This window comes from Ipomoea nil, unplaced genomic scaffold, assembly GCF_001879475.1.
Source record: "Ipomoea nil cultivar Tokyo-kokei standard unplaced genomic scaffold, Asagao_1.1 scaffold0415, whole genome shotgun sequence".
NCBI lineage: Eukaryota > Viridiplantae > Streptophyta > Magnoliopsida > Solanales > Convolvulaceae > Ipomoea > Ipomoea nil.
Genome location: NW_017616843.1, coordinates 1,413,205 through 1,557,383, shown reverse-complemented (window position 1 = coordinate 1,557,383; position 144,179 = coordinate 1,413,205). Strand labels below are relative to the sequence as shown.

General features: G+C 37.9%; 11 protein-coding genes and 1 long non-coding RNA gene across 12 annotated transcripts; 7 read left to right on the top strand and 5 right to left on the bottom strand.

Moving 5' to 3' along the window:
* Positions 1–7,757: 7,757 nt before the first annotated feature.
* On the bottom strand, positions 7,758–10,573 carry LOC109172318 (U-box domain-containing protein 4-like). The gene is made up of 2 exons (XM_019321501.1): positions 8,942–10,573; positions 7,758–8,238 (listed from the first exon to the last, which is right to left on the bottom strand). The coding sequence occupies exons 1-2, from the start codon at positions 10,241–10,243 to the stop codon at positions 8,176–8,178; spliced, it is 1,365 nt and encodes a 454-aa protein (XP_019177046.1). The 5' UTR covers positions 10,244–10,573; the 3' UTR covers positions 7,758–8,175.
* A 15,643-nt stretch (positions 10,574–26,216) lies between these two features.
* On the bottom strand, positions 26,217–29,332 carry LOC109172136. The gene is made up of 5 exons (XR_002052691.1): positions 28,837–29,332; positions 28,198–28,326; positions 27,302–27,389; positions 26,862–26,958; positions 26,217–26,442 (listed from the first exon to the last, which is right to left on the bottom strand). It is a non-coding gene; the product is annotated as an uncharacterized LOC109172136 (long non-coding RNA).
* Positions 29,333–37,907: 8,575 nt separating this feature from the next.
* LOC109172134 (protein kinase byr2-like) lies at positions 37,908–39,235 on the bottom strand. Its single transcript, XM_019321279.1, has 2 exons — positions 38,318–39,235; positions 37,908–38,026 (listed from the first exon to the last, which is right to left on the bottom strand). Exons 1-2 carry the CDS (start codon positions 39,200–39,202, stop codon positions 37,988–37,990), a joined length of 924 nt encoding a protein of 307 aa, XP_019176824.1. The 5' UTR covers positions 39,203–39,235; the 3' UTR covers positions 37,908–37,987.
* Positions 39,236–41,355: 2,120 nt separating this feature from the next.
* LOC109172180 lies at positions 41,356–44,507 on the bottom strand. The gene is made up of 8 exons (XM_019321330.1): positions 44,378–44,507; positions 44,185–44,297; positions 43,979–44,028; positions 43,833–43,886; positions 43,525–43,577; positions 42,970–43,042; positions 42,739–42,800; positions 41,356–41,387 (listed from the first exon to the last, which is right to left on the bottom strand). The coding sequence occupies exons 1-8, from the start codon at positions 44,505–44,507 to the stop codon at positions 41,383–41,385; spliced, it is 540 nt and encodes a 179-aa protein (XP_019176875.1). The 3' UTR covers positions 41,356–41,382.
* Positions 44,508–58,470: 13,963 nt separating this feature from the next.
* Positions 58,471–59,311, top strand: LOC109172135 (22.0 kDa class IV heat shock protein-like). Its single transcript, XM_019321280.1, has one exon. It carries the CDS (start codon positions 58,561–58,563, stop codon positions 59,146–59,148), a length of 588 nt encoding a protein of 195 aa, XP_019176825.1. The 5' UTR covers positions 58,471–58,560; the 3' UTR covers positions 59,149–59,311.
* Positions 59,312–61,784: 2,473 nt separating this feature from the next.
* LOC109172179 (pathogenesis-related genes transcriptional activator PTI6-like) lies at positions 61,785–62,291 on the top strand. The gene has a single exon (XM_019321329.1). It carries the CDS (start codon positions 61,785–61,787, stop codon positions 62,289–62,291), a length of 507 nt encoding a protein of 168 aa, XP_019176874.1.
* A 9,630-nt stretch (positions 62,292–71,921) lies between these two features.
* Positions 71,922–72,545, top strand: LOC109172178 (pathogenesis-related genes transcriptional activator PTI6-like). The gene has a single exon (XM_019321328.1). The coding sequence runs from the start codon at positions 71,922–71,924 to the stop codon at positions 72,543–72,545; it is 624 nt and encodes a 207-aa protein (XP_019176873.1).
* A 1,368-nt stretch (positions 72,546–73,913) lies between these two features.
* On the top strand, positions 73,914–74,639 carry LOC109172177 (F-box/FBD/LRR-repeat protein At1g13570-like). Its single transcript, XM_019321327.1, has one exon. The coding sequence runs from the start codon at positions 73,914–73,916 to the stop codon at positions 74,637–74,639; it is 726 nt and encodes a 241-aa protein (XP_019176872.1).
* Positions 74,640–75,007: 368 nt separating this feature from the next.
* On the top strand, positions 75,008–75,631 carry LOC109172176 (pathogenesis-related genes transcriptional activator PTI6-like). Its single transcript, XM_019321326.1, has one exon. It carries the CDS (start codon positions 75,008–75,010, stop codon positions 75,629–75,631), a length of 624 nt encoding a protein of 207 aa, XP_019176871.1.
* Positions 75,632–87,403: 11,772 nt separating this feature from the next.
* On the top strand, positions 87,404–87,706 carry LOC109172175 (pathogenesis-related genes transcriptional activator PTI6-like). The gene has a single exon (XM_019321325.1). It carries the CDS (start codon positions 87,404–87,406, stop codon positions 87,704–87,706), a length of 303 nt encoding a protein of 100 aa, XP_019176870.1.
* Positions 87,707–90,496: 2,790 nt separating this feature from the next.
* LOC109172174 (pathogenesis-related genes transcriptional activator PTI6-like) lies at positions 90,497–91,144 on the top strand. The gene has a single exon (XM_019321324.1). It carries the CDS (start codon positions 90,497–90,499, stop codon positions 91,142–91,144), a length of 648 nt encoding a protein of 215 aa, XP_019176869.1.
* A 25,967-nt stretch (positions 91,145–117,111) lies between these two features.
* LOC109172149 (NAC domain-containing protein 35-like) lies at positions 117,112–119,968 on the bottom strand. Its single transcript, XM_019321296.1, has 3 exons — positions 119,571–119,968; positions 118,798–119,066; positions 117,112–118,074 (listed from the first exon to the last, which is right to left on the bottom strand). Exons 1-3 carry the CDS (start codon positions 119,839–119,841, stop codon positions 117,529–117,531), a joined length of 1,086 nt encoding a protein of 361 aa, XP_019176841.1. The 5' UTR covers positions 119,842–119,968; the 3' UTR covers positions 117,112–117,528.
* Between the last annotated feature and the right edge of the window lie 24,211 nt (positions 119,969–144,179).

Below are 144,179 nucleotides of genomic sequence, written 5' to 3'. Positions count from 1 at the left end.
TCTCGGTTTGGTTCTGGCCGAACCAAGTGACTATACCAGATGGAAAATGATACCGAAGTTAGGCATAACTTAGCCCGCAAGGCCAGCCCATTTCCGGACGACATTCGTGCCTCGGACTTGATTTCAAGCCTTTTTGATGTCCTCTAGTTGGATTTTGATTTGCACCGCCCCCCCACGCGAGAGAACCTCTATGCTATACAATTCTACAAGCTTGAAAAGAGCTCATGTATATAAGGGGGGCAAATCTTGTTTCCAAACCAATGTGGGACAAAGTCCTACATTTTCCCTTCATTTCCCAACTTAAATGGGTCTACTTTGAGAATCAATATCTCATTCACCCATTATCCGTTTTGAGCGTACAATATATCAATCTCTTCGTCTTACTACGAAGAATCTGAATCCACTTTGACCCGACCCAAATCGGTAGTGGACCCCACTGATAATTGTACCACAAAATAGCCACTTAATATGCCATTTTATGCCATTTTAAGCTAATTTTTCCAACAATAAATACATAAAATTTAAAAAAAAAAATCTAAAAAAAAAGAACCGCCACCGGACAGCCGGTGGCAGTCTTCTTCACGGAGACGGGACGGACAACCTTTGGCTATCTTCTTCACGGAGACGGCCATGTTCGACGAAGGAAGACGGTCATAGCCGTCTTCTAGATCTGGAACAAGGGCTATGGTCATGGCCGTCTTGCCGGACAGCAACCGGCTGTTCGGTGTGGACAGCCGGTGGCGGTTCTTCTTCCTTTTCTTTTTTTTTTAAATTTTTTTTTAAATTTATGTATTTATTTATAATTAAAAAATTGATTTTGAATAAATAAATTATATAAATTATTAAAAACAATTCTAATTATATAACATGAGGGACCAAATGTGCTACATTATAAACAATTAAAGTGTTAGGTTTATTCAAATCAATTGATAGGGACTAAATTTCCAAAAGTAAAACAATTAAGGGGCCAAAAGTGCCGTTTTCCCTAACTAAAAAGTAATCGAATAACTACTGAAATCGCCATAATAGAATTAGTTGTCAAGGTTTCAAAAAAGACTCTCAAAATTGTTATCTATTTAAAGAGGAATGTAAATCATTATACCCAAAGTCAAGATGGCCAAGTTGGTCTAAGGCGCCAGTTTCAGGTACTGGTTTGAAAGAGCATAGGTTTGAATCCCATTTTTGACATTTTGTATTCTCCAATTTTTTGACACTACCAAAATTGCTAAAAGCGCTGTAACTATTAAGCTGTATGAATGCACTCATGCAAGACACTTCAGTGATGTTTTTATATTGTGCATTGGCATATAGCAAATAATAAATATTTAAAGTTGGTTTATTAGCTAAAACATGTTTTTATTTTTCTAGAAATTATAAAACAAAAATATGTGTATCTTTTCCCATTTTTTGTTGCTAAAATTTGCTAAAAAAAACAAAAAAAATTTCATTCCGTATAGATATCAAATTTTAAAATCTTATATATACTTGAATGTTTGTGTAAAAATAATTGATTCTTTAAAAACTTAGAATAATCTTATTCATCCATTGCAAAATATATAGTAGATAGATGATGAGATCAAGACTTATATACACTCGTAAAATATAAATCTATTATTTTTATACTTGGTAATTATGTTTTTAAAGTTTATGTATTAGTTTTAATTGCCATTGATAATAAACTTTTGAAAGAAATTAATATCAAAATTTTGGTGAATAATTTTGTATACGAATATGTATGAAAGAAATTGAAAAATATCATTTTTTGTGGTAAACATTATTATATTATATCATTTTGGTCAGTTTAATTAGTCATTCTATTTCAATTTTGACCAACTTAGTTCATTTAATTTAAAAAGTTGTAAACTTGAGAGAAAATTTTATTGTTTAAAGAATCATTAAATACTTGTCAATATGTTTATTTTTTTAATAAATATTTAAAATATTAAAAGCTAATGTTGCATAGCACCCTCAACATATATGTCCGACCATGGGCAAGGGCAAGCATGAAACTACTGGACCATTGCTGATGACTCAATGCTAAAAGTGACAACCTAGATTAATAGCGGTTGTGGGCTCTATATAAATCAATGGAATAAGAATTTCATATAAAATTAGTTTTATATCCAAAAGGGGGTAAATATACCCAGAATACGATGGTGGTGAAATATGCCCAAATACAAGTTGAATGCATCTTTGGAAATATATAGATAACGGATGCTTGTTTCATGTTTTAATTTGGAGGAAAAAACGACTACACATTTATGTATATTTATTCTAATCTATGCTCAACATGTTTCCTTATGTGTGCAGGTTAACTCCAAGCAACTCCCTCAATGATTCATTTGCATTTCATATACGTTAATTTCTTCATATATTAATGTTGTTTTACTTTACTCCAGACCTATAAAATGATAGGACGAGCACGTCTTGACTCAACATATTTTAAAATGACCATGATAATATCGCGATGTTAATTATTGGAACTCTGTCCGAACTGAAATTTTTGAACCGTGATTGAGTATTTAAGTCTTCAATTATGAATATTTTTCAATAGTGGAAGCCATCATCTCTTCTGAACAGTGAAAAGGCCAGAAATATGAACGCTTCCCAAACTAAACATAAAATCTTGGAAAGAAATATAAAGTGAACAGCAGGCAGATTGCAAATTAAAGCACGTCTGTCAACTTTTAAAAGGGAAGATTCTTAAGAAAAAAAAAAAAAAAAAAAAAACATTGAATTTGGTACATGCATGCAGCAGTATTATTCTTCTTTTTTTCAAAGCGTGTTTGATTTGAGTTATCACGTACATTATTAAAAGAGTTAATACCTAAAATCGTCCTCGATTATTGTGGTTTTTCTCAATTTCGTCCTAAATGACTTTGGTGACCTAATATCGTCCCACACTTTTGTGTTTCGCTCAATTTAGTTCCAGACTTTTATGTTTTTGCTCAATTTAGTCCATCATTTGTTATTTTGTCCATTTGGTGTTAAATAAATAGACAATTCAATAATTTTAATATTGGCATCTCTTTACCCATAGACATGTGAACTGCGAAATCCTTTTTTTTTTTACGAATTACTCCCAGAATTACTCCTAAAACTGCGAATATAAAATTTGATTCGCAGGTCCGGGAGTAATTCTGGGTGTAATTCGTACAAGAAAGAGGAATTTCGCACTTCACAAGTTGAAAGTAAAGAGAGATCAATATTGACATTACTGAATTGTCCCTTTATTTAACACTAATTTGACGGAATAACAAATGGAGGACTAAATTGAGCGAAACACAAAAGTCTGGGACAATATTAGGTCACCAAAGTCGTTTAGGACGAAATTGAGAAAAACCACTATAGTCGAGGACGATTTTGGGTATTAACTCATTATTAAAAATATCACATCACTTAAATTTAAAGAGTATAAGATTCTTAGTAATAATAATATAATAACATTGGACTCAGTCCCGCCCAGCCGTGGCTGCCACTGCCACTGCTACGCTGCCGATAGAAAACCGCCACGCTGCCCAGGCGAGTCCCACCGCCGGCCGCGGTGCTGCCGACGCCGCCGGATCCTCTGTGCCGCCAGTGAGAAGATGCAGGGTCGATGCGGGATATCTACACGAGACAGGGAATGCAACTGTAGGGGCCGTTTTATTAGATGGAGATGGAGCCTATATCTCGGCACTAACCGCGCCGCTACCGGCCTGTACGTCACCACTTATGGCTGAGGCTTTGGCGTGTAAGGAAGTTTTATCATGGCTAAAGGATCGAGGTGAACAGAATATTGAGATCTACACGGATTGTTTGACACTACAACGCTACCTTACATCATCAACCACTGCGTTTCGCTCTTACGTTGGCTATGCCATTGATAGCTGCAAGCAAATTGCCGTTTATTTTCACTCATGTTCTTTTAATTATATTTCTAGATCGGACAATTATTTAGCTCATGCTTTAGCCACTACGGCTTATCAGCAACCTGATACTATGTACTGGGATACTCACCCACCAGACATTATTTCAGCATTTTTCTAATGAAGCACCGCAGAAAATTTTCAAAAAAAAAATATAACTATTCTAAAAATGTTCACATAACTTTCGAAAGTTAACGTTTTCAAGAATAACGCTTAAAAAAAAAAAAAAAAACAAACAAACAACATTATAAATGCAATGATCTTAACAAATTTAACATCCCATACACCAAAATAGAATTACATATATCTATCATGCAAAGTCAGGACCTCCTCAAAAGTTTATGCTAATTTTATTGATAATTTATAATCTTATTTATTAAATTCATACTGAGTCCGTGAGTCGGTAAATTTATGAATAACAATTATATTTTTTGTCCTAGATTTATAAGTGATAATTCATTTTTAGTTCTTTTTTTTTTTCAAAGCATCCTCATTTGGTCCTAGTATTATGGTAGCATGACCATTTTTGGTTCTCCATAAACAAAACAGTTTGAATTCTGTAAAATACAATGACATTTAGGTCTTTAATTATGATATTTTTTCATATATATATGTATAGTGAGTAGTGACTCAATCCACTTTGTATAACAAAGATTGAAATGTCATTGTATTTAAAGAAATTTCAACGATTTTGTTGATGAGAGACTAAAAATGTTCATGACACAATAATACTAGGACCAAATGGATGCTCTAAATTAAAAAAAAAAATGACTAAAAGTGGATTGTCACCTATAAATCTAAACAAAAAATGGAATTAACTCTTAATAATAATGTAAGAAGAAGAAGAAATGACCATTTTAATTTCTCAGTCATGATTATTGTGTATACTTAGTTCATCAATTATTTGTTATGAAAAATTACTTATCAAAGTGGCAAATTTAGTCATTTAGGGATAAATCATCAACTTTATTAATTGGTATATTGGTAGTAGGTTTAGTTCTTAGGAATAAAATTTGCCACTATGGTAATAATTAATAGATTAAATCTACATTTCAAATGATTGAAGGACTAAATATATACATCGGTTGCAACTAAATAACTAAAAATGCCTTCTTTTTTTTTTTTTTTTCATAAAGAATTATGACACAAGAAGTTTGAATTTTGTGTTGCTGCTGCGGCTACTTTTATTATTAAGAACATTTGCATTTTTTATCCTCCAGAGGTAAAGACTTAATTCCTAAAGGACTAAATTGGCTACTTTATTAAGTGACATATATATTGATAGCATTAATAGTTTTTGAGGAACCAAAATCAACACTTCGCGTATAACTTAAAAGTTAAAAAAAAAAAAAATGATTACACATATAATTCAGGGACTATGTCTATAACATAAGTATAATTGAATGACAAAAAAAAAAAGTAATTTTCACTTCTTATTGTTGTAGTAGTAGAATATATTTATAATATATATAATACATAATTAAAATAGGTAAGAATAAACTAAAAATATTACTTTACCAAAAAAAAAAAAAAAAATTTAGAAAATTCGAATTAACCTGCGCCCTTTAATTTGGAATAGTTACATTCACATGAATACTATTTTCATAAATAAAATAATTTATCAAACAACATAATATACCTATTTCTGATAATATTATTCTATTTCCTACTCATTTTGTGAATCAAACATGATATTTATACAAGGAAAAATGACACTTTTTCTCCTGAGTTATATGCTTATAGCACTTTTTCTTCCTGAGTTATTCATGCATCCACATTTGTCCCCTCCATTATTATAAAAGTGACGATTTTCCCCCTGATATATTAAATGGACATTTCTATGGTTAAAATAAATTTATTTATTTATCTTCTTCAACAAATTGTTGCTTATACGTAGGGATGACCACGGTTCGGTTCAACCTGAACTGGTCACTATAGCAATTAAATCAAATTTTTTTAGGTTATGATTCAGAACCAGAACCCAATATTTGGGTTTTCGTTTATTAAAATCGTGAACTGAAAAAAAAATGGATCCTGAACCGTGAACCGGAGGTTCAAATCGGAACAACTACTAGCATTAGCTTAAAATTAGAATTATAATATTACAAATAACGTATGTTCTTTTTCGCATTTATTTTGATTCTCACATATAAGAATATATAACCGCGATTTGGTTTTGATTTTGAACTGTCAGTTCACGGTTCCAGATCCAATTTGAATTGCTGGTTCAAACTTTCTTTTGAAATTTTATTGTTTTCTTATTTTTAAATTATTCTAAATTCAACAATTAATGTATTTTATTTTGTCAATTCAGAACATGAACGAGCAGTTTCGGTTCGCGATTTTAATAAACTCTAAATATCTGGTTCCGATTCTAAATTGTCATCATAACGTTTCTATTTGATTGTTATAGTGTCTGTTCGATTTGAACACGAAATTATGATTATAATTTGTTGGAGAAGAAAAATAAATGAAATATTTATTTTAAGGGTAAATAAGTCCATTTAACATATCAGGGGAAGAAACTGCCACTTAAATAATTTAAAAGGAAAAAGTGCAAGTATATAACACAGAGGGAAATATTGTCATTTTCCCTTTATACAATTATAATAAACAAAATTAAAAATATTTTTTAAAAAAAAGTACAAATAGCATATTCCATTCCAAGATAAGTAAAGATGAAGGCTACCTCGGAAAGGACATATCCAAATAACATAAAACATTATATTGCCAGCTAATCCATTAATAAAGTAATAATAGCAACAATCGTTTCACACGAATTTTTCCAAACGGTCTAATGATTCGTACAGTGGAAAGCCATGCAACTATGCAAGTAATCAAGTTCTTTGGTACGGTATATATAATAATAATTATGTGTCTGCTGCAGAACAGCTTGGAAAGCCCTTACTATACCAACGAATTCAAGAATTAATATTTTCACACGATTTTAGATCACTAGTTCAATATATTTAGTGTAATATTGTCACCGTGAATCACCGAGAGTTCGAATCTCGTGAGAACGAGCTAGCTTTCACTCTCAATTGCTTCCGAATTCAGGTGGCGTGCAATGCCATGTTTAGAGTTGGCAAAATTCAACCTTTTTTTTTTTTACCAAGAGTCATCAAAGTAAAATTAGGCCAACATAACTTTAATTTATTCAATTCCCTGCAAGAAGTCTAGTATTTAAATAAGATCATGTAACTGTTTCAATTATGATTGAGTATAGATAAGATTATGGGGATGTTTGGTAAATACTTGTTAGCTGATAGAGTTTGACTAGTTGATAGTATTAGCTGATTGTAAAAAGATGTTTGATAAATTAGTTATTAGGTGATAACTGATTACATGTAAAATGATTTTCTCAAAAAATTAATTTAAAAAACTACTTTGAGCATTCTCTAGTAGTTTAAACTTTAAACATGCCATTGGCAGTATCCTTGATAGGCCAATCTAAGTTTGATTCAATTGATAGTTAGAATTCAAATAAGATTGTGTGACCCTTTTTCACTTGCCATCCATTTGCTTCACAGAATGACAATTAGAGAATAATAATAGAATTACAAAATGAATTAAATAGAATTACCATCAAGGGTCAAATCTTGGAAGGTCAAAGAATTGGCTGGCATGCTCAAATGAAGATCATCAAATTTGACCACAACTCCCTAGCTGAATAAAATATATCTAACATAATCACTGCATATCAAGCTATGTCAGCCCAAAAATAGCTAGACAGAACAGGTGAGTTTTGCCCGCACTGGTTCAGTAGGCAGTATTTGGAAGAAGAAGAACAAGTGAGTTTTGCAGAATAGAATTTAAGGAAATATGTATACTACTTCTTTACTTATATAAAATATATCAACATATTCCATACATTATTCATAACTCAAACACAAGAATAACCCACCAAGCTAGTTTCTTTACACGCTAAAATCAGACATATATAACTAGCAATCCCGAATGTTGCCCTCCCACATATATATATCCAAATGCTCTCACCGAAACCCAAAAACAAATCCAGGAAAAACAAGCTCTAGTCCGATATATCGGTTAAAAGGGAGAAACGAAACCCCCTCTAAAAACCTAATCCAATAATAATACACCTATAAAGTCAGCTTTCTTTCATCACTACATCCTATCTATTCTCTTTATTTCCACACCTCTGTACTGTCATCCAATTTTCTCAACCACTCTATACAAACTCAACAAACACATCCTATGTACAACAAACCACTTTAAAATACATTAGACGACCATCTAAACTACCTCTTTAAGGAGTCGATGTAGAAGATTCCTGCCTTGGCTCTCTCAAGCGTTGGAGAAGTGTTTCAGCCTGCCAAAAAGTAACATAAAAGTTAAAACACATTATGGTTAAGAACTCAAATGTTTCAATCATAACACCACCGTGGCATGGTCGAAAATCTATAGCTTTAGTTCATACAAAAAAGCACCAGGCATTGAGAGTGTTTATTATATAATACACAGGTTGCATAGATCAACTCCCATATTGTCCAAATCGAGGAAAAAAAAAAAGTTCCCACTAATATATGTCAAACAAATAGGACAGCTCTTCTTTCAAAATCTTCTAAATCCTTTTCTTTTCAATCTAGACATCAATACAAATAAAGTTCATACTTTGCCATCCACACAAACACAAATCCAAAGATCTACCCTTTTTTTTTCAATCTGATAGTGCAAACCTAATTATATGCTAATAGCATTTTAAGAATTGAGGAATGGATTGAGCCAAAATCCTTAAAATGAATTGTTTATGGTAAATCATGTCTGTAGCTAATCAAGATTTCATCCAAGAAGGGGTAACCCTAGCCAACATGGCTAAGCATACAAACTTGTAACCACAAGGTCACAAATTCGAATCCCAGCCCTCTTGGTTTAAGGGCAACCTAAGCTGGTTTACCGACTAAGATTATAAGGCGGGTTAACCCAACACACCCTCGACTAGTGGCTGCGGGTTTCCTCCTCACCCAAAAAGAAGATTTCATCCAAGAACATCAATGGCAGCAAACTAAGCTCACCTTGTGCTTAGCTTTAGCAGTTCCAGTCTGAGACAAGGCAACAAGGGGAGGAATCCCACCTTCCCTGACAAGCATTGCCCTGTTCCTAACACTATCCGAACACAACTGGGAAAGCGTCAAGACTGCAAATTCCTTTCCCTTATCAGAGCCATCCTCAATGGCCTCCACTAGGGCTTCAATTCCTCCCCCTTCCACAATAGCATCTTGGCCACTTTGGATCCCAGCCAAGCTGCTAAGCACCACCATAGCCTTCTCTGCCAGCCCAGTCCCCTGCTCTCCCACCAGCCCCACAAGCGGCTTCACAGCGCCGGCGGTTACCGCCCTCCCCTTATTCAGTTTCACCGAACAGAGCTTATACAGCGTGGTTAAAGCGTCTTTCTTTCCCCGATTCGACCCGCTTACGAGCAGAGCCACCAATGGCGGAATAGCCCCGCAGGCGCCGATTGAGAGCTTATTCTCGTCTAACAAAGCTAAGCTCAGGAGAGCACACGCGGCGTTTTGTTTCGACGTCTCCGTGCCGGTTTTTAGCACGTAAATCAGGGATTTAATCGCGCCGGCGTTGGTGATAATGGCCTTGTTAGGCTCGTGAAGAGAGAGGTTTAAGAGCGCCGTGACGGCGTGCTCTTGAGTCAAGGGATCGGAGCAGCGGAGCAGCGGCACGAGCTTCTGTATCGCACCGGACTCTCCGATCAAAGCCCGATTGTCGGCTCGGTTCTTCGCTAAAAGCCTCAACTTCGCCGCCGCCGATCGCTTCACGGCCACCGAGGACGAGCATAACGCGTCGACGCAGAGCTTCACCGTCGGCTGGAGATCCTCCGGCGTTATGCTCTCGATAATCTCCGTCGAGAACGTCTCTCTCTCCAGAAACCCGTCGCAAGGCTCCGGCTCCGTGTTCGGGTCCCGGTTCTCGACCGGATCGGAAGCCGGAAGTGTCGCTAACCGTTGTAACTCCCCGGAAATGTCGCTGCTGCACGCGGAAAAATCGCTTAAAGCTTGCGATATCTCGAGGTAATTATCTTCTGAACCGGAGCTTTCATTGAATGCCGGCTTACTAGCGAGCTCGCCGAGACGGACATCGACAACCGAATCGCTCAGATTCTCGGATAAATCGCCGGAGTTCTCAGAACCATCCCCGCCGGCTTGATAAAGATTAGACCGGAAAGTGCGCATGGAGCGGCCCATAGACCAGTGGATTTTGATGGACGACGGCGGCGGCGGAGTGTAGTAGTAACAAGGCCGCGTTTGGCTGAACCTGTTGGAGCTAGAATTCGAGAGAGACCGAGAATCTTCCAGAGAAACCATGATAACAACAACTCACCCAAAGGCTTCAACTTTTTTGTTTGATTTCCAGCTCAAACAAACACTCCAAGATTAAAATTATACAAAATGGGGAAGCGAAATTCTTGATCTTGAATGCAAAAATGGGTGGTTTTGGGCACTCAGCGTCGATGAAAGTGGGGTTTGCATGACCATAGCCAGGATTTGTGGGCTTTAAGGGAATTTCATGGTGAGGTTTTATGAGGAGTTGAGAAGAAGAAGATCAGAGAGAGGACAAAATTGGCTGGGTTTGTGGTGTGGAAGTCGAAGAAGAAGGCGTGTTAACTGCGCGGATTTTATTATCTGTTTAGTAGCTCTAAACATAATAATGTCACTCGCCTATTGTCAGCTGTTATACCGTGGACCATGCTCCACACATATCGCTGCTGTGTGGATCATTATCGTCGAATGAAACTATAATACTATTAAAACGCCATTTAGTGATTCTCTTATATTTATATGGGAGGTCATAAGATTGAGTCTCAGTGAAGGTGGTATTAATTTTTTGTGCTTTAACAAGTTGAAAAAGTATGTTCAAAGTATGTTCACATGTATAAACAGATACTACAATGTAATAGAGTCAGTAGTACGCAAAAAAAATACAATTAAAATGATATTTTAGTGTTACTATAATATGAAACTATAATGTAACTAGTGTGAATGGAAAATGAAACTAAAATCTAAAGTCATACAATAACATATATTGTTAGATTGGAGTGCAATTAAAATAATATTTTAATGTTACTATAATTAAACTTAAACTAGTGTGTGAAAAAAAGGAAACAAAAAAAAAAAATAAAGTTCAAGTAATAATGTGTATTATCAAATGAAACTATAATAAAATTAAAATAATACTTTAGTATTACTATAATGAAATAAAATTAGTGTGGAGGGAAAATGAAACTAAAAAACATAGCAATATTGTCAAATAAAAATGAAGCGTAATTAAAATGATCTATGGTACAACTGCTCCATTCCCAAAGCCAAAGATCGAACCCTTGACCTTTGGTTAAGGATGAATAAATCCTTTCCACTCAACCACCCCTCCAAGTTTCAATTTTAACCAATTTAATTATCAAATTGGTTAAAATTTTGTCAATTAAACCTTTCAGTGACTAAAATGATAATTTTCATATTTTTAAAATTTTGTTAATTTAGTCCATGAAAGGGTTTTAAACAATTCAAGGATCAAATTGGTTAAAATTGAAAACTACAAACTACGTTGACAGTTGGAAAATATTTGAGGGACCAAAATGTTGATTTCTCCTAAAAATTTAAAAGTAAAAACAATCGAGTTAATTTTCAATCAATTCTTTTACACTTTTAGTTTTAGTTATTAATTAATAATTAGAAAAAAAAAAGTAAAATAATTTATCAAACTTTCCTACTTTGTATAATAGGATCATTGAATAAAAAATTTATACAATTAAACCATCCCACTTATAATTCTAACTAAAAACTAAAAAGTGACCGTTTTAAAGAAATAGCAATCCATTGAATTACAATTTCTCAACTTGTAAAAATTAGAATCAAATTAAATGATGTGCTCCTCTCTTCTAAAAAAAAAAAGCTAATGATTGCCTGTACACATATATATTTATAATTTGAGATGTTTTACAATTAGTTGATACATGATTGTATTAATTATTTTGATCACAGATAGTATTAACTAGTTATAAAAATTAGATGTTTACTTTGAATTGAATGAATTATAAGTATATAATATCATGTTATTTAACTTTTAAATTAATTTTATAATTTATTATTGTTGTTGTTGTTATTATTAATTATTAACTATAACTTTTTATTTTTTTTATTAATAATGTTATAATTATTAACAAATACTCCATAGTGAATAATAATTAAATATTAAAATATAAATTCAAATAAAAATTAAATATTAAAATATAAATTCAAATAAAAATAAAGTAAACATAAGTTATTAATAATTTAATAATTCAGCATAAAGGTCAACACAATTATATATTAAAAAATATCCTAACACAAGAGTTAATTAAGATGTCAGACTCTTAGGAGAGTTCTAATGATATTAAAAATGTAAAATTGCATAAATATAACTGCTACAATAACCAATAATGATTAGGAGTAAATTAGAGTTTTAAATGCAAATGCAATAAGCTCATATCACTAAGATACTCAAAATAATTTTTCATTTTCAATCCAAACCATGTTTACCAAACACTCATTTTAGTTGTTTCACTTGATCATAAAAAAGAAAAAAAAAAAAAAAGACTTCAAGAATTATATTTTAGTATTTTTTTTAAATTAAAGTATAAAAAGGTAATAATCATTCAAAAGAAAAAATTACTATACACACGTGGAGTATATTATAATAATAATAATAATAATAATAATAATAATAATAATAATAATAATAATAATAATAATTATTATTATTATTATTATTATTATTATTATTATTATTATTATTATTATTATTATTATTATTATTTTTCCGAAAGGCCGAACCCCAACCCTAAGGGCGCCCCACACCCCGACCCGACAGAGCATTTGGGAGGATGTAAATCATGGTAACTCAACTGAACATGAACCACAGAGGCTCTCCGACACTGCCGCCGGTGAGACTCAATCCCTGGTCATTCCTCCAAAGTTTCACCTGTGATCAGTTGAGCTGCACATGTGGGTTTATTATTATTATTATTATTATTATTATTATTATTATTATGAATGATGTAGATAATTTGTATTGTATTTGGATATTGGATGTATTGACATTTTGTAAATGTGTATTTACTTATTTGTATGAAATTTATTTTAATATTATATTTGACATTTCTGTTGTTATTGAGATTGACGAAGATTTAAGTATTTTAACATTAAAATTTTAACCAGGACTATGTGGTCTAATGGTACCCGGGTTGGACTTTCATTTGGAAGATTATGAGTTCAAGTTTCAGTGGAGGCGTTATTGGTTCATTGTGTTTCAGTAGGTTGAGAAAGTATATGAACAGATACTACAATGTAATAGAGCCAGTAACTTTCAAAAAAAAAAACATTAAAATTTTAATATTTTAAAATTTTAAATTAAATATTATGAATTGTACTAGTCCGACTATTACTTCAATTTATTATTTTTTTTTTTTGACTAAATCATAATTGGTAATAGGGATGGAGAAAGATTTCTTATCCTTGACGGGGATGGTGGTAGGGATGGGGATCGAGGTGTGGTTTCAGGGACATATACTTCTCTTGCCAACAACAATTTATATCGTGGACTAAGATTTACATAGCATTATGGATCTTAGATGAAAACGACGTTGTTTTGATATTTAAGCTTTAAATATATAAGTAATATGGAATCTATATATATTAGGCAGCTTGGAATTTTAGGGTTTTGAGTAGTTAGTCATAATGAAACTTATTTCCTTATTAGAATTTAGAAGTCTTCTAGCATGTATTCGCAAATTATGATGTGGAAACATGTTTACCATGTGCATGGTGAACACAGGGGAATATTCATAATTTCTATGCTGTAGATTCATAATTTTGTTTTTTTATTTGTTGTTAACGGCGTTTCTCTCTTCGCAAATCGCATTATTTCGTCTTCGTAGTATAGATATTATATATGAATCTACAGTACAGAAATTATGAATCTACAGTATAGAAATTATGAATCTACAGTATAGAAATTATGAATATATCCCGTGTTCACCATGCGCATGGTCAACACGGTTCCACAGCATAACTATTGGCATGTATTTATAGGGTTGTGTATTTCCTTTTCTAACATAAATTTATAGACCTTCTATTCACTTTCGTACAATATATATTTTCTCATTCATTGATTCTTCATCATTATATTGCTTTCGCCTAACTGGCGGGTGATTGTTATTTTCCATCCACCAAGCATTTGGATCTTTCAAATTCAACAAACAAATTCTATGGTTTCTCGTTTCTCATGTTTCAACACAAATTTTAATTTATTCTAGGTACAAAATCAATACTCTTGAGGTACAGAATTTCATAACACGAGACAGAAAAACTCACAACACAAGAAACATACACATGTTATATATTTACTTATTCTCAAATTTGATTTATGTAAATAATATATGTCCTATAGGCACATAACTTCATAATATAAGACATAAATTTGTAAACTAAGACACACAATATGTTGTGTGTTACACAACTACTAATCTATTTCAGGAACAGAATCCGGCCATACGCTTATGGTACAAAATTGTATAAAATGAGACACCGAAACGCATTATACAAGACACATACACATGTTTTATATTTACTTTAGTTAATGTACAAAATCAATATTCTTAAGGTATAGAACTGTATAACATAAAACACAAAAACACATAACACAAGACACAAAAATGCATGTTATATTTACTCTATTTCAGGTACAAAATTCATACGCTTAAGGTGCAGAATTGCATAACATGAGACACGGAAACCAATAATACAAGACACATACACATGTTTTACAGTAATAAAAAAAATTGTAACATGAATTGAACAACAAATGATCGCCGTCAAAATTAAAATTCAAAACTACGTCGTTTAGGACCAAGGCCCATAATGCACTGTGGATCCTGGTCCACGGTATAACGATTACTCCTCGGCCTCTGTTGCCATCCCTAATTTCTCTCATAAAGTTTGGATGAACCCATTATGCATAAGAATTTAGTCTATAGATAATTTTTATGGCATTGGAATCTACTTTATGCATTATTTACATTGGTAATGTATGTAATTCAATTTCTTATGTTTAAAAAATCTAACCAATCTTTATGAATCTTTACATCATTTCAACCTATATCTAACGCTGAAGTCAAGCTAGATATTCTTGAATTAGGAGGTAACAACAATAATAAGGTATGTTTAGAAAATATTCTCATCTATTCACGATGGATGGACATTGAGCACGCTATTTGTAACGTCACACTAATAGCAATTACCCCAACTAGTGCCTAAGCTGGCATTAAGCTATCTGAACGATGTGAGAGATCCAATTGAATCACTGTGACATTCATTAATTAAGTCCTAAATATATGATGGGTATGGTTCAATTGGCCAACACGAAAAGCCATTGCTTGCGAGTTTATCAAGTCAGAAAAGAAAAAGAAAATTAAAATAAAATAAACCTTGGCTAAGCTAGCACCTTAATTAATTATGAAGTTATCATCTCTTCGTCTAACTATCGTTATAGGTTTGTGTCAGCACATCATGCAAACTGTATGACATTGTACCTTAATTACTTAAGAAATTAGCGGTAGAAATGTCATATTCTTTCATAGTGTAACATTTAATTTTCCAGTATGTTTATAGTTAAAATTTAATCTTTAATGGTTATATTTCTACACTAATTTGGTTTGAAACATGATACTTATGTTGGCTTTGATTTTATATATAGGTGCACCAATGGAAAAGTGAAGTAAAAGAGTGAAATGAAGTTGTAAATTTTCCGTCCAACTACTTTTGATAAATTTTTCAATCATATATTCATATGTAACTATAAAAATGTCGGAATATAATGAAGTGATTTCAAGAACATTTAAAACCAAACTTGAAGATATATAACTTTCAAGAAGACCACATAGTCTAATTCTAGCATTAAAGTGGTTGAAGCAAGCATTAAAATTGGCGGAGTTACACTACTCCTATATTAAATGATGTGCACAAAATTTATTTGGGAAAAATTAACAACAATCTCATGGTCAAATATTCTCCATATCTCCATATCTCCATTTAGAATAAAGATTTCAAGATCATGGAACCTAGCTTTCATATGCATTAGAGGCAATATTCTTAAAAGAATCTCAATATTTGGACCATATCTTATAAATCTCTTAAAATTTTTGCATTTTAGAACCTATAATAAGGGCATTCTCAAGACTTGAAGGGTGATCTTTCTACACCTCTCGACTCACGAAATTTTCTTTCCTTTTCCATTAAAATTTCTTGTTCTCTTCCATCTTGAAGGCGGCCATAATATAACTAGAAGCAAGGGGGGAATGGGTTCTTTTAAGGTATCATCTACTTGAAACTCGGGTTTGTATTTTGATTTTCATCATTCTAGTTATTTATATGCATGTATTTGTTTTGATTAAAATCCAATATAGATTCTTATTTCAATTTTTTTTGAACAGTATTATTGACTTTATTACAATGTAGTATCTGTTCTATATTGAGTCAATTCTCCACCACCGGAGTTCGATCATGTGACCTTCCCTCAAGGGGAGCCACAAAAGTGCTTGGCATTTATTGTTATTTCATTAGTTCAGTTCAAATTATTATTTGGTTTGCTTAGCATATTAGTTGTGGTTACCTACAAAAAAGGAAAAAAAAAAAAAAATTGTGCTTAATTTACCCCGTTTATAATGTTTGCTTATGCTTGGAAAACACTTGCAAGATTATTAGGAATCTCTATTTGTCATTTTTAAAAGTATTAAAATTGGTTTTCAAAAAAAAAAGGGAAAATGACACTTTTTCCCCCTAAGTTATATACTTATAGCACTTTTTCCCTCTAAATTATTTATGTAAGCACATTAGCCCCCTCAATTATTTTAAAAGTGGTGATTTTTCCCCCTAATATATTAAATTGACATTTCTACCCTTAAAGTAAACATTTTATTTATTTTACTTCTCCAACATATATATATATATATATGTGTGTGTGTGTGTGTGTGTGTGTGTGTGTGTGTGAACCTCTTAGGCACCGACAAATAAGTTTCAATTATTTTAAATGGACATAATTTTAGTTTGTCTTTTAACTAATGATCTTTTGTTTTGTTTTGTTTTGTTTTGTTTTTTTTTTTTTTTTTTTTTTTTTTTTGTCTTTTAAGTTCAAAATTGATCATATTTATTTATTTATCTTTTTGGGTGACTAGAGAAATCCGCAACCACTATCTAATGATGTGTGTTGAGTACGTAAATCTCATCTTGTGGCCTTAAGTGGCAAATGATCACAAGAAAATAAACCAGTCTAGGTTGATCGTAGTTGACCGACTAAACCCAAAAGATTAACAGGCCCTCCCACTAAGGATCAAACTTGAAATCTTGTGATTACCAAGCTAACAACACAACCAACTTAATCATATTTATTTCTCAACTAAAAAAAAGTGTCATTTTTAGTCACAACTTTTTATATTGAACAGCGGAAACTAAAGTGCTAAACCTTGTCCATTTTTAACTCAAGAATAAAAAGAAAAATGTAATAATCAATAGAATAAAACTAAAATTAATATTTTGAAATGTCATAAATCACATTTAATTTTTATTTGATATATTGAAAAACACATGAATAATTGAGAGTGGAGGTGGGTAAACGAGTGGTTCTAAGCAAAGGGGTTGTTGACTTGTTGGTGGATAAATCTTCTGATTGACTGTCCTATAAAGATCCGGCAGCTTTTGAAGGACTTTTTTTTAAAATTTATTTATAGTCAACAAAAATATTTTATTTTATTTTTCCATTTTTTGGTTTTATTTTGCAATTTAAAATTTAGAAAATATATAAAAAGTTAATTACTTTCAAATCTCAACGTATGTGAAATTATTTTGGATCATTTTATACACTTAACAATTAAACCAAAAGATGAAGTTCAGATTTTGGGATTGACATTTTAAATATATTTTAAATTGTTATAAATTATGTAATTGAATATATATTACTTTCTATTTGTAATATTCAATATTTTTATAATTTTTCATAATAAACTCTATTGTGAATTGGCCAGTCAAAGATCAATCGCCAATGACGCAAGATAAAAACGTCACTAAAGATAAGCAAATCAGACAAATTAATATACTTAACCTAATCCCATATAATTAAAGAAGTAAGCCATTATAATATTGTACATGGTCCTCATCCTCAAGCCATGATTATCATGATTGCGACTATAATAAATTACACATTAAATAAGCAAAAGTGCAATAGCCCTTTAATATAAAATTAAACTAGATACCCATTAATTAAATCATCATATAATTATTTGAACAAAATACCTCTTTTTAAAAAACAATCTCTTTTATTGATTCCAATTTTTATACTTTTTAATACAAAACTAACTCCTCTTTGGTTTCGTTTGGTAGAGCTTATTTTAAAGCTTATAGTTTATTTTAAGCTACAAAAAAGCTATAAGCTAGCTCTGTTTGGTAAAACTTGTGGAGTTTAAAATAATAGCTTATTTTGAAATGTTATTTCAAAGTAGCGTTTCAAAATAAGCTCACGATTTAAAAAAAAAAAAAAAACTTTTTACTTTTTTATCTTTATTAATTTACAAAAATAATATCATCTACCTTCATTAATCAAAATTCTAATTTCTTAGTTTATCATTTTATGTCTGTTTACACTTATCAGCTACTTCAACAATTAATTTTACTAAACACTTTAATTTCAATTAGTTATCTTATTAACTATACAAGCTTTTCTGCTTTCAACTTTCAACTAACTTTTCAGTTATGTATGCCAAACAAAGTCTTTAGCTATGTGTTCAATCAAATATATGCTTAACTCCCAAAGATCTTGTGGTCTAGTGGTACCAAGTTGCTCTGCAATATGAAAAGTTGTAGATTCGAGTTTTAGTGGAGTTAATATTGACTCTTTGTGTTTTAGTAAATTGAAAAAATAGTTATAAACAGATACTGCATTGTAACAGAGTCAGAAAGATTACTGTCTAGATAAGACCCCTCAATAGGTGAGCATTCGGCAATACACACACAATGTGATAAGTCGATAGTGAGATCAAAAGCTCAACAATTCAACATCAAAGATATAATTTTACAAGACTAAAATTTTTAATTATTTAAAAATAAAATTTTAATCAAATCAATATATTGATATAACAATTTGGTTAATTGTTTCTAAACTCTTTTAAATAAATTTTGGACAACTGAAGTATAATCTTGCATTATCAGTGTTGACATGAGAGGTTCAAAGTCTTGACCCAAGCGCTAATTATCCATTAATTAGTTTTATGTCTCGTAATTATATATTACATTTTCTCAAAAAAATTTTTATGCATTTTATGACAATCCCACACAAATTTTTATGCATTATTAAAGATTGTTAAATTGAATTATATATTGCATATGATCGACACTGGTCCTGTTTGGTAACATAGTTAGCATATTAGTCAATTTTGACTTATTTGAATACTATTAGTTGTTTGACTTAGTTAAACATTCAATATAAGTGTTTGATTAATTAGTTTTCGTAACAACTTATTGCTTCAAAATACAAAAATTCAAAAAGTTGTTCAAAATATATTTTTCCGTTAGTTTTTGAGAAAGCCATTTTGCATGTAATCAATTACACTTGTATATATATATATATATATATATATATATATATATATATATATATATATATATATATATATATATATATATATATATATATATATATATATATATATATATATATATGTATGTATTTATGTATGTATGTATGTTATGTATGTATAAAGAAAATTCATTGCTTACATAACGTATAATGTTGAAGCCAGAACAAAATGGCAATTCTTAGAATCAACGGCGCAATTTTTTATTCCCTTTTGTTCTTATTTTAATCAGCATTGCTTAGCTGTTTTATCATGTTATTAATTTTTTTTAAAAAAAATGTTATTAACAAAAAAAAAAAAGATTATATGTTTGTCCCTTTTTCTTACATACTGCTGCTGGGTAGAAAATAAAAAATAGTGTTCTTGTCCTACACGGTTGGTTTCACATGATGGTGACATGTCATTACTTGATTAGTTATAATATTATCTTGCTTAAAAATTACATTTTAATGAATTAATTATTAATAATTTAATATATGCCACTGATGTGCTACATTATTTTTTTTTTAAATGTACTTAGAGAGTCCTACTACATAACATTGGTTGCAATAAATATATATATATATATATATATATATATATATATATATATATATATAGAGAGAGAGAGAGGAAGATTTAAGTGCGGCAGTGCACTTAGGTGTAGCGGTGCGGTTAATTGTAGGCCATTAGATTATATAAATTCAACGAATTACATTCATCAAGACTTTTTCGATATTTTCGCGCACGTTCTCACACTACGCGAACTGCAAGGTTAAAGTCGTCATTGGGCACCAGAATAGATCAAATCATAGTGTTGTGTGTTTTATGTTCGTTATTGGTGCATTATTAACCTTACTGTGGTGTATTTGCGGATTCGTGTTGGTGCCAAGTTCAGGTGCGCCCGCGCCTTCTCATGCGATCAGTGTGGGCGCACTAATAGTTATACAAATATACACCATCCATGTTAGAAAATGCACACCAAAAAAACATGCACAAATTAGATACGCATCACCAGAACGCACAATTAGGTATGAATAAAAGCATCACATAGTGCTCAGAAATACATCATTGGGGTGGTGAGTTATATGGTGTATTTTTTGGGTGTGCTATGTATTTTTTGGTGTATTTGTGCATTTCATTGTGGTGCTTTTTCCTAACACTGTTGGTGTCTTTTGTTAACACTGTTGGTGTATTCTGACAAGCGACCGATATAAATGACCATTATAATTACCATAACACCCCCACTTACCAGGACGCGCTTAAATCTTTAAATCTTCAAAAATTAGCCGCTGCCGTTAGATTAAAGTATTAAACAGAGTGGACGATGCTGATATGACCGCACTGCCGCACCTAAAGCCACTACCACATTTGAGCGCTAATATATATATATATATATATATATATATATATATATATATATATATATATATATATATTTATATTTATATTTTTATTGTCTCAATTATTCTTTTTGTCTTTTGTTATTGTAATATACTTCTAACTTTTGAAATATAATTTTTTTTTTTTTTACTTTTAATTTCTTGAGCGTTGTACATCTCCAACATTTGGTCTTTAATTATTATCAATTTATTCACATTTGATACATACTATCAAATTTCTTTCACATTTGGTCTTTTTATCAATTTCTTGAATTGAAATTTATCATGAGAAATTTGGTAGTTTCGATCAAATGTGAAAAAACAAACTGATAGCTAATGATAAAATGTGGAATGTGTATAATAGTTGAGATCGAGACCAAAAGTGAAAAAAAAAAAAAAAAAAAAAAAAAAAAAGAGAAGAGATTATTTCAAATAAGTTGTAGTTTTAATTCTTGGAACAATAGGACCATTAAACTATATTAGAATTTTATTTAGTACTTGGGTATTTTAGTAACTTTTTATTTTTCTCTTTACACCCTCTGAAATAAACTCTGTCTTTGATATAAATATGTTAATAATTTTTAGCCTCAGATCAATTTTGTGAGCTATAGTGAGCACTACAGTATGTGTATGTGCAATCTATTTGTGTAATTGTGTCATTAAATATTGTATGAAAAACAATCAAGTTAAATTACAACATGGTGTATGATTATTCTCATAATTATTATCAATATTCCTATATATATATATATATATATATATATATATATATATATTCAATTAGGATAATTATAATTAATCATGAGGTGCAAACAAACATATAAATAAAACGAAAATGCATAAATAAAATTAAGACACCAAGAATTTAATGTGGTTGAATCTATGAGGGCCTAGCCTAAAATAAAGTTCAATTCACTATCCATTTTAATTACATAATACATGGAAACTTATACAAACAAGCATGAAGTATGAACACTTGTTGCATCTCTTTACGTAATATCCTAGGAATTGAGATTACAACTCCTTTGTACTGCAAGATCCCTCTTGCTTTCATATGCAACTCGCATTGCAAAGTTAGACTACTCTAGTTCATAAAGATTGGATACCAATTTCCTCGATGTCATATTGTAGCCTCCGTTGTATAGTACCTAAAAAAAGCCTTTGAGTAATCTACTATTTAATCCCTTGCCAGAATAATATAATTTTGCCCCCTATAGTTCTCAAAGCATCTCTAGAAATCTATAGTAACCATATGAACCCCAACTATAACTATATCCTTGTATAATTGAATATTAAAACTTCCCAAGTATAAAAGGAAAAATATAAGGAACTTAAACTTGACATATTATCTAGTCTGGCTTCAACAGAATTTTTGAGTATTTTACTATTCGAATTTTAGAATTGTTTCTTCTAAGATGTAGCCACATGAGTTACCTTTCCAATGTTATCTTAATCAACTATATCAGATATGTGTAAAAAGAATTGTGCCCAAAATACTACACACGGGTCAAAGTTGCGAGAATAGAAAAACTAGCTAAGTTTTCTTTCCCTTTCAATGAAGATCATAATAAGAGAAATAAGATTAAAATATTCTCCTTCCTTAATATTTCCCTCTTCAATTTCAGTACGTTTTCATATTTTCTTGTTACACAAACTTATTACAATCAAGTCTACTATTTTATAAATAAAATACTAAAACGAAAGGGATAAGAGTTATAAAGAATAAACATATGATATTACTAAAATAAGCATTTACCAAGTAAAATCCTACAAAGTTTAACAATTATGTTGCTTTAGAAACTAAAATTATAACTTACTTAAAAATTATAAGTATATTGCAATAACAAAAAGTTAGGAATTGAACTGACTAAAAGAAAACAATTGAAAAATTTTTAAAATTACTTTTCTCTTTTCTTTCTCTTTAATTTTTTTTAATAAATATATATTTTATATTCATCCAATGAAGAACACGTGAACGACTATTATTTCATATAAGAATATTTAGGATTTTCCATCCTCATATATATATATATATATATATATATATATATATATATATATATATATATATATATATATATATATATTTTGATAGAGACAAAATAGGTTTCACTTTCATGCCAGCAGTCCCTTGCAAGTTGATAAGCCATCATATGGTGGGTGTTGAGTTGATTATGTTGATAAGTATCATTTAATTATTTAAAAAGTTATGTTTGACATTAAAATTGTGGCATATATGTCTGTTTTGGTTCGGTGCTATTTGTATGATTTAGACAATTAATGATTTCAATCACACTGTTTTCTTTCAAAATATACTAGATACATGCATTTGTTTCGTTTGGAACAATAAATAAATAAATATCGAATATAATAATAAAATTATCATTTTTGAGCCAATGAATATATATATATATATATATATATATATATATATATATATATATATATATATATATATATATATGTATGTATGTATGTATGTATGTATGTATGTATGTATGTATGTATTGGTTGTTGATTTTGTCAAAAAAATTGTCGATGATCAAATTGGTAATTTCACTATAATTAATGGATCATTTTGATAATGAACTTTTATGTAAATGTATATTGTTAGTGTTGTCTATAAATATTATGCTGGTAAGCCTAATTGTAATCTTTCCATAAAAATAGGTGCTTAGCTAAACCATGTAAACTCTTCTTCATTTTTATTTTTTGTTTTTGATTTATTGATTTCGTTTTTCTTAACATTAAACAGCCTCGAGATATGAAGTTGACATACACTATGGCCTTGTAAATTAAAGACCACAAAATTGGAAAGGGAATTAAGAAGGGAGACATTTTTATTATACGAAACATTTATGGTATTGATAAACATGTTTCCTAGATCTCTTCCCTGAGCAGTTGCCGGCAACATATTTGAACAATAACCACAAAATAAATCAAGAATTTTATTTTGCCAATTTTTTTTTTTTTTTTTTTGAAAAAGCCATAATTTTCTTTAAGAATATAAAATGAATAAATAAATTGATACAACAAATGCTAGGTTAAACTAATTAATTATTATTGTGTGGACCATGTTCCACACAGTTGTGTATATCATAAATACAAAGTACATCATTTGAAAGTAAATTGTTTGAGTACTAAAATTACATTATTTTGTATACTATCAAATAATGTATATTCATTACAAAAATAATGTACTTTTAGTATATTAAAAATGTACCTTATATTCAGGGAAATTACATTATTTGAATACTAAAAGTACATTATTTTGTATAATGTACATTTAACATACAAATAATATAGATCTAGTATATTTAAAATGTACTTTTTTTATGGTCCACATAATAATTTGCCGGTTGAACGCATGCCATCACCCGATGCTTTGCGACTCTTACTTTTACTATATGGCAAACTGAACTTAAAAAAAAATAAAAAAAAGATAATAATAATAAAAGAAAAGTTTGTTCAACAATTATGCCAAATCTGATTGGAATGTGGTTCGAACCTAAGACATTCCTTATTGAAATCAATGAGTAAGTTAAGAATAATAAATAGTTAACGAAATATCTTGTTACTAAAGTATACACTGATAGAACGCGGAGATATTTAGAAAAAGTAAATAATATAATATAAGGTAAAGTACAAAAAATAATTAAAAAAATAGAAAAATCAAAATAATATGAACCATTCATTTCAACAAACAATCGAACTAACATTTTTTTAGTTCTCATTATAGTCCTAACTTTATTAAATAACATTTAAAAAAATTAAAATAATAAATACGGAGTAATATAAAAGTGTACAAGTTAAGAAAGTAATCACAATATAATTGATTTTACTGATTCTGTTACAATATAATACATCTGTCTATAGTCAACGTCCCACTATGACTTTCTATTTAGAAAAGTCACAAATCCACCATTGAGTTACAAACTATTTGACACCAAAACATCTTGTTTATAGGTGAATCCAGCTAAAAGATTTGAGATGGTTGACATGAACACCAATTTAATAAGTAAAAGTGGTACGTGACAAAATCGCGATGTCAAAAGGCTACCTTAAAAGTTTTGAATAAATTCAAATATATATTATATTCCCCGTTGAGAATATTTGACTAAGAAGAGGTGAATATGACATGCATCTACTATTATATAATATTATCTTTATTTGCACAGTCAAAATGATGACGAGAACTCCCTCTTTAAAAATGTTCCCAAATACTTAAATCTATATCTATATATAAAAGGTAGCCATTGATTATTAAATTAATATTTAAAATTTATGAGTAATTAATAAATACAAGAAATTTTATAATTGAAGATGTGAACATTAGTAGTAAATTCAAGATAGAAAAGTAGAGTTTTGGGGCTTAGCGTAGCGGTTTGTTGCTTAACTTGATGGCACGATGGAAGGCAGCATTATCAGTGAATTGATTGAATGACTTGTGATTTAATTCTGCAGTAACTCTAGTATAGGGTCTTATGAGTTTAGGATTAGCCCGACAAAACTGAGATTATAAAATAAATAAATAAAAGGATAGAAAAATATTATCATGATTCTTTACAAGGTAAAAGTATCTATTTTATACTTTTACACCACCGAAGTTCGACCCTATGACCACCCATTTGAAATGGTAACAAAGGTGCAGTGCTATTACACTACATGCATAGTAGTTGACAATATACTCACTCTGTTAGTATCGCATGTGTTAATTTATTAATAAATAAATAAATCATAATTTTTTTCTTCTAAGAAAATTCATATATGTGATAAAAAGTTTTATTTTTATTTTTTTTTAAGTACACTTGGCATCCTTTTTTTTATTTTTATTTTTATTTTTTTTTAAAAGTACACTTGTCATCTTAGAATACCAAAAGTAGAGGATAAGTAGACAATGATAGAAGCTGGGCAAGTGTATAAACGTGAGCCCACGGCTGGAAATCGCCAATTTTCCGACCACCAAAAAGTGGTCGGAAATGGCCAAAATTCGGTCGGAACACCCTGTTCCGACCACTTTTCCAACCATTTGAGGGGTTCGGAAAAACCCCCGTCGGTAATTCCGACCACCACATGAAGTGGTCGGAACTAGCGTCCACTTTTGTAAAGTTGTCGGAAAAAATCGACCACAACAGAATTGGCGAATTTCAGATTTTCCGACCAAAATTTCGACCACAGGTCGTCGGAAATTCCAACCCTCTGTATATCTGTGATATTGGCAGTTCCGAGCACATTTGGTGGTCGGAAAATAATTAAGTGAAAATAAAAAAAAAAATTCACTGCTTTGTAAATTTAATTTAAAATACAAATTATCCACTTGCAAATAGCAATTGTAACACCAATAGTAGTTTCATACCAATACAAGTTTATGATACTAATAAGAATAAACAACACCGAACCATACATTTAATACAATTCACATGCAATCTGTGGCACTAGTGCTTAATCAGTCACAACTCACAAGCATCATACTTTGACCTTGGCACTGCAAAAGAAAAAAGTAGAGTAGATAGATTGAGAGTTTGAGAGAGCCAGCACCATAAGTACTATGGTTAGCATGTAGCAATCACATAGAAAGTAATAGAAGAATAAGGAAAATGAAACAACCTATTTGGACTAGCAAGCAACTTAAAGTGGAAACTTTTTCGTTTCTGCCTAGGCAAAATTTTACATACTGCTTTTACATATATTCTAAGTGCATCTCTTTTTATGAGATGTTTTTGAGATTTCTAAAGATGCAACACACTAATCATAGTGTAAGCCCTTGTTTTTAAATTTTGCTGTCGGCTTTCTAGATGTCATTTTTCCACTGATATTTAAGAATAAAGAAACATATACACAATAGAAAGTAAAAAAACACACACACAATAACAACAAAAATAATAGTAGAATAGAGTTAATTACCTTATAGCTATAAGGATTAAGGAGTGAAGGAACTTTCAGAATCTGGTAATAGTGCAATCACTTCATCAGAAACGAGATTGGGCTGAAGAAACAAGAACTGAGAAAGAGTTTGAGAGAGATCAGAGAAAGCAAGTCCCCTAGTTCAAATGCATGAGATGATGTATCAAGGAAACATTCTCAATCAAGTAAAACTCCATATGCATGCAGTGAAGATTGATGACACATCAAAACCTCCTCAAACTAAAGCTACAAAGACATTACACAGATGAACCAGTGATGAACATATGCAGCCTGAATTTCTTTTTTACAGGGCAAATAAAAAATTAAAGCTATATATATGATGATCGATCCAATGTTCTTATAGAGTCACAGAACCCTATTGACTATCTGATACAGAGATGATGAAGGAAAGAAAATAGAGAAAAGAAATGTTTCGAAACCTGAACTACATTTAAGGCCTCACAGCATTGTCATAGATCTCAATCATGTCATCCTCTAATACCTTTGCACCAGAACTTTCATAGTATCCTATAAAATGCATAAAGTAATTGAATGTCAAGCAAGCAAAAGAAAGAGTATACCATCTTAATAAAAGAGCATGGAACAAAAGATAAGACACTTTCATATGATGTATAGGTAGATGTAGATTAAGTAAAAGATTCACCCGATAAACATAAATAAATACAACAAATATAGATTAAGTTAAATTTCTTAATTGTAATGAACACAAATGGACTGCAAAATGTCTTTTCCCTCCACTTGGGACAAGAGTAGGTCAATTCTATCGGCATCAGAGTCAACACCAACTGCAGACATTAGAGTGAAGATTTCAAAAATGCACAGATACCAAATGGGTAATGTGCAACACTAACCAGACATAAACTACATATAGCATTTTTTTCAGTTGCATCAACTCAGTTATAAGTTGACATTCAATTGAAGATTTGATCAATATCTCACAGATACCAAATGAGTATAATGTGCAACACTAACCAAACAAACTACATATAGCCCTTTTTTCAGTTGCATCAACTCAGTTATACTTATAAGTTGTCATGTCCTCTAACATATGAACTATTAGCACACTAAAATGTTTTCCCTAAAACTTCATCTACAATACATACTACATAAACACTGTTCAACACACTTCAAACAACTACTAAAATTGCATCTTTAGATATGGTGCCATATCAACTAAACTGCATCACTGTCAGTTAATAAACAGGAGCAAAAAGAAAAACAAACTACTAACCATTAAATTAATAAGCACTTAAGCAGGCCATGTAGAAAGGTCAAAAACATTAAATTAACAAGTCTTTAAATATAACAATCATACCAATAAATTTCTAGAGCCATCTGCTAACCATTGCCTGCAAACTGCCTCTATCTCAGATATGAACCTTTATCAAAGTAAAGTTGTATTCCTCAACACCTCACAATAGCCCAACAAACATGGTGAAAGTACCTGCAACCCAATGCCATAAAGGCTGTTCAGACCCGTGAGCACAGAACATTTTAAGACATAAACATGTAAAACAAATTACATACTTCAACTGCTCAACACAAAACATTAAAAGTCATTCACAAGAAAAATAATTGAGTTTAATATTACTTGGTATTTTTCTCAGTTGAAAAATAGATACAAATAAACACATTTCTGTATTCTATCATTTTTCTAATTAAAAAATAGAAGAAAAACAAGAAAACTATTGAAAAATGAAACAACAAAAAGCAGTAAATAGGATAAAACTTTGAAGGTTCTTTTTTTAAGTCAATATTAGCAGTAACAAAGCCAAATATGACTCACTTGTAAACTGGATCAAATAGAGAATAACAAAATTGAAAGCATAAAACATAAACCCATTCAATGCAAGATGCCAGAATCGTCAACAATGCATATATATAATAGTAATGACTACCAATAGAATGCTTGACAGAAGACAAGAAAAAAGATAAGCAGTATAAATAAACTTACAAATGCCTTATTGTTATGCAGGCTTCAGTTAGGTCAAAAAGATCTTCCACTATTTCATATATACAACATCCTGCACAAAAAGATCTTCTACATACATATGAATATACCTAACCGATTAAAAATCTAGATTAGGTCAACAGATTAAAACAACCCAACATTGCTTATGAGAAAGACAATGGTGCCGGTGGGTTGCTAATGAAGACGATGGTGCCGGTGGGTTGCTGCCGTTGATGGGTCCTGAGTTGCTGCCAGTGCCGGAGGCGTGAAGGAAGGAGGAAGGCCGGATGGGAGATTGAAGGAGGAAGGCAAAAGATTGGGGCAAAATAATCTGAGCGTGAAGGAGGGAGAAGTGGAGGAGTGAAAGAGTGGCAAAATTTGGCAGATTTTTGGGGTGAAAATCTGAGAATGGCGTGGATTGAAGGAGGGAGTAGTGTGAAGGAGTGGAGGGAGAACCTGAGGAAATGAAGATAAGCGAAATTTTGGGGTTAAATTGAGAATGGCGCCAATTTGGAGTGAAAATTTGGCAGATTTTTTTTTTCGCATTAAAATTTTGTATAAACATTATGCAATATTATGCATTTGACAAATTACAAACTTTGACTAATTATAATAAAATATAATAACAATTAATTGTTTTGCATTATTATGGAATAATATGCATTTCATGGGTATAGTAAAATGTATCATTTCATTTATATTTTCAATGTAGGTCCTACAACCAAAAGTCATAGAGATGATGCAACACTGCATTTATATGCTTGATGCTCAATACAAAAGTTATCGTGGCGCTTGCTATTTGTTAGAATTGTTTAAGACAATAGAAAATATGATGGGATTGTTGAGTCAAGTTATTATTTTGACATATGTACAATCTTTGAAAAATATCTTTACCACATTGATATTCTATTAATTGTGAAATCGTTATGAAATTGTTAGGGACAAATGCTAAATCTATTTCTCAAGCAAATTTACATTTATGAATAGATAATATATCACGTGTATCCCACGGGTCAATTACTAGTATATATATATAATGGTTTCGTGATTTTTTACAAAAATTTATACTATATGACTTACAATTTATAATATCACCCCCACGGGGACGGAGCCAGAAATTCGGTTGATGGGGGCGAAGAAGGAGAGACGAATTCAAAAATTTTTTTCAGTAAAGGCGAAACCTTAAAACAAAAGAGATAATTAAAAAAAAAACACATCTCATTATTAATATAAAATAATGTTATATATATGTGTGTGTGTGTGTGTGTGTGTGTGTGTGTGTGTGTATTAAATATTAAAAACGTGACTGTGTCAAAACCATAGGGAAGGAGAAAAAAAAAATATTGAAACGAATTATAAAAATATGTTATTGTCAAGATTCAAACACATATCCTTTATCATAATTCAACATGTGCTCAACCAACTCATCTAAATCAACTCTTATTGATATTTAGTAATTTTATTTTACTAATACTAACACATGTACTATATATACATACATATATACACAAATATATATGGGGTGGGGGTGGGGTGAAGGGGGGCAGCAGCCCCCCTCTTTGGCTACGTCCCTGCACCCCCACTATTTATTAAATGTGTTAGAGAAAAACTAAGTTTACAGGAATAATACATTTTTCTAGCAGAGTTAATTCCAACAATGGTCTAGAGAGAAGAATTTCCTTTTTAGCCCTTCACTAACATCTATTTAACGGTTGGTTAACGGAAGGACCAATGATGGAACAATTCTGATAGTCAATGATTTATTTTGTCTAAATTAAAAGACGATGACCAAATTTGAAAAATCACAATAGTCGGAGGACTATTGCTGGAATTAACTCTTTCTAGCATATTCAATAAATTATGGGTGATATAGTATGAACTTTTGGCAAGTTATAATGATGAATATTTGTATTATGTGATGAAAATAATACACAATATAATACACGATGATATACAATCCATTACGTCAGTTTGATAGAAATAAAGTATTGTGCCGTTGAAAGAGCATCCATGACCACCACTATAGGAGACACCGTAGCAGGGTCAGACATGGTTTGCTCATAAGAAATAGTGGCAAAGTCATCAGGAATGGATGTCATGAGAAAACCTAGACTAATAATAGCATATGAATGTTTGCATTCTGTGATAAAAATAATACGTAGTACAATACACGATGTTATACAATACATTATATAAAATGTTGAAACTTAACAAAACTAGGATTGTCGAGTCCTAACAAGAATAAATGATTTAAAGAGTTGAAGTAAGAAAATGATTTCTTGTATCTACATGGAAAGGGCACGATCTTATTTTTCATAGTAAGAATGGTGAAATGGTATCTATTAGTAAACTCTCTGCTTCGTGGTCATTTGAAATTGAAAAAAAAATATGAGTGAAATAATCAATGATAAAAAGATAAATCATGTAGCATTCATACCATTGAACCACAACAACAACAACGACAAAAAAAAAAATAAATAAATAAATAAATATTTCCGACCACAAAGTGGTCGGAAATAGGATTAGTTTACAAAAGATTAAATTGCCGGAAAATATTTCCGACCCACTCTATAAGGTGGTCGGAACTACCGACCACTTAGTGAATGTGGTCGGAATTTCCGACCACTTTCCGACCACTCTAACCATCCGTCGCAAAAATGAAAAAAATTTACTTTTTCCGACCAAATTTTTAGGTGATCGGAAATGAGGTCGGAAAAACGGTGATTTCCAGCAGTGGCCAGTTGTTTTTGGAGATTTTTTGTGAATGATTTGAGTGGGTTACGGGTGTTGGCAATTTATTAAGGCTGTTGATTTTTGCAATATCACTAAGCAACCCCTTATTGGACTGCCTCTAAAAGGAAGCTTCTATTGTGTTGGCAATTTTAATTAATTTGAATACCACCATTTATAATATATAAATATAATTTATAAAATTAATAGGTTTAGGTTAGGGAGATTTAGAAACATCCAGGGTAGGGAGATGTAGTTTTGTTTTTGTTTTTGTTTTTTTTTTGTTTTTTTTTTGTTTTTTTTTTTGTTTTGTTTTTTTTTTTTTTTTCCGATTTGTTATACTATGGACCAAGGTCCACATTTTAAGGTGAGCCCTGGTCTTAAATGACGTATAAATTGTATATTTTTAGTATTGAAATTGTGACTAAAATATAAATTGAGTTTCTAAGTAAAAACACATAACAATTGTAAAAGGAAATTTGTGAATACAATACATGATCATCAAATCCTAATATGTTAATATTGTCATTGTAATCAACAATCGTTATTCTATGGACCCGTGTCCAGCAAGCATGCCGGACACGGGTAACAGTGCCGTTAGGCACTGTTATCTTTTTTTTTTTTTTTTTTTTTTTTTTTTTTTTTTTAAATTTCAGACCGCTTCGTTATAGGAGTATATGTTCATAATTTTATTACTATATGTTCATAATTGTAAGTTCATAATGTCAGAGTTCTATGTTCATAATTCCATAATTGTACATTCATAATTCCGTAACTGTACATTCATAATTCAATAACTGTAACTTCATAATTTTAGAGCTCTATGTTCATAATTTTATCACTATATGTTCATACTAGTAATTCACCTATGCGATGCACGGGAAAAAATTATGTTATTATAAATATAAATAAAGAATAGAAAAAATAAAAATATTTTAAATTGTTTAATATAATGATATTTTTGAGCTTCCATTGGTCAAGTATTTATTATTTTTATAGAATACAAAATTATAATTAAAATTTTGTATGGTTAATATAATCTCTAATTATGTACATATTCAAATAAACTTATAGAGAGAATTTACATAATTACATTGATTTATTCTTAATTGTATTTCATTTATATTATAATTTTCACAATACGAATAATAATTAAGATAATTACATTTAGAAAGTAAATTTCAAATTTTGTATGAGTAAATTTATACTATAATTGAACATATTTTTTTATATGATTATATAATATATTCTTTATGCACATGGCATTCCATAAACTAAAATGTCATTTTATAAGTCCAAGAACACTTTTTGTGGAGATAATCCAAATGTATTTTTTTTTTCTTTTAAAAGTCCTAAGTTTATACATCCCAAAAAACATTAAAGACCCATACGATATATACATTTATATATATATTTAAATTTTTATTTATGGCTTAAATGATTTATTTTTTTTTTTTAATTCTGAAGTCCAATAATTAACCCACGGCCCGCAACATTTGCTTTCTTCATCCCTTCTCGCTTCTGCCATTTCTTTGAAGCATTTGAGATGGAGAAAAATTATATGTAGAGGCTTGCATTAATTGCACTGTTTCAAATATTGAATAAGCTTTCATTGAAAATTTAATTAATATTGTAATCCCAAGAACCACCATAAATAACAAAAGCATATCAAATAGACTTTCATTGTAAAGCCAGAGATTTAACTAATATTGCATTGTTTCATATTTTCTATTAATCGGAAATCGGAATCCTTAATCCTAATATCATAACATTTAATAACTCCATTAATTCATAAATGTAATCATTTGTTATGGGCGAGAAAAAAAAATAGCTATTTTATTTTTCAAATGTTGTGTTTTTTTTTAGTAAAAGATGTTGTGGCTATTTTATATTTATTATAGCTAGTAATAATAATAATAATGTTGGTAATTAATTATACCATTAATTATTTCCCAACCATATAGCTTTATTATATGTAAGATAAGATTGTAAGTTCATAATGTCAGAGCTCTGTGTTCATAATTTCATAACCGTACATTCATAATTGCATAACTGTACATTTATAATTGCATAACTATACATTCATAATTCCGTAACTGTACATTCATAATGTAATAACTGTAAAATCATAATTTTCAAAGCTCGATGTTTACAATTTTAGAGCTCTATGTTCATAATTTTATCACTATATGTTCATAATGTCAGAGCTATGTGTTCATAATTTTATAACTTACATTCATAATTCTATAACTGCACATTCATAATCACATAGCTGTAATTAGTTTGAAAGAGTTTAGTTCCGGTTCGGATTTGATTCATTTCGGTTTGAAAACTTGAACACTTTCTAATTCTCTAACATACATAATTATTTATTTATTTGCACTAATAATTTAAAGTACGTTCAAAATCTAAACAACCAAACAATGCATAATTTAAAGTACGTTCAAAATCTAAAATTCTCTAAAAAACAATTAATACTTGATAAATTAAAAGAACCAATTGAAAAGGATACTGAAAAAAATGAATTAGAAATTTTAATTGATGAAATTATGGAACTAGTTACCAAGGCAAGACATTAAAAATGTTGAAGTAAAATTTTACCAACAATATGCGCATATCTATTATAAGATAGGAGAATTATCTACGGCCTTAAACCCTACTTATCCTATTTCAAATTATGACTCTGATAACTCTTATGATAGTTATTATTATGATGCAATTGAGACACAGTAAAACAATATACATATAATTTTTTTTATATCTATTATTGACATTGCATGATGAATTTGTATCTTTAATTTCTTCCTTAATTATTAAAACACCCACAAGAAATTCATTTTTTTTTTGAGTACTAATGAATTTGTTACAATGTAGTATCTGTTCTAGCCACTTAATTCATATTGTTGATTCTGAAATTCTTACTCTTATCATATCTGACTTACCTAGTTATCAACAAAAACAAATACTAAAAAGAAGACTTCTTTCATAAAAAATTCAAAAGAAACAACTTCTAAACTATATTAATATAGAAAAAAGACATTTGCTGATGATCGTAAAATTTAATTACTTTGATGAAAATAATTTTGACAGAGTTGGACAATTTCGTCTTCTTTATATCCCTAGATTACAATAGCATGTATTGAAAAATCATGAGCATAATCTAGATTATATTGAAAAATATAATGTTTTTAGATTTAGATGTTACTATAAATCAATAATAACGAAATTTGGGGAGTTACTAGCTGAATGTTGCAGACTTGCAGCTCAGCAGAATTGGGAAACTTAGCATAAATATTTGTTGTAATATAGGAGGGTTTTTTTTTTTTTTTTAATCTTTTTGTAAATTTTTTGTCACTTGAGTGGCAAATTATTATGTGAATTATAGTGTTATGTGGTCTATAAAAAAGTACATTTTTAATATACTAAAAATACATTATTTGTGTAGTGAATATACATGATAAAATAATGTACTTTTAGTCTCAAATAATGTACTTTATTTAATTGCGATATATATTTTAAATCTACTAAATATATATTATTTGTGTACTAAATATACATTATTTGATAGTATACAAAATAATATACTTTCAAATAATGTAGTTTTTATTTATGCTCCACACAATAATGATTTCACTTGAGTATTGTAGATCATGCACGTTTGGGCTTTAACTATCAGGTTTTCATATTTGATGTATGATTATAAGTTTTTCCACATTTGATCATTTCGAATTGATATTTTTTTTGGGTCAACCTTAACTTAAATCTCAGATGGTTCAATCATGCAATTTATTTGAAAGAATTTATTTGAATTTAAGATACATGTAGATGACACTATGGCCTTATTTGGTAGATGGTTGTTAGCTGATTGAGTTAATTAGAGGATATAACTAAATCTAAAAATATTATATTTTTCAATTAGGATGCCTCCCAATCCACTCGACCATTCACGAGTTTATGGCAGCAAATTGTATTGAGTTTAGCCCAACTCACCTGAGACGGCAAATTATGATGTGAGCACGTGCTCACGAATTTATATCAATAATTTCCATATTATATATTCATAATTTCTATTCTCTCGGTGAGCTAAAATTATGAATTTAAAGTATAATTTTTAGCTCACCAAGAGTCTAGAAATTATGGATATACAGTATAAAAATTATGGATATAAAGGTGAGCACGTGCTCACAGCATAACAATTGACCTGAGACTTCTCGAATCATTATACTATGGACCATGATCCATCTTGTAATGTGAACTTTGATATAAAGTACATTTTTATATAGTGAATATTCAATTTTTAAAAGTACACAAATAATATACGAGTACTTTTTAATATATTAAAAACGAATATTTATTTACGGCCAATAAAATAATTTGACCAGCTTCTCCCATTTCAAAAGCTTCCGGAATCTCGTTGCATTGCAATTTAATCCATTGGATTTGGTAATGCAACTCCCTCTCAATGTGCATAAAGACACCTTTTTTTTTTAACCAGACTAGTTCATACCCAAAGTCAAGAATGAATCCCTTGATGTTTTGTTAAGAATGGATGAATATTTTTCAATCAATCACACCTTCTAAGTTACGATCAGTTTCGCCACCAATCACTACAAGCACTGCAGCCTATTCCGATCCCCAGACATAATTGCCCAAGATGTTTGAGTTTAACCAATGTGGAAACACAGCTTAGCTTGGCAATCAGTCCATCCATTCCCCAGCCTTGGGAACATTGAGCTTCCATATATAATTCATGCCCTCTCAGCTTGGACATGATCAACCTCCTCTAGAACACCATAGCAGATAGATACACACCTTTCAGTAGTTGCAGTAAAACCGTGTCACCATATATCTATCTTTCCACATTAATTAGAAATCAGTCTTTAATTTCATGCTTTAACCAACCAAAGAAAGCTAGGTATGAATCCAATTTCAAAATCTTCTTCAACAGCTAGCATCTGTTAAAACATATGGACCCAATTCAAGTTGTCAAAGGACACATGCATTTTGGTAGTAACTTCAATTCATCCTAGCTAGCTAGTTCCAGCCTTGCCAAACGTTGGCCGGAGGCCCCCTTCTTAGGGACCGGACCATATATGTCATCTACTCCAGTACCATGATTCATGTATTTACTATGAACAACTGTTGTCTAGAAACACTTTCTCAAAGTAAACAACCCATCCCAGCTTAATGACAAATGCCAAATTCATGTCCTGCTGCATCCTACACATGCCTAAATCACCGTACCGCTTTTTAAAAGATGCACATACGACATGTTTTATTTGCAAGGCCTAAATCACCACCATATTCATGTCAAGAATCGTCGAGTATGTACCCTTCATCACTCTACTGTGCAAGGACGATGGGACACCTAAATACCGGCCTAAGTCATAAGTCAAAGGGATCCCTGATAGTTGTGCAACACTTTCTGATGAAAATTGGCAGAGACAGAACAGAATTACTGTGACTTATGAAGATTAATGCGTTGACCTAAGCGCCTGTTGAGATCCTCAAGCGTCCCCTTAATCACACCAATTTGATCAATAGAAGCCTCTGATCTGCAAATAATCAAAGAAAAGGTGTGAAAGGATAGGCCCATTCTGGGAGTCCAATCTGTCACCAACCATACACATTCTGGAGGTAGTAATAGTGGATCTGCAAAACAATATATATATATATATATATATATATATATATATATATATATATATATAATGATAGCAGATCGAGTTAAGAACGTAACTTCAAAAACTCAATGCCAAAATCAGCCAAAGAGACAATAATTAGGGAAGCAATATAATGTCTGTTAGATGATGAATTGTCTAGCTGAAGTTAAAACACAATATCACTTTTGGAGATCGAATGTGTATTGGCATGTCCAGCATAAGTAGTGTATAACTATTGCAAACTTTTATAGAAATAGATGCACAATCAAATCAAATTAGTTTATGGATAAATGAACTAGTAAAGAGTTATAACTTATTCATGGCTTTCTATATATAGCATGGGCACACAACAACCAGATTTAAAGTGAAATGGAAGTAAATGTAAATCCACAAAGATCATTTGTGCCAAGAAATTTAAAACACTTCAGTAACATTGATATCTGCTTTCATATATTCAAACATTAACTGTGAAACCTTCATTTAAATTTCATTTCACATAATAATAGGATTATAAGAAGAGAAATGGATCAATGAATATGTGTGTTCTTTGTTTAATGTGAGTGAATATTAGGACATTAAAAATCATAATCTTTCACATATAATATGATCAAGTTGGAGAATCCATAAATAGAATGATAAAAAAAAACAACTCTAAAATATACTTTAATAGCTAAGGGGATCTAACAATTGTATGCAGCAGATTATCCTTGAGGATAGCCAATACTGCTGTCCAATCTTTTGTCACCCCCACAGGTGATCCTTCAAGTGACAACATAGGGGGGAATATATCCATATAGTATCTGGAAAGGAGAATATTGCAAAAATTAAATAACTTATGTTCTGGAAAGGAGCAAAACAGAAAAACAGAAACTAAAAAAAAAATATTTATTAACACAATCAAAATTGAATTCAAGGGTCAAATAAGCCCTTGTACAAGTAAGATTCATGAGGTTTCTATACAAATAAGCCTATTTCTTTCCCCTAAAACTTTTACCATGAAACAGAACACATCATCAATGTCCGACAGTAGCAACATCTCTTTCCGTCCTCGAAAAGAGAAGCTGTCTGGAACTGGAACAAGAAGTAGGAACCTTAGTCGAAAACAGCCCAACATTGGAACTCCATCCTCCAATTACTTGATGATCCTTCTCCAACTTTTGCCCCAACAGTCGATTGAATTCGTTCGCAACAAATGGATGATTAAGTAAAACAGCTGCAGTTGATCGCGTAGTGGGATTTCTTTCAAAGCACCTCTCAAGAAAATCCTTGCAGCTATTCGATATGCCCTCTGGGATTTCGGGTTTCTTGAATGATATGTTTAGAAACGCATCCTTGCTGTCCCGGAACCTCCAGACTGGGTTTCCGGTAATCATCTCCACCACCATGCAACCTATAGCCCATATATCCTTGGGCGCCTCGTGCATCCCCGAAACCAATGACTCCGGCGAGGTATACAGCAATGACCCGCGGTGACAACCTCCAAAAATGTTAACTCCAGCCACCTTACTCAGTCCAAAATCTGCGATCTTCAGACGATTCATCCCAAACCCACACGGAAAGACAAGGACATTCGCAGGTTTCAAATCACAGTGAACCAACCCTCGCCTATGAACGTCCAGAATCCCCTTCAAAAGCTGATAAGCATAGAAAGATACCTCGAATTCTAAGAGTCTTCCAGTGCGAGACTTGATCAGGTTCTCCAGTGACCCACCCGGAGCATACTCCAGTAAAAGGTTGTAGACAGCCCTTCCGTGTTCTACGCTTGTGTCTTCTCCGAAACACTGGACGATATAGGGGCATCCTCGGAGTGCATTCAAGAGTCGCCCTTCAACCCTAAGTGAGCTTGAAGACTCTAGCTTTGAAGACTTGACGGCGAACAGGGGCGAATCAGTTGATGAAGATGAAGAAAGCAGTCGGCCAAGAAACACAGTGCCGTAGGATCCTGAGCCAAGAGTTTGAAATTTTTGACAAGCCATATTAAACAGAGTGCGATGTGATGAAAAGAGTGTTTTACGAAAGTGCTAATTGCTGAGATGGTCCTCCTATCCTAGGGAAGTAAGTATTATATAGGTAAGACAGATTAGATTTGGAAAGTAAAATTAGGAAACTTGGAAAGTAAGATTAGGAAACTAGGCGAATTAGGAAACTAGGAGAGTAAGATTAGGAAACTAGGAGAGGGTTGGTCTGGCTTTCAAATAAAAGAAAAGAGGTAAGAGAAGATTTTAAAAGGCTTTCAAATAAAAGAAAATAGCATAGAAATTTCTAAATAAGTACGACGATGTGAACTCACTTGTTAACCGAATGCATTGAATGTGATGTTAAAAACTTGTTATTTAGTCTATAAAATTAATTGAATTTATAACTCTAAAAAAAATCTTAAATACGTTCTTTAATTTTTTGTATAAGAATGATATACACTTCAAGTTTTGATTTTAGTAACAATTTGTATCAAAATAAGTCTGGTAAGCATAAAATTTAAATTAAATATATAATATAATAGATAGATAAAGAGAGTTTTATAATGGTTCAAAAGTGATGTAACACCTCTAATCCAGTCTTCTCCTTTAAGTGGTATGTGAAATGTACAGTAAAAAGTGACAAATATTTATGATGGAATATATCGGATTGGGCTTGGTCCATGCACTCATGGGGGCTGCACCACATAGGTGTGCGTGGAGTGGCGGCGGTTACCTACATGCATGGGTGCATGCAAGGGGGCAGCTTCTTGCGCGTGTGCGGGTGGCAGCGGACACTGCGTGCGGAGACTACAGGACATGCACAGGCGTGCACGAGGTGGTCGTGCTCATTGGTGCATGGGGCGGCGCAGTTGGCACGAAGTATGTGGAGGGAGAAGGTGGGCGCGCAGGATACGGTAGAGACGTGCGAGAGGGTGGCACGTGTATGGCATAGAAGGGGAGACGCGAGTACCACACACGTGGCCGGTCCGGAGGGGTGCTCTTGTAGTATATAAAGGGGGGGTCGCGATTCGTTTTGGGGGCAGAAGAAAGGAAGGACAATACTGATTGGCCTGGTGGTTCGAATCTCTCTCTCTTTGGCGGTTGGTCACGAGATCAACTTCGGGTATCGTTAGTTTAATTTGTGCCTTGTTATTATTCGATTCATTTCCTTATTGCTCGTTTTCTTTACCGTGTTACTCTAGGCCTACCGTTGGGCCTGTGTATGCTCTTGTGGGCTTCACGCCCTCAGTGATAGTACGCCATTTTATCTCGTTACATGATTATACATCCAGTTTATGATGGACCCGATCCCATTAAAACCATCAATTTATAAGTGCAAAGAATGGAGCTGAGGAATTCTAGAAGTTAGATTACCTGTCAGTGAACCATGATCAGTATGCAACCACACCATGATGACATGGATTCATCAGCTTGGTAGCCGGCTAGTTGCTACAGCAAAATAATAATAAATTAATAATAATAATAATCCATAACAATTAAAATAAATAAATAATTAATTAATTAAATTATAAATATAGAGATCTCATATCCATGTTCTTCCTTCTAAAACGGTGAAAATACAAAACTAAAATTATATTTTGAAGAGATTTAGAGGACCAACAAAAAAGGAAATCTAATAGAATTCATAAATGTTACAAAAACAATATAAAATCACAAATCAATCATACAGTCACAAATATTTTCAAAGGCCATTATCTCAACATCCAAAAAATTCTAGTGAATGACTAAATTCCATATTGAGATATGACGTTTTATAATATTCACAAACGGGTGACGATACGATAAAGAAAAAAGATGACGACTTTAAAAATTTTGGACAAAGAGTTTGTCTTATATGTGTATTTTATAGTAGTTGATAACTAGCACTGAATTGTGAATACAAATTAATCGAAACAAAAGAAACTGGTGGAAAAAAAGTGTTTTCAATAAAAGCTTCAAGCCAACAGTCAACTGAATTAACCATTTTGGGAAAATAGAAAAGCCCAATTAAGTTGTTAAATAGCTTTGGTCATTGTTCTGACTTTGTGTTTAGTCTTCTGCCAAGTGCCATTTAACATAAACTGAAAACATAACAGCATAACTAGTACAGAAGAGATTACAAAATTTAATATAAGATTACCTTTGCTGGGCAGGGAAATAGTAAAGCATCTGTTCAAGGCCATCAGTTTCATTTGTTCTCATCCTGCACCAATTAAGTAAATGGAATTCAAAAATCTGTGTTAGAAGAAATAAAATTTTAACTCAATGCCCTCCTGCATTAATATGTCACCATGCCTAAGTTAATTTACTTATCATTGTACAGAAAGTGAAACATACTGGCAAATACAAAACTAACAAATACTTCATGTCTTCATATGTGTCAACTAATCACGAGCTTTACCCAAATAACTTTCCAAATAAAAGAATGAAGAAAGAATAAATTTTCCTTAAATTTAGATATTTAGTATTATCAAAACTGTTTAAGATTCATGGACAAAAAAACCTAATTGCAGAACCAACAATTGGCTAAACATCATAGTTATCACAGCGCCCTTTTAAGTCGCGGCGCTCGCAGACCGCCTTGTCGCCTAGGCGACGCCTAGGCGATGAGTAATATATATAATAATAATACTAATAATAATAATAATATTATTATTATTATGAGAATATATATTGGGAAGAATTAATTATATATAATATATGTGGCAGCAGTGCAGCACAGTGCACTGCCAGCACATTATATATATATTATATATATATTTTGTTGGAAATAGGCAGCCTTATTTATTATATACTCTAGGAAGTTGTAGCTGCAGTAGCTTTCATTTACAAACAGAAGCAGAAAACTCTTCCTTTTCTCAAGGCTACAACTTTCTAGGAGTAATAAAGTAAATAAGTCTGAACGATGAAGCCAAGAAGAAAGAAAGAAGGAAAAGGAAGAAAAAAAAAAGCAAGAATGGCAGTCGACGACGGCAGTGGGAGAAGAAAGTAGAAGAGAAAAGACGAAGAAAGAAGCACCGATGACGACCCACGGCGGTGGGAGGGCGACGGCGGTGGCTATGGGTCACTGGATTGGCTTTCTTCTTCTCTGTCAGTTCGAGGGAAGTCGCCGACGCAGTGATACCATTTTTTTTTTTAAAAAAATAAAGTTAAAAATGGGTAGGGTTTATGGGTTTGGACGCCGAATCGGCGTCCTTGGCGCCGTCTGGGATGCCTAGGCGACGCCGGAGCTCACCTCACCATTTTCAGGCGAGGCGAAGCCTCCAGGCGTCCTGTCTCCACCGACAGGACGCCTAGGCGACGCCATGATAACTATGCTAAACATTGATGTCAAATTAACCTCTACAGTACAAGGATTGATTAAAACAGGATCATATGATGCCTATGAAAATATAGACTATTTAGGTGTTGTTGTTCTATCAACAACATTGAATGGGGTAGAGATACCATCTGTAATCAAGTATCAAGCAAATTTGTATTTGAAATAGACCAAAAAAGTGCAATGCAAATAAGTAAATGTTGACTTTATAGATAGATGAATAGATAAAATATACCCATCTCAAGTTCTCGCAGAGCTCTATGGGGCCATATATTTCGTCCGCAATATGATGAATATCTAGAAGGACAGAGAAGACATAATCTTCACAAGGATAGAAAAGAACATAATCTTTAAGCAATATGAAATATATAACTGCAGAAACTCAAAGGTGACATGCAAAACTTTTACAGCTTTGATACATGGAAATTAATCAGAGGTATGATGGATATTAAAGAAGAAATCTAACCGTTCAATAAGGGATTTCTCAGTTGTAGGCACATCAAATACTGGATTTGCATAGGAGGATCCTTTCAGTGTATCTGTGTAATAAACATCAAGTAGCAGTGAGAAAGTCCAAGGAAACATGAAATATATGTAAAGTTTCAAAAAACAGCAGAGAGCAGGTTAAAGTGTTAAACATAATATGTGATGCATATAAATTTATAGAAAACATCCATAGATAATTAGATGGTGCATATGCATGCCATGTGTGTATCACACACTAATGAAGATTATAAGTAAAAGTAAAATAATTACTGCTTCAAAGCCCCTTTTTTATATATTAAAAAAAGTAGCAATATTGCCACAAGCCGAAAAATTTATCACAATCCATTCAACTTAATATTTCATTATAAGATAAAAGGGATGAAATGCCCTCTATTGGAGGTTCTTTTATTTCATTTGTTAGTCACCAACGTGTTGTAAATTGTAATGATCACATAATAACTTTGACATGTAAAACTTCTCAAGTGAATTCTATGATGTCCTCTTTCTCAACCATTACAAGAACAGTCAATTCTACCTGGCTTTCCAGATTCAAGCTTCTCTTTTCCACGACTCCATCCAAAGTTATACCTGGCATTAAGTCCCAAGGCCATATCAAATCTAAGATTAAATGGTGAATAAAGGAAAATAAAATCCCCAAGCACAAACTTGCATATGGAGTACACTTCAGACAGCATGAGGATGGCAGCTATTAGAGATGGAACAACCGAACAAACAACCAAATATTAGAGAATAGCAATGCATTCATTCATAGAACAATGAAAAAAAAAAAAAAAAAAAAAAACACTATGATTTAAGGATTGATCATGGGATAAGTTAAGTTACCTACTATGAGGATCTTCCAGCTCCTGTTTCACACTTTTTGGCAGGTTGGCTAATCTGATAAGAAAAAATTATTTATAATGTTATATCCAAATAAAACATCACATATATCTATGGTGCAGAACTGCAGGTCAAGAATATATTCTTACCTAGGTGAAAGAAGAAGTAGGTTTGGACGCAACAAAGTATACTCAGGAACCTACAAAAACAAAAAGGATGAGAAAGCAAAACACATATAACAAGCTGACAGCATACTGATAATGCAGCTTCAATAATCTGACAGCCAAATTACAATTAAAACTTTCTATCTAAAAGATTAACAGATGTACTGTGTAAGTATCATTTACCCTAAAACATCTGAAATTGACAGAATTCCAAGGTTGTTCGGCCCAAAGCCCTCTTCAATTTTCGCCCGATAAGTAAGCATTGATTCAATCAAACTCATCAGAAATGAAATCATCAGTAAACCTGCACAAGTTGGCACCAGAATAACGTAATGTATATCCGCACGCATACGCTCTACCGAATTTAAACATCGAAACGTGAACGCAACAGGATTTCAGAAGCATGCTTCTTTTGAGAGCCGTGCAGCTCTTCAATAATCTGAGTTCTCGGTGATGACACCAAACCGAGAAAACTCACCTTGTGCGACGGAACTTGGGAGGAGCACGACGCCATTGCTGCAAAAGCTCGGCGAGTGAGTAATTCTGCGGTACGGCGGCAAATACTGAGAAAATTGCGCGGGAAAACTGGTATGCGGGAATTTGGATAGAGAAGGTGGCGTTGAAGGACAGAGAAGATAATACTTCATTCATCCTGATACTGTCCTCGTTTCAAATGATTCTTCGAATCAATTTGTGTAAACGCAGAGAAAAGAAGAAAATTAGAGAAATGAGAATTTCGAACTTCGAATCAATCTTGTTTTTTGGCGTCCTTGTTGAATTTATTTATGCTTTGGTTGACTGTGACTTGCGAAAGTCACTGTCGTGGATGCTCCAAAAATTAAAGGGAATTGAAATATTGAATAAGTTATATTATATATACCACTCACAAATTTAACATTTTTGACGTTATAAATTTTAATAGGTTAATGTTAGCGTTGGCTTAGTAGGCCAAGTTCAGTTCCGACTCAATTGAAGTCGTGACTTACTATGAAAAGATGTGGTTAAACGACTCAATTATAGCAACGTGGCTTACAAATGGAGTGATATTGTTAAATGGTTAATGTGGCTTATCATAAAGGAATGTGATTAAATAGTTAATATGATTCACTAGAGAGATGTGACAACCACTATTTGATTTACAACACTTACAAGATTGAGATCCATTAGTTAAGATTTAATTTTTTTTCTTAAAAAAAAACATATTAAAACTTGACATATTGTGAGAGGAAGTGGTAGATGACTAGATGTTAAGACGCTAAATATTTTTCAAAATTTAATATTAGTTAAAAAAGAAGTGAACGAGTGAGTGAAACATAAGTCACTTATCAAAAGCTCACGAGTTAATTATTATAAACACATTTTTTTTATTGAGGTTATATTTATTTTTTAAAAAAACTGATTGAGGTTATATAATTTATAAATTATTATACATGAACAGAGTTACCAATCTAGATGTATCCTTGGGTAAATGGCACTGGTGGCCTACAAAAGATTAATAGGGAAACTCATCCAACTTTATGATGAAGAAGTAAAAATTAAATACGAATATTATATATCCTTTTTGAAAAATATGGTTTGAAAATATATATCTTGCAATTTATGAGTAAAATGGAAAATAGGTCCTAAAATATCATATCTCTAGAAATTGGTGTATTTTATTTGGGAAGTTTTAATTAGATTGTTCTTTTTTATTTTTTCTTTTTTATTTAATATCTTAACAATAAAAACCATGAACCTTTCAAAAATAAAAACCATGAACCTTTCAAAAATAAAAACCATGAAGTTACAAGTTTGTAAATGGCAAATATAAGGATACCAAACATTTTTGTCAAAGATTTAAAAAACTCATATGTTAGTCCAGCCATGCAAAACATTACCCTCCCCCTCCCCCCCCCCCCCCCCCCCCCCCCCAAAAAAAAAAAAAAAACTGCTCAATATTGATGCACATTACTAAAAGTGTCGTCAATATTGTTCTTTACTGACAGGAGACTTTTTTCTTTTAAATAAGATTATATCGGCCACTGTATCCTTTCAAATGCTTTGTTGCACCGAAGTGGTAGAGAAAACCATGATGAAGTTATTGAGACAACAAATCCATGTTTTTAGGGTAGTAACTTGGCGAAGAATGTTTGGCAAATGACATTAGAGAAGAGCTACAAATTTAAGGAAAAGATAATATTGTTAATTTCTTACTTTGCCGCGCCCTAGCAATATTAATAATTATCTCATATTTTGGTTATGATAGTGTTAATTGCCACGTAAGCGGTAAATAAACTATAAGTAGACCAATTAAAGCAATTAAATGTCTTTTATTGATCAAGGTGAAGGCCCTAAGTACAATCTAAGTGGCTGTTCCGAGTACCGACTGACTGCGGTCGGAATTCTCTAATAACAACCTATCGATCGTCCAAAAGCCCCCCACACTGTTGCCACCGCGGGTATTTATAGCCGCTGGGCCGGAGACACAAGTCCGGCCGTCCGGCATGTCACCCACTTAGCAATGACGTGTCTTCTCCCCGTTAGCCCTGCCTGTCAACGCCTAACGCTGCCACGTGCTTCCTCCTGGTTCTCTCGCCTAAGGGCTCTCGCTCGGGTAATGAAGACCTTGGTCAGGCATCAATCCGGTCGGTTCCGACCGGATTCTTCTAAGAAAGTCCGACCTGTAACCTGCATAAACAAGAATAAAAGACAAAGGCATGTCGGTCGGGGTATTCCCTACCAAGAGCCCCCCCAGCCCGGGCCTTTTTGACCGCCCGGGAAAAAACGGGACGGGGTGAAGAAGCCCAAACGTCCGCTGCCAAAACCGACCGGACAGCTGTCATTCCCCCGCGCCACGTGTCGAGCTCTGCACGCCTCTGCGACCGCAACAGTCGCCTCGGAGTCTGGATTGGTCACATCGGGCAAGTGGATCGTTTCCCGCCCAGATGCTCTCCTATAAATAGGCCTTCATGGAGTTCATTTGAACTTTTACCAACCTTCTCGAATCGATCGGTGCATCCCGAGCGAGCCAATCAGAATTTCGGTCGGACTAGCTACGATTTCCAGATTCTCCGCGAACAGCAACCAATCGGTAAGTCCCTGGCTCTTTTAGCTTTTTAAACTCCTGCTTTACATTTCCTTTCATAGCCACCTTTAGGCCTTAACCATCCATAACCGGGTCGTACCCGACCCTAACAACGTCCCGACCACCCTCTAGGTAGTCACCATGTCGGATACGGATAGTCAGAACGTATCGATCGCGGACTACGACGACGCAGTCAAAGAAATCAGCGAGGAAGTGGACATCATGTCCTACTCGCCAGAGGCCGCCCAACGACCATGAGCGACGCCCGAAAAACGAAGGTCATCCAGCTCCGAAGGGACGTCAAGCTCGAGCGGATTAGGTAGCTCGAGCAGCAGGAGCGGTCGTACATCAACGAGCGGACGAAGCTCCCCGACGGGTGGCGTTCGGGAAACGCCGACCCGGGTAATTGGGGATTACCCTGAGCCCGCTCCTCAGGCTAGCGATCGGGAGGCTACACAGGAGCCGGTCGAGGAAGACCCGGCCGCGCCGCCCGCCCCGACCAACGAAGAGTTCGTCTTCCTGAACCGAGACAGCGTCGAGCAGCAATATAGCTTGCTGACAAAAGCGGAAGCCACAAGGATCTCTGCTCTACTCACCGGCCGAGTTCGATTCGACGTTAGCCGTAGCTTAGGGAACATCATAGACAGGCACGAAGGCAAATGGATCGGGATGCATTACGACTCGCTCCTGGCCCCGATCCAAATACCCTTCTCCGCCCTCCTGACCGCCTTCCTGGGCTATTACCGAGTAGTCCCGGCCCAGATTTGCCCGAACGCGCATAGGATCTTAGCGTGTTTCCCGCAGATATGCGCTCGGCACGAGGTAGCGTGCACGGTGGAAGTTTTCAACTTCATCTACCAGGTGAAGACCCTGCCGGCCAAATACGGGGGCGGGTTCCTGATGATACAATCCCGGGCCGATATGTGTGCGATCGAGAGCCTCCTTGGGAACAACAAGGGATGGAAAAACCGGCTTTTCTCGATCGAGTAAGACCCGTGGATCCTCCTGGTCGAGAGGACATGGAGCAGCCACTACAGGAAGCAAGTGGTGCCAGTCGAGACCAAAGCTCTCATAGACGTCGCCACAAAAATCTCGAGCGAAGTTTACGAGTACAAGATTTTCCGCTCAAAGGAAAGCTATGACGAAGCCCGACTGCCATCCCCAAGATATGACTTGGAGGAAAAATATGTTCATATCCCGGGCGTGACAATAGCGATGGCGGCTACACAGGCGGAAGCAGGGAACGAAGGTCTAACACTAACCGATCGTCCCCGACCCCTTTACGACTTCGACCTAACCAATTTATCTTTGTTTGCAGATATGGCAGGTTTTGAAGAAGATGAGGCACCCCGAGCTCCCAAGCCTAAGATCGTGCTTGGGAAGAAGAAGATCAAAGGCAACCCGGTCGGGGATAAACAAATCCAGACCGCTAAGCCACTCGGCGCATCAACGACCGTCACCACCCCCGAGGGCTACGTGGTGGACGCCTCCGAGGTCCTTATCAGCCGGGTGACTGCCCCCAAGGGCAAGGGCAAGATGACGGAGAAGGGGTCAGAGGATAGCGGCGCGCTGAAGCACCGGAGGGAGCAACGAAGCTCGAGCCCGCCGGCCGGGGCTATCAAGAGCGAATCCTCCGCTCTTACGCGGATCGGCAATGTTGCGCCGATCAAGGAAGATCTGAGCAAGCTCTCCCCGACCCAGGTGGCTGAATGGATTGGCCTAGACATGGCTGAGGTAAATATTTTGTCTTCTTAAATTTATGCAAGTTCCTCCGCTCAGGCTAACCCCGAGCGTCTTCTTTATCTTGCAGATCTCCCGGGAGACCCAGCTTCTTCAACGGCAAGCGTTGCTAGCCAACGAGGCTGACACCTTGAAAAAGGTCGCCGAGCAGCGGCAAAAAGAGAACGCCAACCTCCGGACCGAGCTAAAGAAGGTCAAGGGGGAGCGAGATACGGCCGAGAAAGCGGCCCGAGCTGCGAAGGGAGCTCAGGAGGTGGCCGAGAAGGCAGCCAAGGAGGCTCTTGGGGAGACCAAGACGCTGAAGGCCCGATTGGCCAACCTTGGAGACCTGGCAAAGTTCCTCTTTCGGGATGATGCGTCCGGGACGAAGTTCCTCCGGGAGGTCTAGAGGACCACGGTCGGGGAAGAATTAATCTGGGCGTTCGGCCGCTGGGGGTTTAAGTCCGGCCAGCGAAAAATGCGCGAAAAGACGGAGACCTATCTGAGAGAGGCCCTCGAGGGCGAAGATCTCGAGCTGGTCTTATCAACCCTTCCAAACGAAATTGCCGACCCCGGCCCGCTGCCGTTCAACCCCAAAGAGGACCCCAAGGAGGGTGTGGCCGAGCCGAGCGACGCCGCCGCAACTAAGTAGCAAGGCTTTCTTTGTTTTTTGTTTCAAAGTAAAACTGATCGGGAGCCCGGTCCCGAGCTGTACCGGGTACTTTGACTTATTTTAATAAAGTTGTCTTTTTGTTAATCTTGTCTTGCTCGTAGTTATATTATTTTCATTTGCGTGTATGTCGATCATCTAATGCCCGACCCCGCGGCCTTATGGCCTGATCGTGCATATTCCGACCGAGATGGCCTACTGGCCCACCAAGATCTCGACTCTTAACGGCCTGCTCACTCGGGGTATTTCCCAACCTTTAGGCCTTGTCGAAAATTCGAAAAATGTCTGGCCTCTTTGCTCGGGATGCTCCCGATCACTGGGCCTAGAACTCACTTCCTTCATCCTAGCCCCCACACTATTGTGTGCTCGAGGCACGAGTGGGTGCAATAGTGGAAAGAAGTTGGACGGATCGGGAAATTCTGCTGTAGCTCTGGCTTTCCCAATCGGTGACGTGACCCTGATGTCTGCCGAAGAGGAGCGCATTTAACCGGTCGATGTATTCGCCCGATTAAGTTAAGATCGGCTATTAGAGCCAAAATATTGACGGCTATTAGAGCCTGATTGCACACCCCTATCGATAAGAACCGAGGGAGAGGTGTTCGTGGAGCGTAGAGCCCCTCTTCTATGTCAATGTTGAGCCTCGATCGGGAAGGTTACGAGCGAGGTTAGGGTTACCCTACTCTTAATCAAGGTAATGAAAAAACCGACCGGGCCACCGTGTGCAAACGGTTGAGCAATCACCGATCGTATATACATTGAATTTTCCTGCTCGTAGGTGGTTTAGGTAATATTTATAATTTACAAACAAATGATGAACGAAGGCCGACTCGCAGACCGAGCCCCCACTTCGCCCAAAATTACAAAAAATAAGCTAATGCCTAAACATAACGAGGTGCTCGGAATTTCAAGTCCCCTCGATCGCTCGACCGGTTGTCGTCTCCAGTCGGTATGTTCCCGGCCGCACTACAGCGCTGATGACGTACGACCCTTCCCAATTTTGAGCTAGCTTCCCGCCTTCCAAAGGTTGACTGGCTTCCCGTCGGCGTAGGACGTAATCTCCCACCTGAAAATATCGATGGTTGACCCGAACATCCTTTGAACTCTTGACTCTCTTTTGATACTCGGCCATACGCCGAGCAGCTAGCTCTCGCTTTTCCTCGACTCCATCGAGATCCACGACCATCGAGTGTTCATTCTCCTCCGCATTGTAAGTTCGTTCTCGAGCGGTCGGGATCCATGCCTCGATCGGGAGTCGGGCTTCGGCTCCGTAGACAAGGGCGAACGGCGTCTCCAAAGTCGCTTCTCTCGGGGTCGTCTGATAAGTCCACAAAACATAGGGCAACTCATCGGCCCAACTACGACCAGCCGAGTGTAGCTTCTTTTTTAGACCTTCCAATATTGTCCGATTAGCGTTTTCCACTTGTCCATTTCCCTGCGGGTAAGCCACCGACGACCGGACGTGGGTCGTTCCGATCTTGGCCAAGAAATTCTGAAAATACTGGCTTACGAACTGGCGGCCGTTATCGCTGATGAGATGCACGGGCACACCAAAGCGCGAAATCACATTGCGCCATAAGAATCGAGCACATTGTTGAGATGTGATCGTGGCTAACGGCTCGGCCTCGATCCACTTGGAAATGTAATCGATGGCGACAATGACAAACTTTCTCCGACCGGCAAGCTGAGGGAACGGTCCCAAAATGTCCACCCCCCACCTTGCGAAGGGAATTGCAGTCGTGACCGGCTGGTAGAAGGTGGCCGGTCGTCCGGGCATCCGGGCAAATAACTAGCACGTCTCACATTCCCGAGCGAGCTTCTCACATTCCAGCTGGAGGGACGGCCAATAGTATCCGATCAACATGATTCGACGAGCTAACGATCGGCCTCCTTGATGCGACGAGCAAATGCCCGAGTGCAATTCCTTCATAACAAGATCGGCCTCAAATGCGGTTAGGCAACGCATAAGAGGGCATCCAAGACTTGGAACCTCGAGGCTCTAAGCTTGGCCTTCCGTGCACGCTGGGGGTCGTCTGGGAGCCGACCGTGCTCAAGGAATTCCTTCAGATCGGTGATCCAGTCGTCTTCTGCCGGTTGGATCGGATTGACCGGCAATCGGTGGATACTGTGTCTTGGAATCACCAAAATCCGAGCGATCTTTGACATGTGTTCCGGGGCGTCTTGAGCCAATTTAGACAAGATGTCCGCATCGGCATTATCCAATCGGGGTATGTGCCGAACGGTGTACCCCCGAAACAAAGCAAGTTTCTCCATTGCCAGGTCTCGGTATAGCTGCAGTCGTTCTCCATTCACTTCGTAATCACCGAGAACCTGCCCCGACCACGAGCGCGGAATCTGTTTGGGCCCGAATATATTCAGCCCCCAAGTCTCGAGCACACTGCAAGCCGTTGACAAAGGTTTCGTACTCGGCTTCATTGTTGGTCGGATGGAATTGATACATAAGGGCGAAGTAGACCTTGAATCTCTCCGGGCTCGTGACTACCACCCCTCCTCCTGCCCCTTTCTTGCTGCTTGACCCGTCGGTAGCAAGCGACCACCACTCGGCCTCAGGGTCCGCGACCTCGGGAGGTCGGGTATCCCGAGCGGTGCATTCGACCAAGAAATCTGCAAGGGCTTGACCTTTGATGGCTGGTCTTGGTCGGTATTCAATCGCGTACTGGGTCAACATTAACACCCACTTGACTAGGCGACCGGATGATGAAGCAGTTCGGAGGACTGGCCCGATCGGCTGATTGGTTAACACGCGAATTGCTCGACCCTGGAAGTAGGGAGCCAACTTCTTCGCGGCAATATACAAGGCATAGACGACCTTCTCGAGCCGGGAATACCGGAGCTCGGGACCATGTAGCGCGTGGCTTACATAGTACACCGGTCGCTGGACCCCTTCCGGATCGGTTCGGCACAATACTGCACTTACTGCTCGATCGGACACGGCGAGGTACACGTCTAGCTCTTCCCTGAGCTCAGGCTTCGACAGCACGATTGGTGACATGAGATACTCTTTCAGCTCGTCGAAAGCCGCTCGGCACTCGTCATCCCAGACGAACCCATTGACTTTACGCAATACCTTGAAGAAAGGTGAAGCACGCTCGGCTAATTTGGAGAGGAACCGGCTGAGCGCAGCTAACCGACCGGTCAATTGCTGGACCTCCCGAACGGTTGAAGGTGGTTACATGTCCAGAATTGCCTTAACTTTGGCCGGGTTGGGCTCGATTCCCCTCCTGGTCATCATGTAGCCGAGGAATTTCCCGGTCTGAACCGCAAATGTGCACTTAGTTGGGTTCAGCCTCAATTGGTACCTCCTCATGATATGAAAGCATTCCCGGAGGTCCCGAGTGTGGTCGGATCGGTCCCGACTCTTGACCAGCATATCGTCAATATACGCCTCCATCGTTCGGCCTAGCAGATCGGCGAAGAGCATATTGACCATCCTCTGATAGGTCGCTCCCACATTGCGGAGGCCGAACGACATCACTCGGTAGCAATACAGCCCGTTTGGAGTCACAAAGGCTGTTTTGCTTTCATCTTCATGGTGCATCATTATTTGATGGTATCCCTTGAATGCATCCATGAAGCTCATCAACTCGGCCCCGGCCGTCTCGTCGACCATCTGGTGGATGCTCGGTAATGGATATGGGTCGAGCGGACAGGCCTTGTTGAGGTCGGTGAAATCAATGCACATCCTCCAAGCTGGAGGCTTAGGAACAAGAACAATATTGGCCACCCACTCGGGATAGATCACCGGTCGGATGTGCTCGATCGCCGCCATTTTCTTGACTTCCTCTCTGACGAACTCGCGGTGATCGGATGAAAGGTGTCGGGTCTTCTGGACAACCGGCTTAGCTGTGGGATCGACGGCTAGCTTGTGACAAATTACTGTTCGGTCGATCCCGGGCATGTCTTCGGGCCCCCATGCAAAGATATCAGCATATTCCCGAAGGATTGCTAAAATTTCTGCTCGGGGTGAGGGCCCGGCCAATCTTGATCTTCCTGTCCGGTCGGTCTTCGGACAGGGGAACTTCTTCTATTTCCTCGGAGGGCTCAGGTTGCTCCTTCCGGTCGTTGGAGACCTCCTTGGCGATCGTGTTCACCCGGGAAGACGTACCAGCATCACGCCTATTGACCGCTCGGCTGTAACACTTCCGGGCGGATTGGACATCGCCACGGACCACACCGACCCCATTAGGGGTGGGGAATTTCATGCACAGGTGGGGCATCGAAATTATCCCACCGATCTTCATGATTGCGGGCCGGGCCAAGATGATGTTGTGGACACAGTGCAAGTTCACCACAACGAATTCCATCTCGGTCTTGATCGACTTCGGCGGGGTGCCGATCTCAACTATGAGCGTAATTTTTCCATCGGGGTAGATGAGAGCCCCGGTAAATCCCGACAAGGGTACACCGACCGGAGTAAGTTCGTGCTTGTCAAGGTTGAGCTTTTCGAACACGTCCAAATAAAGGACGTTGACACTGCTCCCGGTGTCTACCATAACCCTCTGGACGTCCGTCCCTTTCACGTCAATAGTGACCACGAGAGCCTCCATGCCGTGGTCACCGCTGCTAGGTTGATCTTCGAGGGAGAAGGTTATGGGTTCCATTTTCTGTCTCTTCCCGGTGTCTCGGGAATCCACGATAGCGACCGGGCAGTTCTCCCTCGGTCGGGAAGCGTCATCCAATCCACCAAAGATTACGTGGATGGTCGGCTTTCCTGCCGGTCGGCTGCTAGATGGGGGGTCTGGGTCCCGTCGGTCATCTCGACGGTCATCTCTTCGGTCCTGACCCGACCGATCAGAGCGTCCATCACGATCAAAATGATCGGAACAATGATGAGAACGCCTGTTGTCCCTCCGATCGGTATTCTTCTTTGTTTCCTCTCTCTTCCCCACGCACTTGTCCAACTTTCCACGGTTGAGAAGATCTTCCAAGAGTTGGCGTAAGTGGGTACACTCCTCAGTGTCATGCCCAGCACATCGATGGTAAGCACAATGCTTACTCTTGTCTGGGCCGTCTTGGTCGGGATGGGGGAGTTTGATGAGATTGCAGGACTGTGCGTACTGCATAGCCTCCGCCGTGGATCGGTTTAGGGCCGTAAACTCACCAGGCCTGGTGCGGGATCGGGGATGGTCGTCACCCGATCGATGTTCCGCCCGGCCGGCCGGTTTACGGGACGACGACCCGACCTCCTGCGAACGTTTCACGGCGTTCGCCTCGCCGGCGTTGGCATAATCTGTGACCCTTCGGAGGGCCTCTTCATACGTAACCGGGGGGTGGAGGATGAAATCCTGATAGAGATAACCTGCCCGGAGAGAAATGTGGAGCATGTGGGTGGCGGTCGCATCGTCCATTGGCTCGACTTCCCCGACTGCAGCCTTCCACTTGATAAGGAAATCGGTCAAGCTCTCCCCTTCGAGCTGCTTGGCCTTTTCCAGATACATATAGGGCTTCCTCACCACCTTGGAGGTGATGAACTTTCTCACGAACTTGATCGCCAGGGTATTGAAATCGGCAATAGACCCTGGCTGCAGCGTTCGGAACCACTCCGTCGCCCGACCGGTGAGGGTGTAGTAAAAAACCCTGCACATCACGGAGTCTGTCACGCCCTTCATCATCATATTGCCGTAGTAATCATTGACGTGGACCTCAGGGTCCGTACGACCATCGTAACTCTTCTCCCCCGAAACTTTCAGGTCGAGCGGGTATGGCTGGGCCATTATCTCCGCTGTAAAGGGTGTCCTCAATAAGGACGACTGGTCGATCGGGGGTCTCACCGAATGCTCGTTCCGGAATTGAGCAAACTCCGCCCGGAGGTTGTAGAGCAATCCTCGAGTCTCGTTGAGCTCAGCCGTCTGGGCTTGGGTTGACTCCCGAGCGCGTCATCGACGGTGAGATCTCGACCCGCTATGCCTGAATGAAGCCTCCTGGCTAGCCTCCTGCATCTGTACATCTGTCGTTTGCCGGCTCGGGCCCTGTGGTCCCAAACGTTGTCGCATCGCCGGTCGGAGACGGTCGAAGGCTACCGCCCGGTTGATTTCTTCGGGGTCCTCCGCTAGGGCCGGAACCTCCAGTTGTGCTTCTGGGGCCTGCCGTGGTACCTCCATCGCATCAGCACCCCCCGACCCCAACCGCGAACGAGCCGAGCGTCAAGCCCGGGAAGTGGGCTGATGTTGTGGCTCTACTTGAGCAGTCGGGTAAATTGGAGGGGCGGCGGCTGGAGCCGTGTACGCAGGCGTGTAGGGGGGTTAGCCGACTGGTGGTGTATAGAACATCGGCTGAGCGGGCCAGTATCCGTATGGAGGAGGCGGGACCGGGTAAGGATACTGCCTGGGGAACTGGGGCTGCGGACCGGGTGTTGGATATCCCGGCTGGATGTAATTAACCGGCTGTTGGGGGGTCGGATACTAAGATGCTGGATGGGGTGGTGAGAGGTTGAGATTAAGGTCGACTGTCTGACCTTGATACTGGGTCGGCTGGTGATCGGATGAGCTCGCCGCATCCGCTTAATCGTCACGGAACAGGTCGTATGCGTATGGATACATTGTGATAAGAAGGACGGGTGCTCATCAAGACGTAACTTTCGTGCACGGGTCCCCACAGACGGCGCCAAAATAATAATGTTAATTGCCACGTAAGCGGTAAATAAACTATAAGAAGACCAATTAAAGCAATTAAATGTCTTTTATTGATCAAGGTGAAGGCCCTAAGTACAATCTAAGTGGCTGTTCCGAGTACCGACTAACTGCGGTCGGGATTCTCTGATAACAACCTATCGATCGTCCAAAAGTCCCCCACACTGTTGCCACCGCGGGTATTTATAGCCGTTGGGCCGGAGACACAAGTCCGGCATGTCACCCACGTAGCAATGACGTGTCTTCTCCCCGTTAGCCCTGCCTGTCAACGCCTAACGCTGCCACGTGCTTCCTCCTGGTTCTCTCGCCTAAGGGCTCTCGCTCGGGTAATGAAGACCTCGGTCGGGCATCAATCCGGTCGGTTCCTTCTTCTAAGAAAGTCCGACCTGTAACCTGCATAAACAAGAATAAAAGACAAAGGCATGTCGGTCGGGGTATTCCCTACCAGGTTAGTTATAGAAGGATACTTAGTGTTAGGGACCAACAATGTCACTATTGTGATAATTGATGGGTGAAATATAAATACGTCCATGTAAAAGAAGGAAACCAACCAGACTACCGAGCCCTGTAAAGCCAGTAAGCTCAAGCTCCGACCTCCAATACGCCTTAGCTTCCTCACCAATTACATAAACCTTTGAAATCTACTGTTACATCATTAAGTTTTAGATTGCTAGGTAATTCAGATGACATACCAATGTTAAAACACAATATAATGCACTTTTGGAGATCGAATGTGTATTGGCATGTCCACTATAAGTGTATAACTATTGCAAACTTTTATACAAATAGATGCACAATGAAATCAAATTATTTTATGGATAAATGAACTAGTAAAGAGTTATAACTTATTAATGGGTTTCTATATATAGCATGGACACACAACAACCAGATTTTAAATGAAATGGAAGTAAGTCCACAAAAGATCATTTGTGCCCAGAAATTTAAAACACCTGAGTACCATTAATATCTGCTTTCATACATTTAAACATTTCAAATTACTTTGTAAACTGTGAAACCTTTAAATTTCATTTCACATAGTAACACGATTATAAGAAGAGAAATGAATCAATGAATATGTGTGTTCTTTGTTTAATGTGAGCGAATATTAGGACATTAAAAATCATAATCTTTCACATGCACCCTATAGCCCATAGCCCATATATCCTTGGGTGCCTCGTGCATCTCCAAAACCAAAGATATCGGTGAGGTGTACAGCAAAGATCCCCGGTGACAACCCCCAAAAATGTTAACTCCGGCCACCTTACTCATTCAAACTCCTACATATCATCTATTTTGTATTATTTTATTCACTTTCTATTTTTATTGTTGTTCCCAAACTTTCTATTTTTATAGGTCTTATTCATTTAAATTCTTACATATCATTTATTATTTTATCCACTTGTTAAAATACTATAGATATCAACAATTAATAAAATTTGGATTCAATTTTTAAATCTACATATACCAAAAGTTGATAAAATTAAAAATTTTTAAAATAAATTTTAATATAGAAATTTACACGTATAATGTGCATGAAATGGTGCGTGATCAGCACGCGCTATTTGATTAGCGCGTGTTGTCCACACCGTGTTCGCACGTTTAATGTTTTTCTGGAGAGAAATTTCTCTTTAGAGAATAATCTCTTCTCTCCAAAGTTTTATCCCCCTTTCTCTTCCTTTCTCCCCCTCTTTCTTCTTGGTTAGAGATATCCTTATAAAAGAAGGTAGTTAATTTCATTTTTTATCCTAAGTTTATAGTTGATATTACATTTTTAGTTTACTTTTTCAAATAATCATTCTTTGATCCTAGTATTATTGTGGCATGACACCTCCATTAATAAAACTGATTAAATTTCGTAAAATACAAGAACATTTAGGTCTTCAATTATGAATTTAAAATAAAAATAAAAATAAAAATGTAATGAGTCAATCCACTTTGTATAAACCAGATCGCAATGATCTTGTATTTAACGATATTTCAACGATTTTGTTGATGGAAGATCAAAATTGATCATGTCATAATAATACTAGTATATAATCAAAGATGAATGTTCTGAAAAAAGACTAAAAATATATTGTCACCCATAAATTTAGGATAAAAAATGAAACTAAATCTAAAAGTAAGTGTAATATTTTTGAAGAAAAATATAATACATTTATATTTTAATTTTAAAATATTATACTTAAAAAAAAAACAAAAAAAAAAAACTCTCACTTTGCGTCTATCGTCCCTAACCCGAGAGACATCATGAACATTCCAGACCGCATCGAGATGCATGCGTCCAGAAACTTGTACACCGAATCGAACCCTCTGGAACCACCACTTTAAGTCTGTAACCCCACCTATAAAACCCCTTCGCCACCTTCCCACAAACAAATCAAGAATCGAAACCCGCCAACATAACCACCGCAGATTGCAAAACAAAAAGATCTATCCATCATCGTATACTATCATAAGCTTTCTGAAAATGGCGAAATCAAAGCTCATTAGCAACGCTATCTGTCTCGCTTTAGCGATAACCGCCGCCTTGACTCTCCTCCCTACGCCAACCGAAGCGCTCATGCCGTACACGCGCTCGCCGTTCCTGGATTTGATGTTCCCGCCGGAAGATCCCTTCAGGATCCTGGAGCAGTCGCCGCTGACGATCCCCAAGTCGGCGGAATCTCTCGCCCTTGCACGTGCCGACTGGAAGGAGACCTCCAGGGAGCACGTGATCGCCCTCGACGTGCCCGGGATGAAGAAGGAGGACGTGAAGATAGAGGTGGAGGAGAACCGGGTGCTGCGGATAAGCGGCGAGCGGAAGCCCGAGGAGGAGGTCGACGGCGAGAAGTGGCACCGGGCGGAGCGGACCTCCGGGAAGTTCTGGCGCCAGTTCCGCCTGCCCGGAAACGCCGACTTGGAACAGATAAAGGCGCGTTTGGAGGATGGGGTGTTGAGGGTTACTGTTCCCAAAGTGGCGGAGGAGAGAAAGAAGCATACTAAGGTGATCAACATCGCCGGGGATGGCGGCGCCGCCGCCGGAGAGGACATTAAGGCCACCAAGGCTGACATGTGATGATGAGCATTTATATATATGTGTTGATGGCTACTTTCTTTTTTTAGTGTTCTGTGAACCATATGGTTGTGTTCTCTTGTGTTTGAAACGTGAGATGAGTGGCTGAGACATTAATCCATGTAAATCTATCTTTTCTGATGAATTTATAATAAATTACAATGAATTAAAAGAAAAAAAAAACCGTATTATTTTATTTTATTTTATTTTTGGGTGATAACGTCTACATTTTAGCCTGATAGTTTGTGGACGATAAAAAAAAATCTTCTTACTCTCACATTATTTCACTATTTTTTATGAGATTCCATATGCAGTCTCTTATATATGATAAATTTCACATGCAAGTTGGTTTCTTTTCCAGGGGATTAGCTTATTTTTGCTAAGATGGTTAATGACGGTTCAAAACGCAGGATAACAAAACTCGGAGTATCAACTCAATTATTATCATCTCAAAAATAAACAACGATATTCAGAGTAATCAAGACTGATATCAAAGCTACTATACGTCCAAAACTTTTTATTATATTACTAAAAATCAACTTCTGCTGCATTATAAGATTGAAATGTTTTATTCCCTATTTCATTTTTGTCGGTTCTGTTTAGTATTCATAAGTAAAATAAAGTTTTTCATTTAGTTAAATACCGAAATGGTCTTTTGACTATAGCGAAATTATTAATTTGGTCATTGATTATTTTTTTGACCAATTAAGTCTCTCAATTTTAAAAGTCTTAACTAATTTGGTCCTTCGTTTATTTGATCGTTAGTCAACTGTTAATTTGAGACCAAATTCGTAATTCGTTATAGTTAAGGATCATTTTGGTAATTAACTTTAAGAGTGAACAATTCGATTAAATTTTCTCGAATCGAACCGTACCATCCTAGACTTTCAAGCATTTATTTAATTATAAACATTGGGTAGAAAAAATGACAGTCAAATTATTAAATCAAATGAATAGTTCAGATTTTTATTTTTCCTTGAGATTTCTTAATTTATCCTTAATTATATGATTATTTGATCCGTTAACTTTCTCATTAAGTACTGTTAATTCACCGTTAGTCTAATTCTAATATTAAAGTCTAATATAGAATTATAACTACAACATTAGTCTAATTCACCGTCGTCTTTTTGTGTATATATAACTGAGATCTTAATTGTGTTATGAACTATTTATCTTACAAGCACATGTTGATATTATTTTTTGTTGTAGCTACTAATTTCTTTTTTAATTTAATTAATAAGAGCAATAATCTGGGCGAATTATGCTGTGGAACCGTGTCCACCTTGCAAGGTGGACACAGTTCCAAAATTGTTCATAATTATGATTATGTAGTTCTAAAATTATGAATATATATTTCTATAATTATGAACATACATTTGCGAACATAATTATGAACATATAGTTCTGTAATTATGAATATATAGATTCAATAATTGTGAATATGGAGTTCAAAAATTATGAATATATAATTCAGTAATTATGACCATAGAGTTCTGTAGTTGTGAATATAGAGTTCAATAATTATGAATATGAAGTTAAAAAATTATGAATATATAGGTTTATAATTATGAACATATAGTTCAATAATTATGAATATAGAACTGTGTCAACCTTGCAAGGTGGACACAGTTCCACAACACAACGATTGAATAAAGTGGCGTACATACTTTTCAATTTTTCAATTTTTTTAATTTCCATTCGTTGTTGAGACAAATCGTTTTGAGAGCTTGTCAATGACAATTGCTGTCAATAGATGATGATAATAAATAATTCAAAATATAAAGTTACAATAGATATTGTTATAATAATGTAGTAAAAATTAACTTACAAATTTCTCTAGAAGTTTTCATGCATTGATAAAAGCATAATTGAAATATTAAGTTTTGTTCTCAATAATCAAAGAAGATTAATTAAACCAAAAAAATGAACTTAAATTTATTTTTTAATGAAAGAAAATCAAATCATTTCAAAGTTCCTGATGTATAATCATTGAATGCTAGGTATTTAGTCGGGTTAATTATTTGACTAAAGTTTATGTTAAATTTTATATTATATTTTTAATACATTTTAACATATTCGTAGTATATGTTTAACAATTATGCAAACTCTAATTAGGATGACATTCGAACCTAAGACATTTCTTATAAAATTAATGAGTAAGTTAAGAATAATAAATAGTTAACAGAATATTCTGTTAATAAAGTTTATACTAACGGAATTTAAGGTTATTTAAGGGAAGAAAATAATATAATAAAGGGTAAATAAAGAAAATCATTTAAAATACTAAAATCAAAACAATTTGAACCATTCATTTTAAGAAATATTTTTTTTTGGCACTTATTAGAATTGTAGATGTAGATGTAGATGGTAGATTTGTTATTATTATAATTAAATTTTCATAGTTTTTAGATATCAAATAAAAAGAGTTCTTACATACAATATCTTTTTTAAATGAATAAGTTTTTTGTAGAGATTTTCGATAACAAAAATTGCCTATTAATTTATTTATAAATTTTATTTAAATCGTTAGTTATATAGTTAAATTAGTTATTTCAAATTCAAATAATAATACAAGTAGCAATAAATTTTAAAATCAACATAATAATAAGAGGCACATGTGGGAGATCAAGTTTGTGCCGATGCCGTCGTTTGACGCCTGCAGCCGGAAATTCAGAGGAGTGCGTAAGCGGCCGAGGGGGCGTTGGGCGGTGGAGATTCGCGACCCCACCCGGGGGAAACGCCTCTGGCTCGGCACCTATGACAGCCAGGAAGAAGCCGCCGTCGTGTACGACAACGCCTCCGTGAGACCAAAAGGCCCTGACGCCGTCACCAACTTCCCGACAAAAATGGTAACCGAGACGGCCGTCAATACCTCGCTCACCCCAAGCAACGCGACTCTGTCCCCCGCCTCCGTCCCCCGTTACGACGACTTTACTCCGTTCGATAGCCCTGTGCAGAGTGACTTCATCCCAAACGAAGCTGCCGTCGTCAACGAATTCAAGGCGTTAGATAATCTGGATTTCGAAAACTTTGACTTTGACTTCGACTTCGACTTCGACTTTGACTTCTTCGGCTTAACAATTTTTCCATTATTCGCAACACATTGCGTCCATGAATTTGACGAGTTTGATGCTGAAATTTATTAGGACACCCCGTTGTTTTATGTTGTACTGTTAAATTTTTTTTTAGGGTGTAATGCAACCGTGATGTGGCATTTTTTGGGGGCAAATCAAGAAATGTGGGTAACTGTGATATGGAATGGAGCATCTGGTCCAAATGAAATTCAAATTGGCTGGCTTGTGTGAACTGTGGAACTCTAATTTTCATCAAGCTGACAGTATGGTTGATCCAAAAAAATTAATTAATTATTTATTTATTATTCTAAAAATTATAATCTATATGCATATCTATAACATAAATTAAAATTTATAATTTCAATTTTAAAGCGAAATCGTCAGGAAACGAGAACTCCTAGAGTTTCCAGATCGGTACTCAAAATACAATTCCTATATCTAAAGCTACCCGCTGCCACCACTGGGCAATCGAACTCCCTAGGCAAATAGAAAGTTGCGAAGATCCTCCGTCTGGGTGGCCAACACCAGTCTGAACAGCGTCTGAGACTGTAGTCTCCATTTGCAATTCCAAGCATGAGCCTCGGCTACCAACGACATCCACGAATTGCGACGGAACAACCTAAAATGCCAGGAAGCCAAGCATGAGTCCCTTCTTTGTCAGCGACCTCTGTTTGCTGGAAATTGGCCCACTGCGCAACGACCTCCGGAAGATCCGCCGATCGACGATCTGACCAGCGGCGAACGTTCTTTGGACATATCCGACACCATCCACACCATCTGATCCTCCATGCAACGACTCCATCGGGGAAGCTTTGAGCGATGAAATCTGGGTCCGATTTCGAGAAGCCTTTGCTGACTTCGATCACCAAATTGAGGACGGCGATCACGTTGTATAGGCCGGACGAAACCCTGGAAAGGTCGTGAGAGAGGTTCGCCTCTTCGGCGAACTGTTGCGGCGGCCGCGTCTGAGCAGTGGCGACGAACCTCTCTGGCGAACCTTGTTTTTCCAGCGAGCACGGCAGAGCAGCGGCGATGGTTTCGACGGTGGTCTACCCCTTTCCTCCTCTGTCCGGCAGCGGCGATGGCTTCGACATTTCAGAGCACTGTGACGTAGTCGAGCATTGTGACTTATTTTTGAGTTGTGCAAGGAACCTAAAAGTTACATCCCTTGGGATTCTAAAAGTCACGTCCCTTGGATTTGTTTTTTGATAACCCCCTTGGGATTTCTTTAAATGCCGCAGAATTGGTGCGTTAATCCTCTCATCTCCTCCCATCTCCTTCTTGAAAGGTTTGTTTCGAATATTCATATTATTCTCTTATTTCTTTTTTTTTCAAGATTTTATAGAGCTATATTATGATTTTTTTTTTTTCAGTTTTTGCTTGTGAGTCATTGAAATTATGGAAGAAAAAGATAGAATTAGTGAACTCCCTGTCGGTATACTTGACAATATTATGAGATTTATGCCAATTCTAGATGCTGCCAGAGTTGAAATTTTATCTTCCATCTGGAAGGATATCTGGTTTAGTTTGACAAAACTTTGTTTTGACAGTGATTTCTTTGATTACTTATGTCTTAAATATTCAGATGGGGCTTTGGAATTTCATATTTCTGGATTAGTCAACAACATTTTCATGCGGCACAATGGATGTATTCATAAAGTTATCTTCAATTTCTGTGGAGATATATTGGATTTCTAAAATGATGATATAGCTAATTTGCTTAAAAACAACTTGAATCAGTGGTTTCGACTTGGTAGTTTGAAGATCATCCCATCTTGTAATTGTAGTGTTCTAAAATTAAGAATAAACCCCCTATTGGGGTTGCCCTAATAATAACATAATTAAATTTTAAAAAATATTAAATATTATAATACACACATTTTTAATTTTTAATAAAATTAATTCTACTTGGTATCATAATTCATAATGTTATGTTTTCCCCCCAAAACAGCAAAAAAGTAAAACTCTTGCACGTACCCTTTTTCTCTTCCCTATAACAATACCTACATCTCAGTTCGCTTTTATTTTTTTGTTTATTTATTTATTTATTTTTTTGAAACCAGCACTTCTCAGTTCTACTCACCCTACGGCCTACGCCATAGATTTGTTTTTTTTTTTTTTCAATGTACAGTTCTAGAGAGATGTATATTATCTCATCCTTCAAGTCAACTCATCGTCAGTAGTCTTGTTTCAGTCGATTCTTGAGGGTAGTTCGGGATAGGGGATGCTCCGGAACAAAGTTCTACGGATTGTGGTCACTGACAGTGACGCCACGGACTCCTCCGATGATGAAGGGGAGATGGCGGTGGGGATGTGGAGGAGGGTGAAGAGGCACATATGGGGGATCAAGTTTGTGCCGACGCCGTCGTTTGACGCCTGCAGCCGGAAGTTCAGAAGAGTGTGTAAGCGGCCGAGGGGGCGTTGGGCGGTGGAGATTCGCGACCCCACCCGTGGGAAACACCTCTGGCTCAGCACCTATGATAGCCCGGAAGAAGCTGTTGCCGTGTACAACAACACCTCCGTGAGACTAAAAGGCCCTGACGCCGTCACCAACTTCCCAAAAAAAACGGTAACCGAGACGACCGTTGATACCTCGCTTACCTCAAGCCACGCAGCTCTGTCCCCCGCCTCCGTCCTCCGTTACGACGACTTCACTCCGTTTGATAGCCCTGTGCATAGTGACTTCATCCCAAACGAAGCTGTCACCGTCAACGAATTCATGGCGTTAGATAATCTGGATTTCGGAAACTTTGACTTTGACTTTGACTTCGACTTCGACTTCTTCGGCTTACCAAGTTTTCCATTATTCCCGCAACACACTGTGTCCATGAATTTGTCGAGTTTGAAGCTGAAATTTATTAGAACACCCCGTTCTTTATTATTAAACTGTTAAATTTTTTTAGGGTGTAATGCAACCGTGATGTGGCATTTTTTGGGGGCTAATCAAGAAATGTGTGTAACTGTGATATGGAATGGAGCATCTGGTCCGAATGAAATTTCAAATTGGCTGGCTTGTGTGAACTGTGGAACTCTAGTTTTCATCAAGCTAACAGTATGGTTGATCCAAAAAAATTATTTATTTATTTATTTCTTATTCTAAAAAGTATAATCTATATCCGTATCTATAACATAAATTATAATATATAATTTCAATTTTAAAGCGAAATCGTCAAGAAAAGAGAACTCCTAGAGTTACAGAACGGTACTCAAAATACAATTCCTATATCTAATGCTACCCGCCTCGATCACAGGGCAATCGAACTCCCTAGGCAATCAGAAAGTTGCGAAGATCCTCCGTCTGGGTGGCCAACACCAGTCTGAGCAGCGGCTGAGACCGTTGTCTCAATTTGCGAAGCCAAGCATGAGCCTCGGCTACCAACGGCATCCACGGACTACGACGGAACAACCTAAAATGCCAGGAAGCCAAGCATGACCCCCTTCTTTGTCCGCGACCTCTGTTTGCTGGAAATTGGCCCACTGCGCAATGACCTCCGGAAGATCCAGCGACCGCCGATCGACGATCTGACCAGTGGCGAACGTTCTTAGGACATATCCGACACCATCCACACCATCTGATCCTCCATGCAACGACTCCATCGGGGAAGCTTTGAGCGATGAAATCTGGGTCCGATTGCGAGAAGCCTCTGCTGACGTTCGATCACCAAATTGAGGACGGCGATCACGTTGTATAGGTCGGACGAGACCCTGGAAAGGTCGCAAGAGAGGTTCGCCTCTCCGGCGAACTGTTGCAGCGGCCGCGACTGAGCAATGGCGACGAGAAGTAACGACGACCCTCTCTGGCGACCCTTGTTTTTCCAGCGAGCAGGGCAGAGTAACGGCGATGGCTTCGACGGTGGTCTACCCCTCTCCTCCTCTGTCCGGCAGCGGCGATGGCTTCGACATTGCAGAGCACTGTGACATTGTCGAGCATTGTGACTTGTTTTTTAGATTGGTGCAAGGAAACTAAAAGTTACATCCCTTGGGATTCTAAAAGTCACGTCCCTTGGATTTTTTTTTGATAACCCCCCTGTAATTTCTTTAAACGCCGCAGAATTGGTGCGTTTTTTTTTTTCTTTTTTAAAGCAGAATTGGTGCATTAATCCTCTCATCTCCTTCCTGAAAGGTTTGTTTCAAATATTCATATTATGCTTTGATTTTTTTTTCAAGATTTTATAGAGCTATATTCTGATTTTTTTTTTTCAGTTTTTGCTTGTGAGTCATTGGAATTATGGAAGAAAAAGATAGAATTAGTGAACTCCGTGCCGGTATACTTGACAATATTATGGGATTTTTGCCCATTCTAGATGCTGCCAGAGTTGAAATTTTATCTTCCATCTGGAAGGATATCTGATTTAGTTTGACAAAACTTTGGTTTGACAGTGATTTCTTTGATTACTTATGTCTTAAATATTCCGATGAGGCTTTGAAATTTTCTATTTCTGGAGTAGTCAACAATATTTTCTTGCGGCACAATGGACGTATTCACAAAGTTATCTTCAATTTCTGTGGAGATATATTGGATTTCGCAAATGATGATATAGCTAATTTGTTGAAAAATAACTTGAATAAGTGGTTTCTTCTTCTCGCCCAGAATGGTGTTGAAGTAATTGACATTTCTTGTCCCGAAAATTCGGGATACCTGGTGTCGAATTGCATATTTTCTTGCCCAACATTGAAGAGATTGAAAATTTCTGAAATCCGTGTTGAACTAGTAGATGTCTATGAACTTCCAAATCTGACATCACTTTATCTTGAATATGTTGACTTTTTGTCTGGAGATTATTCGGATTATGTTGTTTATCTTCCCATGCTAGAGGATCTCTCATTTTGTTATTCTGGAAACATATTTGATTTGCACATTGTTGCACCAAAACTTGGTAGTTTGAAGACCATCCCATCTTGTAATTGTAGTGTTCTAAAATTAGGAATAAACCCCCTATTGGGGTTGCCATAATAATAGCATAATTAAATTTTAGAAAATATTAAATATTATAATACTCACATTTTTAATTTTTAATAAAATTAATTCTACTTGGTATTATAATTCATAATGTTATGTTTTTTCTCCCCAAAACAGCAAAAAAAGTAAAACTCTTGCACTTATCCTTTTTCTTTTCCCTATAACAATACCTACCTCTCAGTTTGCTTTTTTTTTTTTTTTTTTGACACCAGCACTTCTCTGTTCTAGTCACCCTACGGCCTACGACATAGATTTGTTTTTTTCTATGTACAGTTCTAGAGGGATGTATATTATCTCATCCTTCAAGTCAACTCATTGTCAGTAGTACTGTTTCAGTCGATTCATGAAGGTAGTTTGGGATAGGGGATGCTCCGGAACAGAGTTCTACGGATCGTGGTCACTGACGGCGACGCCACAGACTACTCCGACAATGAAGGGGAGAGGGCAGTGGGGATGTGAAGGAGGGTGAAGAGGCATATATGGGGGATCAAGTTTGTGCCGACGTCGCCGTTTGATGCCTGCAGTCGGAAGTTCAAAGGAGGGCGTAAGCGGCCGAGGGGGCGTTGGGCGGTGGAGATTCACGTCCCCACCCTGGGGAAACGCCTCTGGCTCGGCACCTATGACAACCCGGAAGAAGCCACCGCCGTGTACGACAACGCCTCCGTGAGACTAAAAGGCCCTGACGCTGTCACCAACTTCCCGAAAAAGCGGTAATCAAGACGACCGTCAATACCTCGCTCACCTCAAGCAACGCGGCTCTGTCCCACACCTCCGTCCTCCGTTACGAAGTCTTCACTCCGTTCGATAGCCCTGTGCAGAGTGACTTCATCTCAAACGAAGCTGCCGCTGTCTACGAATTCATGGCGTTAGAAAATCTGGATTTCAGAAACTTTGACTTTGACTTCGACTTCTACTTCTTCGGCTTACCAAGTTTTCCATTATTCGCAACACACTGCGTCCATGAATTTGACGAGTTTGAAGCTGATATTTATTAGAACACCCCGTTCTTTATTGTTGAACTGTTAAATTTTTTTAGGGTGTAATGCAACCGTGATGTGGCATTTTTTGGGAGCTAATCAAGAAATGTGTGTAACTGTGATATAGAATGGAGCATCTGGTCCGAATGAAATTTCAAATTGGCTGGCTTGTGTGAACTATGGAGCTCTAGTTTTCATCAAGCTAACAGTATGGTTTATCCAAAAAAATTATTTATTTATTTATTTCTTATTCTAAAAAGTATAATCTATATCCGTATCTATAACATAAATTAAAATTTATAATTTCAATTTTAAAGCGAAATAGTCAAGAAGAGAGAACTCCTAGAGTTACCAGAACGGTACTCAAAATACAATTCCTATATCTAAAGCTACCCGCCTCGACCACTGGGCAATCGAACTCCCTAGGCAATCAGAAAGTTGCGAAGATCCTCTGTCTGGGTGGCCAACACCAGTCTGAGCAGCGGTTGAGACCGTTGTCTCCATTTGCGAAGCCAAGCATGAGCCTCGGCTACCAACGGCATCCACGGATTGCGACGGAACAACCTAAAACGCCAAGAAGCCAAGCATGAGCCCCTTCTTTGTCAGCGGCCTGTGTTTGCTGGAAATTGGCCCACTGCGAAACCACCTCTAGAAGATCCGGTGACCGCCGATCGACGATCTGACCAGCGGCGAACGTTCTTTGGACATATCCGACACCATCCACATCATCTAATCCTCCATGGAACGACTCCATCGAGGAAGCTTTGAGCGATGAAATCTGGGTCCGATTGCAAGAAGCCTCTGCTGACGTTCGATCACCAAATTGAGGATGGCGATCACGTTGTATAGGGCGGACGAGACCCTGGAAAGATCGCGAGAGAGGTTCGCCTCTCCGGCGAACTGTTTCGGCTGCCGCGGCTGAGCAGTTGCGACGAGCAGCAGCGACGACCCTCTCTGGCGACCCTTGTTTTTTCGGCGAGCAGGGCTGAGCAGCAGCGATGGCTTCGACGGTGGTCTACCCCTCTCCTCCTCTGTCCGGCAGTGGCGATGGCTTCGACATTGTAGAGCACTGTGACTTGTTTTTGAGATGTGCAAGAAACCTAAAAGTTACATCCCTTGGGATTCTAAAAGTCACGTCCCTTGGATTTTTTTTTTGATACCCCCCTGGGATTTCTTTAAATGCCGCAGAATTGGTGCGTTTTTTTAAAGCAGAATTGGTGCGTTAATCCTCACATCTCCTCCCATCTCCTTCTTGAAAGGTTTGTTTCGAATATTCATATTATTCTCTTATTTCTTTTTTTTTTCAAGATTTTATAGAGCTATATTATGATTTTTTTTTTTTTCAGTTTTTGCTTGTGAGTCATTGGAATTATGGAAGAAAAAGATAGAATTAGTGAACTCCCTGCCGGTATACTTGACAATATTATGAGATTTATGCCAATTCTAGATGCTGCCATAGTTGAAATTTTATCTTCCATATGGAAGGATATCTGGTTTAGTTTGACAAAACTTTGTTTTGGCAGTGATTTCTTTGATTACTTATGTCTTAAATATTCCGATGAGGCTTTGGAATTTCATATTTCTGGAGTAGTCAACAACATTTTCATGCGGCACAACGCCTCCTAGAGTTTCCAGATCGGTACTCAAAATACAATTCCTATATCTAAAGTTACCCGCTGCCACCACTGGGCAATCGAACTCCCTAGGCAAATAGAAAGTTGCGAAGATCCTCCGTCTGGGTGGCCAACACCAGTCTGAACAGCGTCTGAGACTGTAGTCTCCATTTGCAATGCCAAGCATGAGCCTCGGCTACCAACGACATCCACGAACTGCGACGAAACAACCTTAAATGCCAGGAAGCCAAGCATGAGTCCCTTTTTTGTCAGCGACCTCTGTTTGCTGGAAATTGGCCCACTGCGCAACGACCTCCGGAAGATCCGCCGATCGACGATCTGACCTGCGGCGAACGTTCTTTGGACATATCCGACACCATCCACACCATCTGATCCTCCATGCAACGACTCCATCGGGGAAGCTTTGAGCGATGAAATCTGGGTTCGATTTCGAGAAGCCTTTGCTGACTTCTCACCAAATTGAGGACGGCGATCACGTTGTATAGGCCGGACAAGACCCTGGAAAGGTCGTGAGAGAGGTTCGCCTCTCCGGTGAACTGTTGCGGCGGCCGCATCTGAGCAGTGGCGACGACCCTCTCTGGCGAACCTTGTTTTTCCGGCGAGCACGGCAGAGCAGCAGCGATGGCTTCGACGGTGGTCTACCCCTCTCCTCCTCTGTCCGGCAGCGGCGATGACTTCGACATTTCAGAGCACTGTGACATTGTCGAGCATTGTGACTTGTTTTTGAGTTGTTCAAGGAACCTAAAAGTTACATCCCTTGGGATTCTAAAAGTCACGTCCCTTGGATTTTTTTTTGATAACCCCCATGGGATTTCTTTAAATGCCGCAGAATTGGTGCGTTTTTTTTTTTTTTTTTTTTTTTTTTTTTTAAGCAGAATTGGTGCGTTAATCCTCTCATCTCCTCCCATCTCCTTCTTGAAAGGTTTGTTTCGAATATTCATATTATTCTCTTATTTCTTTTTTTTTTTCAAGATTTTATAGAGCTATATTATGATTTTTTTTTTTTTATGTTTTTGCTTGTGAGTCATTGGAATTATGGAAGAAAAAGATAGAATTAGTGAACTCCCTGCCGGTATACTTGACAATATTATGAGATTTATGCCAATTCTAGATGCTGCCATAGTTGAAATTTTATCTTCCATCTGGAAGGATATCTGGTTTAGTTTGACAAAACTTTGTTTTGACAGTGATTTCTTTGATTACTTATGTCTTAAATATTCCGATGAGGCTTTGGAATTTCATATTTCTGGAGTAGTCAACAACATTTTCATGCGGCACAATGGACGTATTCACAAAGTTATTTTCAATTTCTGTGGAGATATATTGGATTTCGCAAATGATGATATAGCTAATTTGTTGAAAAACAACTTGAATTAGTGGCTTCTTCTTCTCACCCAGAATGGTGTTAACGAAATGGACATTTCTTGTCCCGAAAATTCGGGATACCTGGTGTCAAATTGCTTTTTTTCTTGCCCAACATTGAAGAGATTGAAACTTTCTGAAGTCCGTGTTGAACTAGTAGATGTCTATGAACTTCCAAATGTGATATCACTTTATCTTGAATATGTTGACTTTTTGTGTGGAGATTATTCGGATTATGTTGTTTATCTTCCCATGCTAGAGGATCTCTCATTTTGTTATTCTAGAAACATATTTGATTTTCACATTCTTGCACCAAAACTTGGTAGTTTGAAGACCATCCCATCTTGTAGTTGTAGTGTTCTAAAATTAGGAACAAACCCCCTATTGGGGTTGCCATAATATTAACATAATTAATTTTTAAAAAATATTAAATATTATAATACTCACATTTTTAATTTTTAATAAAATTAATTGTACTTGGTATCATAATTCATAATGTTATGTTTTCCCCCCAAAACAGCAAAAAAAGTAAAACTCTTGCACTTGCCCTTTTTCTCTTCCCTATAGCAATACCTACCTCTCAGTTTGTTTGTTTTTTTTTTTTTTTTGAAACCAGCACTTCTCAGTTCTACTCACCATACGGCCTACGCCAGAGATTTTTTTTTTCTATGTACAGTTCTAGAGGGATGTATATTATCTCGTCCTTCAAGTCAACTCATCGTCAGTAGTATTGTTTTAGTCGATTCTTGAGGGTAGTTCAGGATAGGGGATGCTACGGAACAGAGTTCTATGGATCGTGGTCACTGACAGTGCCGCCACAGACTACTCCGACGATGAAGGGGAGAGGGCGGTGGGGATGTGGATGAGGGTGAAGAGGCACATGTGGGGGATCAAGTTTGTGCCGATGCCGCCATTTGATGCCTGCAGCCAAAAGTTCATTGGAGTGCGTAAGTGGCCGAGGGGGCGTTGGGCGTTGGAGATTTGCGACCCCACCCGGGGGAAACGCCTCTGGCTCGACACCTATGACAGCCCGGAAGAAACTGTCGTCGTGTACGACAACGCCTCCGTGAGACTAAAAGGCCCTGACGCCGTTACCAACTTCTTGAAAAATACGGTAACCGAGACGGCCGTTGATACCTCGCTCACCTCAAGCAACACGGCTCTATCCCCCGCCTCCGTCCTCTGTTACGACGACTTCACTCCGTTCGATAGACCTGTGCAGAGTGACTTCATCCCAAACGAAGCTACCGCCGTCAACGAATTCAAGGCGTTAGATAATCTGGATTTCGAAAACTTTGACTTTGACTTTTACTTCTTCGGCTTAACAATTTTTCCATTATTCCCAACACACTGCGTCCATGAATTTGACGAGTTTGATGCTGAAAATTATTAGGACACCCCGTTCTTTTATGTTGTACTGTTTAATTTTTTTTAGGGTGTAATGCAACCGTGATGTGGCATTTTTTGGGGGCAAATCAAGAAATGTGGGTAACTGTGATATGGAATGGAGCATCTGGTCCGAATGAAATTCAAATTGGCTGGCTTGTATGAACTGTGGAACTCTAATTTTCATCAAGCTGACAGCATGGTTGATCCAAAAAAATTATTTATTTATTTATTTATTATTCTAAAAATTATAATCTATATGCATATCTATAACATAAATTAAAATTTATAATTTCAATTTTAAAGCGAAATCGTCAGGAAACGAGAACTCCTAGAGTTTCCAGATCGGTACTCAAAATACAATTCCTATATCTAAAGTTACCCGCTGCCACCACTGGGCAATCGAACTCCCTAGGCAAATAGAAAGTTGCGAAGATCCTCCGTCTGGGTGGCCAACACCAGTCTGAACAGCGTCTGAGACTGTAGTCTCCATTTGCAATGCCAAGCATGAGCCTCGGCTACCAACGACATCCACGAACTGCGACGAAACAACCTAAAATGCCAGGAAGCCAAGCATGAGTCCCTTTTTTGTCAGCGACCTCTGTTTGCTGGAAATTGGCCCACTGCGCAACGACCTCCGGAAGATCCGCCGATCGACGATCTGACCTGCGGCGAACGTTCTTTGGACATATCCGACACCATCCACACCATCTGATCCTCCATGCAACGACTCCATCGGGGAAGCTTTGAGCGATGAAATCTGGGTTCGATTTCGAGAAGCCTTTGCTGACTTCTCACCAAATTGAGGACGGCGATCACGTTGTATAGGCCGGACAAGACCCTGGAAAGGTCGTGAGAGAGGTTCGCCTCTCCGGTGAACTGTTGCGGCGGCCGCATCTGAGCAGTGGCGACGACCCTCTCTGGCGAACCTTGTTTTTCCGGCGAGCACGGCAGAGCAGCAGCGATGGCTTCGACGGTGGTCTACCCCTCTCCTCCTCTGTCCGGCAGCGGCGATGACTTCGACATTTCAGAGCACTGTGACATTGTCGAGCATTGTGACTTGTTTTTGAGTTGTTCAAGGAACCTAAAAGTTACATCCCTTGGGATTCTAAAAGTCACGTCCCTTGGATTTTTTTTTGATAACCCCCATGGGATTTCTTTAAATGCCGCAGAATTGGTGCGTTTTTTTTTTTTTTTTTTTTTTTTTTTTTAAGCAGAATTGGTGCGTTAATCCTCTCATCTCCTCCCATCTCCTTCTTGAAAGGTTTGTTTCGAATATTCATATTATTCTCTTATTTCTTTTTTTTTTTCAAGATTTTATAGAGCTATATTATGATTTTTTTTTTTATGTTTTTGCTTGTGAGTCATTGGAATTATGGAAGAAAAAGATAGAATTAGTGAACTCCCTGCCGGTATACTTGACAATATTATGAGATTTATGCCAATTCTAGATGCTGCCATAGTTGAAATTTTATCTTCCATCTGGAAGGATATCTGGTTTAGTTTGACAAAACTTTGTTTTGACAGTGATTTCTTTGATTACTTATGTCTTAAATATTCCGATGAGGCTTTGGAATTTCATATTTCTGGAGTAGTCAACAACATTTTCATGCGGCACAATGGACGTATTCACAAAGTTATTTTCAATTTCTGTGGAGATATATTGGATTTCGCAAATGATGATATAGCTAATTTGTTGAAAAACAACTTGAATCAGTGGCTTCTTCTTCTCACCCAGAATGGTGTTAACGAAATGGACATTTCTTGTCCCGAAAATTCGGGATACCTGGTGTCAAATTGCTTTTTTTCTTGCCCAACATTGAAGAGATTGAAACTTTCTGAAGTCCGTGTTGAACTAGTAGATGTCTATGAACTTCCAAATGTGATATCACTTTATCTTGAATATGTTGACTTTTTGTGTGGAGATTATTCGGATTATGTTGTTTATCTTCCCATGCTAGAGGATCTCTCATTTTGTTATTCTAGAAACATATTTGATTTTCACATTCTTGCACCAAAACTTGGTAGTTTGAAGACCATCCCATCTTGTAGTTGTAGTGTTCTAAAATTAGGAATAAACCCCCTATTGGGGTTGCCATAATATTAACATAATTAATTTTAAAAAAATATTAAATATTATAATACTCACATTTTTAATTTTTAATAAAATTAATTCTACTTGGTATCATAATTCATAATGTTATGTTTTCCCCCCAAAACAGCAAAAAAAGTAAAACTCTTGAACTTGCCCTTTTTCTCTTCCCTATAGCAATACCTACCTCTCAGTTTGTTTTTTTTTTTTTTTTTGAAACCAGCACTTCTCAGTTCTACTCACCATACGGCCTACGCCAGAGATTTTTTTTTTTCTATGTATAGTTCTAGAGGGATGTATATTATCTCATCCTTCAAGTCAACTCATCGTCAGTAGTATTGTTTTAGTCGATTCTTGAGGGTAGTTCAAGATAGGGGATGCTACGGAACAGAGTTCTATGGATCGTGGTCACTGACAGTGCCGCCACAGACTACTCCGATGATGAAGGGGAGAGGGCGGTGGGGATGTGGAGGAGGGTGAAGAGGCACATGTGGGGGATCAAGTTTGTGCCGATGCCGCCGTTTGATGCCTGCAGCCAAAAGTTCAGAGGAGTGCGTAAGTGGCCAAGGGGGCGTTGGGCGTTGGAGATTTGCGACCCCACCCGGGGGAAACGCCTCTGGCTCGACACCTATGACAGCCCGGAAGAAACTGTCGTCGTGTACGACAACGCCTCCGTGAGACTAAAAGGCCTTGACGCCGTCACCAACTTCTTGAAAAATACGGTAACCGAGACGGCCGTTGATACCTCGCTCACCTCAAGCAACACGGCTCTATCCCCCGCCTCCGTCCTCTGTTACGACGACTTCACTCCGTTCGATAGACCTGTGCAGAGTACCTTCATCCCAAACGAAGCTGCCGCTGTCAACGAATTCAAGGCGTTAGATAATCTGGATTTCGAAAACTTTGACTTTGACTTTTACTTCTTCGGCTTAACAATTTTTCCATTATTCCCAACACACTGCGTCCATGAATTTGACGAGTTTGATGCTGAAAATTATTAGGACACCCCGTTCTTTTATGTTGTACTGTTTAATTTTTTTTAGGGTGTAATGCAACCGTGATGTGGCATTTTTTGGGGGCAAATCAAGAAATGTGGGTAACTGTGATATGGAATGGAGCATCTGGTCCGAATGAAATTCAAATTGGCTGGCTTGTGTGAACTGTGGAACTCTAATTTTCATCAAGCTGACAGCATGGTTGATCCAAAAAAATTATTTATTTATTATTCTAAAAATTATAATCTATATGCATATCTATAACATAAATTAAAATTTATAATTTCAATTTTAAAGCGAAATCGTCAGGAAACGAGAACTCCTAGAGTTTCCAGATCGGTACTCAAAATACAATTCCTATATCTAAAGCTACCCGCTGCCACCACTGGGCAATCGAACTCCCTAGGCAAATAGAAAGTTGCGAAGATCCTCCGTCTGGGTGGCCAACACCAGTCTGAACAGCGTCTGAGACTGTAGTCTCCATTTGCAATGCCAAGCATGAGCCTCGGCTACCAACGACATCCACGAACTGCGACGAAACAACCTAAAATGCCAGGAAGCCAAGCATGAGTCCCTTTTTTGTCAGCGACCTCTGTTTGCTGGAAATTGGCCCACTGCGCAACGACCTCCGGAAGATCCGCCGATCGACGATCTGACCTGCAGCGAACGTTCTTTGGACATATCCGACACCATCCACACCATCTGATCCTCCATGCAACGACTCCATCGGGGAAGCTTTGAGCGATGAAATCTGGGTTCGATTTCGAGAAGCCTTTGCTGACTTCTCACCAAATTGAGGACGGCGATCACGTTGTATAGGCCGGACAAGACCCTGGAAAGGTCGTGAGAGAGGTTCGCCTCTCCGGTGAACTGTTGTGGCGGCCGCGTCTGAGCAGTGGTGACGACCCTCTCTGGCGAACCTTGTTTTTCCGGCGAGCACGGCAGAGCAGCGGCGATGGCTTCGACGGTGGTCTACCCCTCTCCTCCTATGTCCGGCAGCGGCGATGACTTCGACATTTCAGAGCACTGTGACATTGTCGAACATTGTGACTTATTTTTGAGTTGTTCAAGGAACCTAAAGTTACATCCCTTGGGATTCTAAAAGTCACGTCCCTTGGATTTTTTTTTTTGATAACCCCCTTGGGATTTCTTTAAATGCCGCAGAATTGGTGCGTTTTTTTTTTTGTTTTTTTTTTTTTAAGCAGAATTGGTGCGTTAATCCTCTCATCTCCTCCCATCTCCTTCTTGAAAGGTTTGTTTCGAATATTCATATTATTCTCTTATTTCTATTTTTTTTTCCAGATTTTATAGAGCTATATTATGATTTTTTATTTTTTATCTTCAGTTTTTACTTGTGAGTCATTGGAATTATGGAAGAAAAAGATAGAATTAGTGAACTCCCTGCCGGTATACTTGACAATATTATGAGATTTATGCCAATTCTAGATGCTGCCATAGTTGAAATTTTATCTTCCATCTGGAAGGATATCTGGTTTAGTTTGACAGAACTTTGTTTTGACAGTGATTTCTTTGATTACTTATGTCTTAAATATTCCGATGAGGCTTTGGAATTTCATATTTCTGGAGTAGTCAACAACATTTTCATGCGAAGCCAAGCATGAGCCTCGGCTACCAACGGCATCCAAGGACTGTGACGGAACAACCTAAAACGCCAGGAAGCCAAGCATGAGCCCCTTCTTTGTCAGCGGCCTGTGTTTGCTGGAAATTGGCCCACTGCGAAACCACCTCTAGAAGATCCAGTGACCGCCGATCGACGATCTGACCAGCGGCGAACGTTCTTTGGACATATCCGACACCATCCACATCATCTAATCCTCCATGGAACGACTCCATCGGGGAAGCTTTGAGCGATGAAATCTGGGTCCGATTGCGAGAAGCCTCTGCTGACGTTCGATCACCAAATTGAGGATGGCGATCACGTTGTATAGGGCGGACGAGACCATGGAAAGATCGCGAGAGAGGTTCGCCTCTCCGGCGAACTGTTTCGGCTGCCGCGGCTGAGCAGTTGCGACGAGCAGCAGCGACGAGCCTCTCTGGCGACCCTTGTTTTTTCGGCGAGCAGGGCTGAGCAGCAGCGATGGCTTCGACGGTGGTCTACCCCTCTCCTCCTCTGTCCGGCAGTGGCGATGGCTTCGACATTGTAAAGCACTGTGACTTGTTTTTGAGATGTGCAAGAAACCTAAAAGTTACATCCCTTGGGATTTCTTTAAATGCCGCAGAATTGGTGCGTTTTTTTAAAGCAGAATTGGTGCGTTAATCCTCTCATCTCCTCCCATCTCCTACTTGAAAGGTTTGTTTCGAATATTCATATTATTCTCTTATTTCTTTTTTTTTTCAAGATTTTATAGAGCTATATTATGATTTTTTTTTTCAGTTTTTACTTGTGAGTCATTGGAATTATGGAAGAAAAAGATAGAATTAGTGAACTCCCTGCCGGTATACTTGACAATATTATGAGATTTATGCCAATTCTAGATGCTGCCATAGTTGAAATTTTATCTTCCATCTGGAAGGATATCTGGTTTAGTTTGACAAAACTTTGTTTTGACAGTGATTTCTTTGATTACTTATGTCTTAAATATTCCGATGAGGCTTTGGAATTTCATATTTCTGGAGTAGTCAACAACATTTTCATGCGGCACAATGGATGTATTCATAAAGTTATCTTCAATTTCTGTGGAGATATATTGGATTTCGCAAATGATGATATAGCTAATTTTTGAAAAACAACTTGAATCAGTGGTTTCGACTTGGTAGTTTGAAGATCATCCCATCTTGTAATTGTAGTGTTTTAAAATTAGGAATAAACCCCCTATTGGGGTTGCCCTAATAATAACATAATTAAATTTTAAAAAATATTAGATATTATAATACACACATTTTTAATTTTTAATAAAATTAATTCTACTTGGTATAATAATTCATAATGTTATGTTTTCCCCCCAAAACAGCAAAAAAGTAAAACTCTTGCACGTACCCTTTTTCTCTTCCCTATAACAATACCTACATCTCAGTTCGCTTTTATTTTTTTGTTTATTTATTTATTTATTTATTTTTTTGAAACCAGCACTTCTCAGTTCTACTCACCCTACGGCATACGCCATAGATTTGTTGTTTTTTTTTTTAAATGTACAGTTCTAGAGAGATGTATATTATCTCATCCTTCAAGTCTACTCATCGTCAGTAGTCTTGTTTCAGTCGATTCTTGAGGGTAGTTCGGGATAGGGGATGCTCCGGAACAAAGTTCTACGGATTGTGGTCACTGACAGTGACGCCACGGACTCCTCCGATGATGAAGGGGAGAGGGCGGTGGGGATTTGGAGGAGGGTGAAGAAGCACATGTGGGGGATCAAGTTTGTGCCGACGCCGTCGTTTGACGCCTGCAGCCGGAAGTTCAGAAGAGTGTGTAAGCGGCCGAAGGGGCGTTGGGCGGTGGAGATTCGCGACCCCACCCGTGGGAAACACCTCTGGCTCAGCACCTATGACAGCCCGGAAGAAGCTGTTGCCGTGTACAACAACACCTCCGTGAGACTAAAAGGCCCTGACGCCGTCACCAACTTCCCAAAAAAAACGGTAACTGAGACGACCGTCGATACCTCGCTTACCTCAAGCCACGCAGCTCTGTCCCCCGCCTCCGTCCTCCGTTACGACGACTTCACTCTGTTTGATAGCCCTGTGCATAGTGACTTCATCCCAAACGAAGCTGTCACCGTCAACGAATTCATAGCTTTAGAAAATATGGATTTCGGAAACTTTGACTTTGACTTCGACTTCGACTTCTTCGGCTTACCAAGTTTTCCATTATTCGCAACACACTGCGTCCATGAATTTGACGAGTTTGAAGCTGAAATTTATTAGAACACCCCGTTCTTTATTGTTGAACTGTTAAATTTTTTTAGGGTGTAATGCAACCGTGATGTGGCATTTTTTGGGGGCTATCAAGAAATGTGTGTAACTGTGATATGGAATGGAGCATCTGGTCCGAATGAAATTTCAAATTGGCTGGTTTGTGTGAACTGTGGAACTCTAGTTTTCATCAAGCTAACAGTATGGTTGATCCAAAAAAACTATTTATTTATTTATTTCTTATTCTAAAAAGTATAATCTATAACATAAATTAAAATTTATAATTTCAATTTTAAAGCGAAATCGTCAAGAAAAGAGAACTCCTAGAGTTACCAGAACGGTACTCAAAATACAATTTCCTATATCTAAAGCTACCCGCCTCGACCACTGGGCAATCGAACTCCCTAGGCAATCAGAAAGTTGCGAAGATCCTCCGTCTGGGTGGCCAACACCAGTATGAGCAGCGGCTGAGACCGTTGTCTCCATTTGCGAAGCCAAGCATGAACCTCGGCTACCAACGGCATCCACGGACTGCGACGGAACAACCTAAAACGCCAGGAAGCCAAGCATGAGCCCCTTCTTTGGCAGCGACCTCTGTTTGCTGGAAATTGGCCCACTGTGCAACGATCTCCGTAAGATCCAGCGACCGCCGATCGACGATCTGACCAGCGGCGAACGTTCTTAGGACATATCCGACACCATCTGATCCTCCATGCAACGACTCCATCGGGGAAGCTTTGGGCGATGAAATCTGGGTCCGATTGCGAGAAGCCTCTGCTGACGTTCGATCACCAAATTGAGGACGGCGATCACGTTGTATAGTTCGGACGAGACCCTGGAAAGGTCGCGAGAGAGGTTCGCCTCTCCGGCGAACTGTTGCAGCGGCCGCGGTTGAGCAATGGCGACGAGAAGCAACGACGACCCTCTCTAGCGAACCTTGTTTTTCCAGCTCTCCTCCTCTGTCCGGCAGCGGCGATGGCTTCGAAATTGCAGAGCACTGTGACATTGTCGAGCATTGTGACTTGTTTTTTAGATTGGTGCAAGGAACCTAAAAGTTACATCCCTTGGGATTCTAAAAGTCACGTCCCTTGGATTTTTTTTTGATAACCCCCCTGGGATTTCTTTAAACGCCGCAGAATTGGTGAGTTTTTTTTTTAAAAGCAGAATTGGTGCATTAATCCTCTCATCTCCTTCCTGAAAGGTTTGTTTCAAATATTCACATTATGCGTTGATTTTATTTTCAAGATTTTATAGAGCTATATTCTGATTTTTTTTCTTCAGTTTTTGCTTGTGAGTCATTGGAATTTTATCTTCCATCTAGAAGGATATCTGGTTTAGTTTGACAAAACTTTGTTTTGACAGTGATTTCTTTGATTACTTATGTCTTAAATATTCCGATGAGACTTTGGAATTTCCTATTTCTGGTGTAGTCAACAACATTTTCTTGCAGCACAATGGACTTATTCACAAAGTTAACTTCAATTTCTGTGGAGATATATTGGATTTCGCAAATGATGATATAGCTAATTTGTTGAAAAATAACTTGAATAAGTGGTTTCTTCTTCTCACCCAGAATGGTGTTGAAGTAATTGACATTTCTTGTCCCGAAAATTCGGGATACCTGGTGTCGAATTGCATATTTTCTTGCCCAACATTGAAGAGATTGAAAATTTCTGAAATCCGTGTTGAACTATTAGATGTCTATGAACTTCCAAATCTGACATCACTTTATCTTGAATATGTTGACTTTTTGTCTGGAGATTATTCGGATTATGTTGTTTATCTTCCCATGCTAGAGGATCTCTCATTTTGTTATTCTGGAAACATATTTGATTTTCACATTGTTGCAGCAAAACTTTGTAGTTTGAAGACCATCCCATCTTGTAATTGTAGTGTTCTAAAATTAGGAATAAACCCCCTATTGGGGTTGCCATAATAATAGCATAATTAAATTTTAAAAAATATTAAATATTATAATACTCACATTTTTAATTTTTAATAAAATTAATTCTACTTGGTATTATAATTCATAATGTTATGTTTTTTCTCCCCAAAACAGCAAAAAAGTAAAACTCTTGCACTTATCATTTTTCTTTTCCCTATAACAATACCTATCTCTCAGTTTGCTTTTTTTTTTTTTTTTTTTTTTTGACACCAGCACTTCTCTGTTCTAGTCACCCTACGGCCTACGCCATTGATTTGTTTTTTTTCAATGTACAGTTCTAGAGGGATGTATATTATCTCATCCTTCAAGTCAAATCATTGTCAGTAGTACTGTTTCAGTCGATTCATGAAGGTAGTTCGGGATAGGGGATCCTCGGGAACAGAGTTCTATGGATCGTGGTCACTGACGGCGACGCCACGGACTCCTCCGACGATGAAGGGGAGAGGGCAGTGGGGATGTGAAGGAGGGTGAAGAGGCACATATGGGGGATCAAGTTTGTGCCGACGTCGCCGTTTGATGCCTGCAGTCGGAAGTTCAAAGTAGGGCGTAAGCGGCCGAGGGGGCGTTGGGCGGTGGAGATTCACGTCCCCACCCGGGGGAAACGCCTCTGGCTCGGCACCTATGACAGACCGGAAGAAGCCACCGCCGTGTACGACAACGCCTCCGTGAGACTAAAAGGCCCTGACGCCGTCACCAACTTCAGGAAAAAAATGGTAACCGAGACGACCGTCAATACCTCGCTCACCTAAAGCAACGCGGCTCTGTCCCACACCTCCGTCCTCCGTTACAAAGACTTCACTCCGTTCGATAGCCCTGTGCAGAGTGACTTCATCCCAAACGAAGCTGCCGCCGTCTACGAATTCATTGCGTTAGAAAATATGGATTTCGGAAACTTTGACTTTGACTTCGACTTCGACTTCTTCGGCTTACCAAGTTTTCCATTATTCGCAACACACTGCGTCCATGAATTTGACGAGTTTGAGGCTGAAATTTATTAGAACACCCCGTTCTTTATTGTTGAACTGTTAAATTTTTTTAGGGTGTAATGCAACCGTGATGTGGCATTTTTTGGGGGCTAATCAAGAAATGTGTGTAACTGTGATATGGAATGGAGCATCTGGTCCGAATGAAATTTCAAATTGGCTGGCTTGTGTGAACTGTGGAACTCTAGTTTTCATCAAGCTAACAGTATGGTTGATCCAAAAAAAATATTTATTTATTTAATTATTATTCTAAAAATTATAATCTATATCCATATCTATAACATAAATTAAAATTTATAATTTCAATTTTTAAGCAAAATCGTCAGGAAACGAGAGCTACTAGAGTTTTCAGATCGGTACTCAAAATACAATTCCTATATCTAAAGCTACCCGCCGCCACCTCTGGGAAATCGAACGCCCTAGGCAATCAGAAAGTTGCGAAGATCCTCCGTCTGGGTGGCCAACACCAGTTTGACCAGCGGTTTAGACCGAAGTCTCCATTTGCGAAGCCAAGCATGATTCTCGGCTACCAACGGCATCCACGGACTACGACGGAACAACCCAAAACGTCAGGAAGCCAGGCATGAGCCCCATCTTTGTTAGTGACCTGTAGAAGATCCGTCGACCGCCGATCGACGATCTGACCAGCGGCGAACGTTCTTTGGACATATCCAACACCATCCACATCATCTAATCCTCCATGGAACGATTCCATCGGGGAAGCTTTGAGCGATGAAATCTTGGTCCGATTGCGAGATGCCTCTGCTGACGTTCGATCACCAAATTGAGGACGGCAATCACGTTGTATAGGGCGGACGAGACCCTGGAAAGGTCGCGAGAGAGGTTCGCCTCTCCGGCGAACTGTTTCGGCGTCCGCGGCTGAACAGTTGCGACGAGCAGCAGCGACGACCGTCTCTGGCGACCCATGTTTTTCCGGCGAGCAGGGCTGAGCAGCGGCGATGGCTTCGACGGTGGTCTACCCCTCTCCTCCTCTGTCCGGCAGTGGCGATGGCTTCGACATTGTAGAGCACTGTGACTTGTTTTTGAGATGTGCAAGAAACCTAAAAGTTACATCCCTTGGGATTCTAAAAGTCACGTCCCTTGGATTTTTTTTTGATAACCCCCTTGGGATTTCTTTAAATGCCACAGAATTGGTGCGTTTTTTTTAAAGCAGAATTGGTGCGTTAATCCTCTTATCTCCTTCCTGAAAGGTTTGTTTCGAATATTTATATTATTCTATGATTTCTTTTTTTTTTCATAATATTATAGAGCTATATTCTGATTTTTTTTTTCAGTTTTTGCTTGTGAGTCATCGGAATTATGGTCGAATAAGATAGAATTAGTGAACTCCCTGCCGGTATACTTGGCAATATTATGGGATTTTTTTCCCATTCGAGATGCTGTCAGAGTTGCAATTTTATCTTCCATCTGGAAGGATATCTGGTTTGGTCTGACAAAACTTTGTTTTGACAGTGATTTCTTTGATTACTTATGTCTTAAATATTCCGATGAGGGTTTGGAATTTCTTATTTCTGGAGTAGTCAATAACATTTTCTTGCGGCACAATGGACGTATTCACAAAGTTATCTTCAATTTCTGTGGAGATATATTGGATTTCGCAAATGATGATATAGCTAATTTGTTGGAAAACAACTTGAATCAGTGGCTTCTTCTTCTCACCCAGAATGGTGTTGAAGTAATTGACATTTCTTGTCCCGAAAATTCGGGATACCTGGTGTCAAATTGCTTTTTTTTCTTGCCCAACATTGAAGATATTGAAACTTTCTAAAGTCCGTGTTGAACTAGTAGATGTCTATGAACTTCCAAATGTGATATCACTTTATCTTGAATATGTTGACTTTTTGTGTGGAGATTATTCGGATTATGTTGTTTATCTTCGCATGCCAGAGGATCTCTCATTTTGTTATTCTGGAAACATATTTGATTTTCACATTGTTGCACCAAAACTTGGTAGTTCGAAGACCATCCCATCTTGTAATTGTAGTGTTCTAAAATTAGGATTAAACCCCCTACTGGGGTTGCCATAATAATAACATAATTAAGTTTTAAAAAATATTAAATATTATAATACTCACATTTTTAATTTTTAATAAAATTAATTCTACTTGATATCATAATTCATAATGTTATGTTTTCCCCCCAAAACAGCAAAAAAAGTAAAACTCTTGCACTTACCCTTTTTCTCTTCCCTATAGCAATACCTACCTCTCAGTTTGTTTTTTTTTTTTTTTTTTTTTTTCTTTTTTTTTTGAAACCAGCACTTCTCAGTTCTACTCACCATACGGCCTACGCCATAGATTTTTTTTTTTCAATGTACAGTTCTAGAGGGATGTATATTATCTCATCCTTCAAGTCAACTCATCGTCAGTAGTATTGTTTTAATCGATTCTTGAGGGTAGTTCAGGATAGGGGATGCTCCGGAACAGAGTTCTATGGATCGTGGTCACTGACGGCGACGCCATGGACTCCTCCGACGATGAAGGGGAGAGGGCGGTGGGGATGTGGAGGAGGGTGAAGAGGCACATGTGGGGGATCAAGTTTGTGCCGATGCTGCCGTTTGATGCCTGCAGTCGGAAGTTCAAAGTAGGGCGTAAGCGGCCGAGGGGGCGTTGGGCGGTGGATATTTGCGACCCCACCTGGGGGAAACGCCTCTGGCTCGGCACCTATGACAGCCCGGAAGAAGCCACCGCCGTGTACGACAACGCCTCCGTGAGACTAAAAGGCCCTGACGCCGTCACCAACTTTTGGAAAAAAATGGTAACCGAGACGACCGTCAATACCTCGCTCACCTCAAGCAACGCGGCTCTGTCCCACACCTCCGTCCTCCGTTACGAAGACTTCACTACGTTCGATAGCCCTGTGCAGAGTGACTTCATCCCAAACGAAGCTGCCGCCGTCTACGAATTCATGGCGTTAGATAATATGGATTTCGGAAACTTTGACTTTGACTTCGACTTCGACTTACCAAGTTTTCCATTATTCTCAACACACTGCGTCCATGAATTTGACGAGTTTGATGCTGAAATTTATTAGAACACCCCGTTCTTTATTGTTGAACTGTTAAATTTTTTTAGGGAGTAATGCAACCGTGATGTAGCATTTTTTGGGGGCTAATCAAGAAATGTCTCTAACTGTGATATGGAATGGAGCATCTGGTCCGAATGAAATTTCAAATTGGCTGGCTTGTGTGAACTGTGGAACTCTAGTTTTCATCAAGCTAACAACATGGTTGATCCAAAAAAATTAATTAATTAATTATTTATTATTCTAAAAAGTATAATCTATATCCATATCTATAACATAAATTAAAATTTATAATTTTAATTTTAAAACGAAATCGTCAGGAAATGAGAACTACTAGAGTTTCCAGATCGGTACTCAAAATACAATTCCTATATCTAAAGCTACCCGCCGCCGCCACTGGGCAATCGAACTCCCTAGGAAATTAGAAAGTTGCGATGATCCTCCGTCTGGGTGGCCAATACCAGTCTGAGCAGCGGCTGAGTCCGTAGTCTCCATTTGCGAAGCCAAGCATAAGCCTTGGCTACCAACGGCATCCATGGACTGCGACGGAACAACATAAAACGCCAGGAAGCCAAGCATGAACCCCTTCTTTGTCAGCGAAATCTGATTGCTGGAAATTTGCCCACTGCGAAACCACCTCTGGAAGATTCGGCGACCGCCGATCGACGATCTGACCATCGGCGAACGTTCTTTGGACATATCCGACACCATTCACACCATCTGATCCTCCATGCAACGACTCCATCGGGGAAGCTTTGAGCGATGAAATCTGGGTTCGATTGTGAGTAATTGGAATTATGGAGCTATATTCTGATTTTTTTTTTCAGTTTTTGCTTGTGAGTCATTGGAATTATGGAAGAAAAAGGTAGAATTAGTGAACTCCCTGCCGGTATACTTGACAATATTATGGGATTTTTGCCCATTCGAGATGCTGTCAGAGTTGCAATTTTATCTTCCAACTAGAAGGAAATCTAGTTTAGTCTGACAAAACTTTATTTTGACAGTGATTTCTTTAATTACTTATGTCTTAAATATTCCGATGAGGCTTTGGAATTTCATATTTTTGGAGTAGTCAACAACATTTTCATGTGGCACAATAGACGTATTCACAAAGTTATCTTTAATTTCTATGGAGATATATTGGATTTCTCAAATTATGATATAGATAATTTGTTGAAAAACAACTTGAATCAGTGGTTTCTTCTTCTCACCCAGAATGGTGTTGAAGAAATTGACATTTCTTGTCCCGAAAATTCGGGATATCTGGTGTCGAATTGCATATTTTCTTGCCCAACATTGAAGAGATTGAAACTTTCTGAAGTCCATGTTGAACTAGTAGATGTCTATGAACTTCCAAATCTGACATCACTTTATCTTGAATTTGTTGACTTTTTGTCTGGAGATATTTCGGATTATGTTGTTTATCTTCCCATGCTAGAGGATCTCTCATTTTGTTATTCTGAAAACATATTTGATTTTTCACATTGTTACACAAAAATTTGGTAGTTTGAAGATCATCCCATCTTGTAATTGTAGTGTTCTAAAATTAAGAATAAACCCCCTATTGGGGTTGCCATAATAATAACATAATTAAATTTTAAAAAATATTAAATATTACTACGTATAATACTCACATTTTTAAATTTTAATAAAATTAATTCTACTTGGTATCATAATTCATAATGTTATGTTTTCCCCCCAAAACAGCAAATAAAGTAAAACTCTTGCACTTACCCTTTTTCTCTTCCCTATAACAATACCTACATCTCAGTTCGCTTTTTTTTTTTTTTTTTTTTTTGAAGCCAGCACTTCTCAGTTCTACTCACACTACGGCCTATGCCATAGATTTTGTTTTTTTTTTTTTCTATGTACAGTTCTAGAGGGATGTATATTATGTCATCCTTCAAGTCAACTCTTGAGGGTAGTTCGAGATAGTGGATGCTCTGGAACAGAGTTCTACTGATCGTGGTCACTGACTGCGACGCCACGGACTCCTCCGATGATGAAGGGGAGAGGGCGGTGAGGATGTGGAGGAGGGTGAAGTGGCACATGTGGGGGATCAAGTTTGTGTCGACGCTGCCGTTTAACGCCTGCTGCCGAAAGTTCAGAGGAGTGCTTAAGCGGCCGAGGGGGCGTTGGGCGATGGAGATTCGCGACCCCACCCGGGGGAAACGCCTCTGGCTCGGCAACTATGACAGCCTGGAAGAAGCCGCTGCCGTGTACGACAACGCCTCCGTGTGACTAAAAGGCCCTGACGCCGTCACCAACTTCCCGAAAAAAACGGTAACCGAGACGACCGTCGATACCTCGCTCACCTCAAGCAACGCGGCTCTGTCCCCCACCACCGTCCTCTGTTACGACGACTTCACTCCGTTCGATAGCCCTGTGCATAGTGACTTCATCCCAAACGAAGCTGCCGCCGTCAACGAATTCATGGCGTTAGATAATCTGGATATCGGAAACTTTGACTTTGACTTCGACTTCTTCGGCTTACCAAGTTTTCTATTATTCACAACACACTGCGTCCATGAATTTGACGAGTTTGATGCTGAAATTTATTAGAACACCCCGTTCTTTATTGTTGAACTGTTGAATTTTTTTAGGGTGTAATGCAACAGTGATGTGGCACTTTTTGGGGACTAATCATGATATGTGTGTATCTGTGATATGGAATAGAACATCTGATCCGAATGAAATTTCAAATTGGCTGGCTTGTGTGAATTGTGGAACTCTAGTTTTCACCAAGCTAACAGTATGGTTGATTCAAAAAAATTATTAATTTATTTATTTATTATTCTAAAAAGTATAGTCTATATCCGTGTTTATAACATAAATTAAAATTTATAATTCAATTTCAAAGTGAAATCGTCAGGAAACGAGAACTCCTAGAGTTTCCAGATCGGTACTCAAAATCCAATTCCTATATCTAAAGCTACCAGCCGCCACCACTGGGCAATCGAACTCCCTAGGCAATCAGAAAGTTGCGAAGATCCTCCGTCTGGGTGGCCAACACCAGTCTGTGCAGCGGCTGAGACCGTAGTCTCCATTTGTGAAGCTAAGCATGAGCCTCGGCTACCAACGGCATCCATGAATTGCGACGGAACAATCTAAAACGCCAGGAAGCCAAGCATGAGCCCCTTCTTTGTCAGCGACCTCTGTTTGCTGGAAATTGGCCCACTGCGCAACGACCTCCGGAAGATCCAGTGACCGCCGATCGACGATCTGACCAGCGGCGAACGTTCTTTGGACATATCCGACACCATCCACAATATCTGATCCTCCATGCAACGACTCCATCGGGGAAGCTTTGAGCGATGAAATTTGAATCCTATTGCGAGAAGCCTCTGCTGACGTTCGATCACCAAATTGAGGACGACGATCACGTTGTATAGGCCGGACGAGACCCTGGAAAGGTCGCGAGAGAGGTTCGCCTCTCCGGCGAACTGTTGCGGCGGCCGCGGCTGAGCATTGGCGACAAGCAGCAGCGACGACCTTCTCTGGCGACCCTTGTTTTTCCGGCGAGCAGGGTAGAGCAACGACGATGGCTTCGACGGTGGTCTACCCCTCTCCTCCTCTGTCCGGTAGCGGCGATGGCTTCGACATTGCAGAGCACTGTGACATTGTAGAGCATTGTGACTTGTTTTTGAGATGGGTGCAAGGAACATAAAATTTACATCACTTCGGATTCTAAAAGTCACGCCCCTTTGATTTTTTTTTGATAACCCCCTTGGGATTTCTTTAAATGCCACAAAATTGGTGCATTTTTTATAGCAGAATTGGTGCGTTAATCCTCTCATCTCCTTCTTGAAATGTTTGTTTCGAATATTCATATTATTCTCTGATTTTGTATTTTTTTTCAAGATTTTATTGAGCAATATTCTGATTTTTTTTCAGTTTTTGCTTGTGAGTCATTGGAATTATGGCAGAAAAAGATAGAATTAGTGAACACCCTGCTGGTATACTTGACAATATTATGGGATTTTTGCCCATTTGAGATGCTGCCAGAGTTGCAATTTTATCTTCCATTTGGAAGGATATCTGGTTTAGTCTGACAAAACCTTGTTTTGACAGTGATTTCTTTGATTACTTATGTCTTAAATATTCCGATGAGGCATTGGAATTTCCTATTTCTGGAGTAGTCAACAACATTTTCTTGCGGCACAATGGACGTATTCACAAAGTTATCTTCAATTTCTGTGGAGATATATTGGATTTTTCAAATGATGATATAGCTAATTTGTTGAAAAATAACTTGAATCAGTGGTTTCTTCTTCTCACCCAGAATGGTGTTGAAGAAATTGACATTTCTTGTCTCGAAAATTCGGGATACCTGGTGTCGAATTGCATATTTTCTTGCCCAACATTGAAGAGATTGAAAATTTATGAAGTCCGTGTTGAACTAGTAGATGTCTATGAACTTCCAAATCTGACATCACTTTATCTTGAATATGTTGACTTTTTGTCTGGAGATTATTCGGATTATGTTATTTGTCTTCCCATGCTAGAGGATCCCTCATTTTGTTATTCTGAAAACATATTTTATTTTCACATTGTTGCACCAAAACTTGGTAGTTTGAAGATCATCACATCTTGTAACTGTAGTGTTCTAAAATTAGGAATAAACCCCTATTGGGGTTGCCCTAATAATAACATAAATAAATTTTAAATAATATAAAATATTATAATATTCACATTTTTAATTTTTAATAAAATTAATTCTACTTGGTATCATAATTCATAATGTTATGTTTTCCCCCTAAAACAGCAAAAAAGTAAAACTCTTGCACTTACCCTTTTTCTCTTCCCTATAACAATACCTACATCTCAGTTCGCTTTTTTTTTTTTTTTTTTTTTTTTTTTTTTTTGAAACTAGCACTTCTCAGTTTTACTCACCCTACGGCCTACACCATAGATTTGTTTTTTTTTTTCTATGTACAGTTCTAGAGAGATGTATATTATCTCATCCTTCATGTCAACTCATCGTCAGTAGTATTGTTTCCGTCGATTCGTGAGGGTAGTTCGGGATAGGGGATGCTTTGGAACAGAGTTCTACGGATCGTGGTCACTGAGGGCAACGCCACGGACTCCTCCGACGATGAAGGGGAGAGGGCGGTGGGGATGTGGAGGAGGGTGAAGAGGCACATGTGGGGGATCAAGTTTGTGCCGACGCCGCCGTTTGACGCCTGCAGCCGGAAGTTCAAAGGAGTGCGTAAACGGCCGAGGGGGCGTTGGGTGGTGGAGATTCGCGTCCCCGCACGGGGGAAACGCCTCTGGCTCGGCACCTATGACAGCCGGAAAGAAGCCGCCACTCTGTACGACAACGCCTCCGTGAGACTAAAAGGCCCTAACGCCGTCACCAACTTCCCGAAAAAAACGGTAACCGAGACGGCCGTCGATACCTCGCTCACCTCAAGGAACGCGGCTCTGTCCCCCGCCTCCGTCCTCCGTTACGACGATTTCACTCCGTTCGATAGCCCTGTGCAGAGTGACTTCATCCCAAACGAAGCTGCCGCCGTCAACGAATTCTTTGCGTTAGATAATCTTGATTTCGAAAACTTTGACTTTGACTTTGACTTTGACTTTGACTTCGACTTCGACTTCTTCGGCTTACCAAGTTTTCCATTATTCGCTACACACTGCGTCCATGAATTTGACGAGTTTGATGCTGATATTTATTAGAACACCCCGTTCTTTATTGTTGAACTGTTAAATTTTTTTAGGGTGTAATGCAACCGTGATGTGGCATTTTTTGGGGGCTAATCAAAAATGTGTGTAACTGTGATATGGAATGGAGCATCTGGCCCGAATGAAATTTCAAATTGGCTGGCTTGTGTGAACTGTGGAACTCTAGTTTTCATCAAGCTAACAATATGGTTGATCCAAAAAAATTATTTATTTATTTATTTATTATTCTAAAAAGTATAATCTATATCCATATCTATAACATAAATTAAAATTTATAATTTCAATTTTAAAGCGAAATCGTCAGGAAACGAGAACTCCTAGAGTTTTCAGATCGGTACTCAAAATACAATTCCTATATCTAAAGCTACCCGCCGCCGCCATTGGGCAATCGAACACCCTAGGCAATCAGAAAGTTGCGAAGATCCTCCGTCTGGATGGCCAACACCAGTTTGAGCAACGGCTGAGACCGTAGTCTCCATTTGCAAAGCCAAGCATGAGCCTCGGCTACCAACGGCATCCACGGACTGCGACAGAACAACCTAAAACGCCAGGAAGCTAAGCATGAGCCCCTTCTTTGTCAGCAACCTCTGTTTGCTAGAAATTGGCCCACTGCGCAACGACCTCCGGAAGATCCAGAGACCGCCGATCGATGATCTGACCAGCGGCGAACGTTCTTTGGACATATCCGACACCATCCACACCATCTGATCTTCCATGCAACAACTCCATCGGGGAAGTTTTGAGCGATGAAATTTGGGTCCGATTGCGAGAAGCCTCTGCTGACGTTCGATCACCAAATTGAGGACGGCAATCACGTTGTATAGGCCGGACGAGACCCTGGAAAGGTCGCGAGAGAGGTTCGCCTCTCCGGCGAACTGTTGCTGCGGCTACGGTTGAGCAGTGGCGACGAGCAGCAGCGACGACCCTCTCTGGCGACCCTTGTTTTTCTGGCGAGCAGGGCAAAGCAGCGGCGATGGCTTCGACGGTGGTCTACCCCTCTCCTCCTCTGTCCTGCAGCGACGATGGCTTCGACATTGCAGAGCACTGTGACTTGTTTTTGAGATGTGCAAGGAACCTAAAAGGTACATCCCTTGGGATTCTAAAAGTCACGTTCCTTGAATTTTTTGTTTGATAACCCCCTTGGGATTTCTTTAAATGCCGCAGATTCGTGCGTTTTTTTTTTAAGCAGAATTGGTGCGATAATCCTCTCATCTCCTTCTTGAAAGGTTTGTTTCGAATATTCATATTATTCTCTGATTTCTTTTTTTTTTTCAAGATTTTATAGAGCTATATTCTGATTTTTATTTTTCCAGTTTTTGCTTGTGAGTCATTGTAATTATGGCAGAAAATGATAGAATTAGTGAACTCCCCGCCGGTATACTTGACAATATTATGGGATTTTTGCCCATTCGAGATGCTGCCAGAGTTGCAATTTTATCTTCCATCTAGAAGGATATCTGGTTTAGTCTGACAAAACTTTGTTTTGAGTTTTGACAGTGATTTCTTTGATTACTTATGTCTTAAATATTCCGATGAGGCTTTGGAATTTCCTATTTCTGGAGTAGTCAACAATATTTTCATGCGGCACAATGGACGTATTCACAATGTTATCTTCAATTTCTATGGAGATATATTGGATTTCTGAAATGATGATATAGCGAATTTGTTGAAAAACAACTTGAATCAGTGGCTTCTTCTTCTCACCCAGAATGGTGTTAACGAAATTGACATTTCTTGTCCCGAAAATTCAGGATACTTGGTGTCGAATTGCATATTTTCTTGCCCAACATTGAAGAGATTGAAACTTTCTGAGGTCCGTGTTGAACAAGTAGATGTCTATGAACTTCCAAATCTGACATCACTTTATCTTGAATATGTTGACTTTTTGTGTGGAGATTATTCGGATTATGTTATTTATCTTCCCATGCTAGAGGATCTCTCATTTTGTTATTCTGGAAACATATTTGATTTTCACATTCTTGCACCAAAACTTGGTAGTTTGAAGACCATCCCATCTTGTAATTGTAGTGAAGAATTTGATGTTCTGCCGACGACTAACTTGGACTTGAGATCTATATCATGTCTTATTTTATGTGCTTTGATTGTTGTTTTGAGGTAAATTTGACTCTTTTTTTGTTTAATTATATTTGCTTTTTTATAAAATGTGTTTTGTGTTTAATTATATTTTTATAAAATGTTTTTTAGGAACTTACTACTGTTTTTTATAAAATGTTTTTTAGGAATATTTTTATAATATGTATTATGTTTCTCTTGATTTTTATGGTCTTTATTAAAGTACTTTCTACTACAGTGGGACATGCCCCTGCACTAAACATTGAAATCCTCAAGTTACATATACCAAATGATATAAATAATTCTACATTCATACATCTGCTGCGAGCATGCCCAAAATTATGCGAACTTGAAATAGGTTATCTAAAGGTAATCTTCATTTGTGTGTGAGTGTGTGTGTGTGTATATATATATATATATATATATATATATATATATATATATATATTGTTACATTTCTTTATCACAAAATCCACGCACCTTAAGTTTCAACAATTACTCACATTAAGTACACGTACAACACATGCACTGCACGCACCTTAAGTACAAAAATCACGCACCTTAATTTCAACAACTACTCATATTAAACACATATTAAACACATATTAATCCACGCACCTTAAGCACAAAACCCACGCACCTTAAGTTTCAACAACTACGCACATTAATCACACAATCCACGCACCTTAAGTTTCAACAACTACTCACATTAATCACACAATCCACGCACCTTAAGTTTCAAGAACTACTCACATTAAGCACACAATCCATGCACCTTAAGTTTCAACAACTACTCACAATACATTAAGTACACAACCCACGCACCTTAAGCACAAAAACCACGCATCTTAGGAAGGAAAATCACACCTCAAATTTGACCTAGATGCAAAAATTACAAAATTGTCACTGTATTTTTTTTAAAAAAAATTATTAATCATGGACGTTGATTTAAGTAATATTAACTCAGATTTAACCGCACAAGAGACGTCCAACCGCACGGGAACTGGATTATATATATATATATATATATATATATATATATATATATATATATATATATATATATAGTCTTAAATTAGCGGACCATGCACAAAAACAACTAACGTACTGCATTGTTGATTAAGGGAGAGGTTAATTAAGAGTGAAGAAGAACGGATGATGATGGTCTAAAAGAGACACTCCCCGCCTTTTATACTACACTTATAGACGTACCCTTAAGGCCCATCAATATTTATAGTAGTGCAAACCCAAATGGTTTTCTAATGTGGAACAAATTAAAGACTATTTAAAAGCCTTCACAAATAACTCCAATTTTTCGAATACAATAGGTAAACTTTGAGAATCAATATCTTCTTATTCACTATTTTTTAACGTATAAGATATCAAATTCAACTTCTAAGTTAGAAAAATTCAAATTCACTTTGACTAAATTAAAATCAAATTGAAAGTGAACACATTCAAATTTATATTACAAAATGACCAATATAATAATAACTTCATTATAAGTTTTAACTTTTAAAGTACAGATGAATTATATTTTTCGCATGGGCGGCAGAGGATAATGTGTTAATCAAATAATATTAATTTCTGTCATGGTTTAACTATTATTTAAATGATATTTGCATGCACGTTTTAGGTGCGTGCAGGCATTACTATATATTATACTATTATGCATGAATGAATTTGATTGGTCTGCTCAGTCTATAAATTTGTGTGTCCCTTCCGAATTGAAACACCAAACTAAAGCAAATCCAAAAATCTTATTGTCTATTGTATTGTATTGTGCCCTAATATAAGCTCCCTCAAAATGAAGACCGTTTTCTTTCTCTTGCTCTCAATTTGTGTCCTCCCACTCACCATCTCAACTTCACCTCCGTTCATCCGCCTCCCAACTAAGGCAGCCTCTCCGGTGATAGACACCGAAGGCAACCCCGTTGTTGGCGGGACCATATACTATGCTCGCGAGAGTAAATTAGGTTCGGAAAGCGGCATAAGCGTAACCAATTTCAAAAATGTTGGCTCTTGCCCAACCGACGTATACCTAAATTTGAGCATAATCACATACCCGCCACAGCCGCCAGCCATACTCCGCCCCATAATTTTTCACCCACTCGATGACCCTACAGGGGTCGTCTATGAATCTGACCCAATAAACATAGAGTTTTACGAGACTAACCCGGTCGACCCCTGCCCGACCAAGTGGAAGCTAGACCAAGACATCATAGTGGCCGGCTTTGAACCATCTACGTTTAGTATCAAGGTTAGCGACTCAGCAGCTAACACTTATATCTTCACCGGGATTGGCATCGTCGACGACCTTAACCGATTGGGAATCGCTGATATTCCATTTGGCTTCCTATTCTCCACCAAGTGATTAAAATCTATGGGCAACCAAAAGTATTCGATCTATGGAATGTTATATATAAGAGAAAATTGTAAAAACTGTCCCTCTATAATATGATAATTATCAATGTCACTGTAAACAAAGAAAATTGAATATATATTTAGAAATTCAGAATCCTGAATTACATGTCAAATATCAATGCGGTGTGGGTACATGTCTCTGGATATCCTCTGATTCTTCAATTGGTGCCTTGAACACTCCACCATTGAAGGGCCTCCGGGTTTCAAGTGGCTTGATCTTCAAAGAAGGGCTTGAATATATAGCTTGTTCTTCTTGAAGGGCCTCCGGGTTCAAATGGCTTGATCTTCAATGGAGGTTTGGATCAATAGGCATAGGCATGATCATTATGGAGGAGAGACTTCTACTTTCAGTATCACATTTTTATTGTGATCCTGAATAATATTTTTCTAGATGTTTACATCACTTTTCCTAGGATGTGTGTGATTACATAGAAATGAGAGCTCCTATTTATAGCCGTAGGATAGAGAGTTTTGATAAGCTCAAACTCTTTTGATATTATCTAATTAACAAATTAGATAATATCAATATTATCCAAAATATTTCAAATATTTCAAATATATTCAAATATACTAATATTGATAAATAATCAATATTTATCAAAATTTAAGTGTCTACAAATGCCCCCTCGAGACTTGCTTGTACACCACTTGAGAGCATATAAAACTTGAAAGTATGTAGTGCAAGAAAGTCTCGACACTACAACTTAAAGATATAAGGCCGTTTCAACTCGTGCCAAGGAGCCTTGAATGATATGAGGCCGTTTTAACTCGTGCCAAGGAGTATCATTTAGCCTCCTCCATTTCAAATTTCATATGGGGTTTGCCCCCATACCGGTTGAAAGTGCCTATGAAGAGATGAGAGGCAGAGCTGTCCGATTGGGCGTGCCAATTTGTAAACAAAGAATTTTGAATATTACCAAATTTTATTCAATTTTCTTTGTTTACAATTATTATTATTATTATTATTATTATTATACTATTAAGATATTGCAAAACAAAAAAAAGGAAAAAAATATATAAAAAAAAAAACAAAACAAAACAAAAAAACGAAACAAAGTAAAACAGGAAAAAAAACCAAACGAAAAACAAAATAAAAAGAAGAAAAAGGCGAAAAAAAAAAAAAAAAACGAAAAGCAAAAGATTGAACGGAAAAAAAAAACAAAGCCAAAGCTAGAATATATAGAACATATGTTGAATGGTGGCGTTGTTTTGACAAGTGACAGGCGGATCCCCTTGAAGCAATGTCTACTTTGTTTTCCCAATAAATGTTGCAGCAGTCCTGGCGTCCTGCGCTATCACGTGAAACAGAGGCTAAAATCAAATCCTCTCCCATACAACCAAGAAGTCATCTTAAATATTCAGAGCTCGGCTTCTCCTTAGTTGGCTATGACAACCTGGTAGCAGGCTCCAATGGCTCCGATGACAGCCTTGACGGGAAGTACAGGCTAGGGCAATAATTTCCAGCGGCTCCGGCGGTTGAGCGGCGATTTCTAAAAAAAAAAAAAAAAAAAAAAAAAAAAAAAAAAAAAAAAAGATGAAAAGAAGAAAACAAAAGAAAAGAGCAAAATGAAAAAAACGAAGCAGAAGGAAAACAAAAAAAAAAAAAAAAAACGAATAGGAAAAGGGAAATAAGTTTTGTTTAAAGTATGTATTTCATGTATATGATGTTATTTGCTTAATGCTTCAAGGGAAAAGGACGTGTGCGGAGTGTAGTGTGCCACATGTCCTTCTCTAAAAAGAATGAAATAAAAGAGCTCTCTTCACAAGAATGAAAGCAGCGATTCCCATGTATACATAGTTTCCCACTCTCTTCACGCCCAGCGGTCCATTGCGATAGGAAAAAGCTTCAGCAACGGATACCGGCAATCCCAGCGACGGATGGCGAGAAATTCCAGCAGACCCAGTATTAAATCGTGTAGGCACACCTCCAAGCTCCAGTAAGTACTGTTGACAGCAAAGAAAAAAAACTCGACAAACAGGAAGGAACTCCGGTAAGCTGCAACGACGGTGGTGCGACGATCCACTTCCGGCAACGCTAATCTCCAGCTACACCCATCAGCCGGCTCCGGTTAACTTCCAGTAGACGTAGCAGCTCCGGTAGTCTCTGGTGAGTTGTGACTTTTGCGATCCTCCGGCAGCAGCGTTGGTGGGTGAGCGGCAACTTCTGCAAAAACAAAAAAATCTCCGGCGGGCAATTCCGGCGACCCTCCAGCAGCGGCGATCTCCGGCGACCTGCAAAAGACAAAAACAGAGCTCTGCGATAACCCTCCAGCCGCGGCGATCTCCGGCGACCTGCAACAAACAGAAACAGAGCCCAGCGATGAATCCTCCAACAACGTCGTTCTCCGGTGAAAGGCTGAGCGGTGTCATCCTTGAGCGGTTTCGATGGCTTTAATGACGAAGAATGGATTCCGGCTCCCATCTACCTCCGGCAATCTCAACAACCTGGTGATCTCCGGTGACTTCTGCAAAAAAAAAAAAAAAAAAAAAAAAAAAAAAATCCGGCGAAAGATTTCACGATGCCTGTTGTTCCATGAGATTGACAAGTTTCCTTGAGGCGGTTCAACGGCGGCTGTCCTACGAGATGGGCAACTATCCTTTCATGGTGCACGGTTGTTTCTGGCATTCCCCTCTTCTTGTTCCTGTAAATAAAAAATGCATGGGAACTATCCTTTCATGGTGCACGGTTGTTTCTGGCATTCCCCTCTTCTTGTTCCTGTAAATAAAAAATGCATATAGGGAAGATGAAATATAAGGTTTTACCCGATTAGATAGTCGGACCTTGGATTGCTCCTCCTCGCTTCTCTGTTTGTGATGTTGGTGTGAGTTTATAAGTGTGACGAGGCTCTTATTTATAGTTCATCGTAAGGGAGTTGTGATTGGAGTTGGATTCTACAATCAGATACAATTTTCCAACAATAGGAGTCAGTTACTCAGTTATACTGCTGAAATCATGGTGTTAGCTTGGCTTGAGTTAGAATTCACGTGCACACCGTGACTTTGAACTTGACTTGAGTTTGTTGATGGGCTTAGAATTTTAAATTGGTCAATGGACGTTGTATAGCTTCTTACCTTTGGGATCATGGAGTGTTGCTACACCAACTTCATCCTAAAATAATTTTGGGCTCAATGAATATGTTCGGGCCCATGTAATGCACTATTTTGGCTCATAGAATATTCAAGTTTATAGTCGGGCTCATTTTGTGGCAATTTAATCTTTTGATTTGTATTCGCGAAATATCCGCACATACATTTGGGCCCGTGGAGATAGATGCACCACGATGAATTTAAAGAACCGTTTTGTTAAGTTTCAAGATTTCCTCGCTCCAAGCACATTAAGCGACATGCCCCGGCAAGTCTCGAGGGGGCAATTTGTAGACACAGAAAATTTGAACCCAACAAATGGACTGATAAATGGTTACTGGACCGACATCGGGATTGATTATTGGGCCAATTTAATTAATTGGATCATATAAATTAATTTAATTTAATTAGCCCAATTAGATTTGATTTGGGCCATTGAATTAATTAATTAACTGGTCCAGGCCCATTTTATATTTGAATTTGAATTATAAATTATAATTATAATTTAAATATAATATTAATTTTATTATATTTGAATTAGATAATTATAATTTAATTTGAATTTGAATTAGATTATACAATAATGAATCTGGACTTGATCTTGGGCAAGGTTCATTTTCTTAATTAGTTAATTAATTAATTAGTTAACTAAAAAGGGGAGTTGGTTGAGGAATTTTGGTTAAGCTTTTGGTATAAATAGAGCCTTCATTTCATTCCAAAAGACACTTGAAAAGTTTGAAGAACTTGAATGCTTAGAGCTTGAAGGCATTGAACAACTTGAAGACTTAAGGAGTTGAGAGCATTTGAAGAACGCTTGAAGGCTTGGAGGCATCTTTTGAATATTTTGCAGGCAATTTGAATCCATTGCAGGTACTTTGGAGCTTTGCAGAATTGATTGTCTCGAAGATCTTGAAGTCTTTTGAAGGCATTTGAGGACCTTAAGGCGGCTTGAATCCATTGCATGTGTTTTTGAAATTTTGCAGGATTGATTACTTCTAAATCTTTGACGCTCGTTGTTGGGAGTCACGCCAATTAAATCCCGAAAGCTACGCCAATTAAATCCCAGAGGCACGCGCCACTTAAATCCCGGAGGCTACGCTACTTGAATCCCGGAGGCACTTCCATAGATAACGTCAGTGAAGAATCAGAGGACTAGACAGAGATTTTGTACCTACATTGAATTATACACACGCTGTACACGGAATTTTGTGAATATATACAAGGTTTACTTTTTGTGTTTACAACTATTCCTCTTAGTACTGATATTCCTTTATAGAACTTAAATTCTTTTTGCACATAACTTTGACAAAATAATTTGAGTCAACAGCTTTGATGTGGAATTTCTTCATGAAGGCTTGCATGGTAGAAAGATGTTGAATGAGAGATCTCATCTGTTTTAGGTCATCAGGAAGCACCCGGGGGCTGGGCTGCTGAATTTCAAACTCCATTGTTGCCTTGAGAGAAGCTAATACGACGGAAGCCATCTCTCACTGTTATCAGTCTCTCTGTAAATCTGTAATGAGTGATGATTAGCTATGAGAGATTGAAAGCTTTGCAGCACAACTCGCAGCAATGGTAGTGGCTTTATTTCCGATCAAGTAAATTGTCAACGAGTCCTCCGTGTTAACTCAGATCATAGAATACTCCATATTATATTACCAAATTTTATTCAATTTTCTTTGTTTACAATAATAATAATAATAATAATAATAATAATAATAATAATAATAATAATAATAATAATAATAATAATAGTATTGTATATACATGTATATGATATATTATAATATTATCACTTTATCATCCTTAACAATTGGACCCCTGAGTACGAAAGAGAAGTTCGAAGAAATTCATGACCAACAATTGAAGCTCTTTTTACCCATGCTCAACAATAACTCGATGCCACACAAGCTGTCGTTCTTCCATTGTAGTTTTGAATTTGTATTATCGCTTCACTTTAACCTGTTCCTTTATTGGAATGTTAAAGCATACTTCTCTTGCATTTTAATATCCCTGAACATTAAAAGGAACCATGAAAAATACTCATAAACCTTCTCATTGAAAGATTTAAATGAGATATGAACGTAGGAAATTCTGGACAGATTCGTGACTTCATTTCCCCTCGAATTTTGGTCCTTCAAATTTCATATTCAAGTTTAGATGTCTTCATGAAAATCGTAGCTCTGTAAGTTAGCTTTCCAACGATACCCAGATCACCTCAATCGGACTATTATAGACCGAGATATGACCAAAGTACCGAACAGTGACCGATTGCTGCGGGAATGCATGCTTTGACAATTATTTTACATTCCGAGACTTGCAATGCTTCCTAGACTAGACTTGTTCTCCTCCTTTCCATAGAATCACTATCTTGGACGAAAATATAAAATTTTTGTTATGACTGAACTTAGACAATAAAATTTCTAAGCTGCCTACGTACTCCCACGAAGGAGATCAAGTCAAACGTAGTTCAAATTTTTTTTTTTTTTTAAAAGTAAAGCCGTTCACAGTTTAAGCTCATGCGGGCCAGGAGCGTCTATGATTTGGGCCCACCCATAGACAAGCGAGATGCGTTAGCAGTTTAACCACGTGCTGCATTTTTGGTGGACATCATTCATCAAGTAGTCTTGTTTACTTAATTAATAGGGCCGACTTGCGCATCATTTTCATCAAAGTTGTACATGCCCCCTGCAATCGGGATCTCATCATGTCAATTAATGTGGAATGAAGACGGCACCTCATCTTGAGTTAGTGTCGCTCCATAACCGGAATCAAGGTCTTCTTCTTTTCCTTCTTGCACACGGGTGTATATAATGGTCTTTGGCTGGACCTTCAAAACTTCGCTGCATGAAACATGGACATCAACTTCTCGTCTCATACGAGAGGGAACTATACTTCTAAGTCTTTTTGAAGACTCTATTTCAATAGAAGTGCTGGTCTGTTCTTTTAAAACTCGAGCAGCTCCAAGTCTGTCATGTATTGACTTCCTCTTGGCAGGTTTTGGATTTGACCCAAGCCTATAAAAGGCTGACCGTCGTGGTTCTACCTCACCAATCCTATCAAAGACTGATTGCCTCTTGTGTTGTTCCTCCTCATCGGTAGACGTGATGCAATTACTTGCGACTCTGTTTATGAAGATTCGCACTGGTTTAGGGAGCCCATAGCCTAATCCTTTACGTTCATGCGGTCCCTGCTGATTTGACTTGCCTTTACCGCTGGCTTCTGGGATAAGTTTCCCCAACTTCTGCGGCTCATTGGGATTGTAGCCAGCTTTAGCTAGAAGTTTATAAGCATTGGGGTCGAAGCCATTAGTGCGCTTAACAGGCAACATTTCATCTATTCCATCCCGAACATCGTTATCTTTGGTTTCTTCTCCAAGCGGTTTGGCTGGGGGAGCTTTCAATGGTTCAATTCTTGTAAGCGGGAAAACAAGTTCCTTATGGCAATGAGGTTGGTCTACGACTTGTTTGCCTTTCCACTTTGGATCGGGAGGTGTGTCAACATCGCTTTGATCAGCCTCCTCTACAACTTGTTTCTTCAAGTAAAATTTTGCGTCTGCAAAGTACGACCCTGCTTTGATGAAGGGAGTTTCATCGGCGACTACCTTCTCTATCACACCGCCTTTTTCAAACATGAGGCATTGGTGTCAGGATGAGGGGACTACTCCATTCTCATGTATCCAAGGTCGGCCTAGCAACAAATTGTAGGACGTCCTTGCATCTATCACATAGCATAGTGTACTTGAGTTTAGTGTTCCGATCCTGAGGTCGAGTCTGATGGTACCCAGTGCTCTTTGTCCGCCTTGATTAAATCCTTGAATCATTAAGCGGCTTTGAGAGAGTTCATCGGTGGAGATGCCAAGTTCCTTCATAGCCCGGAGTGACAGAATGTTCACAGCCGACCCTTGATCAATCAAAATCCTTTTAATCTTTTGCTCGCGGGCATGACCTTCAACAAACAATGGACGATTATGTGGTGCACCACCAAGCAATAGATCTTCATCTTTGAAAATTATCTCTGTAGTGTAAGATGCGGCTTTGCGAGTTTGGACCTCGTTGCTTCCTTCAAACCAACATTTACACGCCATTTCGATTGCTAGTAAACAAAGAAAATTGAATATATATTTAGAAATTCAAAGTTCTGGTTTACATATCAAGTATCAATGCGGTGTGAGTACATGTCTCTGGATATCCTCTGATTCTTCAATTGGTGCCTTGAACACTCCACCATTGAAGGGCCTCCGGGTTTCAAGTGGCTTGATCTTCAAAGAAGGGCTCGTATATATAGCTTGTTCTTCTTGAAGGGCCTCCGGGTTCAAATGGCTTGATCTTCAATGGAGGTTTGGATCAATAGGCATAGGCATGATCATTATGGAGGAGAGACTTCTACTTTCAGTATCACATTTTTATTGTGATCCTGAATAATATTTTTCTAGATGTTTACATCACTTTTCCTAGGATGTGTGTGATTACATAGAAATGAGAGCTCCTATTTATAGCTGTAGGATAGAGAGTTTTGATAAGCTCAAACTCTTTTGATATTATCTAATTAACAAATTAGATAATATCAATATTATCCAAAATATTTCAAATATATTCAAATATACTAATATTGATAAATAATCAATATTTATCAAAATTTAAGTGTCTACAAAAAAATCTGTAAACACAAAAAAGTAAACTTTGTATATATTCACAAAATTCCGTGTACATCGTGTGTATAATTCAATGCAGGTACAAAATCTCTGTCTAGTCCTCTGATTCTTCACTGACGTTATCTATGGAAGTGCCTCCGGGATTCAAATAGCGTAGCCTCCGGGATTTAAGTGGCGCGTGCCTCCGGGATTTAAGTGGCGTAGCTTCCGGGATCTAAGTGGCGTGACTTCCAACAACGAGCGTCAAGAATTTAGAAGTAATCAGCCCTGCAATGGATTCAAATTGCCTGCAAAATCAACAAAAATGCGTTCAAGTCTTCAAGCGTTCTTCAATGCCGTTAAGCTCTCAAGTCTTCAAGTTGTTCTCAATGTATTTAAGGTGTCATTTGAAGAATGGAATTGAGGCTCTATTTATAGTGAAGTTTGTAACTAAAACCCCTCAACAAACTCCACTAATATTTATTTAATTAAATTAATTAATTATCTACTAAAATGAACCTTGCCAAAATCAAATCTAGGTTCATTATTTTATCATCTAATTCAAATTCAAATTAAATTATAATTATCTAATTCAAATATAATAAAATTATATTATATTTAAATTATAATTATAATTATAATTATAATTCAATTATGAAATGGGCTTGGACCAATTAATTAATTAATTCAATAGCCCAAATCAAATTTACTTGGATTAATTAAATTAATTTAATTATCATAGCCCAATTAATAATTAAATTGGACTAATGATTAACCCTGAAATTGGGCTTGATAATGATTTAATCGGTCCACTTGTCGGTTTCAAATTTTCTGTGTCTACAAATTGCCCCCTCGAGACTTTCTTGGACATGCCACTTGAGAGCATACACTGCTTGAAAGTATGTAGTGCATGGAAGTCTCGAAACTATAAGGCCATTTCAACTCGTGCCAAGGAGCCTTGTGGGATATGAGGCAGTTTCGACTCATGCCGGGGAGCCTTGAAGTAATATGAGGCAGTTTTGACTCATTCCGAGGAGTCTTGAAATTATATGAGGCAGTTTTGACTCGTGCCGGGGAGTCTTTAAGGAATATGATGCAGTTTTCAATTCACATTGAGGAAGCTTGAAGAATATTTCCTCCATCACATATTGTGGTATAATGTGTTGAGGCACATTCTTCTCTAGCATACGGGTTAATTAGAGGAATTTTCATCTTCATTCCTTGGTTAGTTGGAGTAATATGGAACCGCTTTGGCACGTAATCCGCCAATGTGACTGGAACTCGTGCTTTTATATGGTGGCCGCAAGTCCTCCCATCAATAGAGCCCTTTAACATTCTTTTCTTGACCCACCTTTTCATAACTTGCTTAGATGGTCGTGTCGCATCATCAACGTGGTGTTGTTTAGCATGCTTAATACCATGCCAAGTATCATACTCGGGTTTAGTATCATAAGACTTGATGTCAAGAGGGAATAAACACTTGTGTCCTTTTCTATTTCCCTTCACATTGTTCCTCTCAATGAGTAGCGAAGTAGATTTACCGCATGAGATGGAAACTTGATTAGCGCTTGCTGTGGCATCTGCAAGTTCAATTCTCACATCTCGAGCTAACTCCATTACTTTATCCTTAAAGACAAAGCAATTTTCAATTGGATGTCCGACAAGTCTGTGATACTTGCAATAACTCGAATCATCCACCATTGATGCCTCGTGTGGTCGCCTCATTTCTGGCAAATCAACGAGATTGTGCTTTAGTAGCTCATCAAACATATGTGGGACATCAGCATCCAAGAATGGATACTTCTTGTTTTGTCTTTCCCTGAAAGAAAGCCTTCTACTACCTTGCAATGATCTAGAAGTATCCTTAGACTCACCAGTAGCTTCAGTGAATATCCTAGCTGGTTGAATATTCACATGCATAGCATCCATGCTTTCATATTTTTTAAAGGCATTGCCGCCATTTTCAACGTCATCATGACTCTTGCCCCTATTGTAGAAGCTTTGAATGGGTATGTTTTGTCCACCATTAGCTGTTATGCTTAACTCCATATCGTGGGCGCGACTAGATAATTCCTCAAAAGTCTTAGGCTTGAGCCCTTGGAGGATGTAGGAGAGCTCGAAGTGCATGCCTTGGATGCACATTTCAATCGCAGAGCTCTGTGATATCTTTTCCTTGCAATTCAAGCATAACTCCCTCCATCTTTCAATGTAAGTGGCTGAGCTTTCACCATTCCTTTGGCGAGTGGTGGTGAGTTCTAAGAAACTGACGGTTCTTCTTGTGCTGTAGAAGCGGGTCAAGAACTCGCGCTCCATGTCATGCCAGCTATCAATGCAGCTAGGCTCCAAGTCAGTGTACCAATTGAAGGCAGTACCCTTCAAAGAGCGGACGAACTGCTTGACAAGAAGATCTCCATATGTCCCAGCGTCGTTGCATGTTTCCACGAAGTGGGCGATGTGTTGTCTTGGATTGCCTTTCCCATCGAATTGTTGAAATACTGGAGGTTGATATCCAATGGGCATCTTCAAATCCTCTATCCTTTGGGTGTAAGGCTTGGTGTAAGTGTATGAAGGTTTTTCCCCCTCGAGCTTTCCGTTGATAGCTCCCATGATGAACTCATTAAGCCGATCTACAGGTATCATGCCCCCTGTGACTGGAATGCTCCTGTCCAAACTTGGTATGTGCGAAGTTGATTCCTCGTGCACTGTAGTTCGCCCAATGCAAGTTGGTGAGTGTGAGGCATCTTCTCCTTGAACCTCAGGTTGTTTCCCAGGAGCCCGGCTAGTTTCGTCATTCATTGTGCTCTCGACCTTTTCAGCTAAGTCGTTGATTCTCTTTTCTTGCTTTTGAAGGAGGGTGGTAATCCCTTCAAGCGCCTTAGTGATGCTCGCAAGCTGGTCTTTTATAGTTGTCGCGCTTGTTGTCATAGCCGGCATGCCTGTATAGATACGTGACCATTCTGGAGCGACCTTCCACATGCTGGACGACGGCGATGTCGATGACGAGCCTCCAGTGTTAGCGTTTCCTTTTGGGGATGTTGGACTCCTACTATCATCTGCTCCTTTTGGGGTAATCGACTTCTCGCTATTAGCTGCTCCTTCTGAGGTAGATGACTTCTCGCTATTCGCCGCTTCTATCGAAGATGTCAGCATCCCGCTGCCAGCTGCTCCCTTCGAAGAAGCCAGCCTCCCGCTATCGGTTGCTCCTTTCGAAGATGGTGGACCTGCAACATAAATAGACTTCCTCGGGACGGTAGGGGCCGTTTCGAGTCTTTGAATCATACGTCGAACAATTGACTCAGGCTCCGGCGGTCGCATTCCTAAGCTCCTTGCACGGCTCCTGGTTAATGGTGTTTCTGCCTCTCGGTTAGCTTCAGAACCAGTTGTTGATGAAGACTTGGAACTAGCGGCTTGAGCATAAGACTTCTTGAACATTGAGCTTCTTGACGCCATTCCGGTTGCTAGTAAAGTTGTTTGCTGATGTAGATCGATAGTGAAGAGATGAGAGGCAGAGCGGTCCCACTGGGCGTGCCAAAATCTATAAACACAAAAAAGTAAACTTTGTATATATTCACAATGTACAACGTGTGTATAATTCAATGCAGGTACAAAATCTCTGTCTAGTCCTCTGATTCTTCACTGACGTTATCTATGGAAGTGCCTCCGGGATTCAAATAGCGTAGCCTCCGGGATTTAAGTGGCGCGTGCCTCCGGGATTTAAGTGGCGTAGCTTCCGGGATCTAAGTGGCGTGACTTCCAACAACGAGCGTCAAGAATTTAGAAGTAATCAGCCCTGCAATGGATTCAAATTGCCTGCAAAATCAACAAAAATGCGTTCAAGTCTTCAAGCGTTCTTCAATGCCGTTAAGCTCTCAAGTCTTCAAGTTGTTCTCAATGTATTTAAGGTGTCATTTGAAGAATGGAATTGAGGCTCTATTTATAGTGAAGTTTGTAACTAAAACCCCTCAACAAACTCCACTAATATTTATTTAATTAAATTAATTAATTATCTACTAAAATGAACCTTGCCAACGAAATGGCGTAACTGTTGCCCCTTAATTATCAAAATGGTACATGTATAGCCCCTCCCGTAACGGACCTGTGGTTCCCCACCGATGTCCATTGCTAGTACTTCGAATCGAGGGAAGGAAAAAACAACTAAATTACATATTTACTCCAACTTAACGGTGTTGTACACTAATGAGGAACCATATTTTCGTTACAGGAGGGGCTATATGTGCACCGTTTTGATAATTGAGGGGCAACATTTACACCACTCATAATTCAGGAGTGACATTGATAATTGACATATTATAGAGGAGTATTTTTTACAATTTTCCCTATATATAAATATGGTGTCTGCATGTACCCATGCATGCATGGTAATAATTGTATTATAAATAAATATGGATGTAATGTAATATGGCTGTAATCCATGCATGTAAGATTAATGATCAGTATGGCATAATAATAATAATAATTAGTCCCTGTAATATAAATATAAATATAATAAATTAATAAATAAATACCTTTTGGTCCCAAAATAATTTCCTTATATTTAGTCTGGAGCCGATCCAAGGGCTCCCCTCCCCAAGCTCACCCTAATTATATGTGTGTGTATATAGTAGATGTTTTAATATGAATAAATAATATTGTAAGTTTATAAGACAAGAACACTAACACTTTAAACATATTGGGTTTCAACAAGATCGTTACGTTGTTAAATACTTTCCATAAACTAGGCTGAAGAAAAATACACAAGATATTTGTATTATAGTTGGAGAACACCTCCTGATATGTGGAGCTAGGCCTATAATTTTTTCAGTCAAGGTTCAATAATTACATAAAATTAAACTAGGTCAACCACCTATTTAAACACTAAGCTTGTAAGGTAACTCTCTACGAAAAGTTAAGAAGTACATTTTGAACTAATTCTCCAATTACACAATACATAAGCCAACAATATGTTGATCAAACACCAACAAAAATAAATCCCCACCCCCTAGTCAAGCCACGTTTTGCAAAAAAAAAGAAAAAAAAAAAAAAAAAAAAAAAAAAAAAAAAAAAAAACAAATTTCAGCACAATACAATACTCTCCCTGAATGCAATCTAGCTTCTCCCACTTTTGATTAACATAGACCAAAGGTAAAAATCCTATGATTCAAGCAAGCACACCTAAGAGAGTTGAATTACCCCATCAAAGATAGAGTTAATGATTTGGAAGTAATTCAACGCTCTACTCCTAGGAAGTTTATCTCACCCTCTCTTAACTCCTAGAGCTTCACCTTAGAGAACCAAATCACCCCATCAAGTATATTAATTAATGATTTGGAAGTGGTTCAGAACTCTGCTCCTACGAAGTTAATCTCAAGAACAAAAGGGGATTTCGATCAAGGACTTTTTAGTCCGGAAATTTATTCACTTAGCTCTTTCTATCCCTCAATTGCTTTTTTTCATGAGAATGGGGCGAGGTGTGTGGGGGGGGGGGGGGGGGGTGGAGTAAATTAAACCTCACAAAACTCTTCTTTTTCTTGATATCACCCTTGTTCACCTTTTTGAACCCAACAACCATTCGAACCACAGACCAAAAGACTTGCATTATGCATGAGTAAGAGGGCACCAATGAATAGATTCAATACCATTTGAATTTTTGGCTTATAATCTCTAGAAGTAATGCTCCTCATGAAGCTTAAAGAGAGTTGTGGTTGACGAGTTAGCAATGTTGAGACATAAGGAGTATGAAAGCCATTAAAGTATTTTAAGCAATCTGAGTTTTAAATAATCATCTAGATTTTATCCCATGTTTTTTGAAACGACAAAGCCTCATTCTCTATGACTAAGAAGTTGGTGATCTTCTCTCCAAACGGCTTGGTAGACGACCCTTAGAGTTGAATGTCAGACAATGAAGAACGTGCAACTTGGTAAAAAAATTTGTTATAGGAACTATCAAATGAGAACAAGTAACCTTATTATCTTGTTCTGCAACTAGTCTAAAAGGCTTCTCTTCCCTTGTATTTGTATCAATACAAGTAAAAAGTTGCTTGCATTGTGTTAAGGAGAATAGGGAATTCCCAAATCACTATAAAAATATGGTCCATGTTAGTCCCAAACAAGTAAAAGCCTTGAGGAGGTGGGGATGGTTTAGTACTTAGTAGACTTTTAAAACTTTTTGAATAATTAAAAATGATCTCAGAGTTAGTAGCAGAAGGCATATACTTGCCAAATTTGTTTATAGCTTATTTTGAACGTTTTGCAAAATAAGAAGTGGTGCATGTGTGTATGAGTTTGAATATGCAATAAAATAAAGAGTAATGAGGTAAAGAGATTGAGACAACGTTTTTATAGCAATTCAGAAATTTCCTATTCTACTCTTCTCCTTGACATAAAGAGGTTTTCATTAGTATTTATACTTAAACAAGTGAAAAGTTAGTCATTCACACCAAGCCAACTAAGTTACTAGTTGTTCTCCTTTGATAGTCTCTTAAATGATTTTCTTCACCAAGCTGCACATTCGTCACTATTTGATCTTTAATTCAAAGGATTATCCATAAAGTCACATTGAGAAAAGATAGACAACTACCTTTCATAACGAAAGGAAAGTTGTGTTTTTGAAAAACTACTTAATTAAAAGAATCTTGATGATTATTTTTGAAGTTTAGATTGCTTTGAATGGCCTTCACTTAGTCAACAACGTAACGACTCTCGTACTGCTACTCTTCTATGCTTTAGGAAAGGCTCTATTTATGGAGCTGAGGAGCCAAAATTCAAACGACTTTTTAATTTGCCCATTGGTCCGATCCTCTTTTAGATGGTAGGTGTCTAAAAAGTTGCGTGTTTTTTTCCTTACATTTGAACTTCACCTTATACCTTTTAGGTGAAAGCGATCATTTGTCACTAAAAGTAGCTTTGCATTTTTTTTTTTTTTAAACATATTGATCTTGAAGTTAGAAACCTTTGAAAAGTGTGTCGTCCAATCGATCTTTTTCACAAAGGGAAAACATTATTCATCGTATTGACATTGTCCATAGTACATTTAATAGTAGACCTCGGATCTACTATCATGAGAGGTTCTATCATACTTCATACCTAGATTGAAACAATTTTGTTGATTCTAGTCCATATAATTGATAAGACATACCTCAACACATTAATTTCAACGCTTGCCATTGGATGGCATAATAGTTCAGCCTTGATAGATATGATGCTTGGCAAGCTACTACAATATGCTGATCATGTCTGCTGAAAGGATATGTGAGATAATCTATCAAGATATGTTGGAGTACGTCATTCACTATAAGATCTGTCGAATGTTCTTTGCCCAAGAAAAGAACTATTGCAAAAAGATCCACTGACTAGGGGATCTTCTAGTCAATATCTATTGCTAGAAAATGAATAAATACACTTTGTTCTATTTTGGCTTTTACAAGAGTCCTAAAATGATGATTACATTAAGATTTGGGGGCTCTAAATTTCTTAACTTAGAAGATTTAACATCATCAAAATCTAATTAACAACATTCATACCAATTTCTCATTTTGTATATGTCCAAAACTACAAGGCAGCAAAACCTTGATATGAGCACTCTTAAGTATTGTGCACCCTGAAAACTTGCATTTTAGTCTTCAATCAATGAAACAGCATATGTAAGCCTTCTGCAAAACTCCACTTCAAGCATTCTAAGCCTGCTGAGACTCCAGCGAAGAAAGATCGCCAAACTCCCGAGGAAATGCAGCGTCTGATAAACTGCAGTTGAATAGACTTAAGGTTACCAGTGAACGCGGGAGAGATCCTAGGACATTTCTTGGCCTTCCAAAGCCAGGACAACCTAGTAATGTTTGTGCTCCAAGGTTCTGCTACATTGTCCATCCAGATTCCATCTGCCCGAAGCACTCTTAGCGATTCCATTGTCTTTAATCCCACTGGTAAAGTGCAGAGACTCGAGCAGCCAGCAATGTCCAGCAGGCTCATGTTATGGCCAAGAAATCTCTATGTAATCTGGACACTGAGTTGTATGAGTCGTTTGATTTTATTCCTCGTTGTATTTTGACTATGGTTTGTACAACCGTTATGATTTAATATATGCAGTTTGTTAGTTTTTTTTTTTTCTGACAAAAACTTTCATTTGCAAGAGAGCCTTTTCTGACGACGGGAGAAGGCGACTAGAAGAAGGCGACCGGTGGCGCTTCTTCTTTGTAAGAGAAGGCAACCAGTTTGGTCACCTTTTCCGGCGACTGGAGAAAGTGACTAGTGCTGAAGAAGGTGACCGAACGGGTTGCCTTCTCCTCCACCAGAGAAGGCAACCATACTATAACGTCCACCGTTTTGTCAATGTTTTTAACAGCAATATGGTCGGCGTCATCTCAAAAGTCGACCGAAAATATTACATGGACCACCTAATAATAATAATAATAATAATAATAATAATAATAATAATAATAATAATTTATAAATGATAATAATCTATGAGAGAAGAATAATAATAATAATTTATAAGAATAATAATCATTTATAAATGAATAAATAAAAATTGTAAAAATAATTTTAAAGTTAATAAATTAGCAAAATAATTAAATACCAACGCGTCGAATTGTATGCCTTCATTTTGTTCGGTAGTGAGAGATACTAAATTCAAACTAGTTTAACGTAAATTAATGAGTCCTTTCATTTAAAAAAAAAAAAAAAGTAAATTAATGAGAAGTCAATGGTCAATACTAATAAATATGAATTGGCCATTTGGCCTGGAAACAATCATAAATAAGTGCAACCTCACATGCCATTTAATGGCCTATATATAAAATAAGGGAGCTTCTCCCGTGTTCATCATTTGTTAGGTGTTGATTTCTAAAATTAATAGGATAATTTTTTGGGTATACACAGAGTTTTCACCGTCGAATATAGTGACTAATTTTTTTGCTAAATTATAGGCACCTCTTTTAGATGAGACAATTGGCCTGGAGATTTAAGGCTGCTCCATTCCCAAATTAATAGGGTAATTATTTACTGAGTTGTTATGTTGATTTTAATGATAAAATTCTATTTAATAATGCTTCATTATTTTTTTGAAACACTCATGATTTTTTTATAAAATAATATCTATTTTATATTTTTCATAAAGGTTCGATTCTATGATTACTCATTTGTAATGGTAATAGAGGTATAATCACATTAAATAATAATTAGTTTCAATAATAGCTCTTAATTTGTTGATAAGTTTTGAATTTATTTAAAAATTTAAATTTAATAAATTAATAATTTTTCCTCTAACTCCGTTCTTTAATTAAATTTACTTTTCTTTTTTCTTAAATTAACGTATAAAAATATATAATTAAAAAAATTAAATGAGAAAGTTTAAAATTTTAAATAACATCAACATTGATATTTTAATATTTTTTTCAATTACCCTAAAATTCAATAAAGTAATAATAAACCCTCTACAATTACTCATTTGCATTACAATGACTATACCCCTGAAGAGTATAGAGAAGTACGTGAAGAATGTAACATATGAGTTTAAGTCAAAGGATTTTAAAGGAGTGGAGAATGTAACACTAGCTCCTCCGCGACCCATTACCTTAGCCTACAGTCGTTATATCGTGGACCGCGGTCATAATTGATTATGCACTGTGCATCAAAACGGCGTCGTTTCTTTAAGTAAAGAAACGACGCGCTGTTAGTGTTAACGGATGACACTACAGTGTATTTAAATCGACACTGCCTCACGTATTATTTTTATATTATCAAATGAAATTGCAGTTATATCAAAATGATATTGTACTTGTGGTGAAACGAAACTGCAGTATATATAAAATGAAACTGAATAATATTTCACATATTTGAGTGTATATTGTACAATGACGCTGTAATTATATCGAAATGATCATGTAGTTGTGTTTTAATGAAACTATAGTGTATATAAAATAAATTTAAATAACATTTTCACATATTTGAGTGTATAAATATTGAATGAAACTGTAGTTATATCGAAATGAAATTGTAGTTGTGTTGAACTGAAACGGCAGTGTATACAAAATGAAACTGAAGAATAGAGTTATTTTTTGCGGAACAGCGCGAAACGAATTCCGTTTCTTTTTATTAAATGAAACGACGTCATTTTAATGCGTGGTGCATAATCGATTATGCACAGTGATGCACGATATAATTTAGCCTATCACATTAATGTTAATGGACTAGGACTATTGGATTGCACTGTATTTATTTACCATATAATATATAAATATAGTCCATTAACATTTCACTAAGTTACGATGTACTTGAAGACAATAATCTTAATGTAGTATAAATACTAAGATATTGTTTGTTTGCTTTAACAATTTAGGACTTTAGTACTATTCAAATGAATAAAATAAATTTAGTCATTTTTACAAAGAAAGTTTGGTTATTTAACCGATGGCTTTAGTTATAGCGATTATTATATATTGATCGGTCGATCGATTTTGGTTGGTTATGAAGGTTTGATTAAAATTTTGATTATTAACTAAAATACGACTGAGGCTCACTCTTACTCCTTTGGCATACTACTCTCCTTGTAATGCAAATGAGTGTAGGCTAGAGGGGAGGAGTATAAAAGCTAACACGCCAGAAGAGTTTAGAAAGTAATGAACATGTAATTGTAGTAGTAACTTAATGTAATTATAGTTTCATTATTTAAAATATATATATATATATATATATATATATATATATATATATATATATATATATATATCAATATGTATGTCATTTAAAAGGTTTGATTAAAATTTTTAAGTGATATAATTATTATGCTTTAATTTTATTTGTCCAAAATGAAAAAGAGAAAAGTGAACTTAAGTTAAAAAGTTAAGGATTTTTTTTTTTTTTAAGGTAAAAAGCTAAGGAAGTTAAAGGAAAAAATTATTAATTTATTAAAATTAAAATTCTAAATAAATTAAAAGCCTCTCAACCAATCAAAACTCATTTGATAAAACTAACTTGAATATTATACTTTTTAAACAATTAAATATTCATTGTTAACTGCCAACTATATTATATGGTGTGATATCTTCTTTATTACCATTTTAAATGGGTGGTCACAAAATTGAACCTGATGTAAAATGATTAAGAAAGTATTGCTTTTTTTTTTTTTTACCTTGTAAAGAATTATAAGTGTTTAAAAAATCATTATTAACTTGTTGGATCTAAGGACTAATAATAGTTTCTTTAATTTGTTGGATATGCACAATCATCCCAGTACTACAAGTTTTATTGTCGTCTTACAACTAGGATTATAATAAAGTCATAATATGCTAAGTTTTTTTTTAAAGATTACTCAATTAGTGGGAGAGATTGGTTCAAGAAAGGTTTAGGAGTCATAATGAAGAAATGCTAATGTTTAGGGGGGGGGGGGGGGGAAGAAGCAATGTATGGAGATATAAGGTTGGATATGCTAAAATGGAGGTTGGAGTGTTTGGACTCATATATTAGTGTTTCACTAGAACTCTAGTCTAGTGTTCTCTATATTACTCTTGTCCTCTCGTTTCAGTTGTTAAGTTAATCAATACATCAGATACACTAGTCTCATCCAGAGGACTAGCTCAAATTTATAGGAAAAGTAAACATGGGTAGTTGGAATTTTTAGGAATGGGTAAATTCCATTTTTTATTAAATTTATAGGTTTCGATCTATTTTTAGTCCTTTTTTTTTATTAATTAGAACATCCTCATTTGGTCCTAGTATTATTGTGGCATGATCATTTTTAGACTTCTATTAACAAAATAGTTTTAATGCTGTTAAATACAAAGACATTTTGATATTAAATTATGATTTTTTTTAAACATAAAAATATAGCAGGGTTAAACTCACTTTGTATAAAAATGATTGAAATGTCTTTGTATTTAACGACATTTCAACGACTTTGTTGATGTATGGTAAGACCAAAAATAGTCATGCCACAATAAAACTATGACCAAATATGAATGTTTTGATAAAAAAAATTAAAAATTAACTGTCACCTTTAAATCTAGGACCAAAATGGAATTAACTCTTTAGAAAAAGTTAAAACTTATGCAAATGGGGTATGGGAAAAAGTTGGTCATGCAAATTGTGCAACATAAATCATGGGATTGAATCAGCAATGGGCACAACTATTCACCTACAAAGGAGCTCCAACAAAAATATATAAATTGTTTTTGAATAATTCAAAAGATGAAATTCATATTATTATGTAGTATAAAAGGAACTACTTCACATTAAAAAAAAAAAAAAAAAAAAAAGTAGAAGTGAATTTTTAAGAGAGAATTCATGTGTTTTTATTGGTCCCGATCACATGTAAGATCTAAGACTAAAGTTTTTTAGGTAGTCATATATGAATCGAGTTTATGCAACATTGGTGGAAGAGTCATAAAGCTCAATAAGGAGTCCACACAAGTATTCGACGAATGATTCAAACCATTCAAACAAACTATGATTAACTTTAATTTATTAAAACACAAGCTAAGCAAGACTTCTGTTATAGATTCTTGTATGTGATTTCTTAAAATTAAATATCGTTTGTAAAATTCTATTCAACCATCTTCCCTTCTAGACTTTTGTTTGCCATATAGAACAACTATATATAGATTTTATAGTTCAACAATAATTTATTTTATGAAAAAAAAAAAAAACAAGATAGTGTGGGTTCCTAGTATGGATGATGCTTATTTACCTTAGAAGATCACAACATAATGGCACAAAAGTCTCAAATTTGTATCATATCAAGTTGAACATACGTGTTCTATATTGTGATTGATAAACAACTCCAAAAATTAAATTTGTTCCATACAATGAAGAACACATGCATGCAGAAGAAATTACATAAATCATGACAAGTTGACAAAATCACGCCAATATTATCTACCATTTGTAACAATTAAAAGTTATTGAATTAACTGAATTGACACACATATATATATCCCTAACTCCTTTAACCTTATATATCATACATAATTACATATGTACACACATTTATAGCTGTTGTGCATGCATGCATGTACTGTATAGAAAGTCAAGGCAATTAGGGCTACACGTACTCCCATCACCACGCATTATACTATATATATTAGCCCCATCTCACTCTCTGCTAGTTGAAACATTTAAATTAAAATACTTATTATCATTAATTCATTATACTTGCGATAATATGCGTTCATCAATATATTAATAGTTTATCAATTCATTGGCCCTATTCCTATTTGATAAAATAGTTAGCTTATCAGTCAATTTTTTCTTATTTGATTACTATTAACTGTTTGACTTGATAAAAAAATCAATATAAGTGTTTGATTAATCAACTTTTTGTAACTCCAAAATATTAAAATTCAAAAAGCTGCTCAAAACAACTTTTTCAATTAACTTTTTGAGAAAATAAATTATATCAAATAGCTATCAGCTAACATCCAATTTACCAAACGCATTTCTACAATAAGCTAATGTTATCAACTAATCATATCCCCAAACCCAATTAGCTAACAACCATTTACCAAACAGGGTCATTGTCACCTCCTAAGCGCGTGATAGTAAATTAGAAATTTGTCAGCATGGGCTTAACTTACTGGTTCAATAAGCACTATTTGTGAGGAGAAGGAAATTAGAAATTACTTCAAAAGGAAAAATGGAACGTCCCGCGCATCTTAATATAATGATAATGAAATGTAGGCTAAACTTTCAGTAACTTCAAACCCTAATTAATCAAGCTAACAATAGAATTAATCATAACTAATCTTTCAAGCACAAATAATAGATAATAGTAAGAGCTATATAAAACGGATTATAGTATTACAAATGGCTTGTTCAAACAGTCCCAAAACTAAACCAAAAACCCTACCTAATGAACATATTAGCACCAATAATACATTAGAAACAACCAAAAACAACAAAATTTCTACAATATAATGTTGTTCATACTTGAAAATGAAAATAAATTACTTGAACTTGTTATATCTCTAGAGATTTAACAATCTTCAAGTAATAAATTTTTCATTTCGAGAAAGTATGACACCATAGAAAAGTTTTCTTTAACATGTCACATTAAAAAACAAATTAGTAGAGATAAAAGCATATCCATAAATGTACATATTTATATATATAGAAATAAGGTAAGCAATAATATATGTGCAATGCATTATTTGATATTATATATATATTAATTAAATTACTTGAATGGGTTGGCGGCTCCATAGTCCTTGTTTTGCTCCGCCGCCAGTGAGCTCCAATCCCACAGCCTATCGGGGAAACTTAACGGCGGCTGCAAATGCAAAGGAGGGAATTGGGGCGTGAGAAAATGTTGGGGTGCGGCGGCGGCTTGGTGTAAGTTCACTAGCCTATGGAGGTCATCCACGGCGGCGAAGGGCGCCGGAGAGGAAGAGCCGCCGGGGAAGACGACGGCGGGAGAAGTTAGGAGCAGTTTTTCTTCTTCGGAAGCCGCCACCGCCAAAGGTGGCGGCGGGGCGGGGGTGTATGAGTTCATTGAATTTGTGGGTTGGGAGAGGACGAGAGACGTGGCGGCGGCTTCCATGTTGGCGGTGGTTCTGGGAAACTCAAAGGGCGGTAGGGAGTGGTGGTGCGGCGGCTTCTTGGCCGCGTGCGGCGGAGGTCGGCATGTGGACGCGGTGGCTCTCGCCGTGGGAAGGCTGCGCGGCAGCGGCAGGTGGTCTTCCACTCCGGCTCGTTTGTAGACTCGGCAAAGAGAAATTTCAGCCTGAGAATATATAAGAGAATTAATATTAACAAAATCAACGATCAAAAGTGCATGCATATAGGCAAAAAAACCTAATATTTTACTCTAAAATTTTCATTTTATACTTTTTGTTCTTAGACTCAAGAATCAAACCTAGCTAATAACATAGTCAACATCACTTGGATTACAGGATCTTACCTTTCTCCCCTCTGACTTTTTTGTATGAGACTTAGAGTTTTTTTCTTTGTTAATAACATTGTACTTCAACAATTTAGGCATCACAAAAGGTAAATTCATGAATACATACATACATAAAGCTAGCAAGAAAGGGTTTTGGTCATGTGTAAATACATATTATTTATTCTTTCAAATTTCATTTTTCTTAGCTTGTTGCATATTTTCTTTTCTTAAAGAAATCGAATAACAATATGAGCATGAAAAAATTCAAACTAAAATCTAAATATCTAGAAAAAGTATATATAACTTACTATATATCAAACTATACCGGACCCTAAAATGACTCTTCTTTTTTGAGTATACCCAGACTTTACACTATGAGACTTAGAACATGTACAGTAACTAATCATTTTGCTGATTTATAGACACTTCTAATGGGTATGATAGTTAGACTGGAGATTTAAAAAACCGGATCTTTTGTGGTTGCATATGAATCTAGGCTAAGGAGATGATTGGGTTTTTTTGAGGTGAGGGAAAATAGAAGCACCCAACTAATTAACGTAGTACCTTTTGTAAGCGTTCAGTGTCGTGGTGAGGCAAGCGGTACTCGTTCATAATCCAGCTAGTCCGGATCCCTTTGGGGGCTTTGCCGGTGTAGAAAACCAGCGTCTTCTTCAGCCCAATCGACCGGAAATTCTCACTCCGGATCACCCTGTCGGCGCCGGTGGCCTTCCAGTACCCCGACGTTGTCACCCTGTTCGGTCTGTCCCCGTTCCTATATTTCCGGTCTCTCGGCACATAGAAGTACCACTCCTTCTCCCCTATAGCCGCCAATGCTACCAATTAACAAAAAACATACACATTAACAACCATTATATACACTTAGATCAAACTCTTACCACTACCTCAAAAGTTACAACTTTATTTATTTCCTTATATACTGATTTAGAGATAGCATACTGGACTTGACCGTTCACCAACCTCCACCCAACAATATAATCCCCTGGTCACCAATTTGATGAAGAGTTTGGTGTCTCTCATCTTTTATTGTATGGGTTGGACGGAGGTTGTTAAAGGGCCAAGACCAGCAAGCTAGTGGTGGCTAAGGGATTGTTGGTTGGAGGCCCGTGAAAGGCCAAGTTCAGCATCTTGTCTCTTGAAAATGTAGTGGTGCTGGACTTGACCCTTTAACAACCTCTGCCCAACAGAAAGGAGCCCCCGAACCCGGCCTTCATCAAATTAAAGGGTCTCTAATCAACCATAGAAAGTTGATCGAGTAGAGATTTGGTTCATAGCTAGAGATAAAGATGGATAGATATAGGAATTGGAAGGAGTTATACCAGGAAGTTCCCATGGGTCGTAGCGATAAAGATCAAGAAAGGTGATGAGCTCAACGTTGAAAGGCTTGCCCTCCACCTTACGGCGAAGGTAGAACTCGACAAGTTCTTCCTCCGTGGGGTGGAAGCGGAATCCGGGCATGACAACGTCGTGTTCATGGTCGTCGGTTTCCTCGTCGTCTTCCTCGTGACGACGATGATGATTATTGTTGTTGGTGGTGGTGGTGTTGCTGCTCTCATCTTGTTGGCTCATTCTTGAGGGCACAATTGCCATACAAATATACTAGAAAACGATAAACAGCAGCGTGAGGGTCTGGGTGGTCTAACTTTTAGTGACTTGCAATGAAGGGCATAGCTTTTAGGGCTTTCTTTCTTTCTCTCCCCTTTTTATATTACATGGAGTTATTGTGCGACAGTGAGAGAAGAGACGGATTATTGGATATGATGATGCAAGTTGCAATGGCAAGAAGAAATTTGACCAAGGCTTTATTTTATTTTATTTCTTTTTTTTTTTTTTTTATTCACATTACTCCATCCCATACTTGTTTAACATAATTTTTTAGGGCTAATTCCACCAAATGTCCCTTGTCTTTGGTGGCAATTTCAAATTTAGTCCCAAACTATTGTTTTTGTCATTTAATATCCCAGACTATTATTTTTAGACACTTTTAGTCATTCTCATGACTTTTCCTATTTTTACTAAGGGCATTTTTATCTCTTCATATTTTGTTTTTGTTATTTTTGTTGATTTCAATCGGTTTAATAGGTTTAGAACTTCACTAAAAACTGGTTGAAAAATATGATTACTAAAAATCGGAGCTTACTTAAAGTTTAAAAACGAAAATAGGAAAAGTCATGAGAAGGACTAAAAGTGTCCAAAAAATAATAATCTGGGATGTTAAATGACAAAAACAATAGTCTGGGACTAAATTTGAAATTGCCACCAAAGACAAGGGACCTCTGGTGGAATTAACTCTAATTTTTTACAAAATTGATCTTTTAGGGAAAAAAAAAAGTAATGATATTATTTGGAAGCATTAAAAATGAAAATAGAATAATCATACTTCTGGGTATCGAACCCATGATTTCATGTCTAGGAGAATCACTTTGTACAATACCACAAAATTATTGGCATGCATGTCTCTTTTAGTTTAAAAGGTTTTACATGCAACTCTAATCTTGTTGGTCAGATTACTAGCTGAGTAACCACAAAATTCATATTTCGACTCCTAATGGGAGAAACTTATTTTCGTTCTGATCAGGGACGGAGTCAGAAATTCGGTTGAGGGGCGCGAAGTAGTAGGGACAGATTCAGAAATTTTTTTCAATAAAAGCGAAACATTAAAACAAAAGAGATAATTAAAAAAAAAAATTACCTAAGAAATATAGTTGTAAATATTGTTAAAAATTTGTGAGTGTGTGTGTATTAATGGCAAAGGATTAGAACCCTTGACTTTCATTATTACCAAACATGTACTTTACCATTTAATCTAACTCATTCCTTGTTAACATTTAATAGTTTTTTTATACTAATACTAAAACCTATACTATATATACATATATACATACAAATATTATATATGGAGTGAGGGTGAGGTGAGGGGAAAGGGGGCCAGCTGCCCTCCTGCCCCCTTTGGCTTCGTCTCTGGTTCTGATTTGAATTGGTCAATAATAAATAACTGAATTTGTTTTGGTTCAAGTTTGTCTACTCACAGATAATGATTACAAATTTTGCTCGTCATTAAAAAAACAAGTCTCACATTTGAACCTCTATCTTGATCATCTTAAGGTCTTGCAGAGCACGACTGTGTAGGATCTTACTGGATATATTAGTTTAGTATGAAAACAAAAAAAAATTATTTATTGGGGCCAAATATGAGAGGAGTTAATAGAAAGATCTACATAGCTTTCGGGCCCACATCGGGGGCGGGGGGAGTTGCATTAAGGTATTTAAGAGGAGAAAGGGACGTAATAAAGAAAGGACATGGTTTTAGCGGTGAGTTTGGAGGTTTCGTAATGTCTACCATTAATAATTACCCTCATCGTCGATCATTTGCACTTCTGGAGGTGGTGGAACTTCAATTCTTTATTTTCTTTTTTCTTAACTTTATTTTTGTTAAAAAAATAATTTTATTTTTACATGCAATGTGTCATAAATTGATTTAGGTGTGTTTGGTAAATAACTATTATCTGATAGCTGATTGGGTTAGTGTGTTTGATTAGTTGATAACTAATGGAATAATTACGGAGCGGATCCGGGCGACGTAATATGAAGCGAATCAGACCCGGGACCCGACTTGACTACGCACGCGGCCGGACAGACCATGGAGGGGTCTGCGTCCCGGGGTCCTCGGCTACTACCACGGTGTCCTCGGCTACTCTCACGGGGTCCTCGGCTACTATCACGGGTTCCTCGACTACTACCGTGGGGTCCTCGGCTACTATCACGGGGTCCTCGGCTACTACCATCCTATCGGGTCGAGGTGTACGACCCCAACCTTAATGAGGAACACCACGCCGTCGACCTCCACCTCATCGACAACAGAAGGGAGGACGCCATGGTTCGCGCGGAAAATTACCAGCGCCAAGCAAAGGCGTACCATCGGCGATTACGTCCTCCGGAGGAGAGAGGCAAGCCGACCCTAAGACGGGGGCAAGTTCGCCAAGAAGTGGGAAGGGTCATACGTGATCGAAGCCATAATACGCCCGGGCAATTACAAATTGAGGACCCCATCGGGCAAGACGGTAGACAGGGTATGGAACTCGGAGCACTTGCGAGAATTTTATCAGTAGAAGCACATTTGTAAGGCGGCCGACCCCTCAATAATGTTGGTTTCTTTTTTTATTGTAATGGAATAGCGAATTTCGTTGTGCAATTATCTTACCCCGAATTGAGAAAGAGTACGGGCGCAATCAACCTGTCAAGTCCGACCCCGCGGGCGAGAGTACACCACAGCCAACCCAAGGTCGGCCACCACGGGGTCGGCCTCCACGGGGTCAGCCGCCCCGGGAAGTCGGCCATGTTCGCGGGCAACCGCGATAGCCAGCTTAGACTTGTCACACCTAGGGGCGATACGAGGTCCGACCTCGCGCATCGCCGAACGGAGGAGCTTATGGGCGTGAGTCGGGGGACTCCAACCCATAATCACCACACCCCCTAGGGGCGGAACGAGGTTCGACCTTGCCTACCGCCGAACGGAAGGATTCGAGATGCGAGTCAAAAGAATCCAACCCAAGAATCGCTAAAACGTCCTAAGGGCGGTACGAGGTCCGACCTCGCCTATCGCCGAACGAGCGTAACGCAATCTTGATATCCTAGGGGCGGTACAAGGTCCGGCCTCGCCTACCACGGACGGAAGGATTCCGGATGCGAGTCAGAAGACTCCAACCCAAGAATCGCTAAGACGTCCTAGGGGTGGTACGAGGTCCGACCTCGCCTATTGCCGAACGGAAGAACTTTTGGGTCCAAGTCAAAGGACTTTGACTTGAAATCGCTATGCCCTAGGAGTGATACGAGGTCCGACCTCGGCTATTATCGAACGGATGAGCCGCGGGTCCAAGGCGTAGATACTTCGACCTATGGCTGAGCACACTCGAAAATAAGAAAAAAAAAAAAAAAAACAACTCGTGAGCACACGAGCACGGGGTAGGATCCGGCCGACCCCCTTAGCCGACCTCCGAGGTCGGCCAGCGCTTGGCCGGACCTTTGGGTCGCAACCCGGGACCCTCTACAGCACTTAGGGCTTTTTTTAAAATCCCAAGTGTGGGAACTCGAAGCCTTAGCAAAGCCCCAGGTATAACACGCCTTGGGGGAACACGAGTTTGGGCAACATAATAAGCAAAAGCAAGTATCACGAATCCAAAAGAGCTAAGTCCAAAGCTGCTAAGTCTTGCATGGGAAGCCCACAACCCTCTCCTCCTCAGCCACCGGGGGGAGCTCATCATCGCCAAAGGGCTCAATAGGGATCTGCTCCAATGTATCGTCCTCGCAAGCAACGTACGGGAGGTCTGCAATCAAGTCTGCATTAGAGGGGACACAGGTGGTCGAGCTCCGGGCGGAAGTCGGGCGACCATCCACCTCGGCCACCTCGGGGGTCGGCTAGAGTATCAGGGTTCTCGAGCTCGGCGGGGAGACCCCATGCATCAGGGTCGAAGGTCTCGTCTCTCTCGCGAAGGATGGGGTAAATCTTGCGCTGCATCACATACTCCGCCATGTCATACATCGCCAACCCCTGCTCAGCTATACGCTCCCTACAGGCGGTGATGCTCATAAGGTGCTCGAAGCTCGATAGCGCTGCGGCAAGAGCCTCCTCATGCACCTTACGCTCCCGAGCACGCGAAACAACTAAATGGGCATGCTTCTCCTCCCAGTTCTAGCACACCACCTAGAGCTCCTTCAGCTTAGACTCTGCGTCCTGGAGGGCTCTCGTCTTGATCTCCAGTTGGGTTCGGGGGGGACCCCAAGGCATCTCTCATGTCGGCAACCCGAGCAACGGTTTGCTAGTTGGAAGAGTTGTGATGGAATTGGGACTCCTAAAACGATAAGGGGAAGTTGAGTTCGAATTTTACACAACATCTGGCTCATACCTCGAGAGGAGTTCCATCCGAACACGGATTGCGAGTTCTGGCGCGAATTTTGGTTCGTAATTATTGGTTGGATGTAGTACTCTCTTGTGCTGACGACTTCTCGCAGCACCGAGAGTGGGGGACTGATGATGGAATAATTACGGAGCGGATCTGGGCGACGTAATATGAAGCGAATCAGACCCGGGACCCGACTTGACTATGCACGCGGCCGGACAGACCATGGAGGGGTCTGCGTCCCGGGGTCCTCGGTTACTACCACGGGGTCCTCGGCTACTCTCACGGGGTCCTCGGCTACTATCACAGGGTCCTCGACTACTACCACGGGGTCTTTGACTACTATCACGGGGTCCTCGGCTACTACCACGGGGTCCTCGACTACTATCACGGGATCCTCGACTACTACCACGGGATCCTCGGCCACCTCGGGGTCGGCTAGCGTGAGGTTGGCCACCTCAGAGTCCTCACTTGGCCGAGCTCCGGGCTCGGCCAAGGGACAGGGTCCTCGTATTGACTGAGTCTCACGGCGACGGTTGCGGTCCAGGCAGCTCCCACCGTGTCCTCCGGGGTTGTTATGGCGGATTGGAGTATAAAAGCACACCTTGGTGTCCTAATCAGACACCTGCAACCTATTATCTTCTACCTTCTTACTATAGTTGTCTTGTTATTACACGTCTTGAACCTCTGTAATAGCTTAGTACACACAATTAATGCAATATCAGTCCTCGTGACTACGTTCGTATCATTATTCATACCCCTATTGTCATTTCATTATTTACTTATTATATTCGATCATATATTTGGGTTGTATATCCGGACCCCGGGGCTCATATAATCCATCAATAACATTAGATGATTGTTAGGTAAATTAGTTGTTAACTGAAAGCTGATTTAATGCAAAATGACTTTCTAAAAAAGATTATCGACAAAGCTACTTTGAGTAGTTTTTTAAATTTTAGATCTTTAGAGCAATAAGCTGTTACAAAAAGCTATTTAATCAAACACTCATATTGGTTGTTTAACCAAGTCAAAATTGACTAATAAGCGAACTTTGTTACCAAACATGACTTAATTACATTCTTTAGCTACATTAGTGTTTAGTAAACAACAATAACCCGTTTGGTTCACGGAATAGGCCGGGAATGGCATAACATTCCTAGTAATAGGCCTATTCATTTGTTTGGTAACCATTTCTATTACCAGGAATAATATTCCTGGTAATAGCCTATTACCTCAAATAAAGTAATAGCTATTACTAGGGCCCCCCTGGTATTAGCATATTACTGAACGCTCAGGAATAGATTTTAGAATCTATTTTCTCACCACCACCACCCCAGCACCACCACCGCCACCACCACCACCCCAGCACCACCACCGCCACCACCACCATCGCCACCACCGCCGCCGCCACCACCAGAACCACCACCCAGCAGCACCACCGCCACCACCACCACCGCCACTGCCACAACCGTCGCCGCCCCCCACCACCACTGCCACAACCGTCACCGTCAACCGTCACCACCGTTGCCCCCACCACTGCCACCGCCACCACCACCACTACCACCCCAGCACCACCACCACCACCGCCACCACCATCGCCACCATCACCACCACCACTGCCACCACTACCACCACCACCACCACATATTTTTATAAGGGTATTTATGTCTTTTAAAACATATTTCATTTCTATTCCTTAAATCAACCAAACACTGTAATATAATTCCTAAAGTCTATTCCTTCCCCGAACCAAACAATAGAATACAATTCCTATTCTATTCCTTGCCTATTCCATTCCTTATGAAATAGCATTCCTATTACCTCAAAATTCATTCCGTGAACCAAACATGCTGAAATTGTTTTAACAAATTGTGGTTAAAATGTCAAAATTAAAGACATTTTATGTTAACATTGCAATTATTTAGTTTATAAAATTAGTTTGTCTACTAATTTATACAATTAATTTTTATTTGCATAATAAATAAAAATGCCATTAACTTGTATTTATGTAATAATTAGAATGTAAATATTTGTCAAATACGTACCATTCTCAATTATTTGTTTCTTTGGCCTCTTGCACCAATTTCAGGTATAAAATAACTGTTTAAAAATTAAAATGGGTTTAATTTTGACAATTGGCTTCTTGCGCGAATTTTAACAACAAGGTAGCTCAAGTGGCAAATGAACTCTCTTTATGGAAGAAAATTTTAGAATAATTCGGATTCGATTCCCACAAGTGACAATTCCCTTTGGGCCAGCTCCTATGTCTCTCAGAGAGATCCGAACCACCGAACCACAGAACAAATTAGAATTCTGTGCATTCCAAATTATGGTTGACAGAAGTCATTTTTCTAGATTTTCAAATTATTGACTTGAGCCTTGGGGTAATATTTGACAGGCTCTTGGTTGTGGAATATACCGTTCTCAATTCATACATTGGTTGAAATAGAGTTTTCTACTCTCACTCTCTCGTCTGTAAGGTTAGAATGAGAGTGCAATTGATCAAAAGTTACAGAAGGCTTATATAGCCATGCATACAACTAAAACCACCAAACTCTAGGAATAGTTAGTGGACTTATTCTAATCCTACAAACTTGGAGGAACTAGTCTATATAGTAAATACATTAAGCCTTCTTACGCCCCTGCAAGATGGTGGATCCATCAGAGACACCCAGCTTGGAGCGAAAACCTTCATAAGACCGGCGTGGCAAAGACTTTGTAAGCATATTGGCCACTTGATCCTGCGATCGAATGTATTGAACACGTAGGGCCCCATTATCAACAAGATCACGGACAAAGAAAAAATCCAGCGCAAGGTGCTTCATCCGAGAATGATATACGGGATTTTTGCACACATAAGTAGCCCCAACGTTATCACAATATAAGACTAGCGAAGTAGGAAGCTGTATACCCAGATCGAGTAACAAGTTCCGCAACCAAACTACCTCAGCCGCCACATTTGCAAGAGCCCGGTGTTTAGCTTCGGTTGACGACCATGCAACCGCTTTCTGACGAGCCGAACGCCATGAAATAATGTTGGAACCCAAATACACAACATACCCAGTCGTTGACCGACCTCCATCATGGATACCACCCCAGCTTGCATCTGAAAAGGCCGTGAGAGTCAGGCTTGACCCACGACGCAAAAACAAACCATGGCACACTGTGCCCTTAAGATAGCGTAGCACCCGTTGCACTCCTTGCCAATGTGTTAAGGTTGGAGCATTCAAAAATTGTGACAGACGGTTGACAATGAAGCTAACATCAGGCCTAGTGATGGATAGATATTGTAAAAGACCAACAGCACGCCGGTACATGGCACCATCTGTCAAAGCCGAGCCATCATCACTATGTAGCTTAGTAGCAGACCCCGGAGTGGAAATTGACTTCGCATCCTGCATGTGAAACTCGGTGAGAATATCTGTAATATACTGAGCCTGAGATAGAAAAATTCCCGTAGGAGTGGGAACTAGCTCAACACCCAAAAAGTGATGTAATGGGCCAAGATCTTTGAGAGAGAACCGAGCTGACAAGGAGTTAAAAAATTGACTCAAGAATGTAGGAGAACTCCTTGTTAAAATCACATCATCCACGTAGACCATAAAATATGCCACAATATCATCAGATTGATAAATAAAGAGAGAGTAATCTACACGCGACTTTTTGAAATCAAATGAAATTAGGAATGACGATAATTCCATATACTAGGCGCGGGGAGCCTGTTTAAAACCATAAATGACCTTTTTCAATCGACACACATGTTTCGGTCGCAGTGGATCACAATATCCCGGAGGCTGTTTCATATAAACCTCTTCTGTAAGCGCTCCATGCAAGAACGCATTATTCACATCCAGTTGTCGTAACGACCAATTATGTGCCAATGCAATAGACAACACAATCCTTATCGTTGCAGGTTTCGCAACTGGACTAAAAGTATCAAAATAATCCTTGCCATGTTCCTGTAAATACCCTTTCGCTACTAATCTAGCTTTATAACGATCAATAGATCCATCCGGCTTTCGTTTAATACGAAACACCCATTTACACCCAATTGAAGGTTGTGATGCCTGAGGAACAAGCTCCCACGTATCATTCTTGAGTAATGCCTGAATCTCTTCAGTCATTGCATTACGCCAATAAGGCGACTTCTGCGCTTGACTCACAGTGGTTGGCTCCAGCATAGGAGGTAAGGAATGTGCAGAAGTAAGATTAACAAACATAGAATTATAATATTTAAGATTCGGCCTTTTAATCCGTTGTGACCGTCTATTTGCCTGAAGTGGCGCAGCCTCATCTGACCCGGCAGATTCAGACGGTTCCAAAACTGCAGTGGGCGGCTGAGAAACAGACCCAGCAGATTCAGATGTCGGTGACGATACTGATAGACCTTCTGAACTGAGCTGTGGCGTCACTATTTTAGGCGGTTGAGGCGTCGAAAATGAAGATGAATGTGAGCTGGTTTGTGGCGTTGAAACAGTAACTTGTGACTGAGATGTTTGCTGCGTGGCGGCATTAGGAAATGAACATGAATTGGAGTAGGCAGTGGCTTGTGGAGTTGAATTTGTTGGTGTTTGAATATGTTGCTGCGTGGCAGCATTTGGGAGTGGGATGGTGGCTGTTTGAGAGTGAGAAGCATTTGGTTAGATGTTGGGTGGCACATTATAATTGGCAGAGCTTATAGAGGGTTCAGATTGGGATAATGAAGTGGCTTGGAATGGAGCAGTAGGTGCATACGGTAAAGGAGCAAAAATGAGGTGAGGAATTACCTTTTTATTTTGGGTTGCAACTACTTCTGCTGGAGAGTTACGTGCTTGCATCAATGCCTGAAATGGAAACTCATTGGGTACAAAACGAACATGACGCGACAAGTACACACGACCTGTAACATGATCTAAACATTTGAACGCAGACTGAGTGGTGGAGTAGCCTAGAAATACACACAGTTTAGACCGATGCTGTATTTTTGAACTAGTATAAGGCCGTAACCATGGGAAGCATAAACACCCAAATGGCTTTAGTTTATAGTATTTTGGTGGTGTGCCAAACAACGCATTCAAAGGGGTTGAGCCATTGAGTATAGGAATAGGTAGGCGATTAATAAGATAGACTGCAGTTTGAAAGGCATGTGACCAAAACTCTAAAGGCATATATGCATGATGTAATAAAGCTAATCCCATGTCGACAATGTGTCTATGACGACGTTCAGATACTCCATTGTGTTCAGGAGTATACGGGGGACTAGTAAAATGAGATATGCCACACGAGTTTAACAATGATTTTAATTTTTGAAACTCGCCCCCATTGTCTGAAAATAGAGTAACAATTTTTTGTTTGAATTTGTTCTCAACTAGATTTTTAAAGTGGGAAAACACTGAGTATACATCAGATTTTTTGACTAGGGGAAACAACCAAATATATTTGGTGAAATGGTCCACAAAAATCACATAATAATGAAAACCGTCGACAGATTTCTGATTCGTACACCAAACATCAGAATATAATAATTCAAGTGGTCTTGTACTGGACATAGAATTATTATAGAACGGTAACTTGTGACTTTTGTTACTTAGACAAGACTTACAATGAAAATCATAAGTAGGTCGGAGAGAAACATTGACACTTTTGAGCACTTTAGCAAGGGTTTTATTTGATGGGTGACCTAGAGTCTGATGCCAGCTTGTAAGAGCAGAGTTGATAGTCGAATTTATTTGTGGTGGTAGTGAAAATGGAGCACTGTACACATCATACACGTTCCTCCCTCGCAAAAGTAGTGCCCCCGTGGTTCGATCCTTCACAACAAAATATTTATCAAAAAATTCAACGGATACATTGTTAGACTTATAGAGTTTAGAAATAGAGACAAGATTTCTCTGTAATTGGGGAACACAAAGAACATTAGACAGGGATAAACCACGATTAGGAGTAGGGAAAATGGTTTGACCAGTATGAGATATTGACAGAGACGTACCATCACCCAGGTGAATCTCGTCTGGCCCACCATATTCACTAACAGAGTGTAGTAACGACGGGTCTGAAGTAGTATGGTGAGAAGCACCCGAATCAAACAACCAAGGTTGTTAATGAGGAGCAACATGATGGGAGGCAGCAGTAGCCGTGGTGGTGTTCACAACTGGTTTGGTGCCAAACCTTGCTTCTAGTGATACATTATTATCCCGCAGAAAACGTTGTAGCTTGCGACACTCTTGTGTCTCATGACCAACGAGATTACAAAACTTACATATTATATTCCGCCGTTGTTGATTGAAATTTCGTGATTGAGGATTCTGACCATTACTGCCTCGATTTGATTTAAAACCGTTTCGGCCAGAACTTGAAAATCCATGTTGCTTTTGCATTACATTCACGGTAGCGACCATGGATTGTTTCGCAGCTTCCTTCTTACGTTGTTGTCGTTCAAATTCAATGAGCACGTCCTTCAGTTCTGAGAAGGTGATGGGTTCCGGACGTACACGCAAAGCAGGAACAACGTGATCATACTCCTCATTTAACTGAGTGAGGATATGAACAACCAGGTCTTGCTCACTAATTGGATGCTGAGCAAGTGCAAGTGATTCAGCAATAGTAAACATTTCATCTAGATATTCTTCGACCGGGCGACCATTTTGGGGATTGGAGGCCAATTTAGTTTTGAGAGACACAATACGAGATGGTGATGAACTGGCATAAGTGGTTGTTAACCGGTCCCATGCAGTTGCTGAGGATAGCGCCGATGAGATCAACGGCTGGATTGTGTCGGAGCAGCTCCCTAAAATAGCATTTAGGATGGTTTGATCTTGTCTAAACCATGTGGTGTAAGCTGCGTTGATTTCCTTTCGAGCAGTGTCAGAGAACTGTGGTGGAGCTTGGGTTGTGCCATCAAAATACCCAAGCAAACCCAAGCCAATGAGAGATGCCTGAACTTGCCTCCTCCAAACTTGGAAGTTGGAAGATGTTAATTTGATGGGCAAATTAGTAGGAGCATTGATTTGAATGACATGGGTGTCTGAGGAAGAAGGCATGATGGCCGAAAGGGCTACACGAAAAAATAATAAAAATAAAATTGTCTCGCTAGAGTCTGGCTCTGGATACCATGTAAGGTTAGAATGAGAGTGCAATTGATCAAAAGTTACAGAAGGCTTATATAGCCATGCATACAACTAAAACCACCAAACTCTAGGAATAGTTAGTGGACTTATTCTAATCCTACAAACTTGGAGGAACTAGTCTATATAGTAAATACATTAAGCCTTCTTATCGTCCACATACACAAAATATATAGGAAATGCTTTCACCACTACAAGAAAAATATTTATAAATAATGATTTTTAACCATTGTCTATTAAGTAAAAATTTTGTTGTTGAAATCAGTATTGTTAAAAGTCACGGTCAAAGACAATAATTAAATACTAAGGACCCTTGTGGTCCATTGGTATCTGGTTGCTCCCTTATGTGGGAGGTTTAGGGTTCAAGCCTTGGTGTAAGTGTAAATTGTAAAAATAATAATAAAAGACAAACAAAAAAAAACAACAATATTGTTGTCTATTCAAATCTTGTTAAAAGTTACTCGCTTAAAGACAATGATTTTTAAGCGTTGTTGAAACAAGTGTTTTTTAAAGTCACGCTCCTTAACCGTTGTTTATTCAAGTATTTTTGATATTCAAATCTTGTTAAAAGTTACGCTTAAAGACAACGATTTTTAAGCGTTGTTGAAACAAGTGTTTTTTAAAGTCACGCTCTTTAACCGTTGTTTATTCAAATATTGTTGATACCGGTGTTGTTAAAAGTCATGCGCATAGACAACGGTTTTTAACCGTTGTCTTATATATATATATATATATATATATATATATATATATATATATATATATATATATATATATGATCATTTATGTAAGAACAGGATCCTACATAAAAAGTGAGGATTGATCTTATTCATTTATTTTGGTATATCAATAATTGTTGAGGGTTGTTGAAAAATAAGAGGAAAAGAGGCGTTTCAGTTTTATAAACTAACATAAAAAATTAAAATAATTATAAAATTGACCCCATATTTTATTTAACTAAAAACCTCAACCATTGATGAACCCTGATTGTAGCTGTGATCGGTCCTTACTTTTTATAGAAAGACCTTGTTAAAGTGGTCCTTCTATAAAAAGTGAGGACTTATCTCAACCATCTATCAGGGCACATCAATAGCTGAGGGTTTTAATAATAATAAAAAAAAGTACATTGTCAATTTTGTAATTATTGGAACTTTCAAGTTTTCAATATTTATGAAAAAAAGAACCCAATATTTTGTCCCTTGTATTCTAGAAATATAGGGGTAGGATCCCGTGAAAACACCCTGCATGTGAGAGCTGCAAATAAATCTCATCCGTCCATAAAAAATGAGCAGGAGTTGAAAATTTTGAAAAATTAAAGTGATATTTCTGTAATTATGATTGTGCATCTTGTTATGCCTAATTGTGCATTCACGAATAACTAATTGTGCATCTCAAAACATTCTCCAAACGTCATGTCGAGTATTTAAAAAAGAAACATGGTGGCATTTATGTAATTACAATTATGCATCTTTTAATGCTTGATTGTACATTTGCAGATAACTGATTGTGAATTTTCAAACTTAATTATTTCTAAATTCATTGTCAATTATTTTTCAAATGCATAATCTGGTATTCAAAATGCACAATTGTAATTACGAAAATGTCACCGTATTTTTTTAAAATTTCAGCCATTGATCATCTTAGATGGACGGCTGTGATTATTTATCACATTCTCATGGGAGTAATTCTCATTTGATCTAATCACTGGTGTTTTTTTGCTGAAAATTCGTTGGAGGCTCGCCGGAATCTTAATGACATGCTATCACAGGTCACCAACCGGTTTCTGGCCGGTATTCAATGCACAAGAATAACATGTTTATGGGTATAATTACAACTTTTGAAAATTTAAGGGCCTAATTGATTTTTGAGTAAAGTTTGGGGGCCTATTTGTTCCATTACCAAAATTTTATAGTGAGTTTCCTCTACTCTACTCTTCTCCCATCATCGAAGAGTTAATTCATTAATAAACTTGTTCACCTAACAATTTATGAATGAAATTCAAACAACTGTTTTGATCACCACGCTACCACTGTTTTCTCAGGTCTTCAAAGTTTGCAACTCTACCTATGTCTACAATTGGTGTAGAGATATACAACATCTCAACCCTAGGCTGAATATTCTACAACTAAATTAGAATTTTGTGAGGATCTAGATACATTTGAAGCTCTTAAAGTATCTTGGATTATAAGATGTAAGCGTGTGAAGAACTTAGAATGCTTGACAATATGCTTGATATGATTTCTTATGTATTTCATGTTTTTCTCTTGAGCTTTCTTCATATTTATTGCTTGATTTTGAATTCAATCAATTCATTCGTAGGAAGGGACCAAATTTGAATCACAAACTTGCCAATTAAATAATATGTTAGGATTTGACAAGTGTAGCCTTTTGCCTAGTTGATGTGTGCAACTTGTTTAGAAAATCCAACTTTTGCTCTTTCGAATGCAGCTTTACTTGTTTTGGAAAGTATCATCCTTGGTATTCGTACCAACATCTACTTTTAGCAATGAAGATACATTACTTCTTCTCTAAGAGAATGTTTGTGAATCAAATCTCCTACTAAATATTAGGAATAAAGTTATTTAGATTGTGATGATGATATGGATGTAGATATTGTGTAAAGCTAAGCAATTTAGAACCCACAGTTTTATGTTGCAAGTATTACATCAAGACAATTGTAAAGGATAAAATAGGACTTAGTTTATTCATTCTTTCATTGTTCATTCAACAAATCTTGTCCAAGTGATCATATAATCAGCAAATCAATTCATACTACTTACCATGGTTGCAGTAGGCGTCCGGACAGCGCCTAGCACCTAGGCGGTCTAGGCGGCGCTAGGCCGGCGCCAAAAAAAACAGTGGTAGACTTGCAGTTTGACAATTTTAATGAGGTTGTTTTCAACATTTAATCAAACAATACATCCAAATAAATGAATTAATGATAATCCATAATTCATAACATCAAAACAATGGTTTTCAAAAAAAAAAAAAAAACATTAAAACAATATTAAAAATTAAAAATACTCAAATATGAAATACTCAAATACTTCAATCATCCAAAGATTCAAGGTATCAAACTAGTCTACGAGTGTATATATGTCATATTATATATATGTATGCGCGCGCGCGTACACACACACATATATAATAAAAAATAGGCCGAGCTGATCGGGTTAACTCGACCGAAATAGTTGAGTTAACTCGACTAACTTAGACGCTAGGCGGCCAAATCGGCCGAGTTAGGCGCTAGGCGGACGCCTAGGTGGCCGGTAACCTAGGCGGGCGCCTAGGGGGGAAATCACCACGGTCTAGAGGCGCCTAGCGCCTAGGCGGGCGCCTAGACCGATTTTTACAACTCTGCTACTTACATCGTAGTATTGATTCCAACAAATCTTGATATATCAATTAGCATATCCAAGTAGACTTTTCAGTAGTATATCTACCAACTTGGGTTAACAATAGTACTAGCCAATGACATAGTTTTAATTTAAGCGTTGAGGTCTTCTAGTAAATATTTTATCATCCAACAACAAGGGAATATAATCAATAGAATTGTCTAAGTCATATCAGATAAATCTTTTCAATATAGCAGGTCAAAGGTTTACCAACTTCTAGTACTATGGAAGAAGTCTATAGGAGGAATAAAGAATATCTTTATGAATAAAGAACTATTCAACACATTTCTCAAGAATCCTTACATGAATATACGTTTTGAAAAGTTGCAAACCTATTTTTGTGTTGGATAATATATCTAAGAGTTAATATTGTGTTGCATAAAAGGAGGATATGATAGCCTTTGGACATCTACATATCATCCACGATAGAGCCAATGGATAGTTTCAAAGTAGATTTCAATTTTTTGGCACTCACTCTATAAAATAGAGGCCCTCCTGAACCTTAGACAATAGACAAGTATTGAGAGTTAAAAGTATGCATGCAAGAAAAATGCTTTATAAACATCCTAACCTTCAAAAAATCATCTAAATTCTATCCAACCGTGTCTTTGAAAAAAAAAAAAAAAACCACCTTCCTCTCTGTGTTAGAAGGTTGGTGATCTTCACTCAAGGTAACTTTGTGAAAAGCCCTTGAAGATGAACAATTGGGTAGTGAACAACATGCAACTTTGTGAAAAAAGATGTTCCAAAAACTGTGAAGGAAATAACATGTAATTAACGTAGTTGCCTTTGTCTGCAACTAGTGTGAAAGGCTTCATTTCACTTGTATTTAGTGTTAAAAGATAACAGTGGAGTAGGGAGTTCCTGAACCTATAAATCTATTCTCTTGATGGGGACATGGGACCCCGAGGGCCCTTTTATTGGGAAAGTTTGGCCCAAACCGGGGTGTCCATCTTTATGGGTGAGGTGTTGGACGAATAAGAATATTAATGGAAATCTATTGGGCTAAGGAAAGAATGAAGCTTGGAGCAAAATATTAAAGGAATTGTTACTAAAGGGTATCGAACACACAACCTCAGATCAAGCATAACAATGATGTGAGCTTAATTGTGCATATTTCTAGTTTAGTTTGATTATATATTTCATATTTGTTAGGCTTAAGTTCATGAATTTAGTAATTTAATTGCATAATCCCTTGTTTTATCATTTAGGTATGGTCTTCACTTGTTTTGAATGTTTTACGGTGTTTATTAGTGTTTTGGAACCATTGTAGGTCAAGAGCAAAGACATGGGAAGTTTTAGGACAAATTTGGAGTCAAAGTGGATCGAAAGACGCGTACACAGCAAGTTCGACGCGTCGAGCCTCCAAAATTTCCAGAACCGAGTCCAGAAATTGAACAAGGGATTCGACGCGTCGAGTGGTCACGACAGCAGCACGAAGAAAACGACGTCTCATTCGACACGTCAAACTTTTCCAGTTGCTATCCGCCTAATTGAAGACGTCGAGCCTGGTCTCGATGCGTCAAGCGAACGAGAGGCCCAAGCGCGGTTTTGGCCCATTTTGCGTGGAAATTTTCTATTCTCTTCGGGTTTGGTTCTAACTATAAAATCTCATCTTCCTCAACCCCTAAGTAAGATTCAGAATTCTTTGGAGGCAAGAAGAAGGAGAAACGAGAGCAACAAGTTGTCTTTTGAAGCAAGAAGAAAGCTAGGGAGATTTGGGAGAATCACTTGGTTCATTCTTGTACTCTCTTTGATTACTTGTAAAACTCTTTATTATAATTTCTATGTATAATTTAGCCATGTTTGGTTAAATTCCATTAGAGATTCTTGGCAAAAGTGTTTATGAACCTGTGTTTGTGCTCTCAAATTTTTTAATATATTATTATTTGGGTTTTCAACTTGTGTTGCAATTGTGATTATATTATTGTTGCTAGTAGTTCAGGGCCCGAATTACTTGTTTCATAGCTTTGTTTATGTCATAACGAGAGTTAGGCATAATTGAGAGTACACACAATTGCACTTAACTGTTGCACCTTGGGAGATGACATATGTGTTAGGGAGTTTAATTCTTGATTATTGCGCATCGGGAAATGGTAGTAGTTGAATGCTTGTCCTGATATTATTGGGTGTTTATATCACGGGAATGAATATTCACTAGGGTTAGAGATTACGGGAGTAACTCTATGCCATCTTTGCATTCTTACACTTGTTTAAACTCAGATTTAATATTGCACTTAAGTTAGGCACTAGGGGATTAAACACGTACTTGAATCCCAGGAATCTCATTATCCATCTATTGTTTACAAAATCCTGATATTTTACTTTGTTTTATTTATTTTATGCAACCATCCAAGATAATCATTAGGATTAGCTTCATAAGAATAGGTTAGTAGCTAGTGTTTAATACGCCCCACTTCCTTGTGGATGGATAACCCGATACTCCGGGTATTATTTGTTTGAGAAATTATACTGCAATCAAACAACACAAGTTCCAAACCAACAAGCCACTCAAGATCTTATATGTTAAAGGTCAGGAAGCTCCACTTATGCATGGGAGTGCGCTGGAAGCAAATTAGTGGGGTGACATATGTGTGTCTAAGAATGAATGTTACCCGATGCCGTCCATTTGTCAACCACCAGTGAATCATTCAATAATACAAATAGACACACTTCCCTCCCTTTAAAAGGCACCCATTGGCTCACCAAACCCCGCTGTTCCACTGGTTGAAGTCAAAAGATAACATAGTAGATCCGCTATCCAAAGGGTTAAATATAAAGTTAGTAGAGAATTATGTGAGACTAGAGCTTGTGTAATAAATTTTTCTATTGGATATCCAATCTAGTTAGCACCTAGGTTCAAAAGAGACAACTAAATTATAAAATGAAGTGTCGCCACTATGAGGTCTTGAAGTCCTATCCACTCTTCATTTGAAATAGTGACTTCCACATGAGGCTAGGTTAGCATATATGACTAATTTATTCATTCTAAATGTTAGTTGACATGAGTGGAGTATGTAGGATACTCGGGAAAATAATCGCCCATGTGAGATAGAAGTCGAACTACTTCATAGGATAATAATTGTACAAAGTTCAATTCTTTAGAAGATCTCGCAAAACTAGGCAAGATGTTTCATGACCAAAACGAGCACACCTATGAGAATTGAACAAAGGATTGGAGGTCTCTTGTGTAAGATATATCATCGTTTATGCGTTTTCACAAGAGGTGGTAAAGTTCAAAAACATCGCATTATACTAGACAACCAATAAAGTAAATAAATCTTCAAAGGGGAGGTGCAAAGATCAGAGTAACACCGACCTATCCTATCATTCCTATGCAGGGATTGTCTCCTACACACTATGTGTCAATTTTCTAATCCTGGAAAATCAGTTTTCATTCAAGTAGTGGAGAGTTGTTGGAAAAGTTAGATAAAGTTGGCATTTAAAGCGGCAATTTTAAGTATGTTTCACTCTCAATTTGGATCAGTTCAAAGTGGATTCAAATTCTCTTAGTTGAGAAAATGAATATAATATATTATATGATCAAAATGGATAATTGTTGAATGAAAAATTGATTCTAATATTGTAATCATTGAATTAGGAAAAATAAAGTTTAGAAGACTTTTTAGTAACATTTGTCTCATATATATTGTTAAGGATGTTAGATTACACAAGTACAAAGAGTTGATTGAAATTGTGTAGCATAAAGACTCACTCACACGTGTAGAAAAGAACAAATTAAATTCTAAAAATGAGCTCAAAAAGCTTGAATTCGTATGCACCGACAACCCAACACTTTTTTTTTTGAAAATTTTCTGCGGTGCTTCATTAGAAAAATGCTGAAATAATGTCTGGTGGGTGAGTATCCCAGTACATAGTATCAGGTTGCTGATAAGCCGTAGTGGCTAAAGCATGAGCTAAATAATTGTCCGATCTAGAAATATAATTAAAAGAACATGAGTGAAAATAAACGGCAATTTGCCTGCAGCTATCAATGGCATAGCCAACGTAAGAGCGAAACGCAGTGGTTGATGATGTAAGGTAGCGTTGTAGTGTCAAACAATCCGTGTAGATCTCAATATTCTGTTCACCTCGATCCTTTAGCCATGATAAAACTTCCTTACACGCCAAAGCCTCAGCCATAAGTGGTGACGTACAGGCCGGTAGCGGCGCGGTTAGTGCCGAGATATAGGCTCCATCTCCATCTAATAAAACGGCCCCTACAGTTGCATTCCCTGTCTCGTGTAAATATCCCGCATCGACCCTGCATCTTCTCACTGGCGGCACAGAGGATCCGGCGGCGTCGGCAGCACCGCGGCCGGCGGTGGGACTCGCCTGGGCAGCGTGGCGGTTTTCTGTCGGCAGCGTAGCAGTGGCAGTGGCAGCCACGGCTGGGCGGGACTGAGTCCATGCGGTCTTGGCTGCCGCTGCGGCTCTGAGTAGGGACCCCGGGCGTGGTAAAAACGCCTCCCAAACTGCACCATTTCGAGCTTTCCAAATATTGTATAGAATTGATGCTGCATATAACATTCCATCAGAATCTAAAATATTTAGAAGTTCCCCAAACCAAACATGAAAAATATCCGTGACAATATTGGGGATTGTAAGGTTGGATTGATCCCAAATGTTTCTTGCAAAATCACACAAGACTAATGCATGCATTGTATTCTCATGTGATATCCCACACATAGCACAATATGGGTTCACCTCCACCCTCTTTAAAAGCAAGTTCGTAGTTGTAGGCAAAATATCATAAATAGCTCTCCAGAGGAACATTTTCCACTTTGGTGGAATTTTTAGTCTCCATAAAGCTAACCAATTAGTAAAGGGGCCTTGATTATTCTCATAATCTCCCACCAATCGTCTGTACCCGCTTTTCACAGAATATAATCCTCTCGGGTCCCCGTACCAATACCATGCATCATTATAATCCCGGGATACAGGTACTCTCATAATTCTCTCGACATCCGTAGGTTGAAATAAATCTGATAAAATTTCATTATCCCATGTACCAGTTTGTTGATCTATTAGCCCCACTACTCTGGCCTCTCGTAACTGTATAGGCATCTCTGTTTGTATCATAGGGTCCTGGTCATCCAGTAACCATGGATGGGTCCATATAGATGTAGTTTCCCCATTCCCAATTCTTCGTCTGACCCCACTACAAATATGCTCTTTGATGCCATTATACTCCGCCAACAAAAACTGGGATTATTTCCTACCTGCGCATCAAAGAAAGTATCCCTGGGAAAATATCGGCTTTTGTAAACACGAGTTACTAAGGAATCAGGCTTAGTGAGCATTCGCCATGCCTGTTTCCCCAACATAGCTAGATTAAATGCACGTAGGTCCTTAAAACCCAATCCACCATACTTCTTAGGAACACATAGCTTGTCCCAAGCCTTCCAGTGAACTCGGTTGTCCGTCCCAGAACCCCACCAATATCTATTCATCGTTCTTTCTATAGCCGTGCATACTGATATAGGTAGCAAAAAAACACTCATTGAAAAGGTAGGCATAGATTGTGCCACACTTTTCAACAGTATTTCTTTCCCTGCCTGAGACAATAGCCTTTTTATTCCACGACCCAATTCTTTGGCGTATTTTATCCTCAATATATGCAAAAGCTGCCTTTTTATTCCTACCCACAAACGAAGGTAGACCCAAGTACTTGCCAAAGTTTGGTGCCTGCTCCACCCCCAAAACTTGGGCCACACTTTCCCTATCCACATTACTCGTATTCCTGCTATAACAAATACTCGACTTGTGGGAGTTAACCACCTGTCCCGATAGATCCTCATATACAGTCAGGCATTTCTTTATCTCATTAGCCTCTTCCACATTAGCCTTAAAGAATAAAAGGCTATCGTCCGCAAAAAACAAATGAGAAATCTGAGGGGCACCTCTTGCTACCCTACATCCATGAATTAATCCCGCTCTGTTAGCCTGTTGTAGTAACAACGAGAGTCCCTCTGCACAGATAATAAACAAATATGGGGATAGCGGGTCTCCCTGTCTCAAACCACGCGTGGGTATTATTGGGTCACTCCTTGAGCCATTTATCAGAATACTATAGGAGACTGTGGTCACACATTTCATAATCAAATCAACCCATCTATCATGGAAACCCAATGCCATCATCATATTACGGAGAAAAGGCCACTCCATTCGATCATACGCCTTAGCTATATCCAGCTTAAGTGCACCCCAGCCCCTCAATACACACTGTTTTCGATTCAGAAAGTGCCCGACTTCTGCAGCTAATAGAATATTATCTGTTATCAATCTATCTGGGATAAAAGCACTCTGTGTCTCAGATATTATTCCTTACATCAAAGGCTTCATTCTATTAGCCATCATTTTAGCTATTATTCTGTAAATGACATTGCTAAGTGCTATAGGGCGCAAATCAGTTACTAACTCTGGATTACTCTTTTTAGGGATCAACACAATATCTGTCTCATTCAAGCCAGACGGGAGGTCACCTGATTCAAGACAGTTTAGCACAAAACTCGCAACATCCCCTCCTACCACATCCCAGAAATGCTGATAAAAACCCGGATTCATTCCATCCGGTCCTGGTGCTTTATCCGGATACATTGCAAACAATGCATCCTTTACTTCCTCCAGATTAAATGGCCGTAATAGTGAGTCATTCTGCGCCTGTGATACCCTGGGTTCTATCCCCCAAAAAAATCATCTCCAGTTCCCGGACCCCCAGAGCTGAAAATATTCTTAAAATAGTCCAGAATGATATCTCTCATGGGATCCCCCTCCAACCAATCCCCATTGTCATTCATTAATCTAAGTAAAGTATTCTTTTTCTTTCGGTGAGAGGCATACCTGTGAAAGAATTTGGTATTGGCGTCAGCTTCCTTGAGCCAGTGCTGCTTGGCTCTCTGCCTCTAGTATGCATCCTCCTGGGCCTCAGTGCGACTCAGAAGTTGCTCTATTCGCTAAAACTCGACAAGAGAGGCCGAGTCAGTGCATCCTCTCAAACGTTGTTGATCCCGTTTCAGCTGCACAATCTGTTTCCCATACTTATGGAACCGATCCCCACCCCATCGTGTTAACCGGTTTCCACAGTATTGAACACAACCCTGTAAACCCTGCCCTCTCCCTTCCTGCCACGCCTGCTCCACCACACCCCTACATCCCTCATCATATAACCATGCCATCTCAAACCTAAAACCCCTTCTTCTAACCCCATCCCTCCCTACCTCCTCCTGAACTGTGAAAAAAATGGCTGAATGATCTGACTTCCTGGTTCTCAAATTCATAACCTTTACATGGGGAATTATATTGCGCCACTCGTTCGTTACTAGGACCTTATCAAGTCTCTCCTCAATCCAGTTTGCAGTCCCTTTCCCCTTCTCCCAGGTATATGGGTATCCAATCATTGGCAACTGGGCCAATCCACAATCCTCAATCGTCTCCCCAAAACCTCGAAGAAGGCTATTCGGATGTGGATTTCCCCCTCTCTTCTCATACTGGTATAGCAAATCATTAAAATCCCCCACCACCACCCACGGGAGATTCGATTTTGCCGCCAACATTCTCAACAAATCCCATGATTCAGCACGCCTATTACGGTCCGAATAACCATAGTAACACGTCATTCTCCAGGCCGGATTACCTGTCATAGTTACCTCAATATCAACGTAGTTCCTTGAGTAACTAAGGAGTCTCGCCGTATTATTCTTCTTCCACAATAACGCTAATCCACCACTCAAACCATCATTGTCAACATAAAATAAGCCTTCGAAACCGATCGTAACACGAAGACGCTCAGCATGATCTCGCGCTACCTTAGTTTCTATTAGAAATACAAAGTCGGGTTGCTTTTTGGACACCATGTCCACCACCTCTCGAACTGTCCGTGGATTACCCAAGCCACGGCAGTTCCAACTCAGCGTACTCATTAGCGTCGCCAAACAGTGATGATCACCGGAAAAAACGTAGGAAACCGTCGGAAACCTAGCAAACCCTAGGGGAGGAGAAAACTCTAGCAAACCCTAGAGAGAAAAAAATTCGTTTTTTAAAGTCCGGAGAATATAATATGACAACCCAACACATTTGGCTACTACCTTATTATTCTCAATCCTTCACTGTTTATATCTCCTTATGTTGGGAAGAATGTTGTTTAAGAATTTTGACACATCAAAATTCTAATTTTTCTTCCTACAAACTGTTTCTACTTCTCCAACAATTTCTGCGAGCCAATACTTCCTATAAAAATGACTACTTATTGTTTATATGCTCAAGTTTGTTGAAAGCGATATATTTGAATCGAGTGCTTAAATGCATTTATTGTAATACATTATATTTTGAAAAATCGATGCTTCATAATTTAGCACCTTTAAAAAATCTATTCAAGCAGCTTTTTCTTTTCAATATTTTTATTTGTTCGGAACCACTACACTAGTATAAGAAAATATAAATTAAAAATATAAATATGCTGTTAATTATAACTTTTGACATAATGATAGAATATTTTGTAAATTAAACTTCTCTTAAGAATTTCACGTTTAATTCTTACTTTCTTATAGATAAAAAAAAAAATTATATAAAAAATGTGTTGGAATACTCTAGTTAGAAATATGGTGCTGGATTCTACGTTGTGGTGGGTGGTATGAAAAGATCAAAACTGACATAGTCAAGTACGTGATGCCCGTGACCACTCTCTCCTAATCGCACATGCGTACTTTTGTGTGTGTGGGTTTTTTTTTTCGCGTATATGTTGACTTGAATTGTTTAATTTTAATTTTTGAAACCAACTCATGTTTCAAGTATAATAAGGTAGTTTCACATGTTTCATCTTACGAGTAGTTAATGCTCTAACGTTGTTTTTAAGTACTACCGACTCTGTTATAATGTAGTAGAGTTAATTTTCTCTACGGGAGTTTGAACTTGTGACCTCTCTTCTGAGAGAGTCACACTTATATGTCGCTTGACTACATGGTCTTTGATAATTAATGCGCTAACGTTTAGTCGTTTACCATTAGTAATATCATTTTCAGACAAGTAGTGAATAAAATATTTGCGTGCGAAATAGCTGAATAAGTTAATTTCATAATTTTAACAAGTTTACTAATACGATTATCTTTTAGTATCCAGTTAAATAAGTTAATTACACAATTTTAATAAATTTAAAGATTTAATTAGATTCTTTTTTTTTTTTAATTTGAGAATCTAATTGCTCTTTAATATATAATTGAAGGTCGTATTTGACTCTTGTCTTATAATTAAATATATAATAAATATATGCACCTAGCAACCTCAAGTTGAAAAAGTTAGAGGGATTGGAGTCTCATCATGAACAATATTGTTTATTAATATGGTGGGGGAGGGGGCGGGGGAGGGGGGGGGGTAGGGATGTTGAATACATATTTACAATCATCAATTCGATTGTAGAAATGTAGAATATATGGGGCGTTTGGTTAAAATCAATCACCATTATCAAATATATATATTTTTTTAATGCTACTGACTCTATTACATTGTAGTATCTGTTCAAACATATTTTCTCA

What these genes read in the sequence shown, in the direction of transcription:
- LOC109172180 (XM_019321330.1), bottom strand. Translation starts at nt 44,507, where the DNA reads ATGGCGTCGTGCTCCTCCCAAGTTCCGTCGCACAAGGTGAGTTTTCTC. An exon ending in CTACTTCTTCTTTCACCTAG is followed by an intron (nt 43,887 to 43,978) that starts GTAAGAATATAT and finishes TTTTCTTATCAG; the next exon opens with ATTAGCCAACCTGCCAAAAA. An exon ending in CTGGAAGATCCTCATAGTAG is followed by an intron (nt 43,578 to 43,832) that starts GTAACTTAACTT and finishes ACTTAATGCCAG; the next exon opens with GTATAACTTTGGATGGAGTC.
- LOC109172179 (XM_019321329.1), top strand. Translation starts at nt 61,785, where the DNA reads ATGCCGTCGTTTGACGCCTGCAGCCGGAAATTCAGAGGAGTGCGTAAG.
- LOC109172135 (XM_019321280.1), top strand. Translation starts at nt 58,561, where the DNA reads ATGGCGAAATCAAAGCTCATTAGCAACGCTATCTGTCTCGCTTTAGCG.
- LOC109172175 (XM_019321325.1), top strand. Translation starts at nt 87,404, where the DNA reads ATGCTCTGGAACAGAGTTCTACTGATCGTGGTCACTGACTGCGACGCC.
- LOC109172174 (XM_019321324.1), top strand. Translation starts at nt 90,497, where the DNA reads ATGCTTTGGAACAGAGTTCTACGGATCGTGGTCACTGAGGGCAACGCC.
- LOC109172177 (XM_019321327.1), top strand. Translation starts at nt 73,914, where the DNA reads ATGGAAGAAAAAGATAGAATTAGTGAACTCCCTGCCGGTATACTTGAC.
- LOC109172149 (XM_019321296.1), bottom strand. Translation starts at nt 119,841, where the DNA reads ATGGCAATTGTGCCCTCAAGAATGAGCCAACAAGATGAGAGCAGCAAC. An exon ending in CGACCCATGGGAACTTCCTG is followed by an intron (nt 119,067 to 119,570) that starts GTATAACTCCTT and finishes GTTAATTGGTAG; the next exon opens with CATTGGCGGCTATAGGGGAG. An exon ending in ACACTGAACGCTTACAAAAG is followed by an intron (nt 118,075 to 118,797) that starts GTACTACGTTAA and finishes ATATATTCTCAG; the next exon opens with GCTGAAATTTCTCTTTGCCG.
- LOC109172134 (XM_019321279.1), bottom strand. Translation starts at nt 39,202, where the DNA reads ATGGCTTGTCAAAAATTTCAAACTCTTGGCTCAGGATCCTACGGCACT. An exon ending in TTGGGCTGTTTTCGACTAAG is followed by an intron (nt 38,027 to 38,317) that starts GTTCCTACTTCT and finishes TCTCCTTTCCAG; the next exon opens with ATACTATATGGATATATTCC.
- LOC109172176 (XM_019321326.1), top strand. Translation starts at nt 75,008, where the DNA reads ATGCTACGGAACAGAGTTCTATGGATCGTGGTCACTGACAGTGCCGCC.
- LOC109172178 (XM_019321328.1), top strand. Translation starts at nt 71,922, where the DNA reads ATGCTACGGAACAGAGTTCTATGGATCGTGGTCACTGACAGTGCCGCC.
- LOC109172318 (XM_019321501.1), bottom strand. Translation starts at nt 10,243, where the DNA reads ATGGTTTCTCTGGAAGATTCTCGGTCTCTCTCGAATTCTAGCTCCAAC. An exon ending in CTGCTAAAGCTAAGCACAAG is followed by an intron (nt 8,239 to 8,941) that starts GTGAGCTTAGTT and finishes ACTTTTTGGCAG; the next exon opens with GCTGAAACACTTCTCCAACG.